Genomic DNA, 144,179 nt, shown 5'->3' with positions numbered 1-144,179 from the left:
AACATTGGTTTTTGCCTTTTTTTTTATTTCAGGAATCCTCAAATATGCCCCACGAGATCCACTTTTCTGCAGAGTTCGGCTCTAACCCCAATCAAACGCACCTGAGCATGCTAATCAATGTGTTCAGGATTTTTAGAAAATCACAGGTATAGGTGAGGTTGATCAGGGTTGAAGCTAAAGTCTGAAGCGCTATGGCCCTCCAGAGCAAGGTTTGAGGAGCCCTGATTCATTTACAGTGGGTACGGAAAGTATTCAGACCCCCTTCAATTTTTCACTCTTTGTTATATTGCAGCCATTTGCTAAAATCATTTAAGTTCATTTTTTTCCTCATTAATGTACACACAGCACCTCATATTGACAGAAAAACACAGCATTGTTGACATTTTTGCAAATTTATTAAAAAGGAAAAACTGAAATATCACATGGTCCTAAGTATTCAGACCCTTTGCTCAGTATTTAGTATAGAAGCACCCTTTTGATCTAATACAGCCACGAGTCTTTTTGGGAAAGATGCAACAAGTTTTTCACACTTGGATTTGAGAATCCTCCGCCATTTCTCATTGCAGATCCTCTCCAAATCCTGTCAGATTTTAATTTAATTGAATGTTATTTCCGAAAAGCATGGGCGTGACATTTCTGTTTTGAAATCATTAAACAATGGGCCCCCATTTACCTCCACTCAAAGTGCCTCACCTCAAAACTGAGTTTTGAATTTTATTTATATTTATTGATTCATCCATTGACTTATTCATTCATTCGTTCATTTATTTGCTATTATTTATTTAGTTGGCTTAATTAAATTTATATTAAGCAGGTGTGACATTTCTGTTTTGAAATGGTTCAAAAATACGCCCCCATTTACTTCCACTCAAAGAGCGTCACGGCAACACCGATCTTTGAATTTATTAATTTAAATGTATATTTGCCTTGTCATTTATGTTTTTTGACTTAACTCGATTCATATTAAACACGGGCATTGCGATTTCGCTTTGAAATCGTTCAGAAATACATCCCCGGCCGGCGTGTCGTCTTTAAATAGCTGGCTCTCGAGTGCTTTACTCGCTTACGGCCATACCACCCTGAGCATGCTCGTTAGTGGTACGATCCAGGAAGTGAGTTAAATCAGTGCGGAAAACAGACGGAAAGTTTGGTTGAAGGGATAGTTTGTTCATTTCTTTTGTTTTTGGTTTTAAATCTGGGCGACAAACTGAGGAGTTTATAAGGTGGTGTAAGGCTTCTCCCCAAACAGCGTTTCGCTGTTTGGGGTGCTACTAGGAGTGGGGTTACCCACGGCGTTCTACGGACAGGATGGAAACTAACAAGGAAAAAGACAAGGATTCGGTACGGAGAATGGGAGATGGAAATGCAACAACAGGTCGGAGTTATGAGAAGAAACTAACTGTGTTGGTAGAAATTGTTGGAAATGAAAGAATTACGATGATGGAGTTATTGCGGAAGGTAAAAGAAGAGTGCGGTGAGGTTATTGGCTGTAGATACAAGAATCCAAAGGAATATGAACTGACCATGCATGAGGAGAAAGGGAAAAAGAAGATATTAGACGGAATAAAAATTAGAAACGGGAGTATATTGGCGAAGGAGATCAATAACAGTGAGACCGTGGTCTCTTTCCTGAACCTGCCAACCTACATAACTGATGAGGAAATAATAAAGAAATTAACAGACTGGGGAGTGACAGCGGCCTCTACAGTGAAAAGGAGAATGTGGCCAGGGACTGGAATCGCTGACGGGACGAGGTTCCTAAAGGTCAAGTTTACTGAAAAGGTAAAATCACTACCATACTCAACGAAGTTCGAGACAGTGGGAGGAACCGAGCACTTTCGGGTGTTACATGACAGACAGGTGAAGGTATGTCGCCTATGCATACAGCCAGGACATATTGTTAAAGACTGCCCGAACTTCATATGTTTTAAATGTGGCGGGCAAGGTCACTATGCACGGGAGTGCAGCGAAGGGAGCTGCACAGTGTGTTGGAAGAGAAATGAATTGTGTGTATGCAACGCAGCAGAAAAGGACGAGGACAAAGAGGAGACGGGGGACTTCGTAGACCTGTATGGTGAGGTGGAAGAGACCCAATTATCAAGTGGTGAAGAAGGAGGCGAGGAAGGGAGTGAGCTGGAAAGCATAATGGAGGCAGGATGGTCTGGAAAAAGTAGGAGGCATACTAACGTGAGTGGAGGAATTGACAAGAAAATGACAACCAATGGTGACGGGAGAAATAAGAGAGATGATAACGAAAACCAACAAGATATGGGAGTGGGAAAAGAAGGAGCATCGATGAGAATACAAGAAGGAAAAGGAGAAGAGGAAGAAGAAGAGGGGATGATTGTACAAGAGACTAATGTTACTTTGATAAACCTTATGGACGAAACTGGAAAAAATGGAACTGTCTCTAAGCAACTTAAGAGGAAAATGGAAAAGGGTGGAGAAGGCAGCGCCAAAAAGTAAGCCACAAAATCTATTCATGGGATATATTAATGTTTATGTTATTATTTTTATTTTTATTTTTTATGGATGAAGTATTAAGCATTGCTTGTTTGAATTGTAATGGCCTGAGAGACATGGACAAATTTAAACAGGTGATAAGTGGGCTTAATGCTCAAGTAATATGTCTGCAGGAGACAAATTGGACAGATGATTTAATGGGAGGGGTTAAAAAGGTTTGGGATGAGGAGATACATGTAAACCACGGCACCAAAAAAGCCTGTGGAGTAGCAATTTTGATTAGAGGTGGGAGGATGTATAATATAAAACAAATACAAAATGATGGTAAAGGGAGGGTATTAGGAATAGATTTTACACTTCAAAAAGATAAATATAGATTAGTTAATATGTATGCTCCAAACGTGGAAACTGAAAGAAAAGAGGCTTTTATGATGCTGAAACCTTTATGTATTGAGAATTGTATAGTGGTGGGAGATTTTAATGTGAAATGTACAAGACTAGACATAGCTAAAAATATGGTGTACAGAGAGGATACGTCTAGAAAATGTTTAAAAATGTTAATGCGGAGTAAGGATATGGCAGATGCCTGGAGGGAGGAAAACCCCTACAAGAGAGAATTTTCAAGGAGGCAAATGGTGATGGGGGACCTTAAACAAAGTAGAATAGATTTATGTCTGGTTAAAAGAGATATTTTACAACATATAAAGAATGTGAGCTATAACTTCACAGGTATAAGTGATCATGCAGTAATGACAGTGAAATTAGGGGGGAATTTTAAAGGAAAAGGTGGTGGTACGTGGTGTCTAAATTCTGCTTTATTAAAGGAAGATGCGTATAGAAGAAGTATAGAGAAGTGTATTAAATACGAAATGGAAAACTCCTTATACGAAGAAAATATATGTGAATGGTGGGGTATATTAAAGAAGAAAATTAAAAGGTTGAGTATTAGATACTCGAAACAGAGAAATCATATGGAAAAATGTAAATTAGATACTATGCACAGGTTATTGGAAGAAGAAGTCGGGAAAATTGAAAAGAACCCAGAATACACGAAAGAACCGTATTATCAGATAAAAGCAGAAATAGGGGTGTGTGAAAAAGAAAAATGTGAAGGTGCAAAAATAAGGAGCAGGGCACAATATGTTTTAGAAGGGGAAAGATGTACAAAATTTTTTTTGAATTTAGAGAAAAAAAAACAGGGAAAGAAATTTATTACAGAATTGGAAGATAAAGATGGGGGGAAAGTTACAGACTATGTAGAAATAATAGAAAGGGTAGATATGTTTTATAGGAATTTATATAAGAAAGAGAATATAAAACAAGAAGATGTAGATAGGGTTTTAAATAATGTAAATATAAGCCTTACCGAGGAAGATAGGGAGTTGTGTGATGAAGATATAACTCTAGGAGAAGTAGAAGAAGCAATTAAACAGACAAAGCCAAATAAAAGCCCAGGGGCAGATGGATTAATACACGAATTTTATAAGACCTTTGTTAAAATTTTGTCACCGATATTGTTAAAAATGTACAGGAAGATGGAGGAAAATAAGGAAGTACCAAAATCTATGTGTATGGGGATGATAACGATTCTTTTCAAAAATAAGGGTAGTCCACTCAAATTAGAAAACTACAGACCTCTAAGCTTATTAAATACAGAGTATAAAATTTTAACAAAAATTTTAGCAAATAGACTCAAAAAAGTCATAGGGACCTTAATTGCGCCAAATCAAGCTTATAGTATCCCGGGAAGAGACATAACGGACACAATTTGCACAATAAGAGATGTTGTGGGGAGTATGGGGGAGGATCAAGATGGTGGAATAATTTTATGTATAGATTTAAATAAGGCGTTTGATAGAGTGGAACATGATTACTTGGTGCAAACAATGAGGAAATTTGGTTTTGGGGAGAGAATGCTGGAATGGATAAAGTTGCTATACAGTAAAGCGGAAAGTTGTGTTAAAGTAAATGGGGTTTTGACAGACCCTTTTCCACTTGAGAGGTCAGTGAGACAAGGATGTCCGATGTCTGCCTTATTATATTCAATATCGGTTGAACCACTAGCCATAATGGTTAGAGCGGACAAAAAGATAAAGGGTATCCAAATACCAAATAGTGGTGAGAGTGTAATACACCAATACGCGGACGATACAACATTTACGATTAAGGATGCAGAAAGCATAAAAAAGGTAATGAAGCACATAGAAATGTATGGGAAAGCATCGGGGGCAAAAATAAACATTGAAAAATCAGAAATAATGAGTATAGGAGGGGTGGATTTGAGGGGGTGCGACATACCATTTAAAATTGCAAAAGACTATGTTAATATTTTAGGAGTTCAAATTGGTGAGAATGCGAAGGGTGCAAGGGATGTCACATGGACGGGGATTTTAAATAAAATAAAACAAGTACTCCAATTCTGGAAATTAAGAGAACTAATGTTAAGAGGGAAAGTTATGGTTGTGAACTCTCTGCTGCTCTCCAAATGCAACTATATTTTAGGCGCAGTCGATTTACCACAATGGGTAATTAACGAGATGATTGAGATAACAAATGATTTTATGTGGGGAGGGAAAGGAGTTAAAATAGCAAGGAAAACATTAATTGCAAGTTATAAAGAAGGAGGATTAGGATTGATTGATTTAGAAGTTAAAAAGAAGGCTATAAGGGTAAAAACGATGAAAAAGTATTTATGTGATAAAGTGGAGTATGGATGGAAAGGTTATATGAAGGATGTGCTGGACAAATGTAGTGGATGTGGGGAAGAAGGGCTTTTTATGGGATTGAAAAAGCCGATGTATGACAAAATATCGCTGTTTTATCAGGAAGTGCTTAGTGTGTGGGCGGAGGTCATAGGAAATATACAGTATGAGTGTGAGAATATAAATCAAGTTTTAAAACAACCAATATTTTTAAATCCAAAAATTAGAATGAAAGAGAGAGTGTTTTATGACAAATTGTATATGAAAGCTGGTGTGAGACAAGTTAAAGATATAGCATATGAATATGTAAGGGGGTTCTTACCTAACAGAGCCATATATGATTGTGTTTCAGAGTGGGATGATGAAATCGAAATGTCAAAAGTGGACTCGATGTGTGAAAATATTAAGACGAGTCTGCCCAGAGCATGGGTAGAGAGTATTGAAAATGAAACTGTTAAACCAGGGGAATGGGGATTGCCAGATTTGTATTTTGATGGAGGTGATGGGAAAAGACTTCTAGAAGGAGTATCTACTAAGATGATGTATAAATTTATTTTGAAAAAAGAGATCAAATTACCGGCATCAGAAAAGGTGTGGTCAAAGGTGTTCCCTGGCTTAAAGGTTAAAGAAATTTGGGAAAATCTATGTGTAAAATACAATGGAATAGAATGTGAAAACCTGGATTTTAAATTAAGACACAACAGAATCTACACGAAAGTGGTCCTCCACCAGATAAATAAGAACATAAATAGGGATTGTGATGTGTGTAGATCTGCTCCAGAAACGTTGATGCATGTTTTTTTAGAGTGTAGAGAACTTGAGGGTTTTCATGAAAGGCTAAAAGAACTAATCAAAGAAAACTGGGGGAAGAATGTTAAACAAAATGAATGGAAGAAACTGTTTTTATTTGGTGATTGTGTAGACTATAAAGATAAGAAAGTAAATCTCTGCAATTATGTACTGAGCCATGCAAGATATGCGGTATGGGCTAGGAGGAACTTAGCGTTTTTTGAAGGGAAAAATGTAGATATCTGTACAATGTTTAAAAACGTACTGAGGAAAAATGCTTGGCTTATGTGGAAATATCTGGATAAAGATGTGTTTGAAAAAGCTTTTATAATGGATTGTAATCTTATAAATGTGGATGATGGAAAGAAAATGTATTTACATTTTTGAGCAGGTATCTATGTACTCAATATAACATGCTAAGGATTGTAATGATATAATTTGTGAAATGTAAAACCTTTTAGATTTTTGATAATAAAAAAAAAAAAAAAAAAAAAAAAAAAAAAAAAGCACGCCCGATCTCGTCCGATCTCGGAAGCTAAGCAGGGTCGGGCCTGGTTAGTACTTGGATGGGAGACCGCCTGGGAATACCAGGTGCTGTAAGCTTTTGCTTTTCCTTCACTAGGCAGCGAACACACTTCTCCGAGCCTCGGCATTCATGCTTTCTCCTTTACCCTTTTAAACTGAATGCTGCTGCTTTCCGTGCCGCTTTTCTGCTGTCGGTGTGCTCAGCCTCTCATTCTTCCTTTCTCCTCCAGGGGGCGGTAGACAGGCTTTTTTGCAAACTACATGTGCCCTCTTAGATTTTCAGTTCAGATTTCAATCATTTAACAACAAAACACATTCTCAAGGTCATGTTTCTCGGATGTCGGTGAGTGGTCAAATGACTTGCAAGTAAACAAATCAAATATTTCAGCTTTTTTTGGTGCTTTTTCGGTACTTGGAAACAGGACAAGAGTCTTTCGTCAGCTCAAAAAAACAAACAAAAAACCCCCCCAAAAAACAAGCATAAACCGAAGAGCGAACATTTATTTATTTATTTATTTATTTATTTATTTATCTATTTAAGGAAACAATACGCAATTTTTTTTAATCAGTCAAAATTAGGCCCCCATTTAGTTCCACTCGGGGTGCCTCACTGCAACATTGGTTTTTGCCTTTTTTTTTATTTCAGGAATCCTCAAATATGCCCCACGAGATCCACTTTTCTGCAGAGTTCGGCTCTAACCCCAATCAAACGCACCTGAGCATGCTAATCAATGTGTTCAGGATTTTTAGAAAATCACAGGTATAGGTGAGGTTGATCAGGGTTGAAGCTAAAGTCTGAAGCGCTATGGCCCTCCAGAGCAAGGTTTGAGGAGCCCTGATTCATTTACAGTGGGTACGGAAAGTATTCAGACCCCCTTCAATTTTTCACTCTTTGTTATATTGCAGCCATTTGCTAAAATCATTTAAGTTCATTTTTTTCCTCATTAATGTACACACAGCACCTCATATTGACAGAAAAACACAGCATTGTTGACATTTTTGCAAATTTATTAAAAAGGAAAAACTGAAATATCACATGGTCCTAAGTATTCAGACCCTTTGCTCAGTATTTAGTATAGAAGCACCCTTTTGATCTAATACAGCCACGAGTCTTTTTGGGAAAGATGCAACAAGTTTTTCACACTTGGATTTGAGAATCCTCCGCCATTTCTCATTGCAGATCCTCTCCAAATCCTGTCAGATTTTAATTTAATTGAATGTTATTTCCGAAAAGCATGGGCGTGACATTTCTGTTTTGAAATCATTAAACAATGGGCCCCCATTTACCTCCACTCAAAGTGCCTCACCTCAAAACTGAGTTTTGAATTTTATTTATATTTATTGATTCATCCATTGACTTATTCATTCATTCGTTCATTTATTTGCTATTATTTATTTAGTTGGCTTAATTAAATTTATATTAAGCAGGTGTGACATTTCTGTTTTGAAATGGTTCAAAAATACGCCCCCATTTACTTCCACTCAAAGAGCGTCACGGCAACACCGATCTTTGAATTTATTAATTTAAATGTATATTTGCCTTGTCATTTATGTTTTTTGACTTAACTCGATTCATATTAAACACGGGCATTGCGATTTCGCTTTGAAATCGTTCAGAAATACATCCCCGGCCGGCGTGTCGTCTTTAAATAGCTGGCTCTCGAGTGCTTTACTCGCTTACGGCCATACCACCCTGAGCACGCCCGATCTCGTCCGATCTCGGAAGCTAAGCAGGGTCGGGCCTGGTTAGTACTTGGATGGGAGACCGCCTGGGAATACCAGGTGCTGTAAGCTTTTGCTTTTCCTTCACTAGGCAGCGAACACACTTCTCCGAGCCTCGGCATTCATGCTTTCTCCTTTACCCTTTTAAACTGAATGCTGCTGCTTTCCGTGCCGCTTTTCTGCTGTCGGTGTGCTCAGCCTCTCATTCTTCCTTTCTCCTCCAGGGGGCGGTAGACAGGCTTTTTTGCAAACTACATGTGCCCTCTTAGATTTTCAGTTCAGATTTCAATCATTTAACAACAAAACACATTCTCAAGGTCATGTTTCTCGGATGTCGGTGAGTGGTCAAATGACTTGCAAGTAAACAAATCAAATATTTCAGCTTTTTTTGGTGCTTTTTCGGTACTTGGAAACAGGACAAGAGTCTTTCGTCAGCTCAAAAAAACAAACAAAAAACCCCCCCAAAAAACAAGCATAAACCGAAGAGCGAACATTTATTTATTTATTTATTTATTTATTTATTTATCTATTTAAGGAAACAATACGCAATTTTTTTTAATCAGTCAAAATTAGGCCCCCATTTAGTTCCACTCGGGGTGCCTCACTGCAACATTGGTTTTTGCCTTTTTTTTTATTTCAGGAATCCTCAAATATGCCCCACGAGATCCACTTTTCTGCAGAGTTCGGCTCTAACCCCAATCAAACGCACCTGAGCATGCTAATCAATGTGTTCAGGATTTTTAGAAAATCACAGGTATAGGTGAGGTTGATCAGGGTTGAAGCTAAAGTCTGAAGCGCTATGGCCCTCCAGAGCAAGGTTTGAGGAGCCCTGATTCATTTACAGTGGGTACGGAAAGTATTCAGACCCCCTTCAATTTTTCACTCTTTGTTATATTGCAGCCATTTGCTAAAATCATTTAAGTTCATTTTTTTCCTCATTAATGTACACACAGCACCTCATATTGACAGAAAAACACAGCATTGTTGACATTTTTGCAAATTTATTAAAAAGGAAAAACTGAAATATCACATGGTCCTAAGTATTCAGACCCTTTGCTCAGTATTTAGTATAGAAGCACCCTTTTGATCTAATACAGCCACGAGTCTTTTTGGGAAAGATGCAACAAGTTTTTCACACTTGGATTTGAGAATCCTCCGCCATTTCTCATTGCAGATCCTCTCCAAATCCTGTCAGATTTTAATTTAATTGAATGTTATTTCCGAAAAGCATGGGCGTGACATTTCTGTTTTGAAATCATTAAACAATGGGCCCCCATTTACCTCCACTCAAAGTGCCTCACCTCAAAACTGAGTTTTGAATTTTATTTATATTTATTGATTCATCCATTGACTTATTCATTCATTCGTTCATTTATTTGCTATTATTTATTTAGTTGGCTTAATTAAATTTATATTAAGCAGGTGTGACATTTCTGTTTTGAAATGGTTCAAAAATACGCCCCCATTTACTTCCACTCAAAGAGCGTCACGGCAACACCGATCTTTGAATTTATTAATTTAAATGTATATTTGCCTTGTCATTTATGTTTTTTGACTTAACTCGATTCATATTAAACACGGGCATTGCGATTTCGCTTTGAAATCGTTCAGAAATACATCCCCGGCCGGCGTGTCGTCTTTAAATAGCTGGCTCTCGAGTGCTTTACTCGCTTACGGCCATACCACCCTGAGCACGCCCGATCTCGTCCGATCTCGGAAGCTAAGCAGGGTCGGGCCTGGTTAGTACTTGGATGGGAGACCGCCTGGGAATACCAGGTGCTGTAAGCTTTTGCTTTTCCTTCACTAGGCAGCGAACACACTTCTCCGAGCCTCGGCATTCATGCTTTCTCCTTTACCCTTTTAAACTGAATGCTGCTGCTTTCCGTGCCGCTTTTCTGCTGTCGGTGTGCTCAGCCTCTCATTCTTCCTTTCTCCTCCAGGGGGCGGTAGACAGGCTTTTTTGCAAACTACATGTGCCCTCTTAGATTTTCAGTTCAGATTTCAATCATTTAACAACAAAACACATTCTCAAGGTCATGTTTCTCGGATGTCGGTGAGTGGTCAAATGACTTGCAAGTAAACAAATCAAATATTTCAGCTTTTTTTGGTGCTTTTTCGGTACTTGGAAACAGGACAAGAGTCTTTCGTCAGCTCAAAAAAACAAACAAAAAACCCCCCCAAAAAACAAGCATAAACCGAAGAGCGAACATTTATTTATTTATTTATTTATTTATTTATTTATCTATTTAAGGAAACAATACGCAATTTTTTTTAATCAGTCAAAATTAGGCCCCCATTTAGTTCCACTCGGGGTGCCTCACTGCAACATTGGTTTTTGCCTTTTTTTTTATTTCAGGAATCCTCAAATATGCCCCACGAGATCCACTTTTCTGCAGAGTTCGGCTCTAACCCCAATCAAACGCACCTGAGCATGCTAATCAATGTGTTCAGGATTTTTAGAAAATCACAGGTATAGGTGAGGTTGATCAGGGTTGAAGCTAAAGTCTGAAGCGCTATGGCCCTCCAGAGCAAGGTTTGAGGAGCCCTGATTCATTTACAGTGGGTACGGAAAGTATTCAGACCCCCTTCAATTTTTCACTCTTTGTTATATTGCAGCCATTTGCTAAAATCATTTAAGTTCATTTTTTTCCTCATTAATGTACACACAGCACCTCATATTGACAGAAAAACACAGCATTGTTGACATTTTTGCAAATTTATTAAAAAGGAAAAACTGAAATATCACATGGTCCTAAGTATTCAGACCCTTTGCTCAGTATTTAGTATAGAAGCACCCTTTTGATCTAATACAGCCACGAGTCTTTTTGGGAAAGATGCAACAAGTTTTTCACACTTGGATTTGAGAATCCTCCGCCATTTCTCATTGCAGATCCTCTCCAAATCCTGTCAGATTTTAATTTAATTGAATGTTATTTCCGAAAAGCATGGGCGTGACATTTCTGTTTTGAAATCATTAAACAATGGGCCCCCATTTACCTCCACTCAAAGTGCCTCACCTCAAAACTGAGTTTTGAATTTTATTTATATTTATTGATTCATCCATTGACTTATTCATTCATTCGTTCATTTATTTGCTATTATTTATTTAGTTGGCTTAATTAAATTTATATTAAGCAGGTGTGACATTTCTGTTTTGAAATGGTTCAAAAATACGCCCCCATTTACTTCCACTCAAAGAGCGTCACGGCAACACCGATCTTTGAATTTATTAATTTAAATGTATATTTGCCTTGTCATTTATGTTTTTTGACTTAACTCGATTCATATTAAACACGGGCATTGCGATTTCGCTTTGAAATCGTTCAGAAATACATCCCCGGCCGGCGTGTCGTCTTTAAATAGCTGGCTCTCGAGTGCTTTACTCGCTTACGGCCATACCACCCTGAGCACGCCCGATCTCGTCCGATCTCGGAAGCTAAGCAGGGTCGGGCCTGGTTAGTACTTGGATGGGAGACCGCCTGGGAATACCAGGTGCTGTAAGCTTTTGCTTTTCCTTCACTAGGCAGCGAACACACTTCTCCGAGCCTCGGCATTCATGCTTTCTCCTTTACCCTTTTAAACTGAATGCTGCTGCTTTCCGTGCCGCTTTTCTGCTGTCGGTGTGCTCAGCCTCTCATTCTTCCTTTCTCCTCCAGGGGGCGGTAGACAGGCTTTTTTGCAAACTACATGTGCCCTCTTAGATTTTCAGTTCAGATTTCAATCATTTAACAACAAAACACATTCTCAAGGTCATGTTTCTCGGATGTCGGTGAGTGGTCAAATGACTTGCAAGTAAACAAATCAAATATTTCAGCTTTTTTTGGTGCTTTTTCGGTACTTGGAAACAGGACAAGAGTCTTTCGTCAGCTCAAAAAAACAAACAAAAAACCCCCCCAAAAAACAAGCATAAACCGAAGAGCGAACATTTATTTATTTATTTATTTATTTATTTATCTATTTAAGGAAACAATACGCAATTTTTTTTAATCAGTCAAAATTAGGCCCCCATTTAGTTCCACTCGGGGTGCCTCACTGCAACATTGGTTTTTGCCTTTTTTTTTATTTCAGGAATCCTCAAATATGCCCCACGAGATCCACTTTTCTGCAGAGTTCGGCTCTAACCCCAATCAAACGCACCTGAGCATGCTAATCAATGTGTTCAGGATTTTTAGAAAATCACAGGTATAGGTGAGGTTGATCAGGGTTGAAGCTAAAGTCTGAAGCGCTATGGCCCTCCAGAGCAAGGTTTGAGGAGCCCTGATTCATTTACAGTGGGTACGGAAAGTATTCAGACCCCCTTCAATTTTTCACTCTTTGTTATATTGCAGCCATTTGCTAAAATCATTTAAGTTCATTTTTTTCCTCATTAATGTACACACAGCACCTCATATTGACAGAAAAACACAGCATTGTTGACATTTTTGCAAATTTATTAAAAAGGAAAAACTGAAATATCACATGGTCCTAAGTATTCAGACCCTTTGCTCAGTATTTAGTATAGAAGCACCCTTTTGATCTAATACAGCCACGAGTCTTTTTGGGAAAGATGCAACAAGTTTTTCACACTTGGATTTGAGAATCCTCCGCCATTTCTCATTGCAGATCCTCTCCAAATCCTGTCAGATTTTAATTTAATTGAATGTTATTTCCGAAAAGCATGGGCGTGACATTTCTGTTTTGAAATCATTAAACAATGGGCCCCCATTTACCTCCACTCAAAGTGCCTCACCTCAAAACTGAGTTTTGAATTTTATTTATATTTATTGATTCATCCATTGACTTATTCATTCATTCGTTCATTTATTTGCTATTATTTATTTAGTTGGCTTAATTAAATTTATATTAAGCAGGTGTGACATTTCTGTTTTGAAATGGTTCAAAAATACGCCCCCATTTACTTCCACTCAAAGAGCGTCACGGCAACACCGATCTTTGAATTTATTAATTTAAATGTATATTTGCCTTGTCATTTATGTTTTTTGACTTAACTCGATTCATATTAAACACGGGCATTGCGATTTCGCTTTGAAATCGTTCAGAAATACATCCCCGGCCGGCGTGTCGTCTTTAAATAGCTGGCTCTCGAGTGCTTTACTCGCTTACGGCCATACCACCCTGAGCACGCCCGATCTCGTCCGATCTCGGAAGCTAAGCAGGGTCGGGCCTGGTTAGTACTTGGATGGGAGACCGCCTGGGAATACCAGGTGCTGTAAGCTTTTGCTTTTCCTTCACTAGGCAGCGCACGCACTTCTCCGAGCCTCAGCATTCATGCTTTCTCCTTTACCCTTTTAAACTGAATGCTGCTGCTTTCCGTGCCGCTTTTCTGCTGTCGGTGTGCTCAGCCTCTCATTCTTCCTTTCTCCTCCAGGGGGCGGTAGACAGGCTTTTTTGCAAACTACATGTGCCCTCTTAGATTTTCAGTTCAGATTTCAATCATTTAACAACAAAACACATTCTCAAGGTCATGTTTCTCGGATGTCGGTGAGTGGTCAAATGACTTGCAAGTAAACAAATCAAATATTTCAGCTTTTTTTGGTGCTTTTTCGGTACTTGGAAACAGGACAAGAGTCTTTCGTCAGCTCAAAAAAACAAACAAAAAACCCCCCCAAAAAACAAGCATAAACCGAAGAGCGAACATTTATTTATTTATTTATTTATTTATTTATTTATCTATTTAAGGAAACAATACGCAATTTTTTTTAATCAGTCAAAATTAGGCCCCCATTTAGTTCCACTCGGGGTGCCTCACTGCAACATTGGTTTTTGCCTTTTTTTTTATTTCAGGAATCCTCAAATATGCCCCACGAGATCCACTTTTCTGCAGAGTTCGGCTCTAACCCCAATCAAACGCACCTGAGCATGCTAATCAATGTGTTCAGGATTTTTAGAAAATCACAGGTATAGGTGAGGTTGATCAGGGTTGAAGCTAAAGTCTGAAGCGCTATGGCCCTCCAGAGCAAGGTTTGAGGAGCCCTGATTCATTTACAGTGGGTACGGAAAGTATTCAGACCCCCTTCAATTTTTCACTCTTTGTTATATTGCAGCCATTTGCTAAAATCATTTAAGTTCATTTTTTTCCTCATTAATGTACACACAGCACCTCATATTGACAGAAAAACACAGCATTGTTGACATTTTTGCAAATTTATTAAAAAGGAAAAACTGAAATATCACATGGTCCTAAGTATTCAGACCCTTTGCTCAGTATTTAGTATAGAAGCACCCTTTTGATCTAATACAGCCACGAGTCTTTTTGGGAAAGATGCAACAAGTTTTTCACACTTGGATTTGAGAATCCTCCGCCATTTCTCATTGCAGATCCTCTCCAAATCCTGTCAGATTTTAATTTAATTGAATGTTATTTCCGAAAAGCATGGGCGTGACATTTCTGTTTTGAAATCATTAAACAATGGGCCCCCATTTACCTCCACTCAAAGTGCCTCACCTCAAAACTGAGTTTTGAATTTTATTTATATTTATTGATTCATCCATTGACTTATTCATTCATTCGTTCATTTATTTGCTATTATTTATTTAGTTGGCTTAATTAAATTTATATTAAGCAGGTGTGACATTTCTGTTTTGAAATGGTTCAAAAATACGCCCCCATTTACTTCCACTCAAAGAGCGTCACGGCAACACCGATCTTTGAATTTATTAATTTAAATGTATATTTGCCTTGTCATTTATGTTTTTTGACTTAACTCGATTCATATTAAACACGGGCATTGCGATTTCGCTTTGAAATCGTTCAGAAATACATCCCCGGCCGGCGTGTCGTCTTTAAATAGCTGGCTGTCGAGTGCTTTACTCGCTTACGGCCATACCACCCTGAGCACGCCCGATCTCGTCCGATCTCGGAAGCTAAGCAGGGTCGGGCCTGGTTAGTACTTGGATGGGAGACCGCCTGGGAATACCAGGTGCTGTAAGCTTTTGCTTTTCCTTCACTAGGCAGCGAACGCACTTCTCCGAGCCTCAGCATTCATGCTTTCTCCTTTACCCTTTTAAACTGAATGCTGCTGCTTTCCGTGCCGCTTTTCTGCTGTCGGTGTGCTCAGCCTCTCATTCTTCCTTTCTCCTCCAGGGGGCGGTAGACAGGCTTTTTTGCAAACTACATGTGCCCTCTTAGATTTTCAGTTCAGATTTCAATCATTTAACAACAAAACACATTCTCAAGGTCATGTTTCTCGGATGTCGGTGAGTGGTCAAATGACTTGCAAGTAAACAAATCAAATATTTCAGCTTTTTTTGGTGCTTTTTCGGTACTTGGAAACAGGACAAGAGTCTTTCGTCAGCTCAAAAAAACAAACAAAAAACCCCCCCAAAAAACAAGCATAAACCGAAGAGCGAACATTTATTTATTTATTTATTTATTTATTTATCTATTTAAGGAAACAATACGCAATTTTTTTTAATCAGTCAAAATTAGGCCCCCATTTAGTTCCACTCGGGGTGCCTCACTGCAACATTGGTTTTTGCCTTTTTTTTTATTTCAGGAATCCTGAAATATGCCCCACGAGATCCACTTTTCTGCAGAGTTCGGCTCTAACCCCAATCAAACGCACCTGAGCATGCTAATCAATGTGTTCAGGATTTTTAGAAAATCACAGGTATAGGTGAGGTTGATCAGGGTTGAAGCTAAAGTCTGAAGCGCTATGGCCCTCCAGAGCAAGGTTTGAGGAGCCCTGATTCATTTACAGTGGGTACGGAAAGTATTCAGACCCCCTTCAATTTTTCACTCTTTGTTATATTGCTGCCATTTGCTAAAATCATTTAAGTTCATTTTTTTCCTCATTAATGTACACACAGCACCTCATATTGACAGAAAAACACAGAATTGTTGACATTTTTGCAAATTTATTAAAAAGGAAAAACTGAAATATCACATGGTCCTAAGTATTCAGACCCTTTGCTCAGTATTTAGTATAGAAGCACCCTTTTGATCTAATACAGCCACGAGTCTTTTTGGGAAAGATGCAACAAGTTTTTCACACTTGGATTTGAGAATCCTCCGCCATTTCTCATTGCAGATCCTCTCCAAATCCTGTCAGATTTTTATTTAATTTAATGTTATTTCCGAAAAGCATGGGCGTGACATTTCTGTTTTGAAATCATTAAACAATGGGCCCCCATTTACCTCCACTCAAAGTGCCTCACCTCAAAACTGAGTTTTGAATTTTATTTATATTTATTGATTCATCCATTGACTTATTCATTCATTCGTTCATTTGTTTGCTATTATTTATTTAGTTGGCTTAATTAAATTTATATTAAGCAGGTGTGACATTTCTGTTTTGAAATGGTTCAAAAATACGCCCCCATTTACTTCCACTCAAAGAGCGTCACGGCAACACCGATCTTTGAATGTATTAATTTAAATGTATATTTGCCTTGTCATTTATGTTTTTTGACTTAACTCGATTCATATTAAACACGGGCATTGCGATTTCGCTTTGAAATCGTTCAGAAATACATCCCCGGCTGGCGTGTCGTCTTTAAATAGCTGGCTCTCGAGTGCTTTACTCGCTTACGGCCATACCACCCTGAGCACGCCCGATCTCGTCCGATCTCGGAAGCTAAGCAGGGTCGGGCCTGGTTAGTACTTGGATGGGAGACCGCCTGGGAATACCAGGTGCTGTAAGCTTTTGCTTTTCCTTCACTAGGCAGCGAACACACTTCTCCGAGCCTCAGCATTCATGCTTTCTCCTTTACCCTTTTAAACTGAATGCTGCTGCTTTCCGTGCCGCTTTTCTGCTGTCGGTGTGCTCAGCCTCGTCATTCTTCCTTTCTCCTCCAGGGGGCGGTAGACAGGCTTTTTTGCAAACTACATGTGCCCTCTTAGATTTTCAGTTCAGATTTCAATCATTTAACAACAAAACACATTCTCAAGGTCATGTTTCTCTGATGTCGGTGAGTGGTCAAATGACTTGCAAGTAAACAAATCAAATATTTCAGCTTTTTTTGGTGCTTTTTCGGTACTTGGAAACAGGACAAGAGTCTTTCGTCAGCTCAAAAAACCCCCCCAAAAAACAAGCATAAACCGAAGAGCGAACATTTATTTATTTATTTATTTATTTATTTATCTATTTAAGGAAACAATACGCAATTTTTTTTAATCAGTCAAAATTAGGCCCCCATTTAGTTCCACTCAGGGTGCCTCACTGCAACATTGGTTTTTCCCTTTTTTTATTTCAGGAATCCTCAAATATGCCCCACGAGATCCACTTTTCTGCAGAGTTCGGCTCTAACCCCGATCAAACGCACCTGAGCATGCTAATCAATGTGTTCAGGATTTTTAGAAAATCACAGGTATAGGTGAGGTTGATCAGGGTTGAAGCTAAAGTCTGAAGCGCTATGGCCCTCCAGAGCAAGGTTTGAGGAGCCCTGATTCATTTACAGTGGGTACGGAAAGTATTCAGACCCCCTTCAATTTTTCACTCTTTGTTATATTGCAGCCATTTGCTAAAATCATTTAAGTTCATTTTTTTCCTCGTTAATGTACACACAGCACCTCATATTGACAGAAAAACACGGAATTGTTGACATTTTTGCAAATTTATTAAAAAGGAAAAACTGAAATATCACATGGTCCTAAGTATTCAGACCCTTTGCTCAGTATTTAGTATAGAAGCACCCTTTTGATCTAATACAGCCATGAGTCTTTTTGGGAAAGATGCAACAAGTTTTTCACACTTGGATTTGAGAATCCTCCGCCATTTCTCATTGCAGATCCTCTCCAAATCCTGTCAGATTTTTATTTAATTTAATGTCATTTCCGAAAAGCATGGGCGTGACACTTCTGTTTTGAAATCATTAAACAATGGGCCCCCATTTACCTCCACTCAAAGTGCCTCACCTCAAAACTGAGTTTTGAATTTTATTTATATTTATTGATTCATCCATTGACTTATTCATTCATTCGTTCATTTATTTGCTATTATTTATTTAGTTGGCTTAATTAAATTTATATTAAGCAGGTGTGACATTTCTGTTTTGAAATCGTTCAAAAACACGCCCCCATTTACTTCCACTCAAAGAGCGTCACGGCAACACCGATCTTTGAATTTATTAATTTAAATGTATATTTGCCTTGTCATTTATGTTTTTTGACTTAACTCGATTCATATTAAACACGGGCATTGCGATTTCGCTTTGAAATCGTTCAGAAATACATCCCCGGCCGGCGTGTCGTCTTTAAATAGCTGGCTCTCGAGTGCTTTACTCGCTTACGGCCATACCACCCTGAGCATGCTCGTTAGTGGTACGATCCAGGAAGTGAGTTAAATCAGTGCAGAAAACAGACGGAAAGTTTGGTTGAAGGGATAGTTTGTTCATTTCTTTTGTTTTTGGTTTTAAATATGGGCGACAAACTGATTTTATAAGAGTTTATAAGGTGGTGTAAGGCTTCTCCCCAAACAGCGTTTCTTTGTTTGGGGTGCTACTAGGAGTGGGGTTACCCACGGCGTTCTACGGACAGGATGGAAACTAACAAGGAAAAAGACAAGGATTCGGTGCGGAGAATGGGAGATGGCAATGCAGCAACAGGTCGGAGTTATGAGAAGAAACTAGCTGTGTTGGTAGAAATTGTTGGAAACGAAAGAATTACGATGATGGAGTTATTGCGGAAGGTAAAAGAAGAGTGCGGTGAGGTTATTGGCTGTAGATACAAGAATCCAAAGGAATATGAACTGACCATGCATGAGGAGAAAGGGAAAAAGAAGATATTAGACGGAATAAAAATTAGAAACGGGAGTATATTGGCGAAGGAGATCAATAACAGTGAGACTGTGGTCTCTTTCCTGAACCTGCCAACCTACATAACTGATGAGGAAATAAAGAAATTAACAGACTGGGGAGTGACAGCGGCTTCTACTGTGAAAAGGAGAATGTGGCCAGGGACTGGAATCGCTGACGGGACGAGGTTCCTAAAGGTCAAGTTTACTGAAAAGGTAAAATCACTCCCATACTCAACGAAGTTCGAGACAGTGGGAGGAACCGAGCACTTTCGGGTGTTACATGACAGACAGGTGAAGGTATGTCGCCTATGCATACAGCCAGGACATATTGTTAAAGACTGCCCGAACTTCATATGTTTTAAATGTGGCGGGCAAGGTCACTATGCACGGGAGTGCAGCGAAGGGAGCTGCACAGTGTGTTGGAAAAGAAATGAATTGTGTGTATGCAACGCAGCAGAAAAGGACGACGACAAAGAGGAGACGGGGGACTTCTTAGACCTGTATGGTGAGGTGGAAGAGACCCAATTATCAAGTGGTGAAGAAGGAGGCGAGGAAGGGAGTGAGCTGGAAAGCATAACGGAGGCAGGATGGTCTGGAAAAAGCAGGAGGCATACTAACGTGAGTGGAGGAATGGACAATGAAATGACAACCAATGGTGACGGGAGAAATAAGAGAGATGATAACAGAAACCAACGAGATATGGGAGTGGGAAAAGAAGGAGCATCGACGAGAATACAAGAAGGAAAAGGAGAAGAGGAAGAAGAAGAGGGGATGATTGTACAAGAGACTAATGTTACTTTGATAAAACTTATGGACGAAACTGGAAAAAATGGAACTGTCTCTAAGCAACTTAAGAGGAAAATGGAAAAGGGTGGAGAAGGCAGCGCCAAAAAGTAAGACGCAAAATCTATTCATGGGATATATTAATGTTTATGTTATTATTTTTTTTTATTATGGATGAAGTATTAAGCATTGCTTGTTTGAATTGTAATGGCCTGAGAGACATGGACAAATTTAAACAGGTGATAAGTGGGCTTAATGCTCAAGTAATATGTCTGCAGGAGACAAATTGGACAGATGACTTAATGGGAGGGGTTAAAAAGATTTGGGATGAGGAGATACATGTAAACCACGGCACCAAAAAAGCCCGTGGAGTAGCAATTTTGATTAGAGGTGGGAGGATGTATAATATAAAACAAATACAAAATGATGGTAAAGGGAGGGTATTAGGAATAGATTTTACACTTAAAAAAGATAAATATAGATTAGTTAATATGTATGCTCCAAACGTGGAAACTGAAAGAAAAGAGGCTTTTATGATGCTGAAACCTTTATGTATTGAGAATTGTATAGTGGTAGGAGATTTTAATGTGAAATGTACAAGACTAGACATAGCTAAAAATATGGTGTACAGAGAGGATACGTCTAGAAAATGTTTAAAAATGTTAATGCGGAGTAAGGATATGGTAGATGCCTGGAGGGAGGAAAACCCCTACAAGAGAGAATTTTCAAGGAGGCAAATGGTGATGGGGGACCTTAAACAAAGTAGAATAGATTTATGTCTGGTTAAAAGAGATATTTTACAACATATAAAGAATGTGAGCTATAACTTCACAGGTATAAGTGATCATGCAGTAATGACAGTGAAATTAGGGGGAAATTTTAAAGGAAAAGGTGGTGGTACGTGGTGTCTAAATTCTGCTTTATTAAAGGAAGATGCGTATAGAAGAAGTATAGAGAAGTGTATTAAATACGAAATGGAAAACTCCTTATACGAAGAAAATATATGTGAATGGTGGGGTATATTAAAGAAGAAAATTAAAAGGTTGAGTATTAGATACTCGAAACAGAGAAATATATGGAAAAATGCAAATTAGATACTATGCACAGGTTATTGGAAGAAGAAGTCCGGAAAATTGAAAAGAACCCAGAATACACGAAAGAACCATATTATCAGATAAAAGCAGAAATAGGGGTGTGTGAAAAAGAAAAATGTGAAGGTGCAAAAATAAGGAGCAGGGCACAATATGTTTTAGAAGGGGAAAGTTGTACAAATTTTTTTTTGAATTTAGAGAAAAAAAAACAGGGAAAGAAATTTATTACGGAATTGGAAGACGAAGATGGGGGGAAAGTTACAGACTATGTAGAAATAATAGAAAGGGTAGATATGTTTTATAGGAATTTATATAAGAAAGAATATAAAACAAGAAGATGTAGATAGGGTTTTAAATAATGTAAATATAAGCCTTACCGAAGAAGATAGGGAGTTGTGTGAGGAAGATATAACTCTAGGAGAAGTAGAAGAAGCAATTAAACAGACAAAGCCAAATAAAAGCCCAGGGGCAGATGGATTAATACACAAATTTTATAAGATCTTTGTTAAAATTTTGTCACCGATATTGTTAAAAATGTACAGGAAGATGGAGGAAAATAAGGAAGTACCAAAATCTATGTGTATGGGGATGATAACGATTCTTTTCAAAAATAAGGGTAGTCCACTAAAAATTAGAAAACTACAGACCTCTAAGCTTATTAAATACAGAGTATAAAATTTTAACAAAAATTTTAGCAAATAGACTCAAAAAAGTCATAGGGACCTTAATTGCGCCAAATCAAGCTTATAGTATCCCGGGAAGAGACATAACGGACACAATTTGCACAATAAGAGATGTTGTGGGGAGTATGGGGAGGATCAAGATGGTGGAATAATTTTATGTATAGATTTAAATAAGGCTTTTGATAGAGTGGAACATGATTACTTGGAGCAAACAATGAGGAAATTTGGTTTTGGGGATAAAATGCTGGAATGGATAAATCTGCTATACAGTAAAGCAGAAAGTTGTGTTAAAGTAAATGGGATTTTGACAGACCCTTTTCCACTTGAAAGGTCAGTGAGACAAGGATGTACGATGTCTGCCTTATTATATTCAATATTGGTTGAACCACTAGCCATAATGGTTAGAGCGGACAAAAAGATAAAGGGTATCCAAATACCAAATAGTGGTGAGAGTGTAATACACCAATACGCGGACGATACAACATTTACGATTAAGGATGCAGAAAGCATAAAAAAGGTAATGAAGCACATAGAAATGTATGGGAAAGCATCGGGGGCAAAAATAAACATTGAAAAATCAGAAATAATGAGTATAGGAGGGGTGGACTTGAGAAGGTGCGACATACCTTTTAAAATTGCAAAAGACTATGTTAATATTTTAGGAGTTCAAATTGGAGAGAATGCGAAGGGTGCAAGGGATGTCACATGGACGGGGATTTTAAATAAAATAAAACAAGTACTCCAATTCTGGAAATTAAGAGAACTAATGTTAAGAGGGAAAGTTATGGTTGTGAACTCTCTGCTGCTCTCCAAATGCAACTATATTTTAGGCGCAGTCGATTTACCACAATGGGTAATTAACGAGATGACTGAGATAACAAATTATTTTATGTGGGGAGGGAAAGGAGTTAAAATAGCAAGGAAAACATTAATTGCAAGTTATAAAGAAGGAGGGTTAGGATTGATTGATTTAGAAGTTAAAAAGAAGGCTATAAGGGTAAAAACGATGAAGAAGTATTTATGTGATAAAGTGGAGTATGGATGGAAAGGTTATATGAAGGATGTGCTGGACAAATGTAGTGGATGTGGGGAAGAAGGGCTTTTTATGGGATTGAAAAAGCCGATGTATGACTGTTACGACCTCAAGGGGATAGCCGTAACAGAAAAAGAACGTCGAATTCACACCAGAAAGATGTCAAATAAATTATTTATTTTATACACACGGGGATCTTTTCAGGGGCAGACGAGGCCAAAACAATAAACAAAATGCACTTTATCTTTTGATCACTAAATAAGCTCAAATGAAACAAAGAAAATTAAATACAGACCAACTTCCCTACCTCCCTCAACCATAAATGATGTTTTATTAACAAAGTTCGGGAGGAGCACGTCAGATACTTAGCCTAATTAAACACAAGTGGTACGCAATCAAGTTAATCAACTCACGGACATAAATACAGCTGACATACCTCCACTCATTTGACGGTCTATCAGCATTCGGTCCACACCTCTTGCCATTACATCACAGACTCAGCTTCTCCCGTCCAAACCACGAGACCTATGCGGGGAATCTTTTCGGATCCTCCGGCCAATCTGCCGGCCCCAGTATCGGTCATTCTCCACCAGACACGGCCGCTGCTCTCTGCTCAACCAGCTACACGCTCTCCTCCACCGGCGTCTTAAGCCCGATTCTGATGGTAATTGTTTCTCAGGGGGACGTAAGTGATTTACACCATATACAGGGGGTAGTTGGTTATTTAATTGCCTTCCGAATCCACATCTCTGAATAAGGATATATTTTACATAATAATAATAAATTTGTAAATAAAATTCTTTCTATTTACAGCACACAATCATGTGACTGGCCACTTGACCAGCGCGTTCGCAGGATCACTGAACTCACTCCTCCACTGTAAATAAATCGCCGTCCGAATCCATGAGTTTATCACTGAGGTGATATGTAAATTAATCTTACAGACGTCCATATGAGAAACAATTACCGTCTGAATCTGGCTTTATTCGGATGCACGGATTTCATCCGTGCCAACAATTCCTCCGATCGGAATGTAGATCCTATTTAAGCCTGAGGCAAACACTGATTAATTCCGACGCACCGTCCTCACGGAAGGTAAACAAGCAGATTTACACGATCTTCCATCACCCCGCAAACCAGCCAACCTCACCCCTAAATCCACTCCAGCTGCCAATAGATCGAGGAAAGCCCGAAATCGCCTCGCAGACACCACCATTGTCCCGCAAAGACCCGGCTCTCCGCAGCAGGCCTTCAACGAGCCTGGGCCCCGCCCCAGTTCTCACCGCAGCAAAGCCTCACAAGCTTCCTGCTTCGGCTCAGCCTTCACCGCGTTTCTGCAAGATTTCAAGTCTTGCAGACTCTATCAATGAGCTGATGAGTTGGATCGGGTGTGTCAAGTGGGGGGGGGGCATGCGGAGCGTGCTGTGGCTTGGGGTCCCCGGGATGAGTTGGGAACCACTGGTCCATATGCCACCGTGCGATCTTATCCTCGTTCGGCTAAAACATCCATACAAATGTCCACCTAATCTCTAACATTTGTCCATTTCTTTACGACAGAAACGCAGCATCAGTCGTAAATTATTTTACCTAGCTCGTCTTCTACCACGCTGGGGTCCAGCCCGCTCCCTAGGGTCGCAGGGCTCTGGACTTTTGGTGGTGCCTAGGATTGCAGAGTCCACTGGGGGAGGTGGAGATTTTTCACGTTTGGCTCCCGGGCAGCCTTCCTGGTGGCGTTCGGGGTTCGGACGCATTCTCTGTTTGGATCTGGATTGGGGACGCATCTCTTTGGCCAAGCATTCACGCATTTTGTAGTCTTGTACTGCATTTATATCTGATCAAATGTACATTATTATTATTACTTAGCTTGGGTTGAACAAATCATTTTTGCTTGGATGGAACAGCAGCTATGCTAATTATGTCTCTATTTGTTTCTCTGTTTCTACCACGGGATTAACATCCTGTGGTAACTAGGAATTACAGAAGCTTCAGTCTGGATCCAACCCTTAAATAATCTGAGATGACTGAACACCTGAGAAAAGATAATGCCAACCCCTCAGAGGATGACAATATACAGACAACATACAGAATTACCCAATTTTGCCAAAGTTAAATATATTAAGGTTCTTCAATATATAAATATATTGTGGAAACTTAATTTCCTGTAGAGCTGCCTTGCAACGATTTGTATCGTAAAAAGCGCTAGACAAATAAACTTGAACTTGAACGAGTTGCCATTTTTTCAAATTCTCCATTATGTTCAGCCATTTCACTGAAATAATCTGTTCAGCTTTCCCCTAAGCAGCGCAAATTAAACGAGGGTTAATGATCAGCTCTTCGTTGACCGCCGTCTCAGCATTAGCCCATTGGAGTGGCTGATAGGAAATTCTGGGGTAAAAAACACCTAAACGATTTGTCAGCTCCGCATAACCATGCGTTTCGGCACAAACACCTCGATTCCCCTCGACGAATTCTCTCCCAATGGTAGGACATTGATCATGCAATCCATGATAAATCATGGGTCTTAGCACCTGGCTGGCAAAAGTCGAGATCACCTCAGCTTCCAAGCCATACCCATCCATTCGGCGAGGTTTACCCGTCCGACACAGCGAGTATTGATCTCCTGTCAGATGCCGGCGAGAGCCTCCCGTCTGAGCTAACCTTGCCTTTTTCTGTCCGACTACCAGCAAAGCCTATCTGTCCAATGCATGAGTATTGATCTCCCGTCGGACGCCGTTTTCATTTTAGCCTTTATCGGGTTTCTGAGATGCTCAGAGCTCACCATCTCCTCTAAATTCGATCCGGACACCAACCCCACTATCTCAGACCTAAGAGTTCTCTATAGCAAACCATTTCATAGAGGAGAGGAGAGAGAGAGAGGGAAAAAAAAGCCTTCCAGCCTTTTTTTTTAACTTACCTTTTCAAGTCTAACGCTTGGCGAGGCTCAGCCTTCTGACACCGTGAATCTTCACATCTTGTCGAACACCAGCCAGAGCCTCCCAGCCAGACAACTTACCTTTTCCACCCTGCGGCCGGAGAGTCTTACCCATCCAGGCTGCGAGCTTCCATCTCCAGTCAGATGACGGCAAGTGCCTCCCGGCCACCCAACTTTACCTTTCTGTCTTTAGATGGCGAACTAAGATGGCGGCGCGCGCAGTCGCAGCAGCTTCTCTCTCTCCCGACAAACCGGTGTTTTCGTGTTTTTTGTCTTGTAAGTCGCAATGTTTTTGCACATCTTCGTCTCGTCTACCTGTCTTTAAGCGCGCATACAGTCGTGAGTTTCTGCTCGAGGTCGGCAGAACCACATTTTTAGAGTTAAACTCCGCGCACACTGAAGAGCTGCGGGACCTCGGTCTGCTCCGAAGGCCTTCTCCATCACCGACCCCCACTACTGCATCTCGCCCACAGCGGAGGCGCTACAAGCGGCGTGAGAGGAAGCAGAAGAGGGGTAAGCGCGGAGGTATCCGAGCTAGGCTAGCGGCCAACCCACACAAGCCAGCTATCCCCACCATCGTACTGGCGAACGTACGCTCTTTGGACAATAAACTGGACTACATCCGACTACTCCGCTCGACTCAGAGGACTGTAAGAGACTGTTGTGTTTTTGTGTTTACGGAAACATGGCTTAACAACAGCGTACCGGACTGCGCCATACAGCTTGACCAGCTAACATGCTATCGAGCTGACAGAGCTCTCGTCGAGGGAGGTAAGATCCGCGGCGGCGGGCTTTGTGTTTACATCAATGATGCATGGTGTCGCGACGCTGTTGTGGTCTGCAAACACTGCTCACCCCTGGTGGAGTTTATGATTATTAAGTGCCGGCCGTTCTATCTACCGAGGGAATATTCAGCCATACTGCTCGTTGCTGTATACATCCCTCCCAGCTCCAGCAACAACCACAGGAGTGAGGCACTAAATGATCTGTACCAGCACACCAGTGAGCAGCAGACAGCCCACCCAGATGCTTTTCTTATCTTGGCTGGGGATTTCAATCACGCAGACTTAAAGAGTGTGTTCCCAAAAATTCACCAACACATAGACTTTCCAACAAGGGGAAAAAACACTCTGGACTTTGTTTACACCACCCAGAGAGGAGCTTACAAGGCCCTCCCCCTCCCCCACCTCGGAGCCTCAGACCACATCACTGTCATGCTAATGCCTGCATACAGACCGCTCGTTAAAGTCATCAAACCAGTTCACAAACAGATTCAAGTGTGGCCGGAAGGGTCGTCAGAGGCACTTCAAGACTGCTTTGACACCACTGACTGGAATATGTTTAAACAGGCTGCCACATACAACAATACTACAGACCTCCAAGAGTACTCAGAGACTGTTACTGCCTACATCTTCAAGTGCATTGATGATGTAACAGTCACAAAGTCCATCACGGTCCGGGCCAACCAGAAGCCGTGGATGACAGGGGAGGTCTACAGACTTCTGAAGGCTCGGAACGCTGCCTTTAGAGCTGGAGATGAGGAGGGCCTGAAGACAGCTAGGGCCAACCTATCCCGCGGCATCAAAGAGGCCAAGAGACAGTACTCCAGCAGGATAGCCCATCGTTTCAGCGACAGCAGAGACACGCGGAGCCTGTGGCAGGGGATTCAGACCATTACGGATTACAAGCCCCCACCACAGACCTGTGACAACACCATCCCCCTGCTGAACGAGCTGAATGCCTTCTTTGCTCGCTTTGAGGCACAAAACAGCACCACTGCACAGAAGACTCCACCTCCTCCCGGCGACCAGGTGATGACGCTGTCCCCGGACAGTGTGAGGAGATCCCTCAGCAGGATCAATGCACGCAAAGCTCCGGGTCCTGACAACATTCCTGGGCGTGTACTGAGAGACTGTGCAGTGGAACTCACTGAGGTTTTCACAGACATCTTCAACATCTCACTAAATCAGGCTGTTGTCCCCACATGCTTCAAAGCTACCACCATCATTCCAGTCCCTAAGAAGTCATCTCCATCCTGCTTCAATGACTACCGTCCAATAGCACTCACTCCCATCCTCATGAAGTGCTTTGAACGGCTAGTCTTGCACCACATCAAGTCTGTCCTCCCCCCCTCCCTGGACCCCTTCCAGTTTGCATATAGGTCCAACCGCTCGACCGATGATGCCATCACCACTGCCCTCCACCCAGCCCTCACACATCTGGAGAAAAAAGACTCATATGTCAGGATGCTGTTCATAGACTTCAGTTCAGCATTCAACACAATCATCCCTCAACAGCTCACTCACAAACTGGTCCAGCTAGGGCTCAGCACCTCTCTGTGCAACTGGCTGTTGGACTTCCTGACCGGGAGACCTCAAGCAGTACGGGTCGGCAGTAACACATCCAGCACCATCACACTGAACACTGGGGCCCCCCAAGGATGTGTGCTGAGCCCCCTCCTCTTCACTCTGCTGACCCACGACTGCACACCATCACACAACTCCAACATTTTCATTAAGTTTGCGGATGACACGACTGTGGTGGGTCTCATCAGCAACAGAGATGAGACAAACTACAGGAGCGAGGTAAGCCGCCTGGCCGGGTGGTGCAGTGACAACAATCTCTCTCTGAACGTGAAGAAGACGAAGGAGATTGTTGTTGACTTCAGGAGAGTACACACTCAGCATGCCCCTCTGACCATCAACGGTGCGACAGTGGAGAGAGTGAGCAGCACCAAGTTCCTGGGTGTGCACATCACAGAGGACCTCTCCTGGACTAACAACACTGTAGCACTGGCCAAGAAAGCACAGCAGCGTCTCTACTTCCTCCGCAAACTCAGAAGAGCCAGAGCCCCGGCCCCCATCATGTGCACCTTCTACAGAGGCACCATCGAGAGCATCCTGACTAGCTGCATCACTGTGTGGTATGGCGCTTGCAACGCATCCTGCCGCAAGTCACTTCAGCGCATAGTGAGAGCAGCTGAGAAGATCGTTGGTGTCTCTCTCCCCTCCCTCCAGGACATTTACAGCACCCGTCTCACCCGCAAAGCCCTCCGCATTGCAGGCGATCCCACCCACCCGACACACAGCTTCTTCAGTCTGCTGCCATCAGGGAGGAGACTGCGGAGTCTCCAGGCGAGGACCAGCAGACTGAAGGACAGCTTCATACATCAGGCTGTCAGGAAGCTGAACTCCCTCCCATCCTTGCCCCCCCTCCCCTCTCTCACCCCCATTTAACACAGCAACACACTAGGAACTCTGACTCTGTGACACCCCCCCCCCCCCCACTGACCAACAAACTGTGACCGGCACCTGTCACTTGTGCAGCATTGGCTGATCACTACCCATCCAACATTGACTGCAAATTACCTCTTCGGATAGTCTGACAAAAACCATCCGAACAGTCACTTCGACTTGTCACTTTAACAGACTGATAAGCTCTTCTTACACTACACTCATAACAAAACAAAACATCTGCACAGTTTTGTTTTTGTCTTTGTACATTCAACTGGTTTGCACTCCATCTATTCTGCCATGTGCCTTATGCACTTTATCTATCTCTCTTGTTTTTATTTTCTACAATGTCCTCAGACTGATAAGCTCTTTTGCACTACAAATATATCTACACAGTGTTGTTTACTTAACTGGTTTTGCACTCTATCTGCCATGCGCCTTATGCCACTTTATCGATCTAATTCTTATTTTTTTTTCTACAATATCCTCATTTGCATAATTGTATAGTTGTATGTACATATGTTTAAACTGTATTTATCTGTATCTGAGCGTGTTTAATGTTAACTGTATGCACCAAGGGTCTGAGAGTAATGCAATTTCAATTCTCTGTATGTATGTACTGTACATGTGGAAGAATTGACAATAAAGCTGACTTGACTTGACTTGACTTGACTTTACCTGTCCGTCACAGTGAGTCTTGATCTCCCGACGGACGCCGGCGAGAGCCTCCCGGCCAAACAACCTTACCTTTTCAAGTCTCACGCTTGGCGACGCTTACCCGTCCGAGACAGTGAGTATTGTGCTCCCGCTGGACGTCGGCGAGAGCCTCCCCAGCCAGACAACTCTCCTTTTCCATATCACGGCCGGCGAGACTTACCCATCCAGACTGCGAGTTTCATCTCCAGTCACATGCTAGGCAAGAGCCTACCGAGAGAGCCAAGAGCTTACCCGTCCGACACAGTGGGTATTGTGCTCCCGTCGGGCGTCGGCGAGAGTATCACAGCCAGACAACTTACCGCTTCATCCCACGGTCGGCAAGACCGACCCGTTAGACTCAGTGAGTATTGGCCTCCCGTAGAGCATCGGCGTCAGTCTTGGCCACCCACCTAATTTTCCGTCCGACAGGCGACGAGGCCTAGCTTTCAAGGTTCTCGTCCGCCTGCCGAACACCGTCCAACTGTCTCTTCTAGCCTCACACCTTTTCCCCCCGCCTGGCGAGGCTTACCCGTTCGATGCTCTGTGAGTCTCAATCTCCCATCGGATGCTGCGAGAGCCCTCCCAGTTCCGGATTTTCTCTTCTCCCTACTCGTCGGCGAGGGTATCCATCTGACATCGTAGTCTTGATCTCGTGTCAGTCGTTGACGCTGGTCTCCCGGTGGGCTCCAATGCTAGCCGCCCGCAAGTGAGGCTCATCCATTCGATGTCGTGAGTCTTGATCTCCCGTCGGATGTCGCGAGAGCGTCCTTGCCGGGCGTCCCAAACTCATTTTATCTGCCAAGCCGATGGGACCCACTTGTCCGACGTTGGAGTATTGAGCTCAAGCCGGAGGCTTCATGGGCCCCCTCGGCCAGACAACCGCCCTCTGTCCTCTGATTAGCAGGGGCTGACAGCCAGTAGAGCCCGTACGCCGACTCCGTGAACTATCCCACTGCAGGCAACTCGGGTCCTCCTGGTCAGGGCCTTAACCAGCTGCTCCTCCATCGGCGGGCAGGGCTCACCCGTCCCAACGTGATGAGCACACCGTTGAGCTTCGGTCGAGCCCTCCCCGACCGGTCGCCCCAAAACAACGCAGTTCACACCAGCGACCGGTGGGGCCTAACCATGCATGCCAATACGCTCCCTCAGAGGCTCCCCCGGTCCTGCAATACTGGCCACTCCTCGTAACTAGCTCCCGCCAGATCTCTAGTGCGTATTTTGGGGGGGATCCGTCTGGCGGCTGTCCTACACCCATTGCTTTTTGGGGGATACTCTGGGTTCGGGCCATTCCCGAGCTCAGAGCCCTTCCCCAGGACAGCACGCCAACTACATATTACCATACTCGCCAAATACGCATTAAGTAACTCGTGCTAAATATATGTAAGTGTGAACTCGTGAAATGATGTTTTATTAACAAAGTTCGGGAGGAGCACGTCAGATACTTAGCCTAATTAAACACAAGTGGTACGCAATCAAATCAGTCAACTTACGGACATAAATACAGCTGACATACCTCCACTCATTTGACGGTCTATCAGCATCCCTCCACCACCCCTTCTCCACCAATATCACTAAGTTCTCACCATACCACGGGGGGATACTCTGGGTTCGGGCCATTCCCGAGCTCAGAGCCCTTCCCCAGGACAGCACGCCAACTACGTATTACCATACTCGCCAAATACGCATTACGTAACTCGTGCTAAATATATGTAAGTGTGAACTCGTGAAACAAAGTGAAAACTATACATAAATAAAAATGGCGTCTGGCCCCCTACACCCCTTTATTTGACAAATGGGTAAACAAGAATATTTACAAAGTTATAAGCGTACACAAAGTAGAATCAGGATCCAAGTCATAGTCAACACAGGCAATGTTCAGATAAACGGGAGATATAACATTTGATCTCAGAACAACAAACATTCAACAGATTTACTACACTCAGAATATCTCTTTCTTGTACTACAACCCACAGAACAATAGTCCATCAAAATTCTAGCAACACAGAACGGCATGAAGTCAACGAGGCTCAAAAGCCCCCTACGGGTGTTTGGGGAGGTCCTTATATCTGGAAAAGGTGCATAGAGAGACCAATCACCACCTCCAGCTGGTTGGCAGAAACCACACCCACCTGAAACACAAACATGACTGCACACCAGAGCAAAGAGATCAAATACAAAAACAATTCAGATACATAGAATATCTCAAGATCATAACACCCCCACCCATAAAATAAAACATACAATGTTTTACTGATTTACACGGGACAATGAGTCGGCAATAACATTTTCAATACCTTTCTTGTGACATATTTTCAAGTTGTAACCTTGACAGATCAGAGACCATCGCATTAAACAATGATTGGCATTAGACATTTGTTGAAGAAAGGTAAGAGGGTTATGATCAGTGAAAATAGTAACAGGCTGTACAGTCGAACCAATATCCACTTCAAAGTGTTGCAAAGAAAGGATTAATGCAAGGGCTTATTTTTCTATAGTGCTGTAGTTCATTTGATGTATGAGGAACTTTTTCGAAAAGAAACTGATCGGATGATTTAAACCATCTTCTCCGGTCTGCAATAGAACAGAACCGACACCCGTACTACTGGCATCAACCTCCAACAGAAATGGTTTTCCAAAATGAGGGGCAACAAGAACGGGGGCACTACAGAGCAGAGTTTTCAGAGCCTCAAAAGCAGACTGACATCCAGGAGTCCACTTAAAAGAAACCGCTTTACAGAGTAACCCCGTTAGAGGGCTGGCAACAGAAGAAAAATTCTTACAAAAACAGCGATAATACCCTGTCATACCGAGACATCGCCGAAGTTCTCTCCTAGACTTAGGGACTGGGAAATCAAGGATAGCCTGGATCTTTGAATTTAGGGGACGAACTTGACCACTACCGACTTCTTTACCGAGATATGTGACTGTAGCACAACCAAATTCACACTTTGCTAGATTCAAGGTAAGATTCGCATCAGAAAGAAGTCTGAAAACTTCATCTATAGATTTAAGATGATCTTCCTAAGTGTCAGCATAGCAGACAACATCATCTAAATAAACATCACACTTAGACACATTAGATAACACGATAGACATTAATCGCTGAAATGTAGCTCCCGCATTTCGAAGGCCAAAAGGCATGACCCGATATTGTAGGAACACATCAGGGGTGGCAAAGGCAGAGATTTCAGAGGCACGCTCGGTAAGCGGCACCTGCCAATAACCTTTTAGCAGGTCAAGTTTTGTCACAAATTTAGCATTTCCTACACGGTCTACACAATCTTCCATGCGTGGTATAGGAAAGGAATCAGCTTTGGTAAATGCATTCACTTTTCTGTAATCTGTACAGAACCTTGAAGCACCATCCGGCTTAGGGACAAGAAGACATGGGGAACACCATGGGCTAGAACTAGGGACTGCCAAGTTATGTTCCAGAAGATACTGGGTTTCTTGCCTCATCAATTCTCTCTTAAGTGGATTTACACGATATGCCCTTTGCTTGATGGGTGCATGTGAATCAACATCAATGTCGTGTGTTAGCACTTGTGTAATGGTGGGGAAGTCACAGAATAAAAATGGATATCTCTTAATCACATCTTTTACATCAGCCTGGGCAGACATGGATAAGTGAGACAACTTTGCTGAAAGATTTAACAGAGTTTCTGAATTAGACATACGAACAGAGCCTATTTTTTTAGGTAATTCTTACCTAACAGAGCCATATATGATTGTGTTTCGGAGTGGGATGATGAAATCGAAATGTCAAAAGAGGACTCGATGTGTGAAAATATTAAGATGAGTCTGCCCAGAGCATGGGTAGAGAGTATTGAAAATGAAACTGTTAAACCTGGGGAATGGGGATTGCCAGATATGTATTTTGATGGAGGTGATGGGAAAAGACTACTAGAAGGAGTATCTACTAATATGATGTACAAGTTTATTTTGAAAAAAGAGATCAAATTACCGGCATCAGAAAAGGTGTGGTCTAAAGTGCTCCCTGGCTTAAAGGTTAAGGAAATTTGGGAAAATCTATGTGTAAAATACAATGGAATAGAATGTGAAAACCTAGATTTTAAATTAAGACACAACAGAATCTACACGAAAGTGGTCCTCCACCAGATAAATAAGAACATAAATAGGGATTGTGATGTGTGTAGATCTGCTCCAGAAATGCTGATGCATGTTTTTTTAGAGTGCAGGGAACTTGAGGGTTTTCATGAAAGGCTAAAAGAACTAATCAAAGAAAACTGGGGGAAGAATGTTAAACAAGATGAATGGAAGAAACTGTTTTTATTTGGAGATTGTGTAGACTATAAAGATAAGAAAGTAAATCTCTGCAATTATGTACTGAGCCATGCAAGATACGCGGTATGGGCTAGGAGGAACTTAGCGTTTTTTGAAGGGAAAAATGTAGATATCTGTACAATGTTTAAAAACGTACTGAGGAAAAATGCTTGTCTTATGTGGAAATACTTGGATAAAGATGTGTTTGAAAAAGCTTTTATAATGGATTGTAATCTTATAAATGTGGATGATGGAAAGAAAATGTATTTAAAATTTTGAGCAGGTATCTATGTACTCAATATAACATGCTAAGGATTGTAACGATATAGTTTGTGAAATGTAAAATTTTTAGATTTTTGATATTAAAAAAAAAAAAAAAAGTGCGCCCGATCTCGTCCGATCTCGGAAGCTAAGCAGGGTCGGGCCTGGTTAGTACTTGGATGGGAGACCGCCTGGGAATACCAGGTGCTGTAAGCTTTTGCTTTTCCTTCACTAGGCAGCGAACACACTTCTCCGAGCCTCAGCATTCATGCTTTCTCCTTTACCCTTTTAAACTGAATGCTGCTGCTTTTTTGCCTTCTCTGTGCAGCCTTTCTGCTGTCGGTGTGACAAAGGACAGCTCAGCCTCGTCATTCTTCCTTTCTCATCCAGGGGGCGATAGACAGGCTTTTTTGCAAACTACATGTGCCCTCTTAGATTTTCAGTTCAGATTTCAATCATTTAACAACAAAACACATTCTCAAGTTCATGTTTCTCTGATGTTGGTGAGTGGTCAAATGACTTGCAAGTAAACAAATCAAATATTTCAGCTTTTTTTGGTGCTTTTTCGGTACTTGGAAACGAGAGTTACGAATGTAAATGCGGTTCTATGAATTCGGGAAGGCAGTGCTTCACACTGAATGTTATCCCATCGCAGATGCACAGGTCGAGTCTTATACAAACAAAGTTCCTCGTGACCAGGATAACTCGAGGTCCTCCCCTATTTAACCCCGCGACTTCCTGCAGACTGTCCCTACAGAATCTTCTCGCCTTGACTCCAAGTGACAGAAAGCTCTGGCGGTCATCCAGAACTCATAGAACCGCAATTACATTCGTAACTCTTGTTCTATTTCGTTCTTACTGACTGCCAGAGGCAGTGCTTCACACTAGATCATTTATAACCACAAGGTCACAAGAAGGTTCTGTTTACCTGTAAAAAGTTGAGGGTCCCAACAGGACAGCTGTTTCAAAAGTAAGCGATGCAGCCACATTAATCCTGTAGTATTGGGAAAATGTGTTCGTCGATGGCCATGTAGCTGCCGCACAGATGTCGCTTAAAAGAACACTTTTTAATGCCCCCAAGATGTCTAGATGCTTCTTGTTGAATGACATCTCACTCCCGACAGCAATGGACATCCACTAGACTTGTAAGAATGGGTGATAGCCTCAACTAGCCAATGCGACCATCTTTGCTTTGAGAGGGGCTGACCCCTTTTCGGCCCCCCAAAACAGAGAAAAAGTTGCTCTGATTGCCGAAAATCTTTTGTGGCCCTGAAGTAGCCACAGAGAGCCCTTACTGGGCACAAAAGTCTGCATTCACTTCCTCCTTTTGTATCGAACCCTGGAGGATTAAATACTCCCAGCTTGATTTCTAAACAGGGCAGAGAGTCACTTGTGGAGAAATGCTGGGTTTGGCCACAACGTCACTACTGAATCATCAGCATTCCAGCACATGCAAGTTGTGTTAAAGCGTATGCTGCTATGAAAATCACACAGCTTCAGTGTGACATCAATAAGAAAAAGTATAATTTCATATATATTGTTAATAATAATTGTTCATATTAAAATATGTATTAACTTAATACATGATCTAGACTATTTATTTAGCAAAATCCTGTAATTTCAATAAATATTACATGAAATTTATAAAAAATTGTTGCTGCTCCAAATAAGCTCAGTGTGCTCTCTTTAAGCTATTCCACATTGAACGTCTATGTAAATACTTCATAAACAGACTTTAAATATTAACTGATGGTTGTCAGTTAAAGTTAAGTTAATCACTATTCTATGGATTCTGTCAACTCAAATCTGCAGACTGGCTCTGATCTTTGGCAGCTAACATAAACTTCTCCAGACTGTTTCGGGGGCTCTACACTCACCTAAAGGATTATTAGGAACACCATACTAATACTGTGTTTGACCCCCTTTCGCCTTCAGAACTGCCTTAATTCTACGTGGCATTGTGGGATGCACATCCAGGGCACGAAGCTCCCGTTCCACCACATCCCAAAGATGCTCTATTGGGTTGAGATCTGGTGACTGTGGGGGCCATTTTAGTACAGTGAACTCATTGTCATGTTCAAGAAACCAATTTGAAATGATTCGAGCTTTGTGACATGGTGCATTATCCTGCTGGAAGTAGCCATCAGAGGATGGGTACATGGTGGTCATAAAGGGATGGACATGGTCAGAAACAATGCTCAGGTAGGCCGTGGCATTTAAACGATGCCCAATTGGCACTAAGGGGCCTAAAGTGTGCCAAGAAAACATCCCCCACACCATTACACCACCACCACCAGCCTGCACAGTGGTAATAAGGCATGATGGATCCATGTTCTCATTCTGTTTACGCCAAATTCTGACTCTACCTTCTGAATGTCTCAACAGAAATCGAGACTCATCAGACCAGGCAACATTTCTCCAGTCTTCAACCGTCCAATTTTGGTGAGCTCGTGCAAATTGTAGCCTCTTTTTCCTATTTGTAGTGGAGATGAGTGGTACCCGGTGGGGTCTTCTGCTGTTGTAGCCCATCCGCCTCAAGGTTGTGCGTGTTGTGGCTTCACAAATGCTTTGCTGCATACCTCGGTTGTAACGAGTGGTTATTTCAGTCAAAGTTGCTCTTCTATCAGCTTGAATCAGTCGGCCCATTCTCCTCTGACCTCTAGCATCAACAAGGCATTTTCACCCACAGGACTGCCGCATACTGGATGTTTTTCCCTTTTCACACCATTCTTTGTAAACCTAGAAATGGTTGTGCATGAAAATCCCAGTAACTGAGCAGATTGTGAAATACTCAGACCGGCCCGTCTGGCACCAACAACCATGCCACGCTCAAAATTGCTTAAATCACCTTTCTTTCCCATTCTGACATTCAGTTTGGAGTTCAGGAGATTGTCTTGACCAGGACCACACCCCTAAATGCATTAAAGCAACTGCCATGTGATTGGTTGATTAGATAATTGCATTAATGAGAAATTGAACAGGTGTTCCTAATAATCCTTTAGGTGAGTGTATATCCGCCCCCAGGGGGGCTAGCGAGGCCTGAGCGGTCGAATCGGAGAGGGGAGGACGAGCTCTGTCGGGATCCGTAGTCGTCTCGATTTCGGGCTCGGGTGGAAAATCGGGGCAAAAATTGTGTAGTGTATTCCAGCCTTTAGAGACTATAGATAAATTACAATTATTATGTAAAAATGTTCCTTAAAATAAACCAGATTTTTTTTCAAATAAAATATGATGTGAGCTTAATGGGAACAGGAGAGTGCTGTTCAAAAAATTTACCCATTAAGCACAGCCAGGCTGTTTGAATTTAATGATGTATATCTAAGGGTGTATTCACACCAGGAAAGTCCGTTAGTTCACTTGCTTTGGTCCGGACCAAATAGAAGGTTTTTTTTTTTTGTTTGGTGCGGTTCGCTTTCACACTGCCCTTTTTTCAAGTGAACCAGTAATTGTAAACAAACACAACACGTGTGCCAAGGTCATCAATTCATTGGACAGAAATTCTCAAGCAGGGAAAAGCAGGAAGTTCGAAAACAGGCTAATCATGGAGATTTTTCATAGTGCAATTGTTATTATTTTACTGATTTTCTTTTATCAGCTACAAACGCAATACGCAGACACCTATGAACATCAGATGAGACAATGTCATCTATACCATGTTGTAACAAGGATTTTGCGAAGACGAAGAAGTGCTGCAAGACGGTTCCGACGGAGAGAGCATGCTTTTATATGCACCTACCATGGCATACTGACAGTAGCACTGCGCAGGGATCAGGTATAAAGAAAGCGAAAGTGAAACCTAAAAAAAAACCGCGCATAGGAGAGCGATTGCAGGCTTTCGCACGTGTAAGCTAACTGCACGATCGCCTGAAAACACCACCCCCTGCTCAACGTGATTTGTGGCCCCTAGAAATTTAAATTGTTCATACAATTACAATCACTGCTATTATTATTACATACTAATATGTGTAGGCATTTCATCACCCCTAATTACATAGTAAAAATCACGTTGCACTCTGCTTAGGCACGCAGTGTTTTTTCACAATATTTGGTTCGTTTGGAACCGAACCGAGACCACCTCTTCAGCTGGGTCTCGGTTCGGTTGTTTGGTGCGCACCAGAGTGCGATTGCTGTATTTACACCTGCCTAAAAGATCCGCACCAAACGGGGAAACGAACCAGAGTTCGTTTTAATCAAACCAAACAAGACAGGTGTGAATACACCCTTAATTAAAATGCTTTTGTCATTTAAAATAATTTTTTTTATTTTTGTGTGAGAGATTAATATTTTATTTTAACACAACTTTTTGTACTGAAACCAATATCTTGTGCACTAAAAATGTCTCTATATATATTTTGGTGAGCTTAATAGGTACGTTTACCCTAGAGCTAAGTATCATCAGCATAACAGTGAAAGCTAACACCGTGTTTCCTAATGATATCTCCCAAGGGTAACATGTAAAGCGTGAAAAGTTAGGGGACAAGTACTGAGCCTTGAGGTACTCAATACTGCACTTGTGATTGGTATGATACCTCTTCATTTACTGCCACGAGTTGATGGCAGTCAGATAAGTACGATTTGAACCATGCCAGTGCACTTCCTCTAATGCCAACATAATTTTCTAGTCTATTTAAAAGAATGCTGTTGTCGATAGTGTCAAACGCGGCGCTAAGATCCTGTAGCACTAATAGAGAGATACAACCACAATCTTAATAACAGCCAATTTGAAGGTTTTTGGGACATATCCTAATGACAATGATTAGTTAATAATATTCAGAAGAGGATCTATTACTTCTGGAAGCACCTCTTTTAGGAGCTTAGATGGAACAGGGTCTAACATACAGGTTGTTGGTTTCAATGATTTAACAAGTTTATACAATTCTTCATTTCCAATGGAAGAGAATCAGTGGAATTGTTCCTCAGGGGATCTATAGTGTACAATCTGATGTGATACTGTGGCTGACAGCTGCGTGATTACAATTTTATCGCTAATAGTTTCGATCTTGGAAGTAAAGTAGTTCATAAAGTCATTACTACTGTGCTGCTGGGTAATGTCTGCACCTGCTGATGTTATATTTTTTGTTAATTTAGCCACTGTATTGAATAAATACTTGGGGTTGTGTTTGTTTTCTTCTAAAAGAGATGTAAAGTAAGCAGATCTAGCAGTTTTTAAGGCTTTCCTGTAGGAGAGAGCATTTTCCCGCTAATCAAGATGAAATACCTCTAATTTTGTTTTTCTCCAGCTGCGCTCCATTTTCCGGGTTGCTCTCTTTAGGACCCGAGTGTGCTCATTATACCACAGTGTTGGACTCTTTTCCTTAATCTTCCTTAAGCATAAAGGAGCAACTGTATCTAAAGTGCTAGAAAAGAGAGAGTCCATAGTTTCTGTTACATCATCAAGTTTTTCTGAGCTATTGGATGTGCTGAGGAACTGCTATAAGTCAGGAAGATTACTTACAAAGCAGTCTTTTGTGGTAGAATTGATGGTTCTACCATATTTGTAACAAGGAGTTGGCTTTACAGCTTTAGCTATATGGAATATACACGAAACTAGCTGAGATATCATCGTTCTGCAGCAAAATTTCAACGCCACTGACATCAATTCCATGTGACAGTATTAAATCTAGAGTATGATTTAGACAATAAGTAGGTCCTGACATGTGTTGTTTAACACCAATAGAGTTTTGAATATCTATAAATCCCAACAAATCTTTTTCATTGTCAACATGGATATTAAAATCACCAACAATTAGGACTTTATCTGCAGCCAGCACTAACTCAGATAGAAAATCAGCAAATTCTTTAATAAAGTCTGTGTTGCCCTGGTGGCCTGTATACAGTAGCCAGTACAAACATCACAGGGGATTTATCACTAACACGTGTTTCTTTGGATAACGCTATATGAAGCACCATTACTTCGAACGAATTATACTTGAAACCCGACCTCTGAGAACTACTGAAAATATTGTTATAAATTGTAGCAACACCACCCCCTTTACATTTTGGACGCGGTTCATGTTTGTAACAGTAATCGTGGGGGGGTAGACTAATGTAATCATCTGGTTTTAGCCAAGTTTCTGTCAAACAAAGCACATCTAATTTATGGTCAGTGATCATATCATTTACAAAAAGTGCTTTTGTAGAAAGGAATCTAATATTCAATAAGCCAAGATTTATCATGTGTTTATCTGTATTATATCTGTTTTTTATTTGTTGAACATCAATTAAATTGTTACTATTACTTTGGTTTGGATGTTTTCTGTATTTTCTAGTTCGGGGAACAGACACAGTCTCTATAGTGTGATATCTGGGTGAAGGAGTCTCTATGTGCTGAGAATTAACTGACTTTTGTGACGTGAGGCGGCTAGCAGACGGTCGGTTTAGCCAGTCTGTCTGATTACTGACCTGGGCCCCAGTTAGTCAAGTACGAACTCTAAGACTATGTGCCATATTTCTAGAGAGAAGAGCGGAGGGATGAACACCATCTCTTTTCAACAGGTCAGGTCTGCCCCAAAAACTCGTACAATTGTCTATGAAGTCTATGTTATTCTACGGGCACCACTTAGACATCCAGCCATTGAGTGACAGCAGTCTGCTATGAATCTCGTCACCCCGGTAAGCAGGGAGTGGGCCAGAGCATATTACAGTGTCTGTCATCGTACTTACAAGTTCACACACCTCTTTAACATTATTTTTAGTGATCTCCGACTGGCGAAGTCGAACATCATTAGCGCCGACGTGGATAACAATCTTACTGAATTTACGTTTAGCATTAGCCAGCATTTTAAATTTGCCAAGATCTCAGGCGCTCTGGCTCCCGGTAAACAATGGACTATGGTGGCTGGTGTCTCTATTTTCACATTCTGTACAATAGAATCGCCAATAACCAGAGCACTTTCATCAGGTTTCTCAGTGGGTGCGTCACTGAGTGGGGAGAACCTGTTTGATGATCTAATCGGAAAGGAAGAGCGGTGTTTTGACCCGCGACTACCCCTCCTCACTGTCACCCAGTTGCCCTGCTGCACGGGCTCTACCGGAACCGAACAATGTACGGGACTCCCTGAGCTAGTCGCATCCAAAGCAGTCCTCACATTCTTACTGTCCTACAGCCCTCACATTCTTACTGTCTTCAACTAAAGTTTGGATGCGAGTCTCTAATTCTGAAATCTTCTCTGTCAGCCTAACTATATCCCTGAATTTATCACATGTGAATCCCTCGCTGCTGACAGAGACAGATACAAGCGGTGGCAAGCGGTGCAAGTGATGATGCAAGGAGAAGCCATTACTCACCGTGATGGATGAATCGCTTACCACTGTTGTTTGATGAACTTGTGAAAAACGGAGCATTCATTCAGTCCAGCATTCATTTATTCAAGCAGCCGCACGCTGCTTACATCACACAGACACATCTCGACTCATGAAGCTTCTCATCTTTCATCCACAGCAATAGAAAAGATGAAATAATTAGGTTTATGCTAACAATTTTAACTGCCCGCATTCTCCACCAATAGATGTAAGGGAAACAGCTCAAAGGGTATTATTTTTTATTTTATAAGGAATTTGGACAGAATTACTTTTATGGCTGATCATAAAATCCAGAATATAGTGAAAACAATATTAATTAGCACAGTAACAAGATTGGCAGTTTAAGACATTTACCTGCATTGTTGGGGAGTAGCTAGCTACAAGTAACATTCCAAAGTAAAGACATTCCTGTATGATATAATATTTATTAGCTAATTAATGTAATGTAATGTAATGTTTATGTCTATTTCATTCATGGATATTTTTTTTTTTTTCCCACAAAACTTACTTCATCCTCATTCATATAATTTATAAAACCATGATGAAAAGGAGGCAGGATGAAGAATATCTTATATTTCCTGCCCCCTCAAAAAAAAAAAAAAAAAAAACACCAAAAAAGTCATTTCCAAAAACTCAACATATCAAGTCCCCATCAATACATGACGATAACAAATGAACAAACTAGAAACCAAAAACATCAACCCAACACAGATTCCAAAGCAAAAGCAAACCATGATAACAATCATCATCATCAATTTATATAAGTATTCATCCAAAGCAAAAGCAAACCATAATCACAACCATCATCATCATAATCATCAATTTCTATAAATGTTCATATAAATCCATTGTTTTCTCTTTAAATCCTTTTTTAAACTGAAATATATTTTTACATTGCTTTAGTTCATTTAGCAGAGAATTCCAAACTTTCACTCCCACCACTGAAGTACACTTTTGTTTTGCTGTTGTCCTTACAATTGGATACTTAAAATGTCCCTTTCTTCTTCCTTCATTTTCTATAAGGATAAACAAGCGTTGAAGGTTTGTGGGCAATATTTTATCTTTTGCTTTAAACATAACAATAAGTGTCCGTAATTCAACCAATTCTTTAAATTTTAACAGTTTAGAGCCAAAAAATAAAGCATTTGTATGCTCTCTATAATCTGTTTTAAATATAATTTGTATGACTCTCTTTTGTAATAGGAAGAGTGACTTTGTGTTGCTTTGATATGTGTTTCCCCACACCTCCACACAGTAGCTAATATAAGGCAACACCAGTGCACAATACAAAGTTCTCAATGCCTTATAATCTAACACATGTTTTACCTTATTTAATACAAAAATACTCTTAGATATCTTTTTTTGTATGTATGAGATATGTGGTTTCCAAGTCAACCCTTCATCTAGTAGCACACCCAAAAACCTAATTTCCCTAACTTTCATTATTTTCGTTCCTGCTATTGATAATGCAATACTTTCATATTTTTTTTTATTACCAAAAATCATAAACTTTGTTTTCTTTAAATTTAATGACAATCTATTTATGTCAAACCATTCCTTCACTTTAACCATTTCTTGTTCCATACTAAGTACCAATTCATTTAAATAATTTCCTGAGAGGTAAATGTTTGTGTCATCTGCAAATAGAACAAAATTCAATAACTTGGATACATCGCAAATATCATTAATGTACAGTATAAATAATTTTGGTCCTAAAACTGAACCTTGCGGTATACCACATTGAATTTGCATATTATTAGATTTGTTATTATTATACTGAACATACTGTTGTCTTTTGTTCAAATAACTACTTAACCAGTCCAATACTATTCCTCTCACACCATATAATTGTAACTTTAATAACAAGATTGAATGATCAATTGTATCAAATGCTTTCTTTAAGTCGATAAACACACCTATTGTGTGTTTCTTATTATCTCACACCATGACTCAAAACCATGCCAATATCATATCATCCGGCCCACATGATATAACTTCACATTCTTAATCCACTCGCGCATAAAATTTATAACAGAACACAGCATATAGTCTCAGTAGTATTTGCAATAGAATATTTAGTCGATTTATTCACTTTGCAACCCTAATTGACTCATAAAATGAAGAGCTCTGACAACCGCTTACCTCTCACCAGCATATACAATGCGAACTGACGAGAAGTGCGCACTCACTTGAAAATGGCGTCAAAAGGGTGCCAGCAGAAATTTTCAAAATAAAAGTCTCTAAACATTGAACAGCACAATCGACAAATATTGCTCAAAGGAAAACAGAAATAAATCAATAATACAATAACAAATAAACCTGTAAAATAAAAAGGATTTTAGTGAAAAACAATGTGTTACATTCAAATTGTATTCACTATAACTCGTTACATTCACCCCTTCTGGATTTCACTAAAATCCGTATTGAATCCAAATCACCTGGTACAGGTCCACAATGAAACATTCATTAATTCAACTTGTGAGTTACCCACTAATGGGTCAAGAAAAACCTCAGGATGATCAAGCCTAAGATCATCTTGGAACATTACGATGCCTGGTACACCATAATATGATCTGCCCCTTATATCTCTTGTTTGGAGTCAATGTGTCTCTTCATCACACAAAACAAAATACAACAGAATACTCCTTAAAACAGAGAAAGAAATGACCCAGATCTCTTTTTCAAATGATTTCCTACACCTTGGAGGTTAAAGGGCTTCTGAACCATTGACTCAATTAATCTGTTCACTTTCTTAACAACTCTACCTGCCCTTGTTCTAACACCCTGAATATCAGGAGCTGGAACTTGGGTGTCAGTGTCAGGTTGAATGTCAGTCTGAACTTGTGTATGTGTATCTGTGTCACAGTCAGGATTAACGTCAATAGAAGTCAAATTGGATTCATCTCCACTCTGAGGAAGATTTCTGTCACTACCCACTTCAGACTGTGACTGATCACTGGACTTCCTTTTATCCGAACTGTAATGGTCTGTACCCATGGCTTCATCAACGTCAAAGGTCTGGACTAGATGACTTTCAGATTCATTGACTACAGGTCTTTCAGACTCATGGACTCTTTCCTCCAGGTCCGATGGATCGAAGTCTTTGACACCAAACTCACTCCTGGCACTATGTGTCTCATTCTCTGACTCTCCCGCAGAAAGCAGGATGCATCCCTCCTCATCAGACGACTCAACAGGTAGGAAACTAATGTCCAACATCAATTCCTGTGCACTATCCTCACCTTTCCCTTCTCATCCTTGAGTTTGTCAGTATGTGTCTGCAGGTTCCTGTCCACTATGGTGTACACTACAAGGTCCCATTTATCTGCTAGTTTCCTCTTTCCCCTTTCTCCTTTATTCGCTACTAGCACACGATCCCCAATATCCAGACATGTCCCTCTGACTTTCTTGTTGTAACCCTTTGCTTGTTTCCTCTGCTCTTTTTCAGAATGTCGCTGCGCGATCTCAGCCGCTTCATGGAGGTACAACATCAACGACTTCAGGTAAGTACCATGATCAACAACTACAGGGTCATGCAGCACCCGTCTGAACATAACATCCACCGGCAATCTTGGTACACGACCAAACATAATCTGAAACGGGGCGTATCCTGGCGTTTCATGGACTGTTGCGTTGTAGGCAAAGGTCAACGTTTTTATTTGCTCTGGCCATTTGTGCTTCTCTTTCAGAGGCAAGGTTCGGAGCATACTCCCTAAAGTTCGATTAAACCTCTCTACTCCTCCGTTTCCCATGGGGTGGTAAGCGGTGGTGTGAGACTTAGCAACTCCTGATAGTTTTAACAACTCTGCTAGAAGTGCGCTTTCGAAGTTGGCTCCCTGATCAGTGTGGATGCGACTCGGGAATCCGTACACACAGAATACACGGTCCCACAGCTTCCTTGCAACTTGTCTTGCCGACTGATTCGCACAAGGGAAGGCGTGAGCCAACTTTGTGAAATGGTCTGTCACAACAAGCATGTCCACAGAGCGTTTCTTCCCATCCTCCGCAGTCCAGAAATCCAGACATACCAGCTCCATGGGCATAGAGGTCTTAATACTTACAAGTGGGGCTCGTGCAGATGGTTCTGGAGCCTTAGCTAGGATGCATCTTTGACAGCACTTGATGTATTCACAAACATCTTTCCCCATTCCTGGCCAGAAGAACCGTTGGCGGGCTAGATGAATGGTTCTTGCTTGCCCTTGGTGACCCACTAAATCATGCACACCTCTTAAAGCTTGGCCCTTGTGGCTAGAGGGTAAGACCAGCTGATACCGCTTTTGTTTACTGTGTGGATCCTGTGTTACTCGGTACAGTATTCCATCCTTAATCTTAAGTTTGTCCCATTGTTTAAAGAGAGTTAGGGTCCTGGAACTCATGTTGGCCTTTTCTCGCCTTGATGGTTGACGCTTTAAGTTCACGAAGAAGATCACTCTTGAAATGACTGAATCAGCCTCCTGCATTTCGTGAATTTCATCTGCAGCGATCGTAGGAAGGGTATCAGCACCAGCTGGTACTAGATCTTGATAAGACTGAATTAATTGCACAGCTCTTGCTTTTGATGTTTCTTCCCACTGATCATGTAAACTTAAGCAGGCTTTGACAATGGTGCTGTCAAAGGGAGAGGCAAGACAGGACTGAGGGCAGATCTGTACGTTCTGAGCTCCTTGACGAAAAGCATCTCGAACTCCATCTCCATCAACCTCTTCAGCCTCCACAAGCAAATCACGATAGCGCTCTCTCATAAGCCTGCTGCTCACAGTCTTGACAAAAGGGTCTCTACTCAGAGCATCCGCCACTATGTTTTTCGTCCCTGCTATATGCTTCAGCTCAAAAGTGTAAGCTGCCAGTTTGGACACCCAACGTTGCTCACAGGCGTCGAGTTTTGCCTTGGACATCACGTACGTAAGCGGATTGTTGTCTGTCCAGACAGTAAATTTTTGGCCTTTCAACCAATGACTAAATTTCTCACACACGCTCCATTTAAGTGCCAGAAACTCGAGCTTATGAACTGGATAGTTCCTCTGTGATTTGCTCAGGGTCTTGCTCGCGAATGCAATTGGACGAGCTCGCTCTTCGCCTGCAGGCACCTGAGATAATACAGCTCCCAAACCGTCCAATGAAGCGTCGATTGCAAGAATCAGAGGTCGAGTGAAGTCAGGATGTGCCAGAACCACACTTTGTAGCAGACTCTCCTTGAGACTAAATAATGCATGATCACATTCCTTCGTCCAATCCATGGGTTTGAGCTTCCTATACGTTCCTGCTTTAATATCTCCCTTAATTCCTCTCTTCCTTCTCTGCCCAGCCGTGAGAGCAAAGAGTGGCTTTGCCAAAGAAGAACATCCAGGAATGAAATGTTTGTAATAAAGGATCATACCAAGGACTGATTTAATTCTTTGCACTGCTGGGGTACATCTGTCATCTTCCATCAGATCAAATTTGGAGAGCTTCGAGATTACCTCAACTTTAGCAGGATCTACAGAAACTCCATCCCTGTCTATGATGTGACCGAGGAACTTTACAGAAGTTCTCAATAGATGACATTTCTTAGGGCTCAACTTAAGGTTGTACTGCCTCAAACGACTAAACACGATCTCCAGCCTTTCCAATGCCTCTTGCTCACTTGGAGCGAACACCAGAAGATCGTCGAGATAACATAACAAGCTGCTGAAGTTCAAGTCTCCAAAGATGCTTACCATCATCCGCATAAAGGAGGCTGGGCTATTGCATAGCCCTTGCGGCATCCTATTATACTCGTGCAGCCCTACAGGAGTCGTGAACGCAGTATACTTCTTGTCCTCCTCGGCCATGGGTATGTTATAAAATCCTGATGTCAGGTCCATGGTGCTAAAAAGTGTGTTTCTGCCCAGAGCAGCTAAGCAGTCGGACTGGTGTGGAAGTGGATGTGCATCCTTTATCGTTCTTGCATTTAACCATCTAAAATCTGTGCATATCCTCAGACTGCCATCCTTCTTCCACACTAGCACTAACGGAGAAGCATATTCACTTACAGACTTCCTAATTATCCCTTGTTCTTCCATTTGGGACAGAACCTGACGCAATTTTTGGTAGTGTGCAGGTGGCACTCTACGATAAGGGAGTCTGAATGGACGCTCATCCATTAGTCAAATGCGGTGAACGAAGCCCCTTACTTCTCCACAGTCCAAAGCATGCTTGGAAAACACATCGTTGTATCTCTCCAGTAATTGGACTAACTTCTCTTTTGTCTCATGGCTGACAGAACACGTTTGGATGTCAAGATAAGATAAGATAAGATATCCCTTTATTCGTCCCACAGTGGGGAAATTTCTTTGTTACAGCAGCAAAGAAGAAATTGTGCAAATAAAAAAAAAAAATACAGTACATAAATACAAAAGAAAAATAAAGACAAAAACAATAATTGCACTTCCAAACAAATTGCACTAATTTCAACAGATTGCACAGGGGTAATATTGCACAGCCTAAAAAAGTCATTATTACTAACATTACACAGTTTAAAATACCATTATTGCACAGTTCTATTGCAATGAAACAATGATATAATAAAGATAATGCTATAGTCTCAAATGGTGTTATTGCACAGTTGATATTACACCCAAATCTAAGACAAGATACTGATATTGCAAAATAATATTGTAATATGAAATGTAAGTTATTGTAATTATTGTACAAATTCAAATATTACAACATTATATTGCAGTATACAACTATATGGAATATGGAGACTGATTCACCGGGAGCAGCTCTGATTGTACAATCTAATAGCAGCAGGAAGAAAAGACCTTCCATATCGCTCCTTCAGACACTTTGGATGTAACAGTCTATCGCTGAAGGAGCTGCTCAGAGATGTAACTGTTTCATACAGGACGTGAGACTCATTCTCCAGCAATGATGATAACTTAGCTACCATCCTCCTTTCTCCCACCTCCTGTACAGTATCCAGAGAAATCCCCAGAACTGAGCTGGCCTTCTTAATCAGTTTGTCCAATCTCTTCCTGTCTGCAATAGAGATGCTACTACTCCAACAGACCACTCCATAAAATATGGCTGACGCCACCACTGAGTCAAAAAAGGTCTTTAATAGTGCTCCGATCAGCAAGATCAGCAAGACCGACAGTTTCCAGTCGCTGTCTGAAATCAGAGGATGGATTAGGTAAGCACTGACTCTCCTTCCCAAACATCTCAGCTTGACTCAGTCCCTGGAAAAGTTCAAAATCCTCCACGGCGACACATGGCGATACGTCTGCCAATTTACGATTTCTCTTGAGAGTGATTGGCTTGTCAGAGACGTTGGTGACTTTTACAGGAACCCAGCGATCACCCCATAATGGCGTAACAACTCGCCCGATCATGATATCTCGTGACACAGACTTTGAAGTCGTTGGTTCCACTACAACTGTGCTTCCTGGTGACATGGGGACATTTTTGGGCAACTTTCCCCAGACAAGGTGCTCCTGCCTTGCTAAGAGGGTGACAGACTGCTGTAGCTTGATGGTTCCCACCTTGTCTGGCAACTCTGAGCCCTTCCACCGACACGTGTTGGCCATAACATCAAGGAACTGCTCACATCCTGCCATCGGCTCCACTGTCTGATTAGAAACGAGTCGCCAATAATCACTGTCCCCTTTCATGCGATGTGCGAGGAATTTGATCCCATTTGTGCCAATGATTAGATCATCCTGCTGGCCGGGTACAACGAGAATCGGCACTAGACAGCTCTCTCCATAAATTTTCAATTCAACCTCATACATACACTTCGGCCTTGTAACTTTACCCCCGCACCCTACTAGAATGACTTTGTGATGAAGAGGTGTGGGTGGAGGCAATACATCCTCATTTAACATCCTCTTTTCTGCTTTGTCACTAAAAGCGAAATCGCGTTTGGTCTCGTACTGTATCGCGTATCTTGTCAGTGTGTGCACTTGCTTGGCGATTTGTAGTTGATAAACAGGAAAGTGGGTTCAAGCGCCAGCAGAAGACAGTGTAATGAAGTGGTCTTTAAGAGAAGCAGTCTATCAGCGGAAGTTTAAAATCAGCTCGTAAGTGTATTTACTTGTCTCAGTGTTTAGCGCATTTGCCGTTGCTAGGAAACGCTTATTTTGTTTACTGGGATGAGAGTTGATGAAATCGCATTTGGTCTCGTACTGTATCGCGTATCTTGTCAGTGTGTGCACTTGCTTGGCCATTTGTAGTTGATAAACAGGAAAGTGGGTTCAAGCGCCAGCAGAAGACAGTGTAATGAAGTGGTCTTTAAGAGAAGCAGTCTATAAGCGGAAGTTTAAAATCAGCTCGTAAGTGTATTTACTTGTCTCAGTGTTTAGCGCATTTGCCGCTGCTAGGAAACGCTTATTTTGTTTACTGGGATGAGAGTTGCTGAAATCGCGTTTGGTCTCGTACTGTTGGTCTCTTCACACGACGACTGCCGCGACCGCTGCCGCGGTATAATAACCTTTATTATACCAATCCAACAAATGATCATTTCAATTCAGCTGGACCCACTTTCCTGTTTATCAACTACAAATGGCCAAGCAAGTTCACACACTGACAAGATACGCGAGTAGATCCAGCTGAATTGAAATGATCATTTGTTGGATTGGTATAATAAAGGTTATTATACCGCGGCAGCGGTCGCGGCAGTCGTCGTGTGAAGCCCTCATAGTGTGAAGACCAAAGAGTGTAAAGACCATCGACTCTACCGTGCGACTCCACCGGCCAGGGACACCGGCAAAGGAAAGTAGTATCGGTTTTTATTTAATTTTTTCATTTATATGTTTATTATTGAAATGTTGTTATATGCATGTGTCAATTTTATTTAATTTCTTTATTTTCTAAAATATGTGGGTAGATAGTATTTATAGAGTTGTAACTTTTTAGTTTTAGTTACTTTTTCTTATTTGTAAGTCGCTTTGGACAAAAGCGTCTGCTAAATGACAAAAGTAAAAGTAAGTAAAGTAAAAGTACAGGCCATGGACCCTGTATCAAGCATTCCTTTCATTGAAAACAAATTATTTACACTGACTGGTGCATAGAACAATTCATCAAATGCCTCAACTGCCTGGACATTTTGTGCTATCACTTTGGTTCCAGTGGGAGCCTGTGCACATGCATTTTCATAAAAGTGATGGAGATCAACACTCTCTAGGGGTTCTTCGCTTGTGCCCACGCATCCCCCTTCCAAACGTGAGCCATCTAGTTTAAACCTGAAGAGTTCCTGAATGGTGCCGGACCAGGTCTCGACCTGTCACAGTCTCTCTTACTATGCCCAGGTTGAAAGCACTCAAAGCACAGATGTTCTCGCCGACAATGCGTTACAGTGGAGTGATCTGGAGATCTGCATACTCTACAGAGCTTGCCTTTGGGCTGGTGAGACGGCCTTTGGACATTTTGAGACAGTGCACGATCAAGAAGATTAATCAAAGTTCTCATACAATTGTCATCACTATCTATAGTGTGTGCAGTACTGATTGGATTACACTCACGTGGCTCTATTGGAGAGCCAACATCCACTTCATCAACCTTGTGTGATGTCTGAACATGAGCAATGACATGTCTTGAAATAGAATGACGCTTCGACCTTGTCGATATCTGCTCTTTCAACTCTGTTTGGTACCTGTCAAGCTGTTCTTGTATCTCCTGTGCAGTCCATTTTTCTGGAGCTTTGAAACGGAACGCTGAAGCTAGAGTGGAGTCAGGGCAATACTTCACGAACATCATAGCCGCTTCTTGACACGGATCCTCCATTCGTCTTCCAAGTCTCTTTAATGCTTCTTCCGCAAGATCCACTGCTTTTTTCAACCGTATCCAGTACTCAACAGGACCTTCTCCTGTTAATGGAACAGTACCATAGAAGTCAGCCAAGGTGCATACATGAGTAATTGACATCACTAAAATGTTGTTTCAGAATGTCCATGATAACCTTTGGGTTCTCAATTGGGTTTAAAGCTGAATTACAGCGAAGAGTAACCTTGACGACATCTTTAGCTTTACCCAACAATCTACTTAAAATCTCTTGATGTTGCTCTGCTAATGGTATTCCTCTCTTTCGCAGATAGGTGTCCATCAGCTCCTCCCATTCATGCACGCCAAGCTTGTCCGACGAATCACCACGGTAGAATGGGGGCTCTTTTGCGTCTGACTGCATGACCAATCTCACTCCAGTCAAGTTAAGTGAAGGCATGTCTGAAAATGTCTTAGTGGTATCTAACTCCTGTGTTCGTGCACCTCTATGCTCTCCTTCCCCATAACTAGCTTCCCTTTGAGATATTAACATTGTCTGACCAACTTGTTGAGCGATATGTGCTATCAACCCTTGCCAGTTGGGATCATTTATGTCTGGAACAGCTAAGGGCAAGGTGTCAGCTGTTGGATTGGGAACATTATCAGTTACACGTGTGGAGCACAACACATGAGGCATTCTGTTCACTCTACTCTCCCTTTCAATTGGAGCGACTGGAGTTTCACCAAGAATTCTCCCCCTACCAAAACCCAACCCAGTCATTGTTTCATCAAATTAATCTCCGTTTAAACTAAATGCCATGCTCAGTTTCATACACAAAATAAATCCAACAGAAGATAAGTGTCCGAATAGAATAAACTCTATTAGAAAAAATCAGTCTGAGAATAATAATCACTTAATGAGGAAATGCACCAGTCGATATGAAAAATCCCAGTTTTTGTTTTTTAACTCCCACAGTTCTTCACTCACAAAACCGTGAACCTCAAAGCAGCATCCCTCGGTGACCCAACTGACGTAGATCGTGAAGCAAATCTTCATCCGGGTCACGGCACCAATGTAACCGGTCCTTTGCTGACCGCTGCTATCTTCATCAGCGTTGTGTGTAAGAAGGCTCAGGACACTTTCACTTGTGTTCACCAAAAGAGGATTTATTGACAGCCACGCCCAGCATTGACTTCACTCCGTCTGTGGAATAACATGAATAAACTTCATATCTCTCTCTCTCAAGGGCATTCCATAAAGACATTCCTCTCACCAGCATATACAATGCGAACTCATTTTAACAATTGAGAAAGACACCGTTAACACTGAACTCTTATAGTATTAACATGAATATAGAAGAAAATGAATAAGAGTGAAATACCTGTGGATTAACATGAATAAACTTCATATCTCTCTCTCAAGGGCATTCCATAAAGACATTCCTGTATGATATAATATTTATTAGCTAATTAATGACTCAAAACCATGCCAATATCATATCATCCGGCCCACATGATATAACTTCACATTCTTAATCCACTCGCGCATAAAATTTATAACAGAACACCGCATATAGTAGTAGTATTTGCAATAGAATATTTAGTCGATTTATTCACTTTGCAACCCTTATTGACTCATAAAATGAAGAGCTCTGACAACCGCTTACCTCTCACCAGCATATACAATGCGAACTGACGAGAAGCGCGCACTCACTTGAAAATGGCGTCAATAGGGCGCCAGCAGAAATGTTCAAAATAAAGGTCTCTAAACATTGAACAGCACAATCGACAAATATTGCTCAAAGGAAAACAGAAATAAATAAATAATACAATAACAAATAAACCTGTAAAACAATAAAAAGGATTTTAGTGAAAAACAATGTTACATTCTAATTGTATTCACTATAACTCGTTACACAAGGTCAAAAAATACTTTCATTGTCTTATAATATGCATTTATTTTTATCTTATTTCTTCAACGACTCCCAAGCTACTCGCTCAACAATTCATTTTTCCAAACCCCTCCTTTGTGTGATGCTAATTGTTCTGATCGGTCGATTTCATTTCCATTTAATCATGCCTGTAATTCAAGTTTTCCCGGGTCTGCGCGCACCACAAGTGGGTGGGCAATATGCTAATGTTTCATGTTGATGTCAACACGAAACTGCTTGGGATTAAACGATTCAGATTCGACTCTTTCTTTTGAGAGACTATAACTTTATACACGGTGCACTTTCAGATTAAAAAATTTGCAGGATGTTTTCATTCACTTAGAGCTGCTACACACTGCATGAAAACTCATTTTCAAAAGTCCATAATAGTGGCACTTTAAACAAATAAACTAAAACAAATAAAATATAAGTATTTCATGATTTTTTTTATTATTTTTATTTATTGAATTTTTTTTTCATGTGTAATGATTTAGTTTTCAAAATAGCCAATAATCAAGAATATCATGAATGAGGGAAAACTATTCCTTTTTTATTGCAGTGTCTGATGGCAAACTGAGCTGTTACTATAAAAAATGAGCTGTTACTATAATGCTTAATGTTTTGAATTCAGTCTGTAGCTCAAACAGTAGAGCATTGTAAGACTGGAAGAACTTGAGACACTGATCTCCTGAGATACAGACAATACAAACACAGTGTATTAACATACAGACATCTGTTTCCTCGCTGAGAGAAGATGTGGGAAAGCTTCTTTCTCACCTATACATTTGTTCCTTTCCCCCACTTACTTCCCTTCACCCATCCTTCCCTTCACTCAGCTCAATCAGAATGGTCAATAGCCAAATCTAAGGTTCTACATGAATCCAAGTGATATTCACTGTCATGTTTTGTATCATTTGAAATGACTCAGTGCAACTGGTACAATGGTCTCAATCTTACAAAAAGCAGATTACAAAGTAATAAATATCCTAAAAGTTTAGAAATATGTTGCTTACTGTAGAGCAGTGGTTCCCAACCTTTTTTTCATGGGCCCCCCTACGTACACATATGGTTATCTGAGGCCCCCCCCCCCCCATATTATATTTATACACGCCTATATATATATGCAATAATAATATTATAAATTTTTTGTCTCTTAGAAATTTTACATTGAGTTGACAGTAGTAGTTTGAGTTAGGATGCAGATGTAAATTTATGTTCGTTATCAAAATCAGTAACATCTGTAAAAATTGCAACAATCCTTCTTTTTTATATGGTGATATTTTTTTCTGACTGTTTTGAGTTTTTTTTTTTTTTTTATTAAACATTGTTCTTCCATAGTAGCATACATTTACATCATGATAGCCTGAGTTAAAACCACACATATAGTACCTCAATACTGTGGTAAAAATGCAACTATGGTTTCTAGGTAGCCTATTTATATGTAAAACAGTAGTCTAAATACATTTATTATAAATGCACAAACTCTAGCCTATAGCTTAATCACAAATATACTGTAATTACATTCCATTACTCTTTTAATATATTTAATACACATCTACATTAATATAATAAATTTTATATAAATACCCCACATTTCTGCCACAATTTAATGAATTTGTCTTTATGTTACTACAGTAAATCCATAGTAAACGATGGCCATTTGTAGATTGAAAAGCCTTCTGGCTGTTTCGTTGGTCAGCGCTGTTTTATCTGGATTTAAACTAGTTTATATCAGTTGACTGATATCGACTGATATTTATACCAGTCATTTGTGTTCTTCGCTGAGTTCAAGCGCTTCTCACTGGATCTCACAGCGCTGTTTAGTGGTTGTGTGATCGGTGAGTAAACTCATCTGCTCTAGTCAGCTCGATTCCCAGTGTATTTCATGCAAATTACCAACTGTCCCCACATCAATACAAATTCCAGTTGTCCATTTGGAGGATCTTTCTCTTGGTCTGAGTACTTAAGGAAATGTTGCAAGAAGATCAGGCGCTCCTGTAGATGAGCCCATGAAGTGGAGTGTGTTCACATACTCCATACTATGTATTGTAAGTCAGAGAAGCATCCTTTACTCTTAGATTTATCTTTGAGAATTTGATGTCTTTTATTGATTATCTCTGAAATGACTATGTAATTGGCATAATACATTTTACCTGACTGATAATAAATTGTCACATCCGACTTAAGTGCAGCTGAGATGGAGCATTGGGCACACCAGCTAAAATTTAAGAGATCCGGCTAAGACTTGGCATTAGTTCAAGTGTACTTGAACCCGATTTGGATGGTGATTTATTCACAGTGGAGGAGCGAGTTCTGTGATCCTACGAACCCGGGGACGTGCTGATCACGTGGCCAGTCACATGATTGTGTGCTGAAAATAAAATGAATTTTATTTACAAATTTACTCTTATTATTGTGTAAAAGTATTTTAAAATACTTATGTAAAATGTATTCTAATTATTCCAAGCATATTTTATAACATATAATCCTATTTATTATTTGATTATTTCAGAAATAAATATGTATGCAAATTACACCGAAGTACAACAGTTACCGTACGGTGTCCAGGAGTGTTCAAAAAGGGTTTAAATGCTGAATTTTTAATTGATTTATTCTCGTAAACTCAGAGATGTGGATTCGGACGGCAATTAAATTACCACACGAACTTGGGGTTTGTCACTGCATGCTGTGTTTACTTGTGTTATCTTTGATTAATAATTAAATTTGCTTGATGATCTGAAATATTAAAGTGTGACAAACATGCAAAAAAATTAAAAATCACGAAGGGGGCCAACACTTTTTCACACCACTGTATACTATGAACAGTGCTCACATTTGTGATTCAAAGCAGTTGCATCATACTTTTAATCAATAAATATATCAAAACAGATGTATTTACAATAATAAAAACATGGCAAACTATACAGACTGCTTTAGGTAAAAACTATGGAAATCACATATGCAATTAAACATTTGACTAAACATGTTTGGTTTTCTAAAATGATTCAAAAGAATGTATTTTAACATCAGTAAGATGCCACAGGTTTTTCAACAGGTATCCAATAGAAACAACAAGGATTTTAAAACAACCTATTAGTAACAGACCAATTTTACATCTGTAAAAGAAATACAAATAATAAAATACAAATAAATAGACAAATGATGGCAAGTGAAAGTAATGGTAGTCTTAGATAAATTATTTTCATTCTTATGTCAAGAGTAGATTTGAAAACTCTCCATTTTTGCAGTGTTTGTGTTGTGGTGTATACTCTTTCAGTGTGTATACACATCTACGTTGAGGGATGCACAGCTGAGGCACTAGGAGCGTTTAAGGGCTCAGTCTGTAGGGGGTGGCTCAGAATAATCTCCTGCAGCAGAACAGCATTGGTCTCTTTCCACTCCTTGAATTTACTTGCAGTGAGAGCGGAGTCAACCAGTACTTGCTCCAAAGTCAGTAGATCTGCTTCTTTAGCCTAAATGAAAAGATAATTTTTATTTAAATTAGTTGTTATCAGATATGCATATTAAAATACAGTGTATTTATAGCAAATTATTACACGGCTCTGTGCAATGCTTGATTCTGACTGGTCAGGTCAGTAGTGAAATTCCAAGATATGTTACTTCCTGATAACAATAGGTAAAAACTAATAAAACAGGCTCAATCGAGTAACAGCAGTCACCTCTATTCACTTGCTGGGAACATTTTTTCTTCATTGAAGCTTTGCGTTTGGTTGGCAAATAAAATATTAAAACTCAAATCACTATTCTCAGTACAAATATTTAATTATGTCATCCTGGTATCGAGAACTCGCTCTCTTTTGTTTCATACAAATGCATGAAACAAAAGCCTGATAAGCCTGTCAGGCTTTATTTTGTGATAACAACCGGCTGGATGTACATTATCCCTTACTTATAAACACAAGATTGATGAAATTTAAGTAATATGCACTTTATTTTACATAATAATTACTAAAAATGGCCAAATAATAAAATATGCTTTATCCATCCAAATGTGTTGGATTTTGTAATTGACATTGACATAATTTTCCTCTCTGAATTTAGCCATCTGATTTGAACAGGGGCATGTCTGGCCATTGTGATTGACTAACATCTTTGCATGTGAAATATGCATTACATGCGGAACTCTCTCAAAATCTTTCACTGTGTTTTTACTATAACAGCTGCCGAGATGAACTAATAGTGCTGATTATAGCGTTATATTTAGAACTACTCAAGTTGCATCAAAGGTTGCTGTGCTGCACTGTAGCCAAACACAGTCATATCTGTGCACCCCTATACTGCAACACAATTTTAGCAATCTCATTAATACTTTTATCATAACTAACGCAGTGAAAACACAATGTAAATAACAGATTTGCTGAGCACTGAGCATTGATTATAATGGGAGTTTCGGCGAAAATGAAGAAATCAAATCACTTGATAGACTCGTGCAGATCTTCAATTGATTGCTCCAGAGATTATAAAGAGAACAAGCTTTGATATATAAAATAATCACAATATAGATACCAGATGGGTTTTCTCTGTGCTGTGAAGTTGATCATTTAGTATTTGGCTTGATTCACTAATGCACAAACAGCAATTAACCACTTTGCAACAAAGAATGGCTGAACATACTACACCGATCACAAGTCATGATGCTCATGAAATGCAGTTTCAGATTTTTATATTATGTTTGTCGAGGTTATTTATTTAATTTTTTTGTACTGACCATAAGATAAAGTAATACTAAAAGTATTACTAAATACTAAAAGTAGCCTAATGTTACACTTTAGAATACTGTTCCAACATTAATGAATAACAAGAACACATGAGTAACACAATATTAGCACTCTAGTAACTACTAGTAACTAACAAGAAACTCTGATTAAGGAAGTAGTAAATAATATTGCTTAGTCGAATGTGGTAGTTCACTATTAGCTAATCAGTAACTTATTTTTTCATACCTTCTTAAGAACTACTGTAAACAGGTTCATAATTAATATTAATTCTAAAGTAAAGGTCATGGTAACCTAATGACTCAATTATGAAATTCCTCAGAAGAAATGACTAATTATTTGGATCAGTATTTTAAAGTGAATAACATGATAATTCTCTAGTAATGACTGAAATCATTGTAAGTTTTGAGGGTTTTGTAAAGTATTAGATATTAACTATTCAGGTGGTATAACATCCTTCTAAAGGAGTTACTCATTTTTTGGGATCAGTATTCTAAAGTGAAGATCATGATAACTCCCTAGTAATTACTGAAATCATTGAGGTTTTTATAAGGTTTTGGTCGGTAATTCATTTTGCTAGATTTGGTAACACTTAAATCATAACTAGTGGGTTACCATGAGCTTCACTTTAGAATACTGATCCAAAATAATTGTAATGTCTTTAGAAGGATGTAGTGAGACATGAGTCATTGCTATCCAAAAAACTTACATATACCTCAAAAGATTACAATGACGTCCGTCAATATTAGAGAGATATGATGATTTTCACTTTAGAATACTGATAAAGTAATCAGTAGTTCCTTCAGAAGGATTTGGCAATTCTTGAGTCATTACAAGTGGCTTACCATGATCTTCATTTTAGAATTAATTATACATTATGCATAATTCACATTAATTATGAACCTGTATACAGTAGTACTTAGTAGTTCTCTAGGATTAGCTAATTAGCTAATAGAAACAACCAGTTTCAACTGAGCACTATTACTTCCTAAATCATTAATCAGAGTTTCTTGTTAAGTAATAGTAGTTACTACAGTGGTAATAGTGGATTAGTCACTTGCTCCTGTGTAGTTATTCATTAACGAAGGAACAGTATTCTAAAGTGTTACCGGGTAATCTATTAACTACACACATCATAAACCCATCTTTTTAGGCAAGTATATTGGTGTTATGCCATAAATATTTTTAATACGACTGAATTTGTATTTAAAGTGATCACAATTTAACAAAAAACATTGTAAGTTACTAATTACAATGTTATTCAAACAGTGTATAAATGAGGTGTATACAGTCCCAGTTCCAGAATCAAGGGCCTCATTTATAAATTGTTGCACAGAATCCATCCTAAATTTGATCTTACGATCATCTCTCAAATATGTGTACGTGTAATTCATAGAATGAACGTACGAACAGAAAACGTGTGTACGCTTCTCTTTCAGATGAGAAATCTACGAATCACAAATGATCTTGAACTTGCGCGTAACGGAATGCTTTCAGCTCTCTGCCTTGTAAACGACTCCTAATTAATGTCATTAACATATAAAAGATCACCAATTATCATAATTTAGAACAGCGAGCTGCAAGAACAGCTTATATTTTCCTGCAGTACTCCGACAAGAAAAAGTGTGTACATCTGCTCAGACCCTGACGTGACGCTAAGCACTTTTCCACATCAAAGCCAGGTTTTACAAATATGAGCTCTGGCATGGATTCAAGCATACGCACACTCTAAGATCAAATCTGAGCGTACGCACACTTTATAAATGAGGCCCCAAATCACTAAAGTGCTAGTAGAAGTTACAAAGCTAGTAAAGTTGCTAGTAGAGAGAAAGGTGGTGATGATTATAGTAGTCCACGGCCGTGTTGGGACACCCAGTAATTTCAACCGACTGCCTGAGGCCAGAATGAAAGATGCTCAGGGCAGTTGACGGGCCACTGCTGAAACGTCGTCATGAAACCTTATCATCTCCATGTGTTTTTAAGCCTTGCCAGTTTAAACATTCAAGAGATTTTAAAGCATTCAAGCACAATAAGACACAAAATAACTTAACCGAGTACCCAAATTGACCCTTTCGCATCTTCTTGTGCTTGAACGTACAAATACACTTTGTCAATTTAATTATCAAGCACAAAAAGACACAAAAGAACTTAATTCAGCACCCATGCGCTGTGTTCTGTGCACGCAGAGAGACATGTCTCACAGCCCACGAACATGAAAGTCCTTGTGCTTTAACGTATTTGGACAAAAACATACAAAATTATGTCGAAAATACCCGTCTTGGCGAGTGTTCTCTAAAAACTGTCGGTTATGTCTTGTGAACATGAATGTAAACAGTTGAGGAACAAACCTGGATCCTGGACTTCTGGGGGCCCTACGCAAAACTGTGTTGGGGGGGTTGTTGGGATGAAAGAATGGATGAAACGTATTTGTCCATGTTTCACTCCATCTCGAATTGCGCTCACGGAAAGCGCTCGAGAAACAGTATCTCTTCCGTGGCTAGGTATGCTTTCAACTCATTTTTTTTTTTAGTGAGAGCAAGAGACTATGACATTCACGTTACATGATTTGGCTGATTTTTCTGTAGAGAGCGTGACAGTGCACCGCATTAAAAGAAATTACCATTCATGTTTTCATAATTTCTGGCCAAATTCAAAAACAAAACTAAAATTAAAACATCTTTGAGAGCAAGGGGGCCCCCTGGTGTTTTGGGGGCCATACGCAGCTTGCGTATTCTGCGTATAGGGAGGATCGGCTCTGGGAGCAAGTCAGATGTGTATCATTATATTGGATCCATGCATTGTGTCTTAAAGTGAAAGAGAGAAAAAAGAGAGAAAATCACTCAGTGCTCTTGACTGAATTACTTTTACATTTTTAACAAGAATTAATCTATAATTAATTTATACAGTGAAGACTATGCACTGCTATTTTACATTTGATTATTCAGTTTCTGTACCTGAACACCTACAAACTTGAAAAAATGTAAGTCATTGTTTAATTTGTATCTATGTAGTAATTATTTATTTTGTGCTGTTTACACAATTTCAAACAGGGCCCACGGGTACAACCTGCACTGGGGTCCTGCAAACCCCTTTTATGGCCCTGCTCCCAAGATATTAAAGACATCATAAAGAAGCTCCCAAGACATAAAGGGGGTACTAGGGGGGTAAAAATCTGGCAGGGGTCAGGATTCGGCACAACACCTGCACTTCTAAATTTGAATCTTTAGCATACAGCCACTTTTTCTTGCACACCGGCACTTCTCACATGTTGCATCATTGTCCATGAGCAGCGAAACCAGCAGTACTAACAAGCAATCTGAAAATATTTAACATTAAAAAAATGAAAGTCTTCTTTTTTTTTTTTTTTTCATTGTAGAAATTTCAAATGTGACAATGAAAGACATCCCACGCTTCTCCTGCATATTGTTAACAGCTCTCTGTTGCACAAATTATATATAACCTCCCGGAAATCAAGCGAGCAAGAGAGAGAAGCCCTTGTTTCCAGCTGGTAATCATGCATTTTGAATGCGTCTCCTCTGACTACTTTCGTCACATTCTACATCAGTTTCACAGGAGTGCAAAGTGCAGTGCACAAATGCTATTGCATGAACCAACACAGGTAACACAGCTTACGAGCAAACAACTGAAGATGAGAAGGGAGGACAGCTGTGATTTTTGGTGTGATTTTAATTTAAATTAGCATCAGTTATGGACTGATGCTACTCTTTTTTACATTTTTACAAGATGTGACTATTATACTATATTATATGATATGATATTATATTGTATTATATTATATTATTAAAAACATTATAATACATATGTGTCACACAAGAGAGTAACAGCACTTTTTCCCCACTTTAAGCACCGGTGATATCTTCATGTAAACTGTGAAGAATTAACAAAACCCCAGAATAGTCATGATATTAAGCCTCTTGTGTAAGAAACAAGACATCCAAATAACTTGAGTGGTATTGCCATTATTTAGCTGGTAGGTATTGAACACAGAAAGTGTGACAACTCTAGTGGGTATATTTTTTAGTCAGCAGTACTTGTAAGTGCATTTGGTTTTCACGATATGGTAAATAGTTAAATACTGAGAGACTAAATCTTTTCATATATTAGAAAAGGTTCATCTGAACGGCTAACCTTTAGAGTGCTGTTGAGGGTTCTGATGAGATGTATCTTCTCATTGAGTGTCTGGTTTTTGCAACGCTTTACAAAGGAGGCTCGTAATTCCCATTTTGAAGATGGCTTCCGCTCACCCGTTGGAGACAAACTTGCTCTTTTCAAATGTAAGTACAACCTTTCCATCTCATCATCAGTTCCCTCCTGTCCATCTAGAACTATTGAAACAATTATAAATTTTATGTTTAACCTAAGCAATCGAACTTTTAAAACATTTTTTTTTAATTACTGATAGACCTATAACAAACAATTCTAATATGCTTCAAACTGATCAGCAGTCAAGCTGAGCAATGTAATTCCCTAGCATAAATCTGATGTTAAAATGGCATCAAACAGCTTGCTTACTTTCAGATCTGGTGTCATTTGAGATCATCTGCGTTTCTGGTTCCTCTGGCTCTGCAGATATTGCCATAGGTGATGTGTTAGATGAGCATCCAATGGGGTCTTGAGATGGAGCTGTGGCTTCACTATGTGGTGAGGTTTCCTTTATTGTGGTGCTCACTGTATGGACCACAGCAGAGCAGACCACTGTTTCACCAGCAGTAGGGTTTGTCTGGGAGACAAGGTCCAGCCAAGACCGTCTATGCTTTGCCAGAGAAGAGACAGAGCTGTGGGACGTCATTGTACTGACGGGGGAGGAGAGGGTTCCAGTGGCTTCACTAGGAACAGGGGAGGAATATGGAGGAGGAAGGCTTCCCTAAATGGGGAAGATACCGCAGAGTGAGGGCAGGATAATGGCATACTCTAATATGATATACGTCTGGTGCAAATGTTTGGAAAATTTCAAGCATTGTTCTTCTAGTTCAGGGGTTCTCAACTTTCCTGCAGAGGTCCACTTTCCTGCAGAGTTTAGCTCCAAACCTAATCAAACACACCTGAACAAGCTAATCGAGACATTCAGGATAACTAGAAAGTTACAGGCAGGTGATCAAGGTTGGAGCTACACTGTAAAAACAGATAAGTTGACTTAACTTAATCACTCCAAAAAGTGAGTGATTACTTTTTTTAACTTAAAAAAAATTGAGGAAACCCCTTACCTTAAAATTATCAAGTAAATAATAATTAAAAAAAATTCAGTTAAGTGAATTGTCAGGTTGTCTGGGATGCATTCCAGATGAAACTGGACAAAGTGTAAATGCATCTTAAAACCACACATGTAAATTTTAATCCTCCCAAAATATTAAAATAATAAACGTGTGAGAGCATGTTATGGCTATATGACATGTTACAGTCAGATACGACAGCGCTAATGTAACATGCATCACGGACGAGTAGCTGAGTATCTGTTCAGCAAGCCGATGTACAAACCCAAGTGAAACTGAAATTAAGTTGCAGCCACTCAACACACCATCATTTTCATTAAAAGTAGTAAGACTAACTGATCTTTCCAGTCCTGAAGCCGTGCTCTCTCCTGTTGCGGTCTTTGACCTTGAAATTAGCTGATGATGTATAAAATGCAGCTCTAAGATATCTGTTGCTTTCTTTGACGTAATCTCCATTAAATTTGCATATAGCAATGGATTTTAAAATTGAATTTATATCGGTTTGACAGATGAAGCATTTATGTGGCCAAGTGTGAATGGATAAGTTTGAACAAATCAGATCGCAATCCGATCAAAGAAAACACATGAAGTGACCAGGTGTAAACAGGCCCTAAAACACAATTGGCAACCATGTTCTGCTGCTGTGTGAATGCAGCCAATGTAAAAACAGAAACTTAAGGTTTGCAAATAATGTTTGGACAGGCCTTTGGCATAAGGGCAAGCCCATATAAACTGTGCGTCTGTGAACTTGCCTGGTGCACAGTGGCTGATGGACCACTGATACTTGCTACAGCTTGGGTGTGGTGCTCAGAGTATGGCGGTGGTGGTGTGTCAGTGGACTCCTCATGATCACTGGCCTCACTGTAGCATTCTGTGCAGTCGAAAAATAAAGATGCAAAAAATAAATGTAAAAAGATGAATACTGTAAAGAATTCTTCCAACACTAATACACTAACTCACACAGCTTACCAGCTGTATGAACCTCTGTGGGTTCATACTGAATAGATGCCAAACCAAGTTTATTCAACCATCTGAAATCACAAAACATCAGAACACGTTACCAGCAATTACAAATAAGACTGTCAAAATGAATGTGTTTATACACTCAGTTACTGTCTAGCACCATTCTGTATTTAATTACTTTTAAGTTTCCATCTACTATCTTCAGTCACATGCCTTCTCTAAAGAAACCCCAAATATATGTCAGACAACTCAACGGCAGTAAATCCAGAAAATAAAAAGTCAGAGGATACAACATTCAGTCAGAAACAATCATACATGCTGCTGTTTTGAGTCTTGAACTGTCAGAAACCAATTTGATTTCCCATATTTCATTCATATCCATCATAACTATTGTAGTAAGGACATGGTAACCACTCACAGCACCTTTCATTATAATCAAAAATCAAGTATTAAATATCAACCAAAGAAACACACGCAAAAAAAGTTAACATTTGTCATTTGTACAAACAAGAATGAGAAGGGCATCAGAACATGAGACCCTGGAAGCTGTTTTGACCAGACTCCTGGTAGGGTCTCCCTCTGTAAATTTGCACAGGATACATACAGGAAACTGTGATTGGACTCTGTCCTTCTCTAGAGTCACCCAGGGTGAGAGACAAGTGACTGACCAGTGACCTGACTTGGAGTTTTGGAGTTTAGCCTGAGAGGGTCGGCTCAGTGTGATTTTGTGTCACACAGGGGAAGACTCTGACTCTAACTGTGTTCTGTGCTGACGCACTGAACCACATTTCAGAGTATTTGGCCTTCTTAGAGACCCTGGGTGGCTCTCTGGAAGGTGCTGCCAACTGATCACCACCTGGTGGTGAGTTGGATAAGATGGGGGAGGTTGACTGACAGACGTGGGAAACACATTTTGCGAGTGAACAGGGAATGATTGGCAGAGGACCTTGACTGGCAAATATTTAACTCCCACCTTTGAAGGAGCTATTGCTTCATTCCGAGGGAGACTGTAGACATGGAATCAGAGTGTGATGTGTCCAAAACCTCCATTGGAGAAGAGGCCGGTTCAAGCTGTACCTGGAAGGTTACTTTTGCCTGTCACAATTGCACTATACTGATGGCACTGAATGTGGTCGGGGACAGTGAGGGACAGTGCATGGCAGTTGGCAGACAGGTGTTTTGGTTCCAATATTTAAAAAAAGAAAATGGGAATGAAATGTTCTGTTTATCAAGGGATCATACTTCTCAGCCTGCCCTATCTGGCAAAGCTTATGCCAGAGTTCTGGAAAGGAGATCCATCCAGTTGGAACAATGTGGACATTCGAGACTTACTGAAATGGTTTGAAAACTAGTGTGAAGCAGTGGGGATAAGGATCAGCACCTCCAATATGAGGACCGGACCGGACCGCCAAGGTGAAGCAGGAGCTGAGCCCAAATGCAAAGCTCTCAATTTACCAGGTGATTTATGTTCCGACCCTCACATATGGTCATGAACTTTGGGTAATGAGCAATAGAACGAGATAATGGGTAGAAGTGATTGAAATTAGTTTTCTCCACAGGGTGTCTGGGCTAACTTTGATAGAGTGAAAAGCTGTGACATCAGAAGAGACTGGCAGTACATCATATCACATAATTGTGAGACATCCACACAAATGGCCAAATCCAATAATTACACATTTGATTGCTTTGTTTTGTTCTGTGGTGTTTTGTTTTTCTTAAAACAATTGAATGTGTTAATCTATTTCAACAGTTTATACAAACCACTACTTTGACTACTGTAAATACAATTTTGAATGTTACTAAACAGAATATATGTTTTTGTTTTGTTTTGTTTTGTCAGAATGAGATGTCAGTGGGCTTACAAGTTCATGTCCTCATTGCTGTCTGCTGCAAAGTAAAACATCATGACTTTGGGATGGCAAGCTTTGATCGCACTGTGAGAAACAAAAAGAATGTGAAGAATGTTCAGTTGAAAAATATTTGTAATTATCATAATGAGGACTATATTCTACTTAAAGGCCCTTGCATTTTACAACAACTTTGTAAAAACAGAATTAATAGGAATTTAAATTAAACTTACTATTTTTTCTTACATTCCGTAGCCCTGTCAATTACAAAATCTGTCAAATTTATAAAGCCTTCTGCTTTTTCAGCCTGGGGAAACACAAAAACACAAAACCAAAGTCTTACATACCATGTATGTGTATATATGTATTTATATATATATATATATATATATATATATATATATATATATATATATATATATATATATATATATATATATATATATATATATATATATGTGTGTACTGTATATGTAAAGTTTTGACTTCAACTGTATGTATATATATATATATATATATATATATATATATATACAGTTGAAGTCAAAACTTTACATACACCTTTCAGAATCTGCAAAATGTTAATTATTAAGAGGGATCATATGTTGTGTTCTGTGATAACACTGTGATTCTGCACATGACTGCTAGGTGGCAAGAGATGGAATGCCACACGCTTGGCTCGTTCTGCCTCCGCACCTGAGAGTGGAGGTTTGGACTGTACTCCAATTGTAACACTACCCACTACGTCAACCACTACGTCCCCAAAACAATCACGTTTGAGATCGAAACCTAAGTGGCATAAGGATTACATAATGTGACTGAATGAGATGTGAAGGGTTTATAATTGCTTTTATTTTGTTTTGCACAAGGCGAATATATTCCTTGTGCCGGGGTTTTGAGTTTCATATACGTGAAATAATTTAATTTCAGTTGTTTTGCCAGATAATTATTATGTTATATTAATGTCTTCTTGGGTGACTGTTATTGCTGCCTTAAGACAATAATTCTGGTTGCACAGAAATGTGTTTGTTACTGAAGAAATGTTCTTTACAGAGAGGGAAGATGTTGTGTTCTGTGAAACATTGTGATTCTGCACATGAACAGTTAAACTGCCTGCTGTTCTTCAGAAAAATCCTTCAGGTCCCACAAATTAAGTTAAATTTACCTTGATCTTCAAATTCAAAAGGTTTTTCCTCTGGAGCATCAGTGAAGCATTTGAACCTTCTGTAATAGTTGCAAATGTGGGAAGTCATGGCCTAATGGTTAGAGAGTCGGACTCGTAATCCAAAGGTTGCGGGTTCGAGTCTCGGGCCGGCAGGGATTGTAGGTGAGGGGAGTGAATGTCCAGCGCTCTCTCCACCCTCAATACCACGACTGAGGTGCCCTTGAGCAAGGCACCGAACCCCCAACTGCTCCCCGGGCGGCGCAGCATAAATGGCTGCCCACTGCTCCGGGTGTGTGTTCACTGCTGTGTGTGTGTTCACTGCTGTGTGTGTGCACGTTGGATGGGTTAAATGCAGAGCACGAATTCCGAGTACTTCACTATGAGTCCCTCGGTTGTCCTCAGTGTGGAAAGATGAATCTCAAAATCATACAGTCATTGTTGGACAGGATTCAAATACACAAAAATGCTGAAAAACCAAAGAATTTGTGGGACCTGAAGGATTTTTCTGAAGAACAGCAGGCAGTTTAACTGTTCAGGACAAACAAGGGACTCATGAACAACTATCACTAAACAAAAAACACAGCTGTGGATCGTTCAGGTAACAGCACAATATTAAGAATCAAGTGTATGTAACTTTTGAACGGGGACATTTTTTATAAATTCAGCTATTATTTTCTCTTGTGGACTATATGTAAACATATTTTATGTGAAATATCTTATTGAGGTCAGTACTAAATAAACAATAACATACATTTTGTATGATCCCTCTTATTTTGGTAAAATCATTAACATTTGGCAGATTCTGAAAGGTGTAGGTAAAGTTTTGACTTCAATTGTATTTATATATATATATATATCTTCAATACTAGAGGAAATAATAGCGTGAAATAAGGAAGATGGAATTCAGCATTCGGATGACTCACCACTTGATTTGGGTACCAGTACAGAGAGGTTTTCTTTAGCACGAACCAATACTTTTTCCACTTAATACCCAGAAATCCCTTCCCATCTTTTTTCCTGTAAAGCCAGCCCTGATGGTCGACTGGCTTCAGATCTTTCACTGAAACTCTCCTTCTGCTCATTCTGCTCATTCTTGGACTTCCTGTTAGAGCAAATATTTAAATACCACAATAAAACAAAAATGATGACACAGGAAAAATACTTCTCATGCGACTATATCTCAAGTTGTTTGTGCAATGTGATACTAACCTCCACAATTCTTCTTCTTTGACTTCTGTCTGAGAGACACCTGAAGACAAATACATGAAATTTGCTGGTATTATCATGACCACACCATGTCTCGCTATTATGATTTCAAACTTTCACAATGCAGACAAGAACATTTCATGTACAATAAATTCACAAGCAATTACCGGATTGTACTCATCAGAAGCCAAACGCGGCGCAAGAGAAATGGGAAAGGAGGCCTGGCAAGAGACCAAAGCAGACACAACAAAGTGATTATTAAGGTCAGTTTTAGTCTGTTTCCTTTATTTTACAGTGCTGTTCTACATGTGCATGCTATGGACTTATTATCAGTTATTGTAATTAACCTTGAACCAAATCCCTAATCCTGACCTTAAGGTCACAATTAAAACTAAATGGACATTGCGGGGACCTTTGCTAATTCGAGAAGCAGTTTCTCTCAGACATATGTCACAATAGGGAGGAAAAAGACAAAACCAACTTCTGTTACATGTTGACTTTAATCTAAGTCCAAGTAGTTACCTTATATTACTCAGTACTAGTTAGTGGGTAAGTACACTGTAAAGTAAGTCCGCATTCTGTAAAATGAAGTGCAATTGGGCCACTGCTAAAATTCAGAAATCACACTGCTCAAAAGAATTTAAGGGATAGTTGACCCAAAAATGACAATTGTGTCATTAATTATTCACCCTCATGTCATTCCAAGAACCTTAGTTAATCTTCGGAACACAAATTAAGATATTTTTGATTAAATCTGAGACCTCCTTAGACAGCAAGGCTCCTGCCACGTTCAAGGCACAGAAAGGTACCAAGAACATAGACAAAATAGTCCATGTGACATCAGTGGTTCAGTCGTTATTTTATGAAGCTACGAGAATACTTTTTGTGAAAATAAATAAATAAATAACTTTATTCAGCAATTATTCTCCCCTGAGTTACCGTCTACTGCCATTATTGAGAGTACCACAATGCATTCATGTGGTGCTGCTGACATAGAACACGTATATGCTGCTCCTTGTTTACAGTTGTGCCAAACAGGATACAGCTGCAGCCAATAAATCAAATTTTCCACCTATTAGATTGTGTTTTATTAACGTCTACGCCTACACCAACCTCAACCCTAAACACCTACCCCTTACAATAATGCAAAAACAGTAATTACTGTTGTACAGTCTGACAAATATTACACTATATTGATGTGCACATGCCCAGTATCCGCAGCTGTATCCCTTCTAGTCTTAACCCTTATTTACGAGCAGAGGAAAGCACATGCATGCATTGTGGTACTCTTGATAATGACAGACAGAAGACAGTAACTCGGGGGAGAAGAATTGTTGATTAAAATTATTTTTGTCTTGTTTTTGTCAACAAAAAGTATTCTCGTAGCTTCATAAAATTATGGTTGAACCACTGATGTCACATGGACAATTTTGTCAATGTTCTTGGTACCTTTCTGGGCCGTGAACGTGGTAGGACCTTTGCTGTCTATGGAGGGTCAGAAAGCTCTTGGATTTCATCAAAATATCATAATTTGTGTTCTGAAGATGAACAAAGGTCTTATGGGTTTAGAACAACATGAGGGTGAGTAATTAATGACAGAATTTTCATTTTTGGGTGAACTATTCCTTTAAAGGAACATTTAAATAACACATTGGCTCTCAATGGATGACATTTTCAAGATGAAAATCTTTAGTCATATGCCGGTGTAATTTGTTGAGAATAAAATGATGAGGGCTGGATTCAAAAAAAAAATATATATATATTTTTAAAAACACTGAGAATCAGACAAAAAAAAATTACAGTCTGATCTAACTTGCATGAGCTTCATCAAAGCAATTCATAATATAAGTCAGTAGTGTGTATGGCCACCATGTGCCTATATGCAAAATGTCTGGGCATGCTCCTGATAAAATGGTGGATGGTGTCTCCTGCCAGACCTGGATCAGGGCATCAGTGAGTTCCTGGAGAGTCTGTGGTGCTACTAGACATCTTCAGATGTTCCGATACACAACATGCCAGATGTTCTCAATTGGACTGGTCTGGAGAACATGAGGGCCAGTCAATATAATCAATTCCTTTGTCATCCAGAAAATGTGTACACACTGTGGCCATATGAGGCCAGGCATTGTTATGCACCAGGAGGAACCCAGAATGTATCTTCATCAAGTAAAGGCTTCCTTCTGGCCTTTCTGCCATAAAGCCCAGATCTGTGGACTGTTGCAGCAATGACTGTCTTTCTGCAATCATCAGCTCTTCATCACCTCTCTTGCCAAGGCCCTTCTCTCCCAGTTGTTCAGCCAGGCGAGCAGCTCTAGGAGGGTCCTGGTTGTTCCAAACTTATTCCATTTAAGAAATATGGAGGCCATTGTGCTCTTGGGAACTGTTAATGCAGCAGGTCTTTTGTAGCCTTCCTCAGATCAACACAGTCCTGTCTCTAAGCTTTGCAGACAGTTCCTTTAACCTTTGTTTTTTTTATCTGATATGTATTTTTAGCTGTTAGACCATAGACAGGTGTGTGTCTTTCCAATTAATGTAAAATTAGTTAAATTTGCCAGAGGGACTCCAGTCAAAGGGTAGAAACATCTCAAAGGTGATCCAGAGATAAATTCCTAATCAGCATTGGAGTTAAGAATTGAAGAACTGCACTATAGTGTATGCCAGCAAAAAGCTGAACATAATCATTCAAACAAAAATATTACACTGGCATGGAATGGAAAACACTTCAGAATGTCACAACCATACATATATATCCCTGCCTTAATAATCTGAGAGAAAAAATGTATTCACAACAGACCTTTCACACTGTGGGTGGAAAAGACACAAGCTAAACGAAACCCATTGCTCAATTTCCTCAAACTGCTCATGTTCCTCTTTCAGGTATAACAGAATGGCAGAAACTTTGAAAAGAATATTTTCTATGATGCAATGTAGACTTTTTTTACGCCTGATATTTAAAAATTGTTGCCATAAAATGTGTGAAATGCCATACCTTATCAACTGATAAACCATTAGCCATCATAAACAATAATACAGGCGACAATCTGCACTGCACTGTTTTATAAGTGACACAAAAATATGACTTAGTTGTCAAAATCTGCTGTCTATTTAGGAAGAATAAAAACATTTAGAATTCGATTTGTTTAGATGATTACTTAGAAGAGACATTTTTAAGATCTTCAGCCTGCAGTCGATAACACTGTTCCATTACAATACCTGTATATAATAATCTATGAATACATTATCTGTTTTACCTGTTCACCAGACTTGACCAGGAGGAGCGTCTGACCATCTGTTTCTATACTCCGAAATGGCATGTAACTGTCTTCCTACCACACTTAAAATTAAGTGGTAAAGCCCACAGCCAAATCATTTTAGAGAAAAAAAGGACTTCTGCTTACGCAATAAACATTTCAAAACATCCTCCACTTCTTATTCTACACAAGCAGAACCATAAACACGATCACATGAAAGCTGACTATGTATTTTTATACACATTCAGCTGTTAATGATGAATGCTGTTCACATGAAATAGAGGTGAAACCTGCACTCTTGCACTCTCGGCCGTGTGTTGTGTAGTCTCTGCTTCCACTGTTTGCAATATTCATGAAAGTTAGTTAAGAGAATAGTGCAAAAAGTGTGAGAAGACTAGCACTAGTCACTGTGCTGATATAAGAGCAGTAATAATAATAATAATAATGATAAACTGTCACTTTCACTCCTTATCGCAATGGTAATAAATATACTTTATAGGCACATGTCTTCAAGTCCTGGCTACAAAAAAGCTATTGAGCATTTCCAATAATAATAATAATAATAATAAAATTCATCCATCCGACTTGTTTTTGCTGTGTTGAAGAGGTCAATAACTAGAACTCACCACCAGAGGTCGCCAAGGCATGTGTTTTTATGCATATTTACATATTGTCTGTAAAATGTTGCACGGTAGAGCCACACACCTTTAAAAATATTGGTGAAATTTACAACCAAATTTCTTTGATGACTATTTTTTCAGTATCTTCGTTTATATATATACGTTTATATATATATGTATATAAACTTGAGCCAATGTTACATCTGAATCCTTGTCAGTGAAATCCTGATCTCTGCTGTCTGTGACTTCATGAGATTAAATCAGGGGAAATTTTCCCACAATGATCTGCACAGGTGATTGTCACACCGCTTAACTAAATATCCCCCCCCCCCCCCCCCCCCCCCCCCCCCCGAGGGCAAGCCATGTCACTGCCAGGAACAGAGGATCCATTCTTCTGCTCTGTCTGTGTGCTGTTTTCAAGGCAAGACAATACAAGAGCTGCGTCTACAACAGTGTTTCTCACTGAGTGCTCAAGAGGAGGCTGGCACCAGCATGACCACAAGTCACCGTGTAAAAAAGATCCCTGTTTCCTTTAAATACAATACTCCTCTATTTAAGAACTTTGTAAAAATATAACATTCATATTCACGTTTAAAATACATTTGAAATAGACATAGGGCCTACATAAGAAATATAAACAGGTTCCTAATGAAATATAATAGATCTGCTGCAATATTATTTCTTAAACTGATAAATGATGAAAGAAGAGAGCTAGAGATGAAGCAAGAGCTTTCCATGTTGTGGTGCACTATAATTCATGAGATTATTCATGAAATACAATAACTTGGTGTATGCTTGTTATGCTACTGCTGAACAGCATCTAACTAAAGTATATTTGACATGTCATCGTCTATAAAAACTACATGGATTGGAGAAATAAAATAATAATGGCTGCTGTAATATGTTTTTTTACACTGTAGTGTTTTATCATTGGATGTTGTCTGCACAGAGTTGCAGCTCCCTGTCTGTAAACAAAACAAAAATAAAATAAAATAAACTACTGTATAGAAGTGGTTCTTACCGCTTGAGAGAATGACCAGGACCGCATGGCACCGTTGCTGTACCTGCTGAAGAGATGACAACAGATTTAATGTAGGAACAGGCATGGCACAATAAGCTATGTCTGAAGCTAATAATACTGAAACAGGGTAAAGTTACGTAAAGTGGAAAAATCACTTGGTGTATGAAATTCATTTGCACAGATGAACTCCAAGGGCAGTTCTCATTAAAAACTTGAAATACATAACATTTCAATCTTACAGTTCCTGTCTGTTTAAAAAAAAAAATATTTAGAGATTGATGCATTTTGCAAGCATGTTTACAGCTTTTACATAGGTTAAATATAATGCAACCCAAAGAAAGCGAACAGTACTGAATGGGTGCATCATTAGAAAGACTGTCAAACGATTAAAAATGATCATTTCAATAGTTTTAGTGGCACCAAATAAGTTTCCAACACTGACACTGGACAGACGGACACAGAGCCCCTGACCAATATTCCCACATGGACTTATTTTACATTCAAGGAAATCTTTTTGTGGCAGACATGAGACCATCACACAGAACACATTCTTGCATTTTGTCTAAGAACACATGAAAACATGCATCAGAAGGATATTGTTGTCAATAGTGTTGCGTCTTGCTTGATATTCTGACCCTTGCATCTGTTCCTTTGCATTGCACTCTGTTTAGCATTCACAAATGTTTTCTATTTAGGTGCTACTTCAAATTTGAATTTATATTTGTATCTAATTATTTTGTTATTTAACTATATTTATATTTAAATAGTTTGTGTTGTGCACTAAGGGAAAATAATAATAAGAGAAAAGGCAATGAAGGGTTTAGTCATCTCTATTTAGAGAAATCACACCACTTCAGTCCCACGACATGCGACCAACAGAGTTTATATCAGTCCCATTTTTATCCCAATACCGATTTTTTTCTTCACTGTGCTTTCTTTGTCTTCAACAAGTAAATATTGTTAACACTTTATAATAATGTCCCACTCATTACCATTAATTAATGCCTTAGTCATCATGAACTATGAGCAATATTCTTTCTTTCTTTCATTTCCTTTGTTTTGCTTACGAAAATACAGTTGTTCATTGTTTGCTTATGCAAGTTCATAGTGTATCAATTAATGTTAACAGATTTAAAAAATAAATTAGTAAACATTACAATGACTAGTGACAGATTAATATGTGACTAACGATTAATGTTTCGTAATTAACCACAATACCTGCTTTGGTTTTAAACTGCAGTTACAAACTAAATTTAATGTTTCAAAATATGAATTATTTACGAGATCTGCACATGATGGTAAGTGTCCCAGATCATGGGGTTGTCTCTGTTTTTGGTGCTTGCGGAATTTAAACCATGATGTCACCACACTATTGCTTGCTATAAATATACACAAATCTCGCATCCTGGCAGGGAAAATACATTCCTGATAACTGAGCATAAACTATCTGGGCTGAGATTCTTCCTGTGCTTTTGTTTTGGCTGAGAGTAAATGTGCACTGCTCTGTGGATGCTGCTACTGCCGTTAAGTTCTGCACCCACCTGTTGATGAATGCGTTGTTGGAGGTCCAGTCAGGATCCTGCGGCAGGACAGAGAACAGTTAATATATGCTTCAGCACGGGCAAGACCACCGTGCTGTGCTCCACTTCAACATTTCATATTTCATTCTGTTACTTCTTGAACAATGAGCTAATGCAGAAGTGGATGAGCACCCTGGTGGTGATTCTATGTCAAAAGCTACAGTTTGCAGACTAATTTTTGTATACACCAGATTAAAAGATTTAAGACAAAAGATATGATTAGACTACAGTGTTCAAGCCAAACGTGTTCTATTCCCATGCATCAGTCACAAAACATACCATATAATTAATATTCATGCACAATATAATATAATGTAATATAATATGAGTAAATTTACATTCCACGCAAAGCCAGTGCCCATTGCTTATTTGTACCTTTACTCAGCAGGCATCAATGCATTTCTTCAATAAAGTACATTTCATTGAGCAACAAGCAGATTTCAGATTTTGTGAGGGCAAAGCAACAAATATGGGAAAATTGAAGAGGTCAGTGTGAATGAAACATTAAGTGAAATGATTAGGGTAAGTTGGAATTATAGATATAGGCAGAACACAGAAACAGCTAGAAAGATTGTAAAACCTTTATGTAAAAGGAAAGGAATGCCACTAATGCTACTATGCCACACGATATGTTTAAGATGAGTACATCTTGGACAAATGTCACCAAACAGCTGTTATGTCATAAACATGATTTCATAAACATTTCAGACACCATTTTATCTTGTGTAACTGCATGCAAATCAACTTTCTCTTGGTCCACTTTTCTAGAGTTTTGTAAATCTGTAGTCAATGTCAAAGTATTACCAGTTACTAACTTGCATCTGCATCTTTTTAATGAAGACAACCAGATAATTCAGTAAAGACAATACAAAAACATCTGGAACAGCAGCTTTAATGGAAAGAAGCAACTGATATAAGTGTGGTACAAAAGAGTTAATGTAGAGGAAAAAACAGCTTAGACCAATAGTTAATATGACAATCCTTTCTGCATAATCCCGAAATGCAAAATACTGATATGAAACCCGGCGTTCAGTGAAAACAACATTACAGCTGATGTCGGAGTTTAACCGTGAAATTTTTTTTTATTATTAATTTATACACTTCTCAATCTTATTTGTAATATTTGTTTCCATGTATATGGCAGTGGGAAAACACCACTGGTCCAGAGCAACGTGGTCCCCCTACTGTATGAACCTGTTACCATGATTCCTCAATCAAAAATGATTTGACATTAGCAATGGCTAAAAAGCATAGATTTTACAGTGACAAGCTAAGAAAGCTGCCATCATTTATTTACCCTTAATTCAAAACCCTTATTATTTTCCTTATTTTGTGGAACACAAAAGGAGATTTTTTGAACGTCTGAGTTCTTTTTTTTTTTTATACCCTAAAAATAAAATTTATGGTACAGAAAATTAAAGTTTGGACAACCTGCAAAGCATAAACACCACAGATCTGGAACAACACAGGGTGAGTAAATAATGTCAGAATTCCTGTTTGAGTAAACTATACCTTTGATAAAAAATAAGGGGGAAAAAAAAATGTTTTTTTTAACAAAACATATTCTTATCAATATACCCATTGTAACGTACCACAAATGCAAAGCACAGTACCACAAATGTAAAAGACCAAAAATTAATTCCTTTGGTGTAAAACAAAAATAACTTACTCAAAAGACATACTCTTAACACACAAAGAAAATAATAAACTGTAACCATGATGAAACTCATAGAAACCTGGAAAACAAGTTTGTTGAACCCTCCAATTACATCTATTGAAGGTTTTACATCCAACGCAAAAGCACAAGAGAAACAACAGGATGCATTTGTTTCTCTAATTAGAAATTAGTTGACTAAACTGTTTGGAAAGACATGGGGTTTAGTAGGAATGGGAAAAATGACTGGAATTTTTTTTTTAACCAAATTTTTTTCCCCAATCATAAACTATGCACTACTGTTCCATGAACGCCCTGAATTTCAAGGATTCCACTGTGGAAATAGCTGAGGTAGATATACATTTTCAAGTGGCTTAATATGCAAATTAATACTGTGGTGTACAAGTCATTATTTCTGAGAAGAGTTAAGCAGAGATAATGTATCTCATTTTTGCCCACGTGTTTCCAAACATACATTTCTGAAATTAAATTCCAGTCGTTTTAGACACATTCTAGGCAGTCTAGTCAAGTGGTAATGTAGACAAATAAGAGGCACAAAGAAATACCCCAAGAAAAGGAGTGAAAGCATGAAAAAGTACATGAGAAAAGAGTCACCGCACACAGCTGGACAAAGGATGAAGGCAAGCTGACATTAGTGAGTCAATAGCTTAAGCCGTGTGATCCAACTGACCAGTAGCGAGGGCTCCGCGGGGGGCCGTTTGGGGGTGGATGTCATGGGGGTCTTTTTGACTAAGTCCTCTTGATAAGGTATGGTGGCACTGTTGTGTAGATCCGCATTGACAAGGAATCGGCTGTTCCGTGAGTAGTCGGTCCCACAAGCGGGTCTTTCGGCTGTGAACTTGTAAGACGAGCCTGGGCCCGGGGCCTCCTCAGCGATAGTTGGTATGCGTTCGTTGCTTAGGTATCTGTACAGAAGATCTTCACCTAGACCACAAGATTAAAAGATGCATGTAATTGCAGCTGTTTTCAAATCCCTAGAACAAATTTCTCAGCAGTCCCAGCAATCATACGGTATGTAAAAATGGGCTGTTTCCTAGGCAGATGAACTTATGTTCAAGCATTACCAAAGTAAAAGTGGAGTTCTATATACACTACCATTTCAAAATTTGGGGTCTGTAAGATTTTTTACATTTTTGAAAGTCACACTCATCAAAGCTGCATTTAATCAAAAATACAGTAAAACAGTACTACTGTAAAATATTATTACATTTGAAAATATCAGTTTTTTTATTTGAATATATTTTCAAATGTAATATACTGTATAGTGATTCAAAGCTGAATTACTCCAGTATTCAGTGTTTTTTTCAGAAATCATTCTAATATGATGATTTGCTGCCCAAGAAACAGTTATTCATATTTCTGTGGTAAACATTACCATTTTTTAAGCATTCTTTGATTAATTAAAAATGAATCAATAAAATTCAAAATAGATTTTTTGTAACAATATAAAAGTCTTACAGTGCTTACAGGGCTTTTAAGGCAGAGCTTGAAAGCAGAAAAATAAAATCTGTTCAGTCTGAGCAGAATCGATATTTTAACGTTTTTGTTCCTGCGTTCCTCTGTATTATTATTATTATTATTACCGTTCCGAAAGCGGTCTGAGTAGAAAAAATACCAGTTAATAACATTATTTTTGGAAACTTTTTCTTTGCCAATAATAATAATAATAATAACAATAACAATAATGTTTTATTAAAAAGAACAAAAGAAAAAATGTGTTAACTTTTAAAGATGTGAAAGTAATTTTTCAAGATAAATAATAATGTTTGCTGCATTGTTAAAAAAAATGCTACTCGTATAAAATTGTATTTTGAGAGGAAAAAACATAACAGTGTAACTTTTTATGTTTCTTTATTTTGTTTTGATAATGAACAGGCTGCAATGATGCAAAAATATGTTGTGGGTCATACCAGCGCTTATATAATGGTGGCTATAGCCTACAGATATAAGCAAGACATCATTCAAAACAGTCGATCTTTTGCTAAAGAAATAAAACTGTAAAGCTTTTGCAAAATAAAGAACTACTTTCTGCTGTCTCATTGTCCTTTCCGTTGAACTTTGGATCGAGTCAGAATGCACGTTTTTTTCTTACGTTTTGTTAATCTGTCAATGATATAAATGAAATATATTTTGTGTATAGGCCTATATATTCCTTTTTTTATGTAAGCCTATAGTTTTATTCTTTTTTTCTCTGTTCACAGAAGGGCTGTAGGTGCGTGTGATCTGTTTAATCCATCTTACACTATCCTTGGATAAACTCTTCCTCTAATGCACTGCCTTTGTGACTTACTTATGATGAATTCAATTTACAGCTGAGCGAGGGCATTTCACATTGCTTCAGCTTCACATTTGCATAGGCCGTACAACTTGAATTTGTGATTGGTTGATAGCAAATTTCAAATATTACATGGAACGATAAAATAACGCTATTGTCAGTCCTCTGTCGTGTGTGTCATATGTTCCTGCCTCTTGTGTCCATATTTGGTTTGTTTCCTGTCCTTGTTAAATGTAATCATTAGTTAATTCTTGTCCAGCTGTGTTTGTCTCGTTATCTATGATTTACCTGTGTATTTATAGTAGGGCTGGGCGATAAAACGATAACGATATGTATCGCGATAGACACGTGAACGATATCAATAAAAAATGTGTTCGATAAAACGTTCGATATTTTTTATTCTTCGTCGGAAGAAAACAAAGGCTGCGAAGCAAGTTTGGTTGCATTAACAAAGGCACTCGCTCTCTGGTAACCTAGCAACGTAGGGAGTGACACGCTAACAGCCAATCATTTAACAGTATCATGTTTGGTTGCGCCATATCGTTGTCTCGTGTCTAAGTGCGCACGCGCAAAAAAAAAAAAAAAAAAGTGCGCACGCGCGGCTGAGAGTGCACGTCTGCAGCCAGACCTGGCTGGTCTGCTGGATTCCTCTTCATAAGCAGAAAATGAGTGCCGCAGCGAGCGAGGAAATTGTAAATAAAAGAGAAAGTCAGCTCCCAGTATGGCAGTTTTTGGATATTATAAGTCTGACCGTAGTCAGACCAAATGTCGTCTGCAAATTATGCAAGACCGTCGTCCCCGCCAAGACTGGTAATACCATGAACTTGATGTACCACCTTAAAAAAAATATCAATAATTATCGATATCGACCGATATGAAACACTGATATCGTGATACAGTTTTCAGCCATATCGCCCAGCCCTAATTTATAGTCCTGTCTGTTCAGTTAGATTTGGTCTGGTCTACTCGTTACTCCCCGGTGTTCCTGTCTGTGTCAGCCTTGCCTTGTCTTCATTAAAGACTACGATTTGAGGTTACGTCCTCGTCGGCGTGTTCCTTGTTCCTCCCTCGTGTGTGCACCGTGACAGTTATTAACCGGTTAATGGCCTTTTTTTTTGGTTTTTGTTCCTGTCAAAATTTCATTTGTTTCCATGCTATCATGCTACATTACTTTCACCGTTACATCATGTCCTTTTTGGTATCCTTATATATGTCATGTGAAAGTTACTAGTTTTAAAAGCTAAAAAGATTGGATTATAACTTTTGGTTAGAATACATTTGTTTGAGTGTTACATACACTGGATTGAATGAGCATTACTGTGCACCTTTTTCTGAATTTTACAAACTGAAATCTATATTACTTTTTGGAGGATACTGTGTTCTGTTATGTGCTTTTTTTATTCCCTGAGGCCTCTGAAGTGGTTAAACTGGATGGGTGTGAAGATGTACCTTTCCGTCCCTGTGTCCAGGGCTTTGCATACAGGTCTGCCACGCTCAAACATGTATCCGAAGGCATTGACAGAGGTCGTGGTTTACCTGTGTGCACCATTCATGTAAAACAGTCAAACTCAATGTAAACATACAAAAGGTTCAATTTAAGCTACACTGCAACGATGAAGAAAAAAATGGACGAATGTGAATCTGAAACTTTTAAATCTGAAATTTTTCTGAAATAATGACCTTGTGATGAGGATCTTCCTCTTGGACGCATCTGTACGTTGACCTCAAGTGGTTGAACAGACAGTTTGTCATAGTCCGCAATGGTGAAGCGCCGGTGGCTCTCCAGGTCCAGGAAGGAGTTCGGGGACTCTGAGCCTTTAGGTCTGACATTAAGGCTGGTGTATGAGCTGTTCCGTACTTCCCTGTAACAGAGGACAAAAGCTTGTTTAATCAGCAGGAATGATTAAAAAACACAGAATCATGTTTAAAGGAATAGTTCACCCAGAGATGAAAATCTTTTAACTTTAAGCCATCGCTTCTGGCCAAAATCCATTCACAGTCCATAATCCATAACGCTTTCTCCAGTGAAAAAGTCCATCCTCTGTTGTCCTCTCCCATCAAAATCCACCAACATATAGATGCTGGATATGTGCATATTTCACTCGTGATTCAGAAGAGTTCACTTTTACACTGGAAAAAGCAATATTATGCATAGCGGACTGTCATGGTTCTGTTTATTTCGTTTCATTATCATGGACTTTTCGTTTGTTTTCATTAGTTTCCTGTGGTCCTTTTTTTCTAATTTCCCTCCACGTATTAGTTATCATTAGTTCCCTCAACTACCCAGTATTTAAGCTGCTCTAATTCCCTCTTCAGTTTTCGGTTGTTTGTGTTTGAGTACACACTGTTACACTTGTTTGTTTCTTGTTTAATAAAAAAGGTTTGCATTGTTATCATCTTCATCTTCAGACTTAACATCTTAAATATGGATCTCTTGCTTAAACAGACACAGCTTGTCACTTCACAAACTGTCAACTGATGGATTGGAGTGGTGTGGATTATTGTGATGTTTTTAATCATTCATTTTTAGGTAAACTATTCTTTTAGCTTTGGAGTTGTTCAGAAATGCAATGGAAAAGTGAGAATTCTACAATCAGTACTACATCTGATAGTCTGATAGTAACACCATTGCACTACATCCCATGAACGGATAATATTTACAAGGTATTTCACTTCTACATGTTACAAGACAACATTCACAGAGGTTTTCTTGGTTCAACATTCAGTCTCACCGTGGTGTGTAAGGCACTGATGGAGGTGGAGGGATGTACAGGTCCAGTATGGCTGGCTTGTCCTTTCTACTGCAGAGTTTGCCAGAATTGTCTGACTGACTTTTACTAGGAGACGTGGAGCTCTGTAGAACACAAGGAAAACCATTTGTACTTCATTCACCCTTTCAAAACATCTCTCCACAAATAAAAAGCCAAATATATACTAAATAGAGTGACAAAATGAAAATTGATGTATTAATGCAGCTATGTATATAACACACAATGATAAAACAAACAATAGATCTATTGTTCAAACTACTTTAGATATTGGTGTGACTCCAAAATGTTGAAATTGGGGTCACTGAATATACCTGAAAATGACATACTCGTTCTTAAGCATTAACAGCAACATATAATTTAAGATTTATAAACTGATACCAACGCACTTTGTTCAAAAAATATTGTGATGTTGTGTGATTTTGTAAAAACTTCCTTGACTATAAAATTCCCATCCATTTGGATTACAATTTTAACATAAACAAATAAACGTGATGTCATGCATATTGTCAAAAATACATAAATTAAACAGGTAAGATTTTTACACTAAGGCACAATGTAGTTTAATATTTATTATTTGCATCTACTTTAATTTTTTTTATTTTAATTTTATTTAAATACTCATATTTTCAAAATGCATATATTCAATTTGCTTAGAATCAGCACTAACATTTATAGTTAAAACAATAAAAATGTATTCAGTATAAAAGTATTAACATAGTTAAAATATGGATAGCTGTGAAGCATGCAAGATTCAGTTAGTTAAAATTTATGAGACCTGATTCAATATCTATTTCAAAATTTCATGTTAAATGTAATTTTGTTTTTTCAAGATGTGTCCACATGTTTGGCCATATAGTGTTAAAATAAGGTTATATCAAATTATTCATAGAAATATTTAATACATGTTGTCTTTCATTAACAATTTTACAGTCTGAAAAAAACAATTCAGTTCACTTCTACAATCATCTAAGAGTTGACGACTGTTAGAATTGACACACCTGAGGCACGGGCGGTTTCCAGCGCATGTTTTTGAGAGGTGCTGGGGTAAATCCTGAGGTTCCTGTGGGCCTTTTCTTTAAAAGAAGCACCACACTTTTAGGGTCCTCTCTCAGCTTGGCCACCAGGTTCTTCAGCTGCCAACCCACCTGGAGCAAACAAGCACAAGCCCTTAAGTACTGCCCAAAAGCATTCTGTTTATACAGACTCTTCAGATTATGCTCCCGAAGGGAATGAGGTTCCAAACTAAATCTAAGGCAGCACTACACAAATCCTTTTCAAATATGACAAATCCAGAATGTATGTGGAGAAATTCATCCAAAATAGCAGATGGAGTGGTGCCAAATGAAAAAAAAAGGGTTTAGTGTAATTGAAAGTGTACAACTAATGTACCACTGTTTAATACAAAGAAATTGTGTGCAGAAATACATACCACTGTCTGCTGATTGACTTGGATGACTTCATCTCCAGCATGGATCTTGTGTGTCATATCTGCTGGCGACTACAGGGGAAATTTGATGAGTATTTGTTTTCTTGAAATATTGATGTGTCTGTCAAAACCATTTAAGCAATTTGTACCAAAATCCCAGCCTCCCTCACTAAAATTGTTTTTAAAAAGAGGGTTTAAAAATTTGGTACAACTGACATTTTAACTAATAAATCAAATCTATATTTATAATGGTGGGAAGATTTAAGTACATGCTGTGGATTCATAAAAAGGCATCACCACAAGCAGAAATAGAAATAGCTACAACATCTCTACATAAGTAAAATGCAAATAAACCAAAACAAGAAATGTAATGGCTATCATTAACTGCAGACTTGGCTGAAACACAGCCTAAAATTCAGTACAACAGCAGTGCATGTGATAATGCTTAAATACAAGCTCGAGATGTTTTTGTTTTATTGTTGAAAAAAACTCAATAAAATTACAAGCAAGAGTGATGAACAATCTGTAATTAATCATCAGCTGGTTTGGGGCGGATGAATCATCTCTTGACTCTTGGGAATGTAGTTCCAGAGAAGTGTTATGTGATTTAGACATCATTGCCTGGAATATCTGTTGTTAAAAACTGACTAAAGCAAATTAATGAACCTGTTCAAAGGTTACAGGTTGGGACCCCTGGGACCACAAAAATGTGACAAACACCAAATCTGACGATTGGCAATGATTAAGCAATATCACAAGAAAGAGAGCTGTTGTTCAAATTAATAGAAGCGTCATCTTTACATGCTATTTAATATGTTTCAGAGCTGTAAAGCTCCGTGCATTACTTAGGAATGCAAACCTGACATCTTTAGCCCTTACAAACACTGTTCAGTCTGTAAACCGAGAGAAGTCCCATCTACTTTCCGTTATTTTCTTCATTTAGACTGAACATGGCATGCACACAGAGACTAAATTTAACTCAGCCATTGGCATCAAAAAGCGAATTGTGATGAATCAAAGGCGTTTGTCATTGGAGCCCTTACTCACATGTTCAGTGGTGCCAGTGATGACATGAAGCCCGTCGTAGGTGGATTTTATGTACATGCCCTGAGTAACAGGAAGACAGAGAGAAAAATCATGAAAACAACAGAAAAAGAGAGCAGACTCTATACAGTTGGTAAATAGGAACCTACAGCCATACAAATGAAATATATGTTGATTCACATTTCGTCTTCTGACGGTATCTGGTTTAACGTAGCATGTCTTGTAATCAAAGGGGCTGAGGTCAAGCAGGAACACCATCTTGGTTAATACTGGTAGACCATTTTGGACCAGCAAAACAAATCTGCTATCAAGTTCCAAAAACCAGCTTAATCACCTTACGGAAGTTCTTTCCCCTCCCAATTTAAATTTTGTCATCATTTACTCATCCTCAAGTCATTCCACACCCTTATAACTTTCTTCATTCCATTAAACACAAACACGTTTAAAGGAAATATTTTGAATTTTTTTGTTCATGCAATTACAATCAATGCAGACTGGAACGTACATGGGAATCCTAATTTTATTGAAACATGAAATTGACCCTTTTGTGTTCCATGGAAGAATATAAAATAGGGTTTAAATGTGTTATGTGATTTTTTTTTCCCTCCAGTGAAGATATGCAATATAAACATAAATAATAAATCTCACCAATCCCTCTCCTGGTTTGATGTTGGCCAGCTGAACTTCCTCCAGACATGCTGACTGGCTCATGAGAGGATCAGAGGTGGTTCTCACAGTCTGGTCACAAATACTGTTCAATATCTTTGACTGCAATTTAGAAGAACAGAGTGTTTAGAAAAATAGTGTTGGATGGATGAAGGACATCTCCAAAATGGCTAACTTTATCTGGATAGTCTACTTTAGACATGTCAACTAGAGTATTAGTAGACTGTCTACTTAATATCCGCTAACACTTTATTTGGATGGTTCCCCAAAAGACATTCCACAGACTACAAGTAACTTTGCAAGTTTGCCAACTTATTTTAATAACCCTAACAGTCTACTTATAATTAGTCAAATGTGGACTAATAATTGGTCAAACTTGGCTATGCGATACAAATGCATACATATCTGAGGGTTTCTTTCCACATTTAACCCATGGTATAGTATCAGGTGAAGGAAGAAGAATACAGCAACCAAGTGCCAAAGGGAAGGAGTTGAGATAATAGCTATTATGTAATTTTTCAGTTATGAACAGTTTTTAAAAACTATGGGAACTCCCTTCCTCCTCCAAAACCCACCCTTTTTTCACTTTACGCTACCAAACCACCTAATTACAGCTCGTTATTAAAAAAGGTAGACTGGTGGCGTATATTTCTGCTCATGCAAGCATCGCACCAACTGAAAAGCAATACTGTGGATAAATATAAATAAAAACACATGATCGAAGTTGGTGTTCCAGAGTCTAGTGATTATACCAATAACACATTGATTATACCAATAATGTGAGCACTTATTTTAATCTGATCTAATGCAATCTTTAATTTAGGCCTGGAAAAACAGATCCATTAGGTTTACTTAAATTCCACAATAATCTACAGAAGCCAAGCCTATAAATGAAGTCCAACAAACCACGGGGCTTGCATAAACAAACTGAATGCTATCTGAGCTTTGATTTAATTTTCCACTCAATGCACAAGTACAGGAGTGTAAACAAAATGAACAGTAACATTCTGGATGAAACACTGGAGAGAACAGCAAGTGCCCATGACTTATTTTTAATTATGAATGTGTCACAGCTAGAACGGTTTCAACATTAAACCTGAAAAGTTGAAGAAGTTCAGCCAGGTGGTCCTAATGAGTAGCACTTTTACCTCTATACAAATCATCTACATTGGTCTTGTTTTGCAGACAGCCCATTTATTCTATAAGCTTCTTATGAATAGGCTGCCTTTATTTCTGTCATGGTTGCTTGACAGTGAATAAGATAAATAATAGAACCCAACCCATTCCCGCTTTGGGTTTGTGATTTTGTCAACCCATTATGCCTACACTTAGCGTGTACTTGCACGTAATTTCCAAACTTCCTTCTCCCTGCCTAATGCCCAATACTTTGCCTGCTTGACGGCATATGCTCACTTATCTGCACTGTGCGCAAGTGTTTATTTCCAGTACTGGGCAGATTAATAATATTCTATCACTGAAAATTCTAGTCAGTAATGTAATTCATTGATTACACATTGTATGTAACGCATTCTGAATACTTTCTAATTACTTTGAGATTGTTTTTGGCCTAAATTGTTTACTACATAGATTTGAGTGTGATAAAATGCATTTTGATATAAAAATACAAACAGAAAAAATATTTGCATAAAAAGTACATACACACACACACATACACACAATCCTCATTTACAAAATTAAGTGAAATAAATAAATAACGTGAGTATGAAAAATGAGTATTAAAAAATAATACTGGAAATGTAAAATACTTACAACATCCAAAATCTTCTCTTCCATGTCATAGATAGTGCAGTCCTGTGCAAGAAAGAAAGAAAAAGTGCAGAACATTGAAACCTATGTGAATAATAACCAAAAGTTCAGATTTAGAAATGTTGTATAATTACAGAGCTTGACACAGCAACAGTGAATGACCTCCAGTCTCAAATAAACAGCTTTCAGCCTTGAATTACATCTCCATGTCCAGTCCAAGACAAGATAATTACACAACACATTGTGGGAGTACACCAAAGTGAGGAAGAGGAGGACAAGGAAACCCAGCATCTGGTGCATTAAGGGTATAAGGGAAAGAAGGCTTCAATAAAGGCATTTGATGTCATATATTTTAAAGGAATGTTCTGAAGATTTCATATACTGCGCTGAAATGAAAAGTACACTGAATAGGAGAACCAGTCCTCCTGATCTAAAGAAGCTTATTGCTTTTAAATGTTCCAAGGTTGCTAGACATTTGCTATGCCAGCTTTGAAGGAATAGTTCATCCAAAGATAATCAACACTTAGTACACAGACTACATCAAATATGGTGACACACTTCAACTAGAGTGCACACATCCTTGGATTTCATGTCATGTGACCAACCCTCTTGTCTGAGGTTTGTATCACCATATTTGATGTAGTTTGTATGTTCATCGATATTTTACATTTATAATCATATTTTGGAGCTTCACGTGACTGGGAATGAAAAGAAAATGTCAGAAGCAGTTTTTTCTGTCACCCCTCCGCATTTGACATGCTGCATTCCAGCTCTCCAGTAAGAGGCTATGCAATCTAATGATTTTATCCCACATCATTAAATTCCTGACTGAGCTGGAAACTTGACCAGACAATCTCTTGACCCCCCTTTCCATACACCCAGGTCATTTCTGACCAGTTTGGTCTTTGGCGAGATCCGTATTGGCTCTGGTTCCAGTTTACTCTCTATAGAGACTCTTGATTGACTATTATTTTAAACACTCGCACAAGCGAAATAAATAAATAAATATTAATATAAATAATAAAATATATAATATATAATAGTTGTAATAGTTTTAGTACAAGTATCATATATTTATTTTTCATTTAATTGAATGCTTATTTAAACACTTACATTCGCCTAAAGGCCCGTTCACACCAAGAATTGAGAGTTTAATAAGTATCCCAACAAGACAGCTGTAACGCCACACCAGCAGAGGGAGCTCTTGCCCTAGTACAGACTGTTAAACTGCTCCCTCTGCTTCTATGGTTACTTCCTGTTTGGCGGCCATATAAACAGGCCTTTGCGAAGTCTTGTTCCGCTGTATTTGGACATTTCTGAGCGTTTTCATTATCTTGTTTTTGCCTTGCCTGTGTTTTGGACTCTGGACTGTTCTCTTGGTTTTTGATTGTTTGCCGCCTGCCTTGACCATTGCCTGTGTTTCTGTTTACTCTCTTGCCTTGCCCTGGATATTATTGTTTGCTTGTGATCAACCCTGCCTGCCTTGACCACGATCTGTATAATAAAGCTTGCGTTTGGATCTTATCCCTGTTGTCACGCTCCAGTCCTCGTTACAACAGCCAAGACCTATGAAACCCCAGCCGTCAAGTCACAGTTCTACAGATTATTCAATTTCCCAAACAAGAATCTATGCTGGGCTGACAAAACGCAAAAATAAGTTCTTGGAAGAAATTTGGAATGTCTACAATGTGACGCACTGAACACTGCCTCTGACCAACGATAATCCTTCAAAGCCAATAACTGTTCATATTAACTCAATTAAAATATACTATTTAACCATCCAAACATCTTTAAATACTAGCCAGGTATGTGACAGGAGAGAGTATATACTGTATATCAAACTAACATCCTAACACCATCCACAGCTATGAAAGCATGTAACCACAAGCAAGGGAGATAACATGAAGGAATGCTGGAGGCCAGCTTTAAAAGAGCATCCTGGCTTGTTTAATGAAACTGTAAACTCAGATCCTGTGACTGATGAGTTGGGGGTCTGGTTATTACTGTCTGAAGTAAACCCAAACACTGCAAGACAACTTATGATTAGATAACTAGCTGCAGTTTCCAGCTTTCCAGCTCCACTGGGAAATGCATGAGATCTTTACAATGAACGTGGAAGGTGAACGTTAGCATGTTCAGTATGTCTGTACAATTTAAAGGAACGGTAGTTGTACTGACCTGTTGCACTGTAGTGGTCAGTTCCAGACACAACTGAATGATTTTGTTCTTGGTGGTGGTGAAATCACTGATACCCGTCAATGGAGTTCTGCAGACAGAAGAAACAAAGGTTAAAAGACCTTACAACATTCACACCCCATTGAAGATCAAATTAATACCAGGACAGGACAACAAACTCCTTGTGAATGGTTTTCTGATGTGGCCTTACAATAACAAAGAACTTTATTTTCATCACCGTGTGTCTGGAGTTTCTGAGTCTGTGGTCATAAAAACTGCAGCTGGAATTAAACAGGTTACCATGTCAACTCCCTATGAAACCATTAAGCACAGTCAGTTCCCATTTCTTTCTTTCCCAGACAGATCAGAACAATCGCACCATGTAACTTGAGAGTATATCTATTTACTTGAAAGGGGAAAAACATAATCTAAAGTGAATAAAGAGAGACTACATTTTGTTGGTCGCATGGTATCCGTTTCTGTATTATTGCACCAGGGAGCTCCACATACACAGAAATCACAAAGGACTGAATTACTGCTATGGATATGTTGATATGCCTCTATGAAAAAAACGCAAGAGTCTGGGACAACAGCCGCAATTTTGATTTCTCCCATTTGTATATATTTACAAGTGGACCGGGACCGTCTCTGTTATACAGTCTCTGGTCAACCCTATTGGAAATGTGTGAGGATCATTTGTGTGGTTTGTGGAGTAGCTGCCTCGCTGATTTTTCACATTTGTGAATTAAAGACTATTGGAGTATGATTTACAAGAAAAGACTATTTCAGCATTTCTCATTTATTTAAATGTTACTTGCCATTTCCTTGTCATTATATGTGAATTTACTAGAAGTTTCTGAGTGCAAATAGTTTCAAACTAAATCCTACACCAAACTGAAACATAGCTTTTGTGCTCACAAAAATCTCTCCTTCATGAGAAAGATGTGGTTAGCTGTGCACAGAGGGTTAGGAAAGAAAGGCGGATTGTATCTGGTTTCAACTGTCTGCCCTGTCTGGAAAAATCTAAGTGCTGCTCATGCAAGTCTAAGTTTGTACTTTGCAGTGAAATATATGACCTTACAGTGGGTTAACATCAGCTTTAAGAGTAAAAACCCCTTATAAATCATTCGTGTGCAACACACCATAGCCCTTTACATGCTATACGTCCCATTACATAAATAAAGAAGCAACAGAAACAGAAATATGTAAACAGAAATGTGTAAAGAAATGATGAATAGGGATAGTTGTACCTGTCCAGCCATGCCAGGAGGCTTTTGGCTGCTCCAATAAGTTCAACCACAGAGGAGAGGAATTCATTTGGGAGCTTGCTAGACGTGTTGCTTTCATACGTAGGGCTCTTCCTTCGTTCTGATGTTGCAGTGTGAAGGCTGTTGGTCACAGCTCTCATCTTCAGCACCAGGTTCTTCAAGTTATCTGTCTCCACACCATAGTTCTGAGGAAGAAGAATAATTATATATTTAATGTAAGTTATATATTACTGTAAATTCAATACTTTTGTTTTTTACATATACACTAAGGTATACATACCGTGTGATGCAAATATCGTCATCACCACGGTAAAATCTAAATAAAATTGTAACATGGTTTAGTATGATTATCAAAATGTAAAGGCTGTGATTTAATTAAAGGGGTCATATTGGGCTTTTCACTTTTTCAGCTTTAGTTAATATGTAATGTTGCTGTTTGAGTATTAAAAAAGATCTGCAATGTTACAACGCTCAAGGTCCACTCTGAAAACAGAATCATTTAAAGGAGACCTATTATGACCCTTTTACAATATGAAATATAAATCTCAGGTGTCCTCAGAATGTGTCTGAAGTGTCAGCTCAAAATACCCCATAGATCATTTATAATATAATTTTGAAAATGCTTATTTTAAGTTCAAGCAGAAACATGCTGTTTTCGTGCATGCCTCTTTAAATGCAAATGAGCTGCTGCTCCCCGCCCCCTTTTCCAGAACAGGACTGTGCCTTTACAGCTCGTAACTCAGATACTCTGCTAAAAAAAAAACAATTATTATGTCTTTCGCACTGAAATCATGCGTTTTAAACCATATTAGTTTAAACCTCTGATATAGGGTTTTCTGAGCTCACACATCCGAATCTTAAATGTGCCTTAACATTTTTTGCACTAACTAGTTTGGCCACAAGATAGCAATACTGGCCAGGCCTTTGTTTTATAGTCTTTTATGAGTATAACAACATTTTTATTGGTCATGAGTTTTGGAGAGAAATAGCACAGATGATGGACAAGAATGATTCGCATTCAGCTTCATACATACACTAACACTTATACTTTGGGCTTAACATCATGAAAATTCACTAGATACTAGCATATAGACATTTATAAAGGAGACTTTTAGTAAACAAAAACTCCATAAAATGCTTTGAAGGTTGCGATTTGTAAAAATTACATGATCTAGGACATTTTTTTTCTTTTTCTTTTTTACAGTGCCTGCCACTGTAAACACTGTAAGTCTGTCCCTCACAGCCCCATTTTCACCAGTGTTGAATTCAATATGGCATCGTACCTGATTATAGTCTATATATGGGTATGTGTCAAAACCACTCAGAAATAGAACCTCAGTATTTTCAGTATTGTGATTAGACACAATGGCATATTGGATGACGCCTTAAAGTTTAACTAGACAGAGTGGAGAAGTGTATGTGGCAGCGGCAGCGCTTAACCGTGTTTGGAGAGGATTAGAGGCATACACAGAGAATGCATTCATGCATTTAAACAGTTGACACAACACATCTAATAGGATGAAACAATACAGGGACTGTATTGTTTTCTAAAAAATGTTTTAACTTAATCTGTTTTAAATGCAGCACTCATGGCGTGAGGTGTTGAAAAACAGCAAGGCATAAAGCAACAGTGTCTGGTACACTGACCAAAAACTGTTAATTTCATTCATTCATTCATTCATTCATTTTTTATTTTAATGACTGAGGGAGCAATAAATTTAATATGTCACTGACTTCAGCAGTGAAACTTTCTTCTGGTAGCATATCATGCCTATGAGGTGTGCACATGCAAGCATCTGATGGATATGAACAACACAAGTTTGCATTCCACTGCTTCAAATTTTTGGTTTCTTTGCATGCCTTTGAATTAGTGTTGTCACGATACTGGAATTTCTAACTTCGATACGATACCTTGAAAAATATCGATACTCGATACCATTTTCGATACCACGGTGAAAAAAACTGCCACAATATTAAGGGGGTAATTTTTTTAATTTAAAGATAAATGTAACAAGTCGAGAACATGCGGTATATTTTACATGAACAAAAAAATGTCTTGAGGTACTGCATTTGTTGATTTATTTATTAATCTTTTATTAATCTTAGTTAAATGTTAATTGAAACTAACGTTTACTAATACATGTACTAATTAAAATCCAAAGTTCTATTTGTTGATATTCTCATTTGCTTCATAACCAAAATATTTCCAGATATAGGGCCCTATGAAATCCGTTTGATTTTTCCCCAAATTCCGTTTTATTTTTTTCTACATTCAATTTTTTCCATTTAAATTTTTCTGGATTCCGTTTTTTTCCGTTTGAATTTTTCTGGACTCTTTTTTTTTTTTTATGGTCAAATTAAATGCTATTAATCTAAAAACATGTCTAATTCATTAAAATCATGAAAATTATACAGTTTAACATTTAATTTATTAAAAGTGTAACAAAAATGACACGTTTAGGGCCGCATGAAATGTTTTATTTTTTTCTCACCTTATGTTTTATTGTTACCAAATTCTGTGTTTTAGCATGTCTATTAGGCTATTTGAATGCATACAAACTATTTTTATTTATTCTTACAGTAGCCTTATGAAATGTGTTTTCCCCCTCAGAAATTATGTGTTGTGTATTTAAATTTTACTGGATATCAGATGAAGGCATAAAACAATTTTAATTAATTTATATTTGAATTAATGAAAATTAAACATTTACATTTTTGGCAAATGAAGGGGATTTACTATTAAAATTAAAATATTTTGTGATTATTTCTTTAAAAAAATTAACAGTAGTAGTAAGTAGTAGTATTATGTACATTCTACTAAATAATAGTAATATAGCCTATTTCTGGCACACGGTCTTTAATAGGCTGTTAAACTGAACTTTTATTTTGACGGGTTGCCGTGAATACTTCTAAAGTTCTGTGTGTGTATGATATGCAGAGGTGGGTAGAGTACCCAAAAACTGTACTCAAGTAAAAGTAAAAGTACTTCTAGAAATATTTACTCAAGTAAAAGTAAAAGTAATAGTCTGAATAGTTACTTGAGTAAGAGTAAAAAAGTATCGGACAAAAAAACTACTCAAGTAGTTAGTTACTAGTGACTTTGAATCATATATGTACTGAATATAGACTATTTTTATTTAGATATATACACACTCACCTAAAGGATTATTAGGAACACCATACTAATAATGTGTTTGACCCCCTTTCGCCTTCAGAACTGCCTTAATTCTACGTGGCATTGATTCAACAAGGTGCTGAAAGCATTCTTTAGAAATGTTGGCCCATATTGATAAGATAGCATCTTGCAGTTGATGGAGATTTGTGGGATGCACATCCAGGGCACGAAGCTCCCGTTCCACCACATCCCAAAGATGCTCTATTGGGTTGAGATCTGGTGACTGTGGGGGCCATTTTAGTACAGTGAACTCATTGTCATGTTCAAGAAACCAATTTGAAATGATTCGAGCTTTGTGACATGGTGCATTATCCTGCTGGAAGTAGCCATCAGAGGATGGGTACATGGTGGTCATAAAGGGATGGACATGGTCAGAAACAATGCTCAGGTAGGCCGTGGCATTTAAACGATGCCCAATTGGCACTAAGGGGCCTAAAGTGTGCCAAGAAAACATCCCCCACACCATTACACCACCACCACCAGCCTGCATAGTGGTAACAAGGCATGATGGATCCATGTTCTCATTCTGTTTACGCCAAATTCGAGACTCATCAGACCAGGCAACATTTTTCCAGTCTTCAACCGTCCAATTTTGGTGAGCTCGTGCAAATTGTAGCCTCTTTTTCCTATTTGTAGTGGAGATGAGTGGTACCCGGTGGGGTCTTCTGCTGTTGTAGCCCATCCGCCTCAAGGTTGTGCGTGTTGTGGCTTCACAAATGCTTTGCTGCATACCTCGGTTGTAACGAGTGGTTATTTCAGTCAAAGTTGCTCTTCTATCAGCTTGAATCAGTCGGCCCATTCTCCTCTGACCTCTAGCATCAACAAGGCATTTTCGCCCACAGGACTGCCGCATACTGGATGTTTTTCCCTTTTCACACCATTCTTTGTAAACCCTAGAAATGGTTGTGCGTGAAAATCCCAGTAACTGAGCAGATTGTGAAATACTCAGACCGGCCCGTCTGGCACCAACAACCATGCCACGCTCAAAATTGCTTAAATCACCTTTCTTTCCCATTCTGACATTCAGTTTGGAGTTCAGGAGATTGTCTTGACCAGGACCACACCCCTAAATGCATTGAAGCAACTGCCATGTGATTGGTTGATTAGATAATTGCATTAATGAGAAATTGAACAGGTGTTCCTAATAATCCTTTAGGTGAGTGTAGATTACATTTATGTAATGTGTATGTGTACACACACACACACACACACACACACACTGCCGTTCAAAAAAAAAAAAAAACATATATATATATATATATATATATATTTTTTTAATGTAATTTGTTTCAGTGATGCAAATCAGAATTTTCATCAGCCTTTACCCCAGTCTTCAGAGTCACATAATCCTTCAGAAATCATGTTGATTTATTATCAGTGCTGCTCTTTTTAGCTTTCTATTCATCAAAGAATACTGAACAAAATGTTACAGGTTCCAAAAAATATTAAGCAGCAAAACTGTTTCCAACACTGGTAATAAATCGATATATTATAATGATTTCTGAAGGATCATATGACTCCGAAAACTGGAGTAACAGCTGATGAAAATTCTGATTTGCATCACTGAATTAAATTATATTTTAAAGTAAATTAATTATGTATTATCCTATAACCTCTGACACTGAAACCTCTGAAAACGCCTCACATGACTGCTCTGAACATAACGAAACAAATGCATATTGACGGATCTTCTGTTCTGCAAAATGTAAACAAATGTAGCCTATATTTTTGCAAGCGTAAATATTGTAAAAATATTAATATTAATTGTGTCTAGAACAGGCCGCGCGCCGCTGCGCAGGGCTAACGCGGGTTCCGCGGGTGTTCATTTCATACTCTGTGACAGCTTATTTAATGTATAAATTATACATTGTATTTAATGTAAGGTACATGTACAACAAACTGGTAATGCCATAGTGGTATCGTGGCCTATACCTGTGGAACAGTAGACAGCACACGCGGTGTTCATCTAATAAAATATCTTCATATAGCTCTAGCAAACAAGCCTTTGCAGATTTGCTTTCAACTGACTGTAGATCCAAAGCCACGTCTTCAGCGCTCTTGATGTTCTTAAACTCTCTGTTATCTGAGTGAGAACCACTTCAGAGACTCAGCGCGTGCGGCAGGGAACTGAACGAATCATTCAAACTGATTCGCGAACCGATTCACTGGTTTGCCAACTGGTTTGATAAAGCCTTTAAACAGAATCGACTCAAAAGAATGAATCATTCGCGAATGGGCATCATTCATTGCCCAAAAAAAAGTTGACGGCGCGTTTGGAATAAACCAAAGCATTTTTAACTTGTATTGCATTAAGATACAGTAACGAGATGAGAGTCGCCCACAGAAACGAAGTAAAAGTACAGTTTTTTCTCTAAAAATATACTTGAGTAAGAGTAAAAGTACCCATTTTAAAATATACTCTAAAAGTATTAGTTACCCAAAAAACGTACTCAAGTAAATGTAACGAAGTAAATGTAACTCGTTACTACCCACCTCTGTCCATTGGTGAGCAAGTGATGTAATGCTAAATTTTTCCAGAGCTGTTCTTATAATAAACTAAAACTCTTAAAAAGAGAAAAATCTCTATTATTTGTGTGATCTTGTGAAAATTGTGAATGAGTGTAGATGAAACCCTCAGATCCATATCAAGCTTTCTATTGGCTAATGACTCTTGTTTAGAACGTTCTCATTTGCTAATGCATAAACTCTACAGGTCCAGAGGAGAATCAAAGGCAAGCAATTAAGCTGAAAGGGGAGGAGCCACCTAAATTCAAAGCTGTACTTAATGGCAAAGACAAGCATTATTGTGGTATCGTTTGAATGCTTGTCAGGATGGGTCTTTTCCATGGTGTGTTAGTGCTGGTTGTGATTGTGGCATTTGATCTGAAGAATGCATGGGGAAGTTTGAGATACAATCAAAGTCCAAGCAGCACGAAGCCGCAATCTGATCAAGTTTCCAGAGGTCCTGCTCTTTCTTCTCAAGGGTTCTGGAACCCTTTGCAAAAGGCTTCTCAGTTTCAGGATCTTGACTCCAGGGGATTTGCACAAGAGCCTCTTGGTCTTCAGGAGAAGCAGTTGTTGCAGGGTCCAGTCAAGCCTTTGGACTGGAGGTTTCCCATTGTTCCAGAGGTGCAGAGCGAGGTGGCGGTGGACTTCCAGTTGAGGCAACCTGTGACTCCCAGTAGTGTAGCTATTCAATGCGGTGAGAATCTGGTTCATGTGGAGGTACAGCAGGACTTGTTTAGCAATGGTCAGCTGATCCAGCCATCTGGTCTGACTTTGGGAGGATGTCCTGTTGTCGGTTGGGTCCCTGGCTCCAGGGTGCTCTATTTTGAGTATGAACTGCAGGACTGCAACAGTGTGCTAATGGTAAATCTTACTATATTATGCTGCACACTACTAAATCAAAGGTTCTCTGGTATCAATGGTTCTCTGAACCTCTAACATCCATGGGACAGTTCCGTTCTTTAGTGGAACTGTTCACTCAGGTGAACCAAGTGATTTTATGGTGCGACTTGCTAAGACACCTTTTGGAATTATTTTTGAGAATCCTCTTGGTAATGCATTCAGTCTCTTACAGATGACCGAGGATGAGCTTGTCTACACCTTTGCTCTTACCTACACACCTGAGGCACTCGCTGGCACTCCGATTACTCGTGCAGATGGTGCAGTTGTTGGTGTCCAATGCCACTACCAAAGGTAAGTGACCTTTTGTGACGTGTGGCCTTGCTGCTTGTGGTGGTGTAACTGGAAGACCATTTGTTTGGTTCCTCCTTGAACTGCAGGTTTCATACTGTGAGCGGTAATGCCTTGAGGCCAACTTGGGTCCCTTATGCTTCAACGGAGGTTGGCGAGGAAGTCTTGCTGTTCTCCCTGAAGCTCATGATGGGTTGGTGCAGTTTCTTTTAGACCTTCTGCCTTCTGAATGAGGCTGTGCCTAAACTGTTCTTCCTCCTCGCAGATGACTGGTCCTATGAGAGGCCCTCACACACTTATTTCCTGGGTGACATTATTAATATTGAGGCGTCTGTGAAGGTGTACAACCACGTCCCACTGCGTGTGTTTGTGGACCACTGTGTGGCCACCCAAGAACCTGATGTGACCACCCTTCCGAGATATTCCTTCATTGAGAATCATGGGTGTGTTCATGTCACCAGATGCTAACCAAATCGCCAGTTGATTGAGCTTGCTCCTTGTAACCACTTTGTCACTGAGAATTAGGGTAAGGTAGATGCTGCAGTTGACATTGAGGTTTTTTTTTTAAATCATCAGGTGCCTTGTGGATGCTAAGGTCACGACTTCCAGCTCTCGTTTCATGCCTCAAACCCAGAAAGACAAGATCCAGTTCCAGCTGGAGGCCTTCATGTTCCAGGAGCCATCCAGTCCTTCTGTATGTACTGAGTGTTGTATGAATTTGCTTTACTCTTCCGTCTGCTCTGGGTTTGTGATCTCTTACCTGTGGTGTCTCTTGCAGATCTACATAACGTGTATTCTGAAGGCCACTCTTGCTTCTGCACCCAGTGATGCTCTCCACAAATCCTGTTCCTTTGCCAATGGGTATGTTCATGCTGCTTAAGAACAAGTTGAAGGTGCCGTGTCTGATTTTTCTCGTTGCAGGTGGTTTGGTGCTGATGGGAGCCACCAGGCTTGTGGTTGCTGTGACTCAACATGTGGTCCTGATGGTGGAATTCCTGCTGCTCCTTTTGGAGGTAGGCTGCTGATTTAAGCTTATTTGACACTCAAGTGCTCCATTTAATTGTCTGCTTTTTCTAGGTGTTCAGTGGGAAGGGAAGGCATCACTCAGTCCTGTAATGGTTCAAGAGCGACCGAAGACTTTAGCTGGTTTTCAATAAATGGGGTGGAAAAAACTGTTTCTGGTTTTGTGTTTCTCCAATTTTGATTTGAGAGTGCTGTAGGAAACGGGTAGTCCTACTGTACCTATTCTCTTTCCAGAAGGAAAGGTTCCTTCTTGGTAGGAAAATAACCTTTTAAAGACTGCCCTCCTGTGAACTGTTTAATAGAAGTGGTGGGTTATTTGTAGGCGTTTTTAATTCAGGTAATTGGCAGGTGTCTCAAATTTCAGTTTAATATTTGGTGTGCTGAACCTGTGCTAGGGTTTGTGCAGTAGACTAGTCATTCTTAAATAGTTGAATACTTAACTGAAGTTGAACCTTGAATTGTCTGGAGTCCAGGTGAGTGACCTCCAGAGGTGGGTAGAGTACCCAAAAACTGTACTCAAAAGTACTTCTAGAAATATTTACTCCAGTAAAAGTAATAGTCTGAATAGTTACTTGAGTAAGAGTATCGGATAAAAAAAAAAAATCTACTCAAGTAGGTAGTTACTTTGGATCATATAGGTACTGAATATAGTCTATTTTTATTTAGATATATAGATTGCACTTGTTGTATGTACACACACACTGCTGTTCAAAATATATAAGTTAATGTAATTTCAGTGATGCAAATAATTATTTTCATCAGCCTTTACCCCAGTCTTCCGAGTCATACATTCCTTCAGAAATCATGTTGATTTATTATCAGTGCTGCCCTTTTTAGCTTTCTATTCAAAGAATACTGAACAAAATGTTACAGGTTCCAAAAAATATTAAGCAGCAAAACTGTTTCCAAGACTGGTAATAAATCGATATATTATAATGATTTCTGAAGGATCATATGAGTCCGAAAACTGGAGTAACAGCTGATGAAAACTCTGATTTGCATCACTGAATTAAATATTTTTAAAGTAAATTATGTATTATCCTATAACCTCTGACACTGAAACATCTGAAAACGCCTCATATGAATGCTCTGAACATAAAACAAATGCATATTGGCGGCTCTTCTGTTCTGCAAAATGTAAAGAAATGTAGCCTATATTTTTGCAAGCATAAATATTGTAAAAATATTAATATTGTGTCTAGAACAGGCCGCGCGCCGATGCGCAGGGCTAACGCGGGTTCCGCGGGTGTTCATTTCATACTCTGTGACAGCTTATTTAATGTATAAATTATACATTGTATTTAATGTAAGGTACATGTACAACAAACTGGTAATGCCATAGTGGTATCGTGGCCTATACCTGTGGAACAGTAGACAGCACACGTGGTGTTCATCTAATAAAAGATCTTCATATAGCTCTAGCAAACAAGCCTTTGCAGATTTGCTTTCAACTGACTGTAGATCCAAAGCCACGTCTTCAGCGCTCTTGATGTTCTTAAACTCTCTGTTATCTGAGTGAGAACCACTTCAGAGACTCAGCGCGTGCGGCAGGGAACTGAACGAATCATTCAAACTGATTCGCGAACCGATTCACTGTTTTGCCAACTGGTTTGATAAAGCCTTTAAACAGAATCGACTCAAAAGAATGAATCATTTGTGAATGGAAATCATTCATTGCCCAGAGAAAAGCAGACGGCGCGTTTGGAATAAACCGAAGCATTTTTAACTTGTTGCATTAAGATACAGTAACGAGAGGAGAGTCGCCCACAGTAACGAAGTAAAAGTACCGTTTTTTTCTCTAAAAATATACTTGAGTAAGAGTAAAAGTACCCATTTTAAAATATACTCTAAAAGTATTAGTTACCCAAAAAATTTACTCAAGTAAATGTAACGAAGTAAATGTAACTCGTTACTACCCACCTCTGATGATATGATGCTAGTTTTACTCAAATTAAATGGTAAAATGCTCGTAAAGTGCCTTTCAGATCAGTTCTGGAGATATTGTTGTTGTATTTATGTCCTCATTGAGACGGCAGACGCTGAAATCACTGCGAGCGCCACATTAGTAAACAAAACCGCAGGTGCAGCACATTCACACAGAGACCCGCAGAACATGCAGGATTCATATTTAAATCCACATTTGCAGCTTAATATTTACAGATACTAGTCCATATCGCGATTTGATTTAAGTGTAATGACCTACTTTTGATTAATTCATCCAAACTTTGACATTCCATGACATTCCGCGTTAAACTGTAAATTCCGTGTTTATGACTGGATTCCGTGCGCGTTCTCTGCATCGCGGAGATCATAGATCCCTACAGATAGCGCTCCTGCTGTGTTCTTTAACAACCAGAGCAGTCATCTTTCTATTCACTTCACTTTTGCTATTTAACCAGAGCGAAGGAGAGGAGTGCGGTCACATGTGGTGCTTGTCCACGCGCCTTTGGAGAGAAGTGAAAGTGACAGCTCGGCTAGTATCGGTGTATCGATACTTCGGGAAATTAATATTGGTACCGTTCAGATATTTCAGTATCGATATTTATCGAAATATCGATATTTTTGACAACACTACTTTGAATTACAACACTTGTTTGATTTATAAACAAAACTTTAGGCTTGACTTGCCTCAGTACAGTTTGTTTGTAGTAGGCAAATTCTATCCACCTCTGGCATGCAATGAATGAAGGCTTGTCCTGTAGACGCAGCAAAAAGCAAAGAGACTGTATTGCACACAGTGCAGTTTTATCTACGCTTAGAAGTGCCATCCTTGGTGTATCAAATTCAACACCGCTCGCTCAAGTGTTTCATGATGTAAAGCAATTGGACTGTTTAAAATTTCACAGCCCTATTTAGACTCTAAAATTGTTTGGCAAAATGTGTGTTGCTTGATTTAGCTGCTAAACCTGGCATCCCCATGTGCTCCACTTTTAATATCTTGGAAAGGACACATCTGAACTGCAGACTAGAGTGTTGCTCCTGGTCTGGCAAATCTCAAGATTGCAAAAGTACTGCATCTAAGACTGATACCCCTTTTTTTCCCTGATAAAAAAAATAATAAAAATCTATAGTCTGCATCAAGACTATCTGCCATGGTCTAAAAAGGATATGTATTTCCTCACCCTCATCACTTTCCAACACAGTATGACCATTTTTGCTTGCACAATAAAATGTGGCATGTTGTGCCAGGGTTGATGCTAATAATGCAAGAGGTTTATGTATGTCTTAAAAACTTACCGATTACCGATATTATTACCGATATTACTATCTGTACTATCAGCATTTACTAATAGTGTAAATGCTGATAGTACATTTTGATAGTAATATCGGTATTGGGTCAACTATTCCTTTAATCAGAATGCTATTAGATGTATATTTAGTAATAGCTGTCCTGTGAATCTCGAAGGCTTCAAATTGAGGAAAAGATCTTCTATGGCTCCATAAAAATCTTTTCGGCTGCATTTAAAGTAATTCCTGTTAAATAGTTGCACAGATTCACTGTAAAACCCAACATATTCATTTCACTTAAACATAACTACAAGTTCACAGAACTTAATAGAAAAAAGTTACATATATTGAACTCAGTAACTCATATTAAGCTGAACTTAAACTGCTTTAAGATTTGAGTTAATATGTTTGTCATGAGAGGTACTCAAATCAACATTAATATCAGCGTGTTACACTGGTGATGAGTTAATATTAATACCAGACAACTAAACGATCAAAAATGCTGAAATAAGACAATGCTATAACTCCCCAAAGTGCTTTGGGGGGTTTTATTTATTGAATGGTATAAGGTTACCTACACCTGACATGGTTTGTAGGAAATGAGAGATTGGTTTCCTCCATCAGGGCATAGACAAAGTTTACGGTAGACACTCTCACAGATGGGGGCAGGAATTTGCTTCCTGTTCAGCACGCAACAGACTTCAGGACACCCCATCAGGGAGAGATCTGGAGTGCTGGTAACACTAAAACGCAGCACTTTCTGCATCCAGTACTTGGCCTGAGTGTCTTTAATATAATTTCCAGATATATGAGACAATAGGAGAATTTTTCCATCGAAGCGGCTGCTGTGATTTACAGACAAAACAGATGGATAAGGTTTAGGGATATGATTTCTGGAAAAATCATTAAATCTACAAGAATCCTTACTGTGATGCATTTCACATAATGTGTTGCATCTTAGATTCTGTGTGTATATTACTTTAATATTTTATCTGAATATTTCATGCTTTTATATTATTCCACGACTATCTGCAATACGTGATTGCGACTGATCAATCAGACATTCTGTGGTCAAGCATTTGGAATAGTGCCTATAAAATTACTTATTGTTATCTATGGTTCTGTGAAGAACCTTTAACATTCATGGAACCTTTCCTTTGCACAAAAGATTCTTTATAGTGGCAAAAAGATTTTTAAATGTTTAATGTTACTAAATACTAAGGAGATAAAAATTTAATTATTTTAAAAACTGTTCACTGAAAGGTTCTTTTACGGAACTTTTCTTCTCATATAATAACAATTTCAATTCAATTTTTAAATATGAAGCTACAAAAAGTAGCAAGTGGAAGATAGCAACAAAAAGGTAAAAACTTAAGATTTGTGGCCACTGCCTGCTTTTGATCCTAAGGGTCTGGGCCCAATTATAGCATTCAGTGCTGGACACTGGGATGTACTGTATCATTTACAAGCATTGACATGACCATCTGTCAAAGCAGCCAAAACCTTCTAAGCATGTCCATGTGTTCATATCAGGTCCTTGTGTTTTCTACCCCCTACAGACACCAAAGTCTGTCTGAGCCATAGTCATCTCTCATGTAATTGTTCCTTTTTTCAACAACATACTGTTCTGTGTAGTAAACAACATTATTATTCCAAAAAGCTAGTGCACGTAACATTTTTTTCTCAAACGTGTTCAAATAGCAAGTGACTCACTACCGTACCTATTTGTAAATTAGCAGGTCAGAGAAAGAAAAAAATACTGTTTGACCAATATTTGTGTGCCAGGAAATGCCTTTAGTCACACAATAATAAATTAAGTTCTTTGAATGGATCTATGGGATATTGCTCAAAGAGATGCTGAAAAGAGTGCTGAAATTTACTTTACGTTCCTTCTGCTCGGTTCCAGCAATGATCCCACCAATGTATGTTGTACAATAACAACAGTAATGTAGAAACGGATCTATTATTTTTTCCTTTAAATCATTTTGTTTCTCTGAGCAAATAGGGTTATCATCTTTAACTAAAACTACAATTAAAACTAAAACCATAAAAAACAAACAAAAACTGAAATAAAAAATAATGAGAACTATATGTGACCCTGGACCACAAAACCAGTCATAAGTCGCACATTTGTAGCAATAGCCAAAAATACATTGTATGGGTCAAAATTATACATTTTTCTTTTATGCCAAAAATCAGTAGGATATTAAGTAAAGATCATGTTCCATGAGGATATTTTGTAAATTTCCTACAGTAAATATATCAAAACTTAATTTTTGATTAGTAATATGCACTGCTAAGAACTAAATTTGAACAACTTTAAAGGCGATTTTCACAATATTTCGATTTTTTGCACCCTCAGATTCCAGATTTTCAAATAGTTGTATCTCGACCAAATATTGTCCTATCATAACACACCATACATCAATGGAAAGCTCATTTATTACATATGTAGAAGTCTGAATTTCAAATAAATGACCTTTATGACTGGTTTTGTGGTCCATGGTCTCATTTAGTAAAAAGCAAAAAACAAATACATTTATAAATACGAAAATAGACTAAAATATAAAAATAAAAACTATATTTACTACATAATATATATTTATTTATTTTTGACGAGAGATTTTGTTTTAGGACCCCCCCTCCCCCATTTAACAGAAATATGCTGTTTAGTTAACTAAATTATTCAGATAACAAAATATTAATATTTGCTGAGAAATGAAGATAATTAAAGATGCAATAGTGATTGTCTTCAGAAACATTTTTTGTTATGCTGGTTGAAAGTGTCTTCACATCCCGATAGCAATCATTAAGTTTAGAGGTCTAAATGTATTTATATGTATTTACTAGTGTTGTCAATCGATTAAAAAGAACTAATTAATCACACATTTTTCTGAAATTAATCGCGATTAATCCCACCTAACATTTAAGTTTTTAAATATACTTTTATATTGCAATAATTTCACATTCAATCTTCAAATTAATGTACAAACATAAAGACAGTATATTTTTTAATATTTGTTTAATGGCATCTTTATTTTTATGACTGAAGGCCAGTATCACTGATACCAATTAATACTGATTTCCCTGTAAAAATGTTTCCCCTAATATTTAACATTGACTAAAGCTATTTTATAATTAAGAGCTATCAATTTGAGTATTTATTAGACTTTAAAAATAACTTCTAATTTAAGTGAGCTTAAAACAATCTTCACATAAACCCATTATAATAAATGTCATATTTATCTACCTGTGCCCCTCAGCAAGTAGGAAATATACAGAAATTGAATAAAGTTATCAAACACTAAATTCTAAACTAAATACAGATGAATCCTAAAAACTATAAAAGTTGTTGATTTCCTCTTTTTTTCTTATATTCTTGATGAATAGACATCACAGCAGCTGGTTATTTGGTTGTTTTGGCTTCTCTTTCTTTAAGAGCTGCCGCTACTGAACCTGACGCGCATCGTGTTTTCTCTCAACTCTACCTTTTCTGACCCATTTCAGTCTCTACTAATGAGCTGGCGAGTTGAATCGGGTGTGTTAGATGAAGGAGACAGTGCTAGGATGCTCCAGGACAGTTTTGAAAACCATTTCAGAGACATGTTCTTAATGTAACTCATATATAACATATTACATGCACCCACAGTTTTATGGCAGCTTTGACTGCCTTTTTGGTAACTTCATGCCTTAACTGATCACGACATTGCATGCTCGTAGTTTCTTTCGCGATTTGATATGAAATGATACAGGCTACGCTCGCACCTGCACCTTTGTGTGTGTATTGAAGATCATGTGCTGCGAGCACTGTTTCCTGCCGCTGAAGTGAAGCTGGAGCGCACATCTGAAACGGCTCCTGTTTGATGTGCTCGTAAAGACGTTCTGCGACTGAATAAATGCACTTCTTGTCAAGAAAAAAAGAGACAATTAGCAGTTATGAGTGGGGTGGCCAACCCTAGGCCCCGCCCCTGCGTTAACGGCGTTAAATAATTTTAACACGTTAAAGTGAAAAAATTAATCGCCTGCGGTAACGCGCTAATTTTGACAGCACTAGTATTTACATATTCTGTGGAAGGTGTAGGACCAAGAAATGTTCGTCCAATCATAATGTTCGGTTCGACATATGCATTTGCATTCCTCTGTGCACCCGGTTTGCGCAGACAGGATATGTCATCAGTGCGTTCACGTACGTTGTGCAAACATAGCGAGAATGGCAGGCAAACATCAACAACCTGACCTTCCTTCCTGGTATTGTAGCACTGTTACTAACTACTATAAAGTTTTCTCACCGGTGAATGACACGTGAAGTTTTGTAGTAACCTTTGTCTCTGGTCGTCTGGTCTGTGTGCGTTCATAAGTTCAGGAGGTGTGGCTTTGGACGGCGATTTGCAGGGAGGGTGGGACGTACGCTTTCAGTGCTATCAGGCTAAAGTTAGCATTTTGCACCTTTAACTGCAACTCACTCTGCAAAATGAGTTAAGTCAGTCTCAGGTTCTGCTAACATGTTCTGAGACACCTTCTGTTCCATTCTTACACATAGCAGTTGTTTAAAGCAAAATGTGTCCTCCTGTGTAAGCAGCTGTGTAATAACATTGCAATATAATTATATGTAGGTCTTGTAAGTTTAAGTACAATTTAACAGTATGTATGCACACAAAAAGCACATTGCATCAAATGCTTATGTACCGTATATACATAGAAACCTAATATAAGACTGGTTAGTAAGTAAAGCTTAAATTGGTAGTCCTTAAATATATATTTCATATATGTCATAAATAGGTCAATCATTTAGAGCCACAATAAATGTGAATAATGACACTAACCAGAGCACAGAGGAGATCTACGGCCTCTAAAACCAGTTCCTGGTGGCCAATGCGGGCAATTCCCAGTTCCTCAAGGTCCTGATGGGAGATCTTCAGCAGCTGTTCTCCATTTATCTTCTCTCTCTCAAAATTGTGCACATATTGTTGTAGACTGTCATCCAGACCTTCACATGAAAAGAGTAAAGAAAAGAAATTAATACTTTTATTGAGCAAGGAAGCATTAAATTGATCAAAAGACATTATTTCTATTCCAAATAAATGCTGTTTCTTTTTACAATCTATTTATCAAATAAAAAAAATAAAAAATACAATACCACAATAAATAAATAAATAAAGCCTGGAAAACATTTCATGACATTTTAAATCTGAACAGATTTTTCAAATTCAGGGCAAAAATCTAGCACAACTGTTTGAATACCATTCTTTTCAATTGTAATATTTCACAGTATTACAGTATTTTTGATCAAATAAATGCAATTTGGTAAGACTTTTTTTCAAAAACATTTAAAAAAACAAACTTTTGAACAGCAGTATATGCAAGATAAATACACACAAAAAAACAGCACATTTCTCTAGAAACATGCTTCCTTTCTTGACACTGCAACAGGTGTGTATATAGTCCCCAGACCCCATAAACATCATGTTGGTTTCACCTGCCTGAGTGTGTCTGTGTGTGTGTGTCAAGCTGTTTAAACAATTGACAGGTTTGGTTGTTTTTGCAAAGGGTCAACTATAATTACAGCAAACCTACTAACTCACAGAAAGCACACCTCAAAGGAAACTAATGTCAGCAGACTGGTTTAGCTGGATTCTTCAGGGCTTTGTTATGCCTTGTTCAGTTTCTTTACGCATTGATCTGTTTGGAGATGTTGATGTATTTCCTGCTTCTGTTTCCTTTTGATGTAAATCAAATGAAACTCGGTTACAAGGATTTGCTGAGCTAGCTAGATTACATCTGACTCTTGACATGGTGACAAGAGAGTCGTACACCCAGCCGGATACACAATGCACTCAGTCACCCAGGCTGCAGCAGCAGTGAAGGACGGTGAAGGATGGTCCTGTGGGACGAGGGGGATGGGTGTTCACCCAGTCAAAGGCACTACAGAAAGAGCAGCTGCAAAGGTCTGGCCCCGTGCCCTCGGACTCAGCGGCTTGACAGGCCAGACAAAATCACTGACCTTAATATTCAACACACAGTCCACCTCCATTTATCTTTGGGAAACTCAAACAAAGTTGAGGCTCTGCTATATCAGTGAACGGTTCGTTGTGCAAAAGAAGTACACTTCAGCATACAAGTGTAATAGTTATGGAAACAGTATACTTACATGCAAACTGAATGTAATGGTTTTGACACCTAATTGCAAGTTTATTTTATTTACTGTTAATTTATATTACATGCAATTAGCTGAACTTTAGAATAGGGATGGGTGATACGTTATCGTTTAGGATATACTTTTACATGTGCTTTAGAATATTAGTCAAAACATGACAATAAGTTTACTTTTAAAGCTTGACAAAAGATAATGATTTAAAATGTACTTCATATAAAACTTTTAATTTGGCATTATTACAATGCACTTAACGACTTAAGTGTGTTAAGAAACATGGTCATGAAAGTGTCTCTCTTTAATTTAACCACTTGATTAATACTAGATATCAGTGAGTTATACTAGAAATCAGTAACTTTTTTAATTTTAAGATTTAAAGACCAATACAAATGTACATTCAGTACAGTTAAGCATACCTACTTTTCACAAGGGTTAACAATGACAACGGACATAAATTGCCAGAAAAAAGGTGCCATAGTGTTCCAGTTAGGGTTGTTGATACCAATACCAATGACATTTTTACAGCAAACACTAGGATATTGAATAAAGCCCTTCATATAAATAAATATTAACTAAGAAGCCTAAAAAGTATTTGTGACCCTGGACCACAAAACTAGACATAAGGGTTGAGATTACATCATCTGAAAGCTGAATAAATAATATTTCCATTGATATATGGTTTGTTAGGATAGGACAATATTTGGCCGAGATACAACTATTTGAAAATCTGGAATCTGAGGGTGCAAAAAAATCAAAATATTGAGAAAATCGCCTTTAAAGTTGTCCAAAATTAAGTCCTTAGCAACGAACATTACTCATCAAAAATTGAGTTTTGAAATATTTACAATAGGAAATGTACAAAATATCTTCACGTAACATGATCTTTACTTTATATCCTAATAATTTTTTAGCATAAAATAAAAATAGATAATTTTGACCCATACAATGTAGGCTATTGTTGGCTATTGCAACAAATATACCTGTGCGACGACTTATGACTGGGTCCAGGGTCGCGTTTGTCAATTAAGGCAGCTCTAGACAAGTTTTTAAGTAACTGTTTAGCTAAACAGAAATAAATAACCAGGGTGTAATTAAAAAATGAAGGGCCAGTTTTACTAACAGCTTACGGTAGCGCAAACCGTCTTTTGGCGTAAAATAGTACTGTCAGGTTTTACTAAAGACGCGCAGTGAAGAATTAGCGCTGAAAAGGCATGGGCACATTATGTTTGCGCCTGATATTATTGAATATGCATTTATAGGAGTTTCCCTTTCAGGTGCAAAATTTATGGGAGGAGAATATTCAAATGAATCACGACAACAAGATTTACTAACGTTTGCGCTCAACAAATTACTGGCATTTGCGCCATTATTTAACGCTGAAAAAAAGCATGTCTTAAACTATTTTGCTCTTGAAGTGGCTGTAATTGTTGTTGCTAGGAGGAGGCACTGCAGAGAACAGAGAGTGCTTGGTAGAATGGAGAGGATTTTTTCAACAGGTATTAATTTATTGGGAATGCCAGAAGAACAAATTATCTGAACATATCGTTTGTCATGCCATGTTATTTTTAATATGCTTCAGGAAATAAAAGACTCAACTAGGACTCACGCAATACCAGGTCTATCAAAACTTCTTGTAAACCTTCATTTTTTGGCCTCCGGTTCTTTTCAACGTACCAAGGTTTCTTTATTTGTTTATACTCTAATTTGCACTGCGCTTGGTATATTGTGTTGGCCGTTATGTAAATGAGATGTTGCGTCTGTGTTGGTTGTTGTTAATAAATCACCCGCAGAAATTTCCCCTCCCATCGGCGCTGTTTTGGAATTGCGTTTTTGCGCTAATTTGCCCTGTTTAGTAAAACTGGCCCTATGGGTGTAAGTCTTTGAAAGCTCTGTAATTCTAAAATCATAAATAAAACAAACTGATCAGGCTTTCGACTATACTGTAAGTCTGAATGGCTTTCACTACTCATTTTATAATCCTACAATTGAGACTACACCAAAACACGTCTCCAAGGACGTAATCTTTACAATAAACACATATACAGTACACTGTACATTTCTATACGCACATAGACCTCAAAGAAATCAATTAAAAAAAGAATACAATATAAAATCGTATAGTATCAGTGCATACTGTGAAGTGAACAAAGAGAGTATGTGAAATGTTCTCGAAGAATGAAGCCACGTGTTTCATTGCTATTGTGAAAAGCTGTTTCCAGCCGGACTTAGGATGCATCCTAAAATGTCTGTAACTTAACACTGCTATTTCAACAGTTAAACCTGAGTGCAGCAATAAAACATTTAGACAAAGTGTGTCTACAGATAATCAATATATTTTAAAGAGGTTAGCTGCTTTTACACTTCTATGTACTTTTCAAAAGAGGATACATTTACCTACAGTGATTTAATGGATTGATAATCTTGGCACCTCATTATAATGATGTGTGTATTATGATCCTAAATGTGACCCTGGACCACAAAACCAGCCATAAGGGTCAAGTTTTCCAAATTGAGATTTATACATAATCTGAAAGTCGAATAAATAAGCATTCCTTTGATGTATGGTTTGTTAGGATAGGACAATATTTGGCCGAGATACAAGTATTTGAAAAACTGGAATCTGAGGGTGCAAAAAAATCGAAATATTGAGAAAATCGCCTTTAAATTTGTCCAAATTAAGTTCTTACCAATGCATATTATTAATCAAAAGTTACGTTTTGATATATTTACAGCAAGAAATTTGCAAAATATCTTCATGGAACATGATCTTTACTTAATATCCTAATGATTTTTGGCATAAAAGAAAAATCAATAATTTTGACCCATACAATGTATTTTTGGCTATTGCTACAAATATATACCCCAGCGACTTAAGACTGGTTATGTGAACATATGACAATATTGACAATATATGTTCACATATGTGACAATATTCCTATGAATGATTTTAAAAAAATGTCAGTATGCACAAATGTTTTCAAAAGGCAACTCTCTTATAAATTGCAATTCATCCTAAATTCAAGCGCAATGTGTACAAATGCATCACCTCCACCTAATGAACACCCACAAAAATGTCTTTATTCTTCAGAAGTTCAACATTCATCATCAATGGGCAAGAAAATCCAAGCGTGCTTTTGGAAAATGTTAAATATTAATATTATTTTCACTAAATCTTTAACGTGAATGAATTTAAGTAATTATTGAAAAGTAGCTGAAAAAATGCTGCACATTTGCACATATAATTAAATGAATGCATATTTATTTCTACATTTAATAAATGTAGAAATCAATAAACAATGTAGAATTAATTGAATTACTGGCTTATGAGTAGCAGAAAGTCAGTATGCTCTATAGTTTGCATCCATATGAGAAATTAAAGTCATTATAAATGCTAATTTGTTCCTCACCTGATGTAGGATAAAATCCATGTTATTTAAGCTCAATTCCGATCATATGCGCATTTTATAAATGAAGCCCCTCGTGAGGATCCCACTACAGAAAAAGCGAGGGCCTGGGTGTTTTTTAGAAAACATTCAAACTAGAAAATCTCTATTACTAAAAACCAGACAGCTCAACTACACCACGTTTTTTTTTCTCTACAGTTTCTTTTGTCCGAGACTTGTTAAAGTATCATGTTTCTGATCAAAATTGGATAATTAAACAGTTGGCTCAGTCTATAGTCATGTTTTTGCAAATCTGGCTCTTGCTCTAACAGACTTTGATGATCACTGATAAACCCAACACCTTGTGCTCTGAAACTAAAACCTGCACATCTGTTCTAACAGGATGTGCCCCCAGCTCTCGGTACAATGCAGAGGCAACCCTTCACTGCAAGTCTCATAGCGTAAGTCTCGCTCACACAGGCCCCATGTCAACAGAACGGCAGGCTGTGGTTCTCAGGGGTTTGATTACATGAGAGAGAAAGCCCTTCCACCATCCAGAATGAAGGGCCTCCCAGTGGGAGTCTGACCTCCCTCTCCACACATACTCTGTGTCCTCATACGCAGCGTGTACAATAGCCACTGCCACTAGAACTCTCGCTCGTTCTATTGAGACTTCCAGTAAACCTGTTGGGATTCAAGGAATGTCCATTGTTTTTGGGCGGTCACCCTTTGTGGGAATTCCACAATTCCACAATGGTGCACAATCTGGATAGACTTTGTTATTGTGAAGGCAATAATTAGAAAAAATCCTTTGTGCGCATGTGAAACCTCTCATTAGATGCAACAACCAAATGAGTAAACAGAAAGTCACAGACGTTAAACAGAGCACAGCAGAGATATGGTTAAACAATCATAAATCAAAATAGAATATGCAGGTGCTGTGTGGTAAGTTTTAGAGTTGCACGGTTATGATTAAAATGATTGTTTTTGCTCCAAAAATATAATCACGATTATTAATCACAATTTCATCAGAATTTTCACATAAGCACAAATCAAAAGAACATCAACTCGCATTAATTGCAGCAAACAGCACAAATAACCGTGAGAAAGAAATCCTATATTTATTTGAGCAGAGAGATCGCTAAACTCCAATTTACACGTTTGCCGTGTTTTCAGATTAAAATTGAAAAATTAAAATGAAACTTTTCAATACAAAATAAACAGCACACAAATATTGCAGACAATTATGCTTATTAAAATGGGAGAAGCAGAAATTGTTTTAAAATATGATTTATTGTGCAGCCCTATTAAATTATGTTGCATGTCGAGATTTGGTACCTACTAAAAATTGAAGGATATAGATTATTTAATAAACCAGGCTCCTTTTTTTTTTTTAAATCATCAATTCGTCTTGCCTTCCTCCATCAACCTCTCTGTCAATATAGTTTTAGGTACCAGAAAAAGCGCTGCTTTTTGTTATCACACAAGACTTGCTGACCTGATTTTGGGTATCAGATATAATGGATATCTTTACAAGATCTGGTAAAGAGACTGGATCTAATATTGCTGGAGTTGAGATTCAATCTAACAAAATCGACATGATAACGTCAGCCACTTGTATTGATTGGATTATAGCAGCTTGTGTAACAATCAATACTGTCCATCTGATTTGCAAATGTGCCTGCAGTTCAGCTAAAAAATCCACACAGAAAAGAAAGGCAGTTGGATAAGGTTTTTTTTTCACCCCTCGTTCTTGAAACAAGAGACAAGAGGGGCAAAAAGGTTTTAGAATGACAGTTTTTAAGAAGATGCTCTGGGCCAAATGGCTACTTTTGGTATTCTGTTTGTCATTTTAGATGAAAAGACAGGGTGGAAAAGAACTGGAAAAGTCCTTCAGGGACAGGAAACTTAACTGACAGGTTTGCTGAGGGTTACAAACATCATCTGTGTCAGAATTTAGAAGAAGGAAGACTAGCTCTGGGTCAGTGAGTTTAAGAATCTCTGTAAAATGTATTTGTAAACCATTTTAAAGTTTGCATACAAAAAAAGCAGCTCCATATGGCTTTTCTGATGTCGTAAACTTGCTCTGTAGCTCACCTGGTACAGCTCAAAGACTAGTAGAAGCAAGCTAAAATAGCATGGTTGCTTCAGCAAATGGATTTTTATGTCATGCTTGCTTTTGTTATCACTATAAATTAGGATTAGGTTAAGTGTAGATGGTCTGTTCTTGATAGAGCATTAACATTTTAGTGTCACTCACTTCACACTACATTTCCAATACAAACAACAACCAGCGAAATAAACCATGACCAGATTCATGTTCATCAGTTTTGGTCATCTATTATTTGTCTACAGCCCTGGCTATTGTTTCACAGCTGAAGAAGGAATGGAAGAGACAGAACAACAACAAACTACTGAAGGATGCAACAGCAATGTTGACATTCTGACAAAGCCATTTTACTGGTCATTATTCCTGAAAAGAAATAGCACAGACACTGGAAAAAGATGAAACTTTCTAGTGAGTAAACTGCCTGTGCTCATGTATTTGGATTAGACTGAGTTTAAGGTAATTAGTGCGACTTCCCTACTTTGCTTCCCATAGTGAGCAATTCTTTAAAAATGACTGTATGATTTACATACAATGCAGGTGGTTTAACACATTCCACTTGTCTGCACACGGAAAATGTGTGGTTTCTGCCCAGCAGCCATTCAGAGACAGACCTGTACAAGCTGCTCTGTGTTCTCACGCTTGCCAAAATCTCCTCGTACAGTAATTGTTGTGGCTGAACAGCGCAGACACCATGAAAGTCAGTCTGAGAGACCTGTAATCAGAAGTAGCTTTGAAAACAAAAAAGGCATCTGTGACTGGGTCTACCCTTACCAAACTCTGCCGCATCGCCTTCTGCCAAACCATAATTACTGAGACAAACCTCCCATGTTACCCCCATATCTTAACAACTACCTTGTCACACCCTTATTTTAGCATAGAACATGTACTGACCCAATGGAAAACATCTCAATTATGAAATTCCTGCATCATTTTTCAACTTGCTGGTTGCAAACAGACCCAATATAGGGTAAAACGTGTAATGAGACCCAGACAACATAAACCTCAAGGGAATGCGTTGCCCTTTCTTTGGGTGGTTGTGGATCTTCCTGCTGAGAGGAGCTAAAATGCAATAACAAATTTTAAAGGAATACTACAGGTTTATTTCCCCCTTACTTCTCCATGGGGAATGACATTATGGATGCTCTGCACTTCTCAAAGGTGCAGGAAAATGAGTGATACCAGCCCAAAACAACAGCTGAATGGCAATTATTATATTGAATAAGACTTTATTTTGCAGTGCAATCATTTTGTACAGTTCTCTCAACATTTCATTACTTTCTTGCAGCATATCTCGACATATAGACATGCTTTTATTTTGGTGGAAAAGGGAGGCAAAAGTTTTAAAACGCCTCTCAAAAAGCAGGTGAAAAGCTATAACTTCCTATCCTCAAAAATGTTTGCAATGTGAAAATAAAGTTGGTGTACTTTATAAGCGATCCAAACTCAGCACCGAAAATGATTTGACAGCTTTGATAGGTGAGGAACAGCAAAGATGTTGTTTATGGTCTTCTTGTCCAGGAAGTTATCAGTTCTGTCTCTGCAACGTTCAATTTAATCTCAGCTCATGTCATAAAAAGTAAAAAAACTTAAACTTGCTTACCTATACCAGGATGGGACATTAGTGCATGTGCATAAGACCACATGTCCATTTGTTGACAATCTACAAACTGTTGATAATAAAAGCAATAATAAAAATGAAATAAATAAATAATAATGAACAAAACACAGATTTTCTTTGTTATCAACCTGCCTGGCCCTTTTGCGTGTTTCCATTATCAGCATATTTCGAGCAATTAAGATTTTCATATTCCACTTGCAAATCTTTGCAATACAGCAAATAGTAAAATGAGACGAGTTTCTTGATTTGAATGTTCATCACAAATCTGCAGTTATCATCACGCTACAGTTCTACAGTTTTGCCAGTATTTTCATAACTCCACACTCAGATAAGATGAACTTTTGAAATCCCACTGCTTTACAGAGACCCAAACAAAGTCAATATCGTTTCCTAGACAATTTAAATTGTAGTTTTTATGGATCTTCATTTTGATGAATCAAGACCTTTCAGTCCATGCTGTTTTCACTGTTGATGCTTGAACTAAACATTATTTGTAATGCACCTGCCATCTAATAATCACAATACACTTCCAAAGTCAAAGTCTCTGCTTTCAAATTCTGCCAATTTTTGTGTTGTTCTGGCTCTTTAATATGACGTGAAAAATCGTTTATAGCCTATATCAGTGTGGACAGATCATTCCTTCCTCTTTACTAATATAGTTTGAAGTGCTTTAGATACTAGTTATTGCTTGAAATAAATGCGAATGAACATGAGAAGTGTTGAAAGAAACAGTACAACGTACTGAAATGTATCATGTCTCATGTAATCACTCAATCAGTAATTCAACTGCAGAACGATGTCAATAAAACAGTATCCATAATTTGTGAAATAGCCAGAAAACTAACTCTAGATAGGAATTTGATAAATTTATACACTGTAAAATATATTATTTGAGTCACTCAATGTTGTCTTTATTTTGTAATTTTTGAATAAATCAAGTTTTTATTACCATTTAAATTAATTTAAACAAAATATTGGAGTTAAAACATAATTATGTCATTAAAAAGTATAAATGAAATGAAAACTTTTAATTCGGTATCAGTCTTTCAGTGGAAAATTCTTTTTGGTGAAAACAAACACATGCCACGTTATATATCGCCCTACAGGTCACAGAAGGTTGAAGACAGTACTACAGTCTGCTATATGTCTGTTATTTTAGCTCTCTTCCCACAAAAATAGACTTGAGACACAACAAAGAAAAAATGTCTTCATTTACTAATCAATTGTAGTGCAAGAACGCAGCACTCTAGAGACATATTTAATTTCACTGAAGTAATGCTAGTTAACTCCTTATACTTAAGTATAAAAATACAGTAAATCAATACGTTGTGAACGTATGAATAGATCCTGAGTGAGCACTGAGAGAATGGACAAAGGATATTATGGCTGGTGTCTTTCAAAGCGTGTGAAATCTATTGCTGTAGATGAGTCACATCCACCAAACTGTTCTCAGTGAACGACAGCATGAGCGACTGACTCAACCCTGTGATGCTGTTACTCTCGGATCTCACACAAACACAAACCCCTCTGACTGACGCACATGAGACTGATGTCAAGCATGTACATACATTTATTGAGATGACATGCTGGACTGGTCTTTTTGCAATATGTACATTCATTTCCCCTGTTTAAATACAGGATACAGACATTTGCCTGATCATATGCAAGTATGCAATGAACAAAGACTTTTTTTTTACAGCAGTGGCCACATGAAGGCGAGATCAGGATTTCCCATAATGCCCTGATGCAGTTCAGGCTCTTTGTCTGTGCATGCACAGCAACACCCTTCCTATGTTTACCCAAATGCAGGTGCTGGATGAGGGGTATTATAATGTGACCTTTACACCGTGCAATGGGAGACCCAATACTTTTGTGATTTTTTTTTCATGAGCAGTGGAAACACACCAAAGGAAGAGAACTACAGCAACTCTGTCAATCAGTGCAGTCAACTGAACTAACTTTGTTTGTTTAGTATAATTGTTATAATACATTAATAGAACATTTATAAAGTTTTACAAAGACTGAAACCACAAGCAACACTATTTCTAATTATCATACCATTTGTGCTACAGACATGAATGACCCTACAATTTGCAGCTGACTATGGGTTTGTATAATGGGGTTTTGCAATTATGTCAAACTGACGTGACGTCATTTCAATCCAAATCAGTCCACAAAGAAGCTCATTTGGCGATTGATTCATACTTTCCTTAAAAGTTTTCTCCAGCTGGTAAACACCTTTGAACTACCATTGGTCTTTGGCGAATTCATAATAGGTAGGTGTGGCTACATGGCTTTGCCTTCTTTGATGTGGCAATCCCATTCATTTTTTCTTTTCATTCGCATGTGAAAACAATAACACTGGCAGGCTGCTTTATAGTAGAAATTAAAGTTGTAATTCTACCTGAATGTGACGCCATTTCAAATGTTCAATATTGTAAAGCTACTGTACAAATAAACGTGACGTGACTTGACTGGAGTGCCGAATTCCAGAGCTGGTGCACACATATCCATGATTGCCATGATCAGATGCTTTCTTAACTGCTATTTTTTCCCCAGTCATTTCTGTTGTGTATTTATTTTGTCATTGAGAGCAGCACAAATTTATATATTCATCTAAACCAGGAATCCTCAAATCTGGCCCACGAGATCCACTTTCCTGCAGAGTTTAGCTGTAACCCTAATCAAACACACCTGAGCACGCTAATCAATGTCTTCAGGATCATTAGAAAATCACAGACAGGTGAGTTTGATCAGGGTTGGAGCTAAACTCTGCAGGAAAGTGGATCTCGTGAGCCAGATTTGAGTATCACTGATCTAAACAGTGCAATCAGCAGTAGGGGGCAATGGGATTTTTGCAACCAGTGCACCACTGCTAAGATATTTCCAACTTCTAACCTCTAAGCATGTCCCATACGGGACGAAGAGGAGTAATAATAAAAAATAATAACCTCTAAGCAAAGAAGAAAAAAGAACTTTGTCGTGAGTGTATCAGGGTCTTTTCACCTGGTTGATGATAAAATTAGTTTAAAATATCTCATTTTTGCATCCATGCACAATTAAGTTTTGGTGGAATGGACTTTCAATGTAAGGACCAAAATCTCTCAAGTTTCATTAAAAATATCTTAATTTGTGTTTCTAAGAAGAACTGAAGTCTTATGGGTGTGTAATAACGTGAGTATATAATGACAGACTTTTTTTAATGGCATGAAGTTTAAATTTTCCCCATAATAAAGGAACTCTCTAAACAAGAACTGAAGATGGTCACTAAAATCTGAGTTTGCCCAAAGCTCATTTCTATCCCTTGAACTTGTGTATTTAATAGGCATTCCATTTGTTCCTGAGGATTAGCCTTTTGCCGCAGTGAACCCACAGTGTCCCGTCCAACTTTCTGCCTGGCTAGGCACCCATGGAGGGGCAGTGAACTGTGTGTGATCATGAGGTTACATTTCCCCTGTTGCGTTAAGCTGCATGTTTATAGAGATCTCTGCTCTTATGCTGGCACTACAAAGCTACAGCGATCTGGGAGATTCACATTGTGTTGTTCAGTTCTGAATGCAAAAACCAGCAGGCTCACGCCTTGTCAACTCAGTGCTGTTATGAACGGAGCATGGATTCATGCAAATATCAACGGATTTTCAAAGTGGGATCAAAGGTGGAAAAGTAGAAAGAGTTGGAATGAAAATGTCTGAGAAAGGATCAATGCCATACAATTCTGTACTGTATTTGTGTCTGCACTGTCTTTAAGAAATACTCTGCACACTACAAAAATACATTCCCATCAAATTAAAGAAGAGAACAGGAAATTCCAGGCACCTCTTCCATTTAAACTTCAACAGAGAGTCTCCATTAAATATTTACGAGAATCTCATGAAGACACCATATGGCGATACCAAGATCTAAGGGTTCACATATGGTGTTGTGGTTACGTGGATGGAAAACATTAGATTAAAGCATTAATATAGTAGAAAAGGTTCCACATCACCGGTAGCCTTACCCAACTTATTGTCACCATTATGTTCAGTTAGTTTCAGTTTCATGGACTTTTAGCTTGTATTCTTTAGTTCCTGTCTGCCTTTGTTTGATTTTTCCCACTTGTCACTTGTTGTCATGGTTTACGATTTGATTATTTATGGTTTCAGATGTTGTCATTAATTCTTATTAAGTTTTCTTGTGTTCAGGGTCCGGTCTCATTTGCGTTACGAGTGTTGTCTACTACCTTCTGTCCTGTTTACCTGTGCTTTATTATTAAAGACTTTCTGATGGATATTCGATCGTGTATCATGTCTGTCCGTCTGCAACACTTTGTGAAAATAATCAAATTAGTAAAATGTTCTTTAACAAATATATTCCTGTCCTTCAAGTTTACAGATATGGAAACATTTGAAAGAGTCACTGTGGAGGGATGTGTTTTTAGAGGTTGGTTAGCAAGGTAACTTTGCGTAGTCTGTGAAAAAGAAGAAAGTAATTGTTACCATACTTTTAGCAAAGAAAATCTTTCGCAATTTCACATGTTTCTGACATGTTTTTCCTCCTCCTTTTGACTGACAGGATATAGTTGGCTCTGATCATCGGCTGTTTTTAATCAGCCAATGTCCGATAAAATGCTTCCCTAACTATTATAATATTTTTTATTGTGTTTTGCATCATTTAGGTCATTTATAGGTTTTGTAACTCAATCATCTCAGTAGTTTGAGAACTTTTTTTTTTTTGGATGCTTCTGAAGAATTAAAAAAGAATGTAAGGCACCCAGCTGTCCTTCAACAAGTGTGGGAGTAGGACTGAAACATAACTCGTAAGTGTGAAATTATTCACTCCAGTTTCTGCAGAACATTCCATGAATACACTCCAAATCAGAAAAAGTTTTAAAGACTTGACATTCAACTTTTACTGTTTGTTCATGCATGTTTGGAAGAAAGTGTGAGAATGGGAAAACCTGTTCAAATCAACTACACCATCGTTCAACAGCAGAAGCAAAAATAAATAAATAAAAGTAATAAAAAAAGCTAAAGCTAAAGCTACCAATAGCATAACACTCGGCAAAATACATGATACATCTTAGGATGCTTTCACACCTGGCCCGTTTTCCCCCTTAGCTCGGTTCGTTTGGGCGTATGTGAACATGGCAATCACGCTCGGATCAGTGCCAAAACAACTGGTCCGATTGGCTAAAGTGGAATCCCGGAAAATAACCCGTGGAAATTTGACCAATGAGAGAACAGTTTACTCGTATTAACAAATTTGGTCTGTTTTGAAACTTTGCCGTGTGAAAGCGAACCACACCAAGAATAGAACAAAGCAATCGATCTACAGGTGTGAAAGCACCCTTAGTAAATATGAATTAAATACACCTGGCAGATAGGCTACTCCTTCCTGGGGAAAAACAAACAAAAAACATTTAATTCAACTGACTCTAGTGAGTACAAAGAAACCCCAAAATAAATAAAACGACATTGAGAGTAAAGAGAAGCCTCCACATGAACTACTTTAAACCTTTAAAGCCTTAGGGCATTTCATTCAACAGAAAATGGATGCTCTTGTTCTTTTTTTCTGGATGTTGGCAATGTAGTTCAGTTTACACTTCCATAGCACTGTATTTGCACAAAGGCTATTCCAATTTCATTTAGAGTCATCTGGCATGCATAACAGTTAACGCTGGTAACTGAATGTTGTTGGTTCAAACCCTGCAACGGTTGATTCATTAACTGTCACCATTGTGCCCTTAAGCAAGTTATAACTCCACAATGAACGCACGCAATAAGTGTACGCTCAGACAAATGACAAATGAATGTGCGTTCCTTAAATGAATTAATAAGGGACTCAGCACAAGGACGTAAAATGGTAACATTAATTACAAAGTTAAGTTATGATTCATTTTAAGTAGTTTTATAGGGAAAAACATAACTTTTTACGAAGTTCTTAGGTCTTAGGTGCCTAGTCAGATTCCAGAAAAATTTGCCCATGTAAAAATCCCAAAATACATTTTATTACTTTAAGGACAAATAAACCAAGTAAACAACTGAACTACATTTTTTCTCTCTCCCTATGAATCATATTTAGAGCATGTGCCAACCTTTTAAGACCCACTGATACAAATGCTTTTTATTTGATTTCAACAAAAAATAATTATTCTTTGAAAAAAAAATGACTTAGGCCAGTGCTTGGGACATCATAGAAAAGCACGTATTTCCATATTTCTAAACTGATCTCATGAGAAAACACACATGCATGATTGCTGGCATTTCATATAAGAATAATTTTTAGAAAAAAAGGTTCACCACTAACAACCCAACCCTCAGTGAGCCATAAACAGATCATACGAAAACCTGATGGTGATGTTAATAATAATAATATGGAATTTGACTCTAACTGATGCAATAACAGGTGGTCCAATTCACATTTGACTCCTGCATTATTACTCTTTCCTTCCATTGATTACACATGTACAAATACCACAACCAGAACTGGATTCGGATTCACATTTGAATTTGACTTGCATTCACACTTGGACAAATGTTTCATTCCAGTTTAACTGTAATTCACTGCTGCACGAGCAAGTTCTTCAACACTGAAGAATAGTCCTTTATGTGTCAATCATCTGCTGTGATGGCAGGGTATAATTATCTTCTAGAAGTGAAAAACGATGAACGGTTTGATAAATCTGTCTTCAGCAATCAAGAAGTGTGGGTGTAAAGTACATGCATACGTGCATAACAATCAAAAACACGGGATGTTCTTTTCAGAAGCATTTCTTTTTCTGCCACACGATAGGATCATACAAGTTTGTTTTGTTTGTGCTTGAACATTGTTGACACACTAATCTTGGTTTCACCGAAAGTGCAGATAAACAAAGCACACGCTCCAGATTCTTACACCGGCTAAACTAGACCGAGAGATACCATTTATATCCAAACTTTTTAAAAGCAGCATATCATGCAGGAACTACAAAACTCACCCCTCATCCAGTCAACAACCTGCTTTGGTGTCCACCTCGTCACTGGATCCATTGCTTTAAAACTTCAGTCCAACCTGTTAGAGCTATTCTCAAAAGAGATGAGTAATAAAGAAATAATAAAGCACGTAAAGCACCAGCGAAATAAGATCATTCTTTCAGCTTGTGCTCTAGATCCAGAAGCAAGCACAGCTCTCGAGATATCTCCATATATCCCACGGACTGAGCGATCAGGATAAACTCACGAGGAGAAGAGTTCATGTGTAAACTGTGTATCAGATTTCAGCCCCACGGAGGAGGAGCAACGCTACCGAGCCGCCCACTCTTATTACTGCGTCTCCCGTTTATATATAGGCTATAACCTTTTACTTAAGCATTAGATTTTAATTTTTAGGAGTCATGTTGGCTATGACATAAAGGAATGCATTCGGGAAATTCCTTTGTAAAGTACCAAACTTATTCAGATGTGTTAAATAACATCGTTAAACGAATCGACGCTTATTATTAAATGTTTCTGGGGAAATACTTTTTTCGTTCCTTTAAAGGTTATTTATTATATTAGCCTATTTAAGACATAATAATGAAACGTGTCCCACTTTATATTAGATGTCTGCTGATTCCCTGCAGACTTCTGTTTTATGAACTAGTGTTGTTACTGTTTAACAAAACATATAATAAGCTGAAATAAAATATATGAAATGAAAACCTTGGGCTTAAAACAAGTCTACTATGGCACTATACATAGTAAACTGATAAATGTACCATACTGCAGTGACTATGTTTTTTGAAAGGAATACCATAACTACACCCAGTGCATGGAAAACCCATATTACTATATGAGGGTGCAATAAATCTGGGGACTTTTGACACTGGAATTCATGGCAGTATCATGATCATGTGGTGTGTACGTTCTTGTGTCTGGGAACACCCAGATCCATGAAAGCAGTCTAAGATACAGACAAACATTAAGAGCTTCCTGCATATATAGTGGAAATAACCAAAAATCAGCTTGATTCAGTATCATATGCACAGGCAAAGTTTTATAACTAAATGAACACTCAGAAGCCTAAGTTGGTTTTAACCACTGCTTTGTAAACTGTTTATTTGCTGTTTCACACCATGAACAGCTATTTAAAATGGATACATGTTTAAAGATCCCACCGGTCAGCGAGGAACACATGACAATGGCAGCATCTTACAGAATCACACAAGCAACATAAAGCAGTATGATTCTTTACACATATGTTTGTTGATTCATAAAACAGTTTACAGTCAAAAAGGCTAGAAAGTATAAGGCTATTATAAATTCTATTATTCATATAGCAAGCATTAAAATAAGATACATTGAGTACCAATCTTTATTTTGCAGGTATTTATGTTCTGGGGCATGAACTGGGCTTTGAAAGCCGTTGCCGACACAGTGAGTCCTGTATACAGAGTCTGATCCTGGATCACTTACATGTCTTCTGAATTTTAACAGTCCACAGACATACAGTATGCAGCTCCAGCTGCAATGAACTCACAGATGAACACTAAATGTGTTGAAAAAGTTGACTGTGATAAAAAAAATAAAATAAATGTCATTGGTGAAACTGTCTAAACTTGAATTGTCAAACGCACAATTGTCTCTTGTGCTTGAGAAACGACACAAGCGATTGATGGTACATTTTGGGAACATTAGGAGCCTTCAGCAATAGGGTTCTGACTTTTCTTGTTGAGGTACTCAAGAACAAAGACCTGCAGGATCTTGTTGAGGTTGCTGATGGAGGTTCGATCCAGGTTCTCCTCGTTGTCATCAAAGGTGTGCCACACCGCAGGAAAGGGAGTTGAAATGAGATGGAGAATCCGGACCCCTGGGAGCGCAGAGAAATACATACATAAGGCCTAAATGCTTTTTATATGAACATTCACAAATCTCAGAGACGGATCTTTTACCTCGGTTGAGAAATGGTATGTGGTCATCCAGAATGAGCCCCACATGCAGGCCAGGCCAGAAGTACTGAACCTCATTAGGGTGATTCTCTAGCTGACCGAGCGCATGCAGCCGACGCTCTAGATAACACGAAAGAGAGTTTTCCTTTCAGCATCAATTCATTTACAATATTTCATTTGTTGCTTTTATAAAAGGCCAAATGCTTGTTTATGTTATGCTAGTCAATAAGAAAATAGAGCAGAAAAATACTAACCAATATTTTTTAGTCTTGAAAGCCATCGGGTCGTACTGGAGAACTGATTACCGAAGCGAGGATTTGGACCTCCAATCAAGTCCAGCAGAACAAACAAATCCTGGTGAGAAATTTAAGGCTTCATTCAGCTGAAGACTTTAACCAGGTTTGTCAATGTTTGCTTGCATTCATGTTCTTTAGCCTTACATTTATAATACACCAAAAAAAGGTCCAAAAGCTGTCACTGTGGCAGTACCCTTTCAAAAGTTACTGTACTAATATGTACATTTCAGGTACTAGTATGTACCTTTAAAGTACCAATATGCACAATATAGGTGTAAACAAGGTTCAAAAGTGTACCAATAGAAAAGGTACCACCACAGTGACAGCATTTGCACCTTTTCCTGATTGTGCATTTGCATATACAAGATAATTCAGGACTATATTTATGCACCATTCATCTATATTATATGAATGGTGCATTTGCATCTAAAATATATCTGCTGATAGCGCAGCAGGAAGATAGCTGTGTAAGAGAAAGAAAAATCTTATGAGGAAGCACAGATGTAATCTGAGAGCTACAGCAGAAGGAAAGCCTGTCAGTGAATACCAAATTAAATATTAGTATGTTCCATACACAAAGTTTCAGAAATCTTATAACACTGCGCATAAGTCATATGGGCCACTTTAACAGTACCTGGGACAGGCGATATATCAAAATATATCATTTTGTTTTTCAAGGAGAGCATATAGATTTGGAACAACATAAGAATGAGTGAATAAGAATAGAATAAATGAATACTAACAGAAAAAAACAAATCGAACAATAAGTAGGATACTGTGAGTGATTTTTAGATTAGTTTGGCTGTACGTCAACTATATTTATGTATTAATCATTGTTTGTGAGAGAACTGTACAATGCCGTCGAGCTGGCTGGTGTTGGTGGCTTCCGGTGGATGTGCTGTTGTCGCCATTTTGTGGGCTAAATGACGGGAGCCATAGAGCGAGTCTTCAGAGGTCCACTGGTAAAGTGCCTCCTCTCCATCAAAGAAGAGGAGCTGAAGTGACAAATCTGACCCAGAATCCTATGAGAAGGAGCAAACACACACATGCTGCCATCTACCTGTGACACTACAGAATACAGCACAACCATGATTGGCACACATTAAAGTTCAGCTAACAACTGGAAAGGAGAAATTGGTAATGGTAAAAGGTAATTATTAACAAAACAACAATTTAGTTCAATAAAGCTTTCAACTGCTTTCCTGATCATCATCTCCGATAACGTTTAACTACCGGCATTTCAACGGTATTTCATCTGATTACGCCGAAGCTAATTTATATGCAACTTCTGTTTTAGGAAGAACAATTTAGAAAACCGACCACTATACATGAACACAGAACATGACAGAAGAGATTTTTTACTTTTTCTGAAGAAAAAAAGTGGTTCGGGATTAAAAAAAATCACCTCAACCTAACAACCCCCACTGGCATTATGCCTTCACAACAGTTTTAATATTGATTTTATCTAATTAACAACTGAGGCTCATTACAAAAATGCGCTTGTGGTGACATTTCTTTACATGGCACCAGTGTTGGGCAAGTTACTTTCAAAAAGTAATTAATTACAGTTACTAAATATTGTATTTATATTACTTTACTAATTACTCTGTCTGAAAAGTAACTTAGTTACTCAGTAAGTAACTTAATTATTCAAATTGCTAATTAGGCTACATTTTAAAATCCCTATAAACCTTAATAGAAATTAAAATCTTTATTCTTTCAATTTGAGTCAAACATAGAATAGTTTAGCCTTTTAGCTTTAAAACAACTGTAATACTTAAAACTTTTTATAAAAATGTAACCTTCTTTGGTTAACAAATAGAAATACGCTTAAAAGTTAAACAATACATTTCAGTTTGGCAAGATGTTAAGGAAAAACCCAACTAGTAAAATCCGTACAGGTTTATGTAAAAATAACACGTTAATGTTGGTAAGAATAAATTACAGAAATTATCTTCTCTGCTGAATAAAGCCATGTCAGATTGCGCTGTTCTTATGAGGTAAATTCATCATAGTAGGTCTTCTTTCAAAAATGATGAAAATTAGATGAATCTTGAATTTTTATTTTTTTGTTTCCAAGTGAGGGTGTTTGCGCGCAGGTGACTGCATATAATGAGCTCAGATACGGGAAAGACTGTAGCCTACCTCAGTTTCATACGGATTAAACCTACATAATCAGATAATATTTGTTTTCGATTTGAATTCGTTCATTTAAAAGTAGACACTTCAGGCTTTCAGATACGGGAAAGACTAGTCTCGCTTTAGTTTCATACCGATTACATAATCAGATAATATTCGTTTCTGATTTGAATTCGCTCATTTAAAAGTAAAATTCAAGCTTTTTAGATTCAATTGATTTTAGTCTTATATGTATCTGAGTATTTAAGGTTTCTCTGTGAATCAGGAAAATCTGAAAGTGAATGAGCCGGCGCGCGGAGGGTTAAAGCCGCTGCATTCAATTTGATCTTTAGATGGTAAATTTACATTTCAAATTCAATATTGAATATTGAAATTCAATATTGAACTGTTGAAATTATTTACTGTATGTAACGCAAGTACTTTACAAGTAACTGTAATTAAATTACCTTAAAATGACCAGTAATCCCTTACTTTACTTTTTCAGTATATAAGTAATTTAATTACAGTAACGCATATTACAGTTACTTAGTAACGCGTTACACCCAACACTGCATGGCACTTTAAAGCAAAATGTTAATGCTGTGGCAAAAATTATGCACCACCTACAATAAACCCAACTCTAAACCTAAACCTGATAATGTTAACAAAAGTAAATGTAAGATAAAAATGCATTTGATGAAGCAACCATGCCATTTTAGCTTGCTTTGAGGTTTTTTATCGTGATACACGGGACTCATGCTCTGCATCGCTGTACCAGGTGATCTACCAAGCAAGTTTACTATATGTCAGAAATCCATTTATATGGAGCGGTTATGTGATGCAAATGTCAAAATGTATTAATTTAATACATTGAAGTCATTCAAGTCTTTAATAATCTGACCCTGTAATCGTAATTTATGTGAAAAGTAATAAAAGTTGTTACCGTTTTACTGCTACCAGTGTTCATTTCAGCTTGAAACTGCCGTAAATTGCACGTATAGGTTTTGCTAAAGTGTAGGTATAGGCATGTTTTTCCAATTAGCCTATATTTCTCCTTAATCTACTCTACTCATAATCTATTTAATATCATGTACCATGTTGAAACACAGTGCTCATGGTTATGGCTGTAGTGGCAGTGCTTTAACAGAGAATATATTTCTAAAAGTCTCCCAAGAAACTTTTACTGTGAAAAAAGTGGCACAGCAAAAAAAATTAATAAAGTAAAGCACATCTGCTAAAAATATTAAAACTAAAAACAAATAAAAAATATATGTTCCTGTGTACATTGCCATACCTTCAGGGTCTTTAGTTCGTCATCTTGGGCTCTTGCTAGTTCCAAAATCATAGAGCAGGGAACAGCAGAATCCGTTGCTCCAAGAAACTCACGCCCGTCCCACTGTGGAGGGTAGTATTTGGAGTCAAAGTGGCAGGCCAGAACCAACTGACGTTTGGCCTCAGGGTTGAGAGTTGCAATTATGTTGGTAAAGGGAAGTTGGCTGTAAGGCGTATGAGCATAGAAGCCATCCTCTGTCACTTCCCATCCTGCTTTCATCGAGCCGAGGGTTGATTTAATATGCTAAAGAGAGAGAAACTCAGACACCGAACACTGTCACATTTAACACTTGCTTTCATACACAAACACACACTGACCTGCTGAACGTGTTGGCTTCCAGTTGAACCAGGGTAGCGCACAACAAGCATGGGCTTCAGGTCTTTCTGCCACATCCGGTCCAGATCGGTACGAGATACAACACTGCTCAGTTCACTGGAGATCAGTGTGGTTGCTTCATGTTTCAGCTGAAGTGAAAAAGGAATAAAAACCTTTATTCATTAATTTATTCCACAGTGGGGTATTCATACTTTTGTGTCACAAGTCTTGAGTCCAAGTTAACATGTCCCTGGGGCCATGAATAGACCAAGAACACATCCTTGTCCAAGAATACGGTCCATATTTTTATTGTCTTGGTCTTGTCATGGACTCAGGAGCTTGTGGACTCTGTCGTAAGCAGGACTCCTTGCCATCCTTGCCATTAGTAATCAAATTGAAAAGCCTTCAACCTCAATTGATCAAACTGAGCTCAATCCAAATTAAATTCTGATCGAATTGAAAGGAGTGGTGTAGAAATAATCAAATGAACAGGAACAAAATGAGGGGAAGTTTACACATCACTTTTTTAAACTAAAAATAGAAACCTTCCGCATTTTGGCCATTCATTTACAAGACAACAGCATTTTGGGGGCCTGAAAACACAAACTTTTGAAAATGGGCTCAAAAGTGCAAGTTTTTGGACATGATAGCAAACTACAAAAATGCAATCGTGTAAACATACCCTTAGTATGTAAACTTTGAATCTTCTCAGCTGGATTCAAAAATACATTGCCTACATGCTCTATGCCTTGATGCATGTTTACCAGAGTCTTTTTATAATAAGATCTCTGTTTAGATACAGTTTACATCTTACAAATGTGCATTGGTTTTTGTCTTATGAACTTGTCAGTAGAGCAGACTGAATATTTACTAAATATCTGCAAAAAAGCTTTTCTGACATATTTGAGATATTTCCTTAGGTTAGGTATGTAACAAAGGTAAATGAAAAGGTGAATCAGATTGCAAAATTTAGGGTTCATGCGAATAGAGATTTCTGAATCTGAAACTGGATAGCATTCATTCGGACTGACACAAATGAGTGCATGTAAACTTGCCTACTGTTGTTACAAATTTCAGCACAGCTGATTTGTCTGCAGGTAATCGCAGTTATGATTGTGTGCAAAATGGTTAGTCTGATATTGCTTTAATATTGCTTTTAGAAACCAGTTGTTTTGTGCATTTTTGCTTTGCCAAAATTGTTCCAGAGCAGAATAAACCATTGCATCCCTGAGCAGTAGTGGTGTGTCATTCTTGAATGAATTAGTGTTCCGAACAAATGAACTGAGCGAACCATTCAATGACTCATTGACATATTCACTTGCCACCACGTAATGGCTTAACTATGTAAAATCCCCTTGACTAATTCCCAGAGCACTGCGGCCTTATGTCTCACATGGGACGAAGAGGATTAAGTAACAAACAGTAATTCACAGACTGTAGATATATAATTGGTGCACTCATCACTCTTGTAACATTGCTCTGCCAATCAAATTTGACATAAATGTCAACATTTAGGCAGCCAGTCGGCGCCAATAGCCTTGTGGTTAGTGTGTCGACGTACAGCGCAACTGCGCTCATGGTGACATGAGTTCAATGAAATTCTTTTATATGGACAAATAGAGATTGATTATTTTTCTTCTTAAGAAAGAAGGTCATATACATCTGGAACAGTAATATACGCTGAGTGAATGAGATAATTTTCATTTTTGGGCTGACTACCCCTTGAAGATGGCCGAGACATCTTCAATGAAATTGATTTGTGATGTTCTTCACTCGTTATGAATCATAGCGAAAAGTGTACTCTTACTCCATTTACAAAGCTGAAGAAAATACCTGACTTGCAATACATGCAATTCTAACTCAGTGACCCCTATTACAGTCAGATAAACATGATGATTATATACTTGCTTAATGGTAATGTTGCAACCAAACTAGTACAGTCTTGTTTGAATGAGAAATTATACACTGCATATGTCTAGAGGATAATTATGTGTTCGAACTACACGGCAACAGAAAGTTCTGAAATGACATTAAAGAGAAGGAAACACAGCTGGAGGATATTCAGAGACGATATCTGAAAAGTCTGAAAAGCTTTAATTATATTTTCTTTCATGAATAACAATTTTAAGATGGATAGAAGACAGCTAATCAAACTGCTTCTGCTTTAAACATGACATTGATCTTCTGTTTTTTTGTATGTTTGATCTCAAAGTCCAATTCTTCTTGTGCTGTGATTATTGATTCTGCTTGTGTTGTTTAAGCCACTTAATGACTGTGGCTTGATATGAACAACACGGAAGAGAAACCCTCTGATATATTTTATAATTTGTAATAATATGATTTGAAAAAAAAATCCTTTTTTGTTTGTTTGTTTTTATATTCATGTCATGAAGACAACAGTCAAAATTAAACATGGTGGTGAAAAATAAAACGATAAAAGATTATATTCCGCAATGTGACTTGTAAGATTGCTGTATACATTTAATAATCTACAGTCTGTTGGAAATATAACTTGTCATTTTCAGTTTTCTGATCACATGCTTAAAATCTGTTTTAGTAGGCTACAACAGTAGCATCATACAAATATGGATAAGACATTTCCCCAAAATGCAGATCTTAAGAACAGAACAAAGGGATTTAATTCTAAAGAGAGAAAATCTATAAATATTAAGATCTCCTACTGGTGGATCAATGACAGGGATCCTGCTCCCATAGCAACTAGACAATGGGAGACAGACTGAGCATCATGAAGGAAGCATACTTTCCTCAGTCACTGTCACGATTGCAAAATTTCAACAAAAAATGAGGACATACAATAAGTAATGAATGAATGAATGCATGAATAAATAAATGATTAAATTTGTATTAGGTTATGCATTAAAAATAGACAAGACATTGTAAGGCAGACGCACTCTCTTTCATGAGAAGCATAATGAAATATGTTGAATAAACACAACACTGCTCAGAAACTGGACGTCTTTGCCAATTCTCTTAAAAGGCAAGGGCTTTAAATGATGCAAAACAAAGCATGAGCTGTTGATACCTTTTCCTCCTGCCACGGAAGCGTGTCGCAGCTCGTCAGTGCCGCTAGGATGCCAATCAAAGCCAGCAGACTCGTGGTCCAGCGTCGCTCGGCCATCTCCTCCGTTCTCCAGCCGACTCTAATCACGAGAGAGAGCAATGTACAAGACGGCCTGACTCATGAATATTAATAACATTCCGTGACGCTCTGAAAAATGATTGGCTGAAAGACGGGCATTGCTAAGTTGAGGGCTTGGATCATGAATATTAACCAGATAACAAGACTGGGCGCTCAAGGAAAGTTATCAAGCAACGTCAGCGAGGCTTTATTAATATTCATGACCATAATATTCAACTCTGCACAAAGAGCCAGCTGTTTACCAGCAAGAGAGTTATTTCTTCGCCTCACTTTCCTATCCTTAAATTAAAAAAATAATAATGTTCACAATACTGAGTTGCTTTCTGTGTACTAATGGATACCATTAATATTTAAAGTAAAAAGCAAAAATAATAATAAAAAATAATTAAAAAGAAAAATACATAAACATTTAGAAGACTATAACTGGTAGATTTCTAGATACGTCTTAAAGTGCCAGTAAAAGTACAAATGAAACTCGAATCTGTTTATTTTAGTGATAAACATTAAGTTACGGTAGGCTACTATTTATTGTTTTATTATTTTAACATATTAATTTATATTCATTAACTGCATTTTTTTTTTAAAGAATGTTAGTATGTTGAAGAATGTGGTGACATTGTTGCTGGTTAACCCCCCCAACCACCTTGTTTTTTTTTTTTTACCCATAATCGATGTATAAAACACGGACGGTTGATTGTTATTACAGTAACTCTATTATTCAACTGCAATCCTCGCGTTACAAACCGAGATTGTTAACGTTTCACAATGTTGCATGTTTTAATATTCAAAAGTCTATGGAAGCAGAATAATGACAATAGTTTTTGAAACATAAAGCATGCTGAATTCCACAAATCGAAAACAAAGATGCATTGCAGTTAACAGTGCTTGCATTTTAATGCCTTGTATTTCCAGGACTTGCATTTTTAGGTCCTGAAATTTAACATAGTTGTTTATTTAAGCTGTGACTATTTCAATTCAAAATATTTCACACACATTTACATAATTAAAAAATCAATAATTCATATTCACCTTCCAGAATTCACTTCCAAAATATTCAGTCTGTTTAAAAATACGATGTATGTACAAATTTCGGTCATTTTATTTAACTTTCCAAATTCGCTGCCACAAATTCAGGGGTTAAAATTGGGTATACAATTGAGCGTCCCACATCCAGAACCCGCAGGAATAGCAGTAGAGCACGATGCATGATCTCCAGCTGGCTGTTGATGAAGGCCATATATGGATGGTTTTTGGTCTGTCCCCAGCTCTGAGTTTCTAACTTCTTATTTTTTAGCAAATGCATTTAACGCTAGTTTATAAAAACACATCTAAAGGATAAATGAATGGATGAATATATAAATGTCTTTATTCTAGCTCTCTCTCTTTTAGGTTTAGGCTAATTAGTATATATTTTTTAAAAGACCGAGGGAATGTTTTTAAAATGTCGAACCTGTTATAATGATTATATAGTAAACAATTTATAATAAAAAGTAGATGTTTGTAGAAATATCTGAAATAAATCCTATACACTGTAGTTTCTTGACCTTAATCGTAAGGATTGTGGACTCTAGCCCTGTTACAGTTACCTTCCTGAATCCATACCATATATTGGAATATATTACATTTAAAACAAATATTAATAGAATGGCATTGGCAACATGCCTTATTTATCTGACAGAATCATCTTTTCATAATGGAAGGGTATCTGTGTCATGGAATGATATACAGTGGATGATTATGGTTATATAGGATCCCTCGACAGAACAGAGCATTTCTTGTTTGAAAACTGATAAAGTGCCCTTTTCCTCCAGGAAAACTCAGTAATAACAGAGTTACAGGAGAAAGTTATCAATCTTTCACTGCTGAAATCAAACACAACGCTGAACAATGAAGACATCATGAGATATAGCAGACAGCTTCTCCTTCCAGAACTGGGTGTTAGAGGTAAAAAAAAAAAAAAAAATTGGCTACAACAGTAGTTATGATTTTTTTTTTTTCTTTTCTAAATGCATTGTAAAGACAAATTTATTTTTAATTCACTACATTTGAAAGACAAATATTGTAATTTTCACTCCACTACATTTCTATCAAGGTCCTGAAGTAGAAAGTCATTACTAGCAGCTTTGAAAGTGGGTCAGTGGGTGATTTTTTTCTTCTCTAAAATGTGACTTTCTTTTTTTCAGACAGTTTATCAGTAATGCCTCTTGTAGGGCTACATGAAGTGATTTCCCAGCATTTTTTTGAACACTGACCAGTAGCAAATGTGATATTTATTTACAACAATTCAATAAAATTAATATTGTGTTATATATTAGACACAATATTGTCTGATTTTGCTCAATTGCGTAAGTGAAAATATTCCCTATAAAGCCACAGAAGAACTGTTGTGTGTCTCCTAATAAAACACAAATATAGGTTTTGGACTTGAAGCAGCATTGCACAGACCGCTCTGTTTGTGACATCAACGTACCACGAGAGCAATTAGACAGCATTTCAATTTTTGTTTTGATATCAAATAAGTCTTGCTGTTTTGCGCTTTTGTTAAAGCAGTGTTGCTTTTGTAACGTTATACAGCTACAGTTGTGTTGCTAGGTTTTAAAGCAGGTTTGATTTTTCACTCTGTATTTACAGCAATTTCAATGTCCACTCTGTTCAAATGTGAATGAATGGCTACACAGATGTGTGCACTCACTGTCAGAGCTGTGTGAAATCACTACCATCCTGCTTGTGTGGGGGTGGGTAGGGGTGTTAAATATATATTTTTTTTTTCTCAAATGTTTTTAACATTCTACAGGTGCATCTCAGAAAATTTGAATATTGTGAAAAAGTTTATTTTTTTTCTTGTAACTTATTTCAAAAAGTGAAACTTTCATATATTTTAGATTCATTACATGTAAAGTAAAGCACTTCAAAAGTTTTTTTGTTTTAATTTTGATTATTAGAGCTTACAGCTGATGAAAGTCAAAAATCAGTATCTCAAAATATTAGAATATTTATATTTGAGTTTCAATTAATGATCATCTCTACAGTATAAATTCTGGATATCTCTTGTTCTTTGAAACCACAATAATGGGGAAGACTGCTGACTTGGCAATGATCCAGAAGACGAACACTGACACCCTCCACAAAGAGTGTAAGTCACAGAGGGTCATTACTGAAAGATATGGCTGTTCAAGGAGTGCTGTATTAAAGCATATTAAATGCGAAGTTGACTGGAAGGAAGAATTTGGGTAGAAAAAGGTGCACAAGCAACAGGGATGACCGCAAGCTTGAGAATACTGTAAAGTAAAGCTGATTCAAACACTTGGGAGAGCTTCACAAGGAGTGGACTGATGATGGAGTCAGTGCATCAAGAGTCTCCACGCTTTTGTGCTAAAGGAGCCCCGACCAAGTATTGAGTGCATAAATCAACATACTTCAAAGAACTTGAACTTTTCTGTTTCGCAAATTCTTTTTTTGATTGATCTTAGGAAATATTCTAATATTTTGAGATACTGGAATTTTGACTTTCATGAGCTGTATACTCTAATCAACAAAATTAAAACAAAAAACTTTTGAAACGCTTTACTTTACATGTAATGATTCTAAAATATATGAAAGTTTCACTTTTTGAAATAACTTACAAGAACGTTTTCCACGATATTCAAATTTTTTGGGATGCACCTGTAAAAGCTATTTATTCCAAAGATACTACAAGCTAGTCAGTGTGTTCAGTGGGTGTAATGTATTGTAAGTTGCTTCAGAGGTATTGCAAGTATTACATACAACAATAATAAAACAGTGCATTGACATAAAGGAAATTTACTTTTGGTACTTAAGTACTTTTAAAAGCAAGTACTTCTATACTTTTACTTAAGTAAAAATCTGAAACAAAATTTTTTTTTTACTTGTAATGGAGTAATATTTGACCAGCAGTATCTGTACTTTCACTCAAGCAATGGAGTTGTGTACTTTGTCCGCCACTGGCACAAAGTGCTGTTCAATATATGAGTTTATCTGTAAGTGTAAGTGTATATATATATATATTCACCAAAGAATTAAATTAATTCAGAAGGGACAGGAAATACTATTTCAACTAAATGCTGTTCTTTTTATCTTTCTATTCATCAAGGAATCCTGAAAAAAAGAGTAGTAATGATTTATTAATTTCTTATTTTAATTTGCATTTACATATTAAATGAAAAGAAATACATTCAAAACCATAGTTACCAGTATAAATGCTAAAGTAGAAGAGGCTGAATCTGCTATTCATAATGGGTGCCGTGAAAACTAATATCTCATTCCAGTCTCTGGACCTCATGCAGATGCATGCCACAGCTGTAACTGTGTAAATATTAATATAGTGTGTGTTTTCAGGACGATTGGGTCTGTTGGATTATGATTTGGTGGAGCTGAGTAACCTGCACAGACAGGTGCTTCATACAGAACTGACTCAAGGTCAGCCTAAAGCCCTGTCTGCCGCCCAGGCCATCAGCAGGTACCATCCTACTCGCTCACAAAATCCCAATAAAGGAGAGGTAAACAAATGAGAGTTGACTGATTGTGATCTCTTCCATGGTTGAACTCCTCAGTTCATTGTGTGCCATATCACCTCCAGCTCTCCAGAGAGAATGCCATACAACTCATTCAACAGTATCCACTCTCACTAATTGCTACTCATAAGTTAATCTTGAACTTCCTAAAGTCCTCTACAGTGCAAAACCTATTTGTCACCTTGACTTTACATCCTCATGTATGACATTGTGGCAGACTGTTCAGACAATGTTCCTAGACGCTACCTTGTGAATGATGCCTGTGTTCTCACCGGCAAGCCTTTAGTGTCAGCCAGTGCTTTACGAATGGAAGGACAGGTGAGGTTTTTGAATCAAAGCCAGCATGCTCTACGTTGATATTTGAAGTTTTAATTTACAGTGGCTCCAAATATTTGGATAGTCTTAGACATACTTTTAACATACTTTAAAAAAAATTAAATTCTGTCATCATTTACTCACGCTCAGGGTGTTAAAAACCTTTTTTTTCTGTGAAACATAACATCCAAACATCCTTCAAAATATTGTTACGTGTGTTCTGCAGAGGAAAGTCAGTTAAAGTTTTCAGATGTTTTTGCAGATTAACCTCACGTGATCTACTGATTACTGATTTTTCACAAGCATTAAGTAGAATTTTTATTTATTTTTTCCTGGAACAGGTTATTTTTTTAACATAATTTGAACTTTTTTTTGTGAATTGTTTTGGATAAACAAGTGTTCTTGTGCTATCTGTATTACAATAAATGACACTTCCTTTGATATTTGATTATATAATTGATTAAATTCACTTTAAGTGTTTAAATACTTTGGGACATTTACATAAATACTCTACTTTTCAAGTTTGGGGTCTGTAAGGTTTTTTTATTTTTTCGAAGGGAGTCTCTTATGCAAAGGCTGCATTTATTTAATCAAAAATACAGTAAAAATCACTAATATTGTAAAGTAGTATTACAATTTAAAATAACTTGTCTATTTTGATTGTACCCTATGACATCATTTTCTGTCAGGAAAAATTTCCCATCATTTCGAATTTTCTGGAATACCTGCTTTATAACTATTTTTTAATAGTGCATCAAAGAATACAACAAAGAACGCGCCAAATTGGTCATCAGGTGTAACACTGTAATTCCGCAACGTTTTGGCTAACCTTTCTCAATTCCTTGGGTCCTACTGTTTTTTATATTTATTTAATATTTTATTTGTTTGGGGACAGATACAGTAAACATAGATAAAGTGGAAATGACAGTCGTCCCATGCATGTATCATAGTGCTTGTAGCTGAAGCTCATTTGCAACACTTGTCCCTTGGAGGGCTTTTATAAATTACATTTACAAAAATAACAAGTACATAGAAAAAAATTGCTTGGTTGCTGAATCAACCAAGATTTCGTAGCTTTTTAAAAAAAAAATATTATAATTTGCAGCAGATTTTAAATAATCAGGCAATGAATTCCAAAATTGTACACCTTTCACTGAGAGAACAGTCTGAACAAAAGATGTTTTACAAAATAAAACTTTACAATTTTCCAAGTCTATAGGGCAAGACCATTTAATCTTAAACTTTACATAGTGAAAAAAGACAAAGTGAGCAAAACTCCAAATCTTATATTTACTTAAGATCTTACAATGATATCTTATTTGCTTTCTATCTAAAATTTTCAAAGCTCTATTGTAAAGACATTCGATCTGATTAATTATAGATTGATTTTTCTGAGACCAAATAGCTAATCCATAGGCCTGTACGATATGTGATAATAACAGAAAAGCATGATCCTATGTTAAACAATTCGTTATTACTCTGAAGCTGGTAAGATTTGCCTTAATACCTCAAACCATTTCTGTACAACTAACTGTCAAATTTGATATAATTGGTATCACTGGTATTTCATGCAGTAACTTGTCAAAGCTACTGCCTATTGCACTGAAACTGTCAGATTATGACCATATTCTGCCATGCTTGCTTAGCCACGTTGCTTCAGACATGAGAGAGAGGAAAAAAAGCCTTACTGACCCTAGACTTTTAAGAATCTATACAGTACAGTTTGACTTTTCAGTGAAGGGGAAATTTAGCTTATTTAATCTCTCTCTCTCTCTTTCTCTCTTTGGCATGTAGCTCACAGTGTACAACTATAGAGGAGGGCCGTGTTACAGGTGTTTGTACCCAACACCACCTCCTCCTGAGACCGTCACTAACTGCTCTGATGGAGGAGTTCTGGGAGTGGGTCAGTCCTCTGTTTGATGCGATTACACTCAGTACTATCAGAGCTCGCTGCTTCTTCCTCTTCATTTTCGTCTCCACAATTGTACTTAGGTTCAGACAGAATCCATTCAACTTTTGTTAAATTAAGGAAGTTTAGGAATGAAGTTTGAAATTGACGTGCATTATTAGAATGTTTGCTAGACAACAGAAACGGAAGATGTCATTATAACATTTGTGCACTGAATAGCACTTGGTCTTCTTTCTTGCATTTAATTCCACACAAAATGTTGTATGGTGTATCCCGAGTGCCTTGCTAAAGGCGTTTCATTTACACAAAGCTGAAGCCTGAAACCTTTGCTTAACTACAGTTTCAATACTGTTTCTATATTGAAAGCGCTGATCTTTCCATTTTTGCTTCAGATCTTACCTTGAAGAAGTTATTTCTGACTTTAAAAAAGTGACTATGAATTCTTCTTCTGTAATGATTCAGTAATTCTAAGCTAATGTCGCAGGGTTCTTTAGTGTGCCTTGTTTTGATATTGTGCAGTGCCTGGAATAATGGGTTGCCTTCAAGCATTGGAAGTTCTGAAAATTGCGTCCGGTCAAGGATGTATCCTTTCTGCTCTTAATGACACCCTGCACTGGAACAATTATGGCTGTTATTTAAACACATCTATTGCTGTAGGCATAACATAATGAAATAACTCCTTAACTGGTCAGTTCAGCTTCATTTGAGAAGCATACGGCTGCGGCGTGAGTGTGCGGTGTGTGGAGAGACGCCCACGGTGACTGAGCTCCAGGACTATGAGCAGTTCTGTGGCTCCGCTGCAACGGATAAGGTCTGAGGATGAGGAAAACTCCCACTTTCCTTCCTATATTCATGCCTGTGTGTGTCGATGATGCAAAATAATCAGCTGTGGTCAAATGTCCAGAAGGCGTCACTGTGAGACAGTTATTATGAAGAGTGCGTGTTGAGTAGAGATCATTACTTTTATTGTGACTACATGCTACTCTTAAGTTTTGAAAAACATGCATTTATTCAATTAATCTCACATCATTGAGCTTTTTAGAACTATGTTGAAATTTCCAGCTATGAGTTTTTGTGGTGTTTGTTAAAGCAAACATTGCCATTACAATTGATCTTACTGGACTGGAACAAACCTCTAGCCTTCTGTACTGATCAAAGGTTTGGGATGAGTTGATTTTTTTTTTTATTGATATTTTTATTAACCAAGGGTGCATTAAATAGATCAAAATGACCAAAAAAATTCTAATGCTATATGGAAGGATTCTATTTCAAATAAATGAAATAAACAGGACTTAAAAGTATTACATTGGAGCTGAAAGACTTACATTTATAGTTACATTAAATGTTGCATGTACTGCAAAAAAAAAAAAAAAAAAAAAAAAAAATTCTCTATCTCTATTATATATATATAGTCCATTATATATTATTATATATATTTGCTTGTGATGGAAAAATGGAAAAAAGGAATTCTTGTTTTTGAACAAAATTAAGCGAGTTTATGCTTAAAGCAAGAATAAATATCTGCCAGTAAAAACAAATTTATAAGAGCACATTGACTGATATAATTTTTAAATAAAAAATTCACTTTATTTTGATATTTAAAAAAACGAGACTTGTTTGCCATTTTTGGCGACAAGACAAAAATACTGAGGAAGAATGTAACTTTTTTTGCAGTGTAATCAGAATATACAGTAAAAATGATTTCCATATTCTAGTTGAGCTATTTTTTGTAAAATTAATAAACAAATGCAACTCATGGTGTTATCGTTTGAGATTTACACTTGAACCTATTGGCATGTCGTGTTTCATTTAATTTATTCCTTAAACTTTCTATTTTTAATAATTTTAATAAATAACAATAATACATTTTATATTGCAACATATAATATTATTTCAAATATATTACAGTAGAAAAGTTATTTTAAAATTGTAAAAATATTTCACAATGTATTTTTGATCAAGAAATATAGCCTTGGTAAACATTCTTGGTGAATCTTATTCTGAAATATTAATGATCCCAAACTGCTTTGAATGGTACTGTGTGAGTATTATAAATCTGATTTTATTAAGTATTTTTTTTAAGTAAATGCTTAAATTACATACATTTATAGAATAAATAATACAAAATAAAATAAAATATTTTAGATATTTTAAATTCACAATATTTCTCAATATTATTGATTTAGATTATTTTTGATCAAATCAGTGCAGCCTTGGTGTGACTGCTTTCAAAAACATAAAAAAAAAAACCTTTTAAATTTTGAATGGTGGTGTAAATATTCTTAAACTTCTTGCGTTCGCGCAGCAGCCACGGCAAACACAATTAAGTCAAAAATCAACTCAAAAACCAAAAAAGAGTTTGAAGCACAGTCTAAGATGTGCACCTAATCACACAAAGTCCTTCCAAAAGTGCTACATCAGCATTTATGTGTTGTGGTTTTGGTTTAAACGTTGTGTAATGAAAAACAGTGCTGATTTATTCTGTCTTGTTTCTGCTTCGTTTCATTTCCAGTGTCGAAGACTGAATCTTCTAACCAAAGAACAGAGAGTCTCTGTGCAGGTACTACAGTAATCTGTCATAATTCTGGGCAGGCAGGGGAATGTAATATGGGCTGTTTAAATTTCCATTTGGTAGTTTAGATTATATCTTTAGCAGAACCGCTCAATGTTAGCCAGTTAATTACTGAGCATTGTGGAAATGTGCAGCTGCTCATTATATAAAGCAGATCTGATCTGTCACCTTGCACTTCCGTGTAGTTTCCTTCCTCAAATGTTACATATATATTTGTCTTTCATTGCAGGAGTATAAAGCCATTTTAGACAGCTCAACCCCTCATCTCCTCCTTGACGTTCGACCCAAAGTAGAGGTGGACATTTGCCATCTGCCCATCTCAATCAGTATCCTTTCCCATGATCTCCCTTTAACAGTTAAGTATTAGATATTTGCGATATTACAATATACATAAGATGAACTCTACTTGCGAATCACCAGTGCACTATGGAATTTTGCACTCTTTTCTCTGTTGCTATACAAATGCGTTTTCCTCCAAAGGCTCTTTGTGCTACAGCCCACTAACTTAACTAATTGACAGTGAAATTATCACCCATTGTAGTGACCTGGTGACCATACATCCTCTTAAAAAAGCATCTGTAAATTTTCTAAAATGTGCAGGATTTGGCTTTGCTGTGATATTGATATGTTCTCTACAGTCCTCACACGTTATGTTGTATTGCTTTGCTGTTCTCTGTAGATCCCGCACCATGATTGGTCGATTATGTACAATGCCTCTATTGGTCAAACTACTTCTCAGTCATTACCCTCAAAGCAAAAAACATTAGCCAAATTAATTAATTAAATTAATCATTGTACAAAAATAACTAACAATTAGCAATGTTAATTTTATTATTTATGAATAGAAGTTCATGTCATTTTCTGCATATACTAATACTGTCACGGTTCGCTCATTCACTGTTTCCTTCTCGTCCTGTACCATGTGCGTTTGTTGTGTGTGTGTGTGTGTGGGTGTGGTCGAGCTGTCACCGATCATCAGCGACGCAGCTGTGCCTCGTTTCGAGGCCAGCTGCAGCTCGTCACCACACCGCTTAAATACTCATCTGTTTTTCCTGTCCTTTGTCAGATCGTTGTGGATGTTTCCCGTGGTGTGTCACTCTGTTTCCAGCTCTCGAGATCTTCGCCGTTTATCGTGTTCCTGTGTCCCTGTCGTGCTCTACGTTGTGTGTTCGGTGTTCGTCACGCTCTGGATTATTCATCTCATCACGGACCCGTCTCTTCACTTCACCTCCGTTCCACTTGGCCCATCTGGTTCCTGTGTCACCCAGCCCGGTTACATCTCTGTCTGTGTAGCCATCCTACTCTTAATAAACACTGAACACTTACCTGCTATTGCTTCCTCTCCTTGCTTGACCATGACAAATACATTTTAAATAAATAGATTTTACATTTTAAAATATTAAACCGTTACTGAATCCAGAAAGATTTTACATTTGAAAATATTAAACCGTTACTGAATCCAGAAAGATTTTACATTTGAAAATATTAAACCGTTACTGAATCCAGAAAGATTTTACATTTTAAAATATTAAACCGTTACTGAATCCAGAAAGCAGACAACACATCATTTCTAAAACAAAAAAAGTAATATAATATATATATATATATTCTCTATTATTGTATTTTCCCCCCATGAATTAAGTTATTAAAGGTTTATGAACATAATTTCATTAGACATGTTTTTTTTTTTTATTATTAATTAATTTAAACTATTAAAATGGAATAAAAAATAAAATAGATTTCATATGACCCTAAAATGTAATTTAATTTGAAATATAAATAAAAATCAAAGTAATTACTTGTTGTACGTGTTTTATGATATCCAATTAGGTTAATGAACATGTTTTTTGATTACTATTGTTTAATCTAACCTGCCCACCCTCTAAGTAAAAACCCTGTTGTGTACAGTAGTAATAGTTTCTATACTTGCCTTATGAAGTGTGGGGAGAAATTTGATTTGTGCAGAATTTTTCTGCTTCAGACTGCTCTAATCAAGTCCTGTGCGGCTGAGAAAATGAGCAGATTTAGTGGTTAACTTCATATTGTCTTATTATTTGATATGACTTTTAGTTGGGTGGTGTGAGAGTGTGAGAGAAACTGTCTGAAAGCACTTCCGACAACCCTGTCTTAAGAAAATGTAAGAATCAAGTTAATTCATTCTGTTCATTTTCTAACATTGCATGACAGACATCCCACTTTCTAGTTTAGAGAATATGAAGGCTGAGCACCTCACACTTTTAAACGATACAGTTAGTGACCTTAAACAGCAAATCTCAAGTCCCAGGTAAGAACTAGCATGCCATTTTTTGTGATCAGTGTTGAACAATCCATGCTCCTGCATCTGAGTTCTTTTTGCTCACACGTGATGCTGACATTAATAAGTGCATGTACTAAATCCACTGAGCAGGCCTGGAAACTGACTGTGCCGAGCTGTGCTTCTTAAGTGATCCTATCTTTATACACCGTAAGCGCTTGTATGTATGCCAGATGCCCACAGCCAGCCCTCATTAGACCTTTTGAGTATTCTGAGCACAGAGGAGGCGTAATCTGAGTTTTCTCAAGCTAATTAAGCATTCGGAGCTCAGTGTTGCCAGCTACCTCGCTTTTCTTGGATGGCGATGAGGTGGTGATGATGGAGTTGCTAAGCAATTATTTTCCAACACAGAAATGGTTTAGTCATCAGAAACAGCTGGAATAATCAAGTCTTTTTGAGTCTTGTAGTTTTTAGATTTTATAGTCTATTTGAGCTAATTGAATATGTCCATGTGATTTAATAAGCTTTTACTTGACAGGTAATATTATGAAATATTACCTTTTGAAATAAATGTGAATATGTTCAAATGTAATTTATTCCTGTGATCAAAGCTGAATTTTCAGCATCATTACTCCAGTCTTCAGTGTCAGAAATCATTCTAATATGCTGGTTCAATGTTGACATTTTTTTTTTGTGCCATTTAACTTTTTTGTAAACCATGATACATTCTTTGATGACAGCATTAATGTGTAATAGAAATTGTGAGATGCATTCAGTGTCACTTTTGATCAAATTAATCCATCCTTACTAAATATAAGTGTTATTATTATTATTATTATTATTTTCTTAAATCTTACCCACAACTTTTGGATGGTAGTGTGTCAAATTGTCCACACAAATATTAAATGTTTTCATAGTTGCTGAAAATTCAGCTTTGATCACAGGAATAAATTAAATTTTAAAATATATTCAAATACATAACAGTGGTGTATTCCAGAAAGCAAGGTTAATTTACCATCAAAAAGCGCCATACTACTTCTTTCTTCTTCTGTTTAAAGGCCATTTGCATACTTGGATCATATCGCCACCAAACTGGTGGTTGTGCAATCATTTTTTGTTTAATCTTTAATTGAGAATAAGAATTATATTGTTTGTTTGATAATAATTATATAGTAAGTCATATCAGATTTGTATTTTATTATGGAAATACATTATAGGAAATGCCAATCCATGATGCGAGATGATAATATAAAATGACAATTACATTGTCATAATAGTTTTATAATTTATAATTTATACATACAATTATTATTATTATATATACGCCAATAAAATAAATACAGTAACCATAATAGTATATATATATATATATATATATATACCCCTGGTCTTTTAAATTGTACTAATATTACTGGGTTTTTTTCTGCAGTTTTAATCAAATAAAATCAAATTATTAAAAAAAAAGAACATTTCTTTTAGAAATATTAAAAAGTCTTAATTATTTCAAACCTTTATATGTGTACGTGTGTTTTGTTTGGGAAATTAATCTTCTTTGTATGCAGTATGATTGGAGTGAATAACCTTAACTTAGTCTGTATGTTTACCTTTATTGTCTTGTAGTGTTTGTGGTTTGCAAACTTGGCAATGACTCCCAGAAGGCTGTTCAGCTGCTGGAGAAAATGTCTGGATATCATTGGAGGATTGATGGCCTGGGCTAACAAGATAGACCCCTCTTTTCCTCAATATTGACTGTCATTAATCATCTGTATTAAAGCAATAAAGTTTAAATGATTTTACACAATCGATGTACGTTTATTTCATTTATTTTATTATTGGTGTGAATATTTATGCCTTTTTGTTGTTCAAAGTATATCTTAATGTGTGTAATATAATCAATCTGATTTCTTTATTGATACTAATTCTAGTTATAGTTATTCTTACTCTGTACCTTTAATTTGATTCTATGATTCTTGAATTAATATACAGTGAAGTTATTATCGCTTGATACATTTTTTACAGCACATGTCTGTAGTAATATCTTTTTTCAAAAACAAATGATATTGTGGAATATGCAAAACATGTATAATATTAACAACATTTTATTTTTATTGATTGATTGATTTTTAGATCAAGTCATTTCCCATCACAAATGTTTACAAATCATCCACAAGACAAAATAATACATGGATTTTAAAAGATTGAAAAGTTTAAAATGATTCGTAATGCGGTGTGTCCACAGATTGGCAGAAGATGCTAGAAAAGTAATTAATAGACTCGTAAACAACTATCACAAAACATTCATTGTTCATCCAGATAACAAAAGAGAAAGAGTCAACCACATAGGCCTGTGTAATTATTTGAATGGGGTCGTTTGTCTTCTGTGATATGAGTTATATTAAATAGATTAGGGCAATAAAACACATGCATTTTTGTGATCCTCATATTTTGATAAAATGATTAGAGTGCCTAAACTGCAGCTATAACGGCTGTAGCCTACTTAATTTTAACTATAAAAGGTCATTAGCAAATATTATTAA

General features: G+C 37.9%; 4 protein-coding genes across 6 annotated transcripts; 2 read left to right on the top strand and 2 right to left on the bottom strand.

The window, feature by feature from the left end:
* Positions 1–55,558: 55,558 nt before the first annotated feature.
* Positions 55,559–121,205, bottom strand: LOC306850853 (connector enhancer of kinase suppressor of ras 3-like). 3 transcript variants are annotated; one of them, XM_079386781.1, is made up of 25 exons: positions 120,910–121,205; positions 105,516–105,679; positions 89,553–89,755; positions 88,306–88,393; positions 86,131–86,172; positions 84,343–84,462; positions 83,698–83,757; positions 82,654–82,722; positions 82,223–82,369; positions 81,186–81,307; positions 80,134–80,315; positions 79,903–79,989; positions 76,849–77,102; positions 74,465–74,502; positions 72,924–72,969; positions 68,199–68,252; positions 68,035–68,074; positions 67,749–67,927; positions 65,894–65,967; positions 65,676–65,747; positions 63,820–63,881; positions 63,603–63,721; positions 62,153–62,504; positions 61,769–61,965; positions 55,559–56,356 (listed from the first exon to the last, which is right to left on the bottom strand). In XM_079386781.1, the coding sequence occupies exons 1-25, from the start codon at positions 120,959–120,961 to the stop codon at positions 56,174–56,176; spliced, it is 3,006 nt and encodes a 1,001-aa protein (XP_079242907.1). In that variant the 5' UTR covers positions 120,962–121,205; the 3' UTR covers positions 55,559–56,173. The 3 variants fall into 3 exon arrangements, with proteins under 3 accessions (XP_079242907.1, XP_079242908.1, XP_079242909.1); XM_079386782.1 differs by lacking the exon at positions 68,199–68,252; XM_079386783.1 differs by lacking the exon at positions 61,769–61,965 and having other exon boundaries at positions 55,721–56,356.
* Positions 95,578–97,598, top strand: LOC306850020 (zona pellucida sperm-binding protein 3-like; the record flags this gene model as incomplete). Its single annotated transcript, XM_079385431.1, has 8 exons — positions 95,578–96,114; positions 96,326–96,444; positions 96,531–96,634; positions 96,707–96,884; positions 97,018–97,135; positions 97,220–97,302; positions 97,363–97,454; positions 97,519–97,598. The coding sequence occupies 8 exons, from the start codon at positions 95,578–95,580 to the stop codon at positions 97,596–97,598; spliced, it is 1,311 nt and encodes a 436-aa protein (XP_079241557.1).
* A 774-nt stretch (positions 121,206–121,979) lies between the features above and the next one.
* LOC306850545 (glutaminyl-peptide cyclotransferase-like) lies at positions 121,980–130,071 on the bottom strand. The gene is made up of 7 exons (XM_079386225.1): positions 129,944–130,071; positions 126,903–127,049; positions 126,547–126,828; positions 123,989–124,156; positions 123,093–123,192; positions 122,842–122,958; positions 121,980–122,759 (listed from the first exon to the last, which is right to left on the bottom strand). Exons 1-7 carry the CDS (start codon positions 130,037–130,039, stop codon positions 122,584–122,586), a joined length of 1,086 nt encoding a protein of 361 aa, XP_079242351.1. The 5' UTR covers positions 130,040–130,071; the 3' UTR covers positions 121,980–122,583.
* A 1,887-nt stretch (positions 130,072–131,958) lies between these two features.
* On the top strand, positions 131,959–143,360 carry LOC306850029 (adenylyltransferase and sulfurtransferase MOCS3-like; the record flags this gene model as incomplete). Its single annotated transcript, XM_079385443.1, has 12 exons — positions 131,959–132,004; positions 134,417–134,537; positions 134,618–134,692; positions 134,793–134,910; positions 136,702–136,810; positions 137,336–137,398; positions 137,509–137,627; positions 139,329–139,376; positions 139,618–139,714; positions 141,576–141,672; positions 142,167–142,180; positions 143,263–143,360. The coding sequence occupies 12 exons, from the start codon at positions 131,959–131,961 to the stop codon at positions 143,358–143,360; spliced, it is 1,005 nt and encodes a 334-aa protein (XP_079241569.1).
* Positions 143,361–144,179: the final 819 nt, after the last annotated feature.

This window comes from Barbus barbus, assembly GCF_936440315.1.
Source record: "Barbus barbus genome assembly, chromosome: 30".
Lineage (NCBI taxonomy): Eukaryota > Metazoa > Chordata > Actinopteri > Cypriniformes > Cyprinidae > Barbus > Barbus barbus.
Note: the sequence above shows the minus strand (reverse complement) of the source record. Positions and strands in the feature narration are given on the sequence as shown.

What these genes read in the sequence shown, in the direction of transcription:
- LOC306850853 (XM_079386781.1), bottom strand. Translation starts at nt 120,961, where the DNA reads ATGGATCCAGTGACGAGGTGGACACCAAAGCAGGTTGTTGACTGGATG. An exon ending in TAGATCTCCTCTGTGCTCTG is followed by an intron (nt 89,756 to 105,515) that starts GTTAGTGTCATT and finishes CTTCTTCCTCAG; the next exon opens with AACTATGGTGTGGAGACAGA. An exon ending in AACAACGCATTCATCAACAG is followed by an intron (nt 72,970 to 74,464) that starts GTGGGTGCAGAA and finishes TCATCTCTTCAG; the next exon opens with CAGGTACAGCAACGGTGCCA.
- LOC306850545 (XM_079386225.1), bottom strand. Translation starts at nt 130,039, where the DNA reads ATGGCCGAGCGACGCTGGACCACGAGTCTGCTGGCTTTGATTGGCATC. An exon ending in TTCCGTGGCAGGAGGAAAAG is followed by an intron (nt 127,050 to 129,943) that starts GTATCAACAGCT and finishes TTTTCACTTCAG; the next exon opens with CTGAAACATGAAGCAACCAC. An exon ending in CATACCATTTCTCAACCGAG is followed by an intron (nt 122,760 to 122,841) that starts GTAAAAGATCCG and finishes CTGCGCTCCCAG; the next exon opens with GGGTCCGGATTCTCCATCTC.